The 144,179-nt window shown below is 39.8% G+C and overlaps 1 protein-coding gene, 1 long non-coding RNA gene and 1 other non-coding gene across 3 annotated transcripts; 1 reads left to right on the forward strand and 2 right to left on the reverse strand.

The window, feature by feature from the left end:
- Positions 1-20,027: 20,027 nt before the first annotated feature.
- On the reverse strand, positions 20,028-20,132 carry LOC123572106 (small nucleolar RNA U13). The gene has a single exon (XR_006696442.1). It is a non-coding gene; the product is annotated as a small nucleolar RNA U13 (small nucleolar RNA).
- A 16,125-nt stretch (positions 20,133-36,257) lies between these two features.
- On the forward strand, positions 36,258-92,652 carry LOC123571881 (uncharacterized). Its single transcript, XR_006696177.1, has 3 exons — positions 36,258-36,412; positions 65,454-65,546; positions 92,161-92,652. It is a non-coding gene; the product is annotated as an uncharacterized lncRNA (long non-coding RNA).
- A 2,134-nt stretch (positions 92,653-94,786) lies between these two features.
- On the reverse strand, positions 94,787-95,425 carry LOC102146242 (large ribosomal subunit protein eL19-like). Its single transcript, XM_045386786.3, has one exon. It carries the CDS (start codon positions 95,398-95,400, stop codon positions 94,810-94,812), a length of 591 nt encoding a protein of 196 aa, XP_045242721.2. The 5' UTR covers positions 95,401-95,425; the 3' UTR covers positions 94,787-94,809.
- Between the last annotated feature and the right edge of the window lie 48,754 nt (positions 95,426-144,179).

Raw genomic sequence — 144,179 nt, forward strand, 5'->3', positions numbered from 1 at the left:
CAGGCTGATCCTTGGGTGGGTCAGTTTTATGAAAAAATTCATATGGAATTAAGAACTGGAAACCAGTTCATTTTACTCTATCTGTATCTCTTGGAAGTCTTTGTGTATCCCTGAAGCACAGGCATGTATGCATGAAGACAACTCTTGTACATTCTTCATGACAGTAGGGTTCCAAGTTTAAATTAATTAGGGAAACGTCTACCAGATTCCCTGACTGGCTTCTTAAAGATTCTGAGAGGGTCCAGATGTGGTGGCTCACCCCTCTGTAACTCCAGCACTTTCAGAGGCCAAGGTGGGAGGACTGCTTGAATATGTGTCACAAACTGGTACCAGGAATTTGAAACCAGCCTGGGCAACACAGCAAGACCCCGTCTCTATAAAAAAATAAAAATGAAAAAATTAGTTGGGCTCAGTGGTACATACCTGCAGTCCCAACTACTCAGTGGGAGGCAGGAGGATTGCTTGAGCTTAGAGGTCAAGGCTATGATCTTGTGACTGCACTTCAGCCTGTGTGACAGAGCAAGACCCTGTCTCAAAAAAAAAATTAAAAAAAAAAAAACCAAGAGAGCCTGTAGTAAAAGCACACATCCTTGTTAACCTAGCATTTTCCAAGTGCACTTATTTATTTTTGTTTAACACCTATTAGCGTTATCATAAAATCTTTTGAAATATTATTATCAGGATTCTATGGATAAATAAATTGAGATTAAGTCACTAGCTCTAAGCCAGGGATCTACAAACTCTGTAAAATGTCAGGTGAGAAATGTTTTAATCTTTGAGAGCTATGTGGTCTGTCTTGTGGCTACTCAACTCTACCGCTGGAGCACAAAAGCAGTCATAGACAACATCTCATTAGTAAGCATGGCCGTGTTCCAATAAAACTTTTATTTATAAAATCAGATGGCAGGCTGGATTTAGCTCTCAGGCCTTAGTTTGACACCCCCTACTCTAGGCCATGTATCTTAAGGGATTTGAACACAGGCCTGACGACTTTATGTTAACCCTATCACCATATGACTCTGATGAGGTGCCATGGAGGGCCCCAAAAGGGGAGGCTGGGGCCCAGGAGGCAAATCTCATCTTCTTGAGCCTTTTTCCAAGGCTGGCTTCTTCCAGTTTGACTGGTTCTAAGGGCAACTAGGGTCTCTCCCTTAGTGTCAGAATTTGCCTGCCACCAACCCTACTCATCTTTAATATTAAACTAATACGGATCTCAAAGCCCAAAGAGTAAACATCCCCCAGCAGACCTCAGTTGCGAAGTACAAAGTAAAGTACACCAGTAATTTTTTAGCACAAATCAACAGCCCAGCAGTCCTGGGCTCAATTGGGTCCACAAGGAGTTATTTCTCTTGTCATTTAATAGGCGTGTCTTTGAGTCAACAGCTTCTGAATAGTGCTGGTAATTAGATTGGCTATTTCTATTTTAGTTCTTCAAAGCTTTCAGAATGCTAAAAAAATATTCGTAAACCTTTGTCGGCTGCCATGGTAAAGATATTTACCTGGGAAAGGAATGCCATATGTAACCTGCCCTGATTTGAACTCACCCTCCCTTATACGACTGTCTTTGGGAAAAGCCTAAGAGAGTTCATTTTTTGACAGATTCCAGTGGTGGTCATTATTTTTTGACCAGAGATTGCTCCCTGGAAGCAGAAGTCACAGGGGGGCAGCTACAAAGTGCTGCAGAGGGTTCAGTAATCCCTAATCATGAAGACCCGTTACAAAGGCCTTCATTACATTATTAACCTCTGCAACAACAGAAAGAACTATTTTCATTTTTATAAGAATGGTAGGCAAGGGTCAGGTCATAAAAGCCTAGAGATGTCATGCTGAGGAAGTCAGATTGGATACTGCAGACAACTGTTAAGGAAGGAGAGTGACACTCAAATATGCATTAAGAAAGTCCATCAAGCAGCAGGATAAATGAGAAGGAGGGCAGGAGGTCTTTACAACAGTCTGGGAGAGAGATGATGGGGTCCTGGTTTTAGGCTGTGACTGTGGGAGAACCCACAGAGGGTAGGTTCAAAAGAGAGGAGTCAACAATAACCCATATTGCTACATAAATCATAGGTTGAAATGAACATTTCAGAGTAAAATGCCAAAACTAAACAAGGCTTTCCTTGGAAGGAGTGGGAAAAGATTGAAAATCATGATGAAATGCAGGATTAAGCCAAAAGCAATGACAACTCAGGGGTAGAAGGGATGATGAGTGTAGTTCGGGGGACTTTAGTCTTCATGCCACCGTTGGTATAGAAAATTGAGATTTTCTCAATATTGTGAAAGTTACCATGTAAAAGCAGCTTCCAGCCTCCTTCTCTATTTCCAAACATATGAGTACCTTAAACCCCTCCATTATAGAAATTCTAGTTCTCTTACCACTAACCATCATATAAGATGCTGCATGATTTTGCAACAAGCATGTACTCTTCAAAATAATCTCTATTTCGAAGCCAGCATCAGTGACCCCAGCTTCTTTGCTTAACTATAAATTAAACAATCCTTCTGTTTTATATTATTACTACAAACATGGATAATATCCAGATGGGCTACCTCTTGAAACAAACAACAAAAAGTGACTTTTTCAATGTAGGGTATCAACTGCAAAGAAACAACCCCGTAGGGAAGCACTCATGGTTTAGTTACGACAAACTGTTTCCAAATCAGAGGCTGAGACAACCATCTTAAATATAGAAATCTCTGCGCAGGCAGTGTCCTTTCTGCCCTCTCAAAGCCTGCCAGGACTTAGAGGCTGTGTCATAGATCAGTGCCACCCACAACCAAAGGGCTGAGGACTTCTGGTAATTGTTGAAGCTTCACCGAATTGTTTCCAAGGCATATCAGGTCTTGGAGTGACAGTTGAGATTCCCTTTGAATCATCTCCCCTTTCACTCCGGCCAGTTCAGAAGTTGCCAACCGGCTGCTGCCTCATCTCCCTGTGGCCGCCACCTGACACCGCTTTGGGCTTCATGCCTGTACCACTGGAACTCAGTGGCAAAATCAGATCCAACTCAGCGTTATCATGGGCACTGCAGAAGTGGCCTATTCTCAGATTTTAGATGTTCCTTTGTGTTTGGCATTGCTTCCTCCTGGCTGTCTCCCTGACCTGCTCTCTGAGCTGACCTGCATCTTCTGACCTATTCATTGAATACCTACCACAAGCTAGACTCTATGTGGAGGCTCTAAGATGCACAGGGCATGGTTTCTACCCTCAGGGACTTGACAAAGCAGCTGGAGAGAGAGAGGAATATGCACAGCAATATTAAGCAGCAACGACGTTCTCTTAAAGGCATACATTTTTTTTTCAATGTTCTCTGGTCTCTCCATATATCTGTGTGGATATGAGTGCCAAATCAGAGGTATGATGTGAAAAAATGTTTTTTGTTTTTTGTTTTGTTTTGTTTTTGAGACAGAGTCTCGCTCTGTGGCCCAGGCTGGAGTGCAGTGGCACCATCTCGGTTCACTGCAAGCTCCGCCTCCCCGGTTCATGCCATTCTCCTGCCTCAGCCTCCCGAGTGGCTGGGACTACAGGCGCCCGCCGCCACGCCCAGCTAAGTTTTTTTGGTAGAGAAAATGGTATTTCTTTGTGGAGGTTACAGATCATTCCTTGGGAGGTTTATGGAAAAATTGTAGACAAATGTGGACAGTGTATACATGGCTGGGTGTATCAGGAATACAAGACCCCCACAGGCTAGGACAGAATACCTTTTGCTACCCGGATTCATTTCATTCATATAAATTTTACCTGAGGTTAGTTTTTACTTTTTGGGGTGGCTAGACTGTGGGATCATGAAAGGAATTTCCAGGAAACTAGGTAAATGTAGGTGAGATATGGAACAAATGTCTTACTTCAGTGTAAACCTAAACAATAGGGTCCTAACAAACTCCGTTTTTAGGTTTTTGTCCCTCCCCTGCAAGGTAGCAAAGGAGTGAAACCAGGAAAAGGATGAGCAGAACCTCCATGGCATTTTCCAGGCCTCTGGTTTTTCTTCATCCACTGATCTCTCCACAGTGAAGAAATTATATTTAAGGTCCCAGTGAAACCTGACCCTAAAGCTTTCTGTTTGGAAGTTTCCACCTGTAAGGGAGAAAAAGCTGTTCCAAAGGGCCGATCTTACTTTTTGTTGGAAGCTTCTGAGCTCTGTCTGTCCAAAGAACGTTCTGGCAATGAGTCACAACAGACGGTTAGTTAGGACTGCTTGGTTTTTAAGGAAACAGGCATTGTACAAAGTGTAAGGATCTCTCTGGCAGTTGGGATTTCTGCTTTCAGTTTGCTAACACTGAGCTCCTCTCTGTCACAATCAAGAAAGTCGAGCCCTTCTGTGACTCCAGGCACCACTGAGTATTTGTTCACAGGCCTGTATGTGGCTTAGAGGAGAGAAAGCTGCTAGGAGACAGGTCTGGGCCAAACTGCAAGGCTGATTAGTGGGAAAACAGACTCCATCCTTATACATACTGACAAGTGAATTGAAATTTCTAGGCTCATTTACTCCAGTAATTTGGACTGGGGCTGGATCATTGCCCTTGGTGGTCGTTCACTTTCTCCTCTGTCCTTGAGTGATCTGTTGTATAGCAGTGGACTACAGCACAGGGCTTCGAAATCACACAGACATGAATTCCAATCCTGAATCTCTTTGCCTACTTTGGGAGGGATTCTTAATCTCCATAAGCCTCGGTTTCCTCATCTATAAAATGGGGATAATAACAGCACCTAGGGTTACTGTGAGGATTAATCCCAGTAAAGTATATGAGCAGCCATTGCCTAATCCACCATGGGTGTGCAATAGTTTATTTTCCTCCCTGGTTCTAGCTTTGCCACTTAATAGCTGTGAGACTTTTAACAAGTCATTTCAATGTTCCTGGCCAAGATTTTCCTCATCTTTAAATTGGGTAGGAGGGGAAACACACCAGTAATACCTGCTCACTGGGATGTTCTGAGCTGTGCCTGGACAAATGTGCTTGTGGCTGTGGGCAATGACTACCTCAGTGAGACCTGCCTGATGGCTCGATGGCCATTGTCACAGTTGTCCCCTCTGTTGGATGATAGAGTGTCAGCTGTATGTCTGAGAGCTCAGGAAGTGTCTCTTCCCAGAGTTGGAACAAGCCTGTAGGTGTACCCCTGGTAGGTGGACATCTTGAATCCAAATTGTAGATATTTTATTTCCTTTGGGAGTCTTTCATTTGTCCCTTTTTCTTCTGCCACTGTTGCTATTTTAATTATTTTAATCCAGGCTCTTCTCATCCCAGATATGAACAGCAGCAGTAAAACTGATCTTTTTGCTTTCTGCCTTCAGATGAGTCTTTCAAAGATGCCAATTACCTCTAGTCATTTTATTGCTCAAAAGCTCAATGGCCCCATCATTTCCTGGATAAACTGAAGACCCCTCAGCCTGGTATTTAAGACCCTCTAATCTGGCCCACTTTATCTTAGTTCCTACTATACGCTTCACAAACTCTCCACTCATCCACTTGTGTTTCCTCACAGTTTTTCAGTGACGATGTGCATATTCTTAAATGCCATTGTTCATGCTCTTCCCCCTGCCTGGAATGCATGGCCCCTCAGCCCATCCTAAATTTAACCTCACTTTTGCCATGTGGTCTTTATAGTCATTGCAACTCACTACAACTTTGTTTGGGAAACAAATGTCTGGGTTTGTGAGTTCAAGGATGGTCCCAATAAGTCAAGCAGGAAGGAGAAGCAGGTTGGTTGGGAAATACGGTACATCTTGGAGATGTTGAATTTGTGGCAATGGCATTTTCATTGTTGTTCCTTCTTTCAAAATCACATGAATTTCAGTTAGAGAAATGTTGTTCAGGGAAAACGTTTCTTAGAAAAAACACATACACGTAGTTTTTTACATTTTTGTTTGTAAAGAAGACTAGAAAGAAAGATATAAAGAAAAAGTTAAAATGACCTCTATTTCCAACACCTCGAAATTGCTATGGATATTTTAATGTGTGTCTTTCTTGGCCTTAAAAAGATATTTTTAATTTTTTAAAAAAGAAGATTATGTCATATGTACTCTTTTAGTACATTATATTCAACACTGTATTGTGAATGTCATTTACATCAATAAATCCTGACTAAATAATAATTTTTAATGTCTGTTTAAGGCTACACTATATGTATTTAATCAATCTTGTATTGATAAAACTTAGCTTATGGCCAGCTTTCAGTTCCTCAATATGTGACATTATTTTTTTATAACTGAGTTCAAAAAACTATGTTGACCTTTAGAGACAAAATCTGCAGGTGTTGGTTGTAAAAACAAAAAATAGAGAGAGAAGAAAAAATAAAATAAAACAAAATTCAAAATAACTCACAATTCCATTACCCCTAGATAAACTCAGCTAGATTTTGATGGCACTCCATCCCCAAGTTGACAGAACATTTATTGCAAAATTCTGATAATTTCCTTCTATTTTCCTCTTTGACCAAATGGCTGAAATTTTATCGGGTACTCATATAGTAACAACCTACTGATGTCTTCACGTTTTACACATTACTACTATTCTTCTTTCAGAGCTTATTTGTTGGGTATTCAGCAAAATCATGATGAATTCTGACATGATACATTACAAATGCCAAGAAGGAAAACCATGACTCAACTTCTCCATGTCTTGTCAGTAAAAAATATTTTTCAGGCCGGGCGCGGTGGCTCAAGCCTGTCATCCCAGCACTTTGGGAGGCCGAGATGGGCGGATCATGAGGTCAGGAGATCGAGACCATCCTGGCTAATACGGTGAAACCCCGTCTCTACTAAAAAATACAAAAAACTAGCCGGGCGAAGTGGCGGGTGCCTGTAGTCCCAGCTACTTGGGAGGCTGAGGCAGGAGAATGGCGTGAACCCGAGAGGAGGAGCTTGCAGTGAGCTGAGATCCGGCCACTGCACTCCAGCCTGGGTGACAGAGCAAGACTCCATCTCAAAAAAAAAAAAAATATTTTTCAGCTTCATGCTCCCGACTTGGAAAAATGATATGATGCCATAGTGCTGTGTCACCTTCCTCTTGATACACAGAGTTCATCATGCTGGGATCATGTGTTGGGAACTTCCTAGCCACCCACATCATCGACTTTTTGAGGAAACAATACTTCTCTCTGGATTACTGCATCTCTTTATCACCCTCCTTCTTTGCCTCTCTATTACCTAATACTGTGCCTGATGAGCGCCCCAAACACAGAGAGCCCCTCCCACTCTTTTCTAGATTTTGTTCTTTATAGGGCAGTGTCTGATCCACAGTAGCAGCTTAATGTATAAAGCTTTAAATCATATTATCCATTGGAATAATAAGAATAGGATGATGGAAAGAAACAGGAACACATTATAACTTTTCATGGGGTCTTTCTTTCATCGAAACAAAACAAATTATATTATGCTTTATAACCACATTGGTATAACAGTGAATATAATCCAGGCTGTGTTTATTATTACATACTCATTTTTATTATATTCCTTTTGCTTCTAATTTTAAAAGAAATAAAATATTTCCATGGGCCCCAGGCATTGTGTCTGATGGATAAAGTACTCATCTGTACTTCAAAAGCGAAGGGAAAAGAAATACAATTCTAGGAGGAAATTCTTCACTTACAATTGGCCAGGGCTTTTTACGTTTGCACTACACATTGAGAGCTTACTATAGTCCAAGCGGTCTTCTTATGTGTATTATCTCATGTAATTATCACACCAATCTCTGTGTTAATTGCTATTATTATTCCACATTTTATAGTAAAGGTAATTAAGGCATAGAGAGATGACCTAATGTGTTCACAGTCATAGAGTTAGTATTTGGTGGAACTGGGATTTCACTCATTGCACAAATTTTCTTGAGCATCTGCTGTGTGCCAGGCACTGTCTGGACATTAGGGAAGTGAGCAAAACAAAGCACCTGCCCTCATGCAGCACCATCCTTGGTCTGATTTCAAAGCCTGTGCTCTTTACTCTTGTGCTACTTGTTTGTTCTATGGGATGAGCAGAGTGAGCCTAGAGAACAAGTTGGGGGAGGTGGATTGATGAGGCTGAGTTGTGGCAGCAAGTGCAGGAGGCTGGGCCCAAGGGCAGTGGGCAGGGCTGTGAGGACCGTGCTGAGGAGTTCACCTTTACCCTGAAGCTTATGAAGAAACAGTGAAGGGGTTTCAGCAGGAGTGTGAGAATGACTGCAAAGCTGGTGTAGTAAGAGAGGTGAGAAATCCAGAGGATGGCAGAGGTGGAAAGAAGTGGGCAGCTTGGATGATAGTGAGGAAGTAGCATGGACAGGACTTGACGTCCAGGTGGATGTTGGGGGTAAAGGAGAAGGAGGGTTCAAGGATCATGCCCCGGCTGCTGGAACACCCCATGATCTCTTCCCTCTGCTGGCTTCTTGTTGCTTCTGACTGAACCCTTTCCACTTTTCTACCCAAATAATGCCTTGTTATTCCATTCTCGATTTGGGCATCACTCCTCCCTGGAAAGCTTCTCTGACTATCCACAGGATGGTCACATCCTGTGATTCCACAGGAAAGGCATGGCACAGTGTCACTGGGTAACTGAGGAGCCTGTTAAAGGGACTAGTTATAAAGGTGAGAGCAGGGTTTAAGGAAACAAAAAAGCAATGGCACTGAACCCAATGGCTGGTAGTCCTGTGACCATCTGAGAGGCTGGAAAGCACCAGAGGAGAGAAGGTTACTAGGACCCAGAGAAGGAGTCAGAGGAAAGGGCCACTTGACCAGAGCTGCATCCTTCAGTAGGGGATACAGCCCATCTACAACGATCCTGAAAGGAGGGATTCTGGAGAATTAACACCTCAGCCTTCTTCTCCTTCCTCTAGCTCATCTTTGCTGTAGCTCCCCATTGGCCAAATCCAACTAGAAGCAGCAGGCACAGGAACCCATTGAGGCAGTCCCTGCAGTCAGCCCCCAGGGCACAGGCAGTGTGGAGCATGGAGTGTGGGCCTGGAGAGGCAAGTGGGAGACGCCCACAACCCTTTCCCTGACCAACCCTAACCCCAGTCTAGGTCAGCAGCTTCTCCTGTTAGGGCCTCCTAAACCCTGTAATTCTCGCTGTCAAGCATTGCTCTATCTGCCCCCCTTAGGGGGGTGAGTTATTTGAGGGGGTTCTGCCACATCTTAGCCATCTTTATATCCTTGATAGCTAACACAGAGCCTGGCACTTGGTAAAGGCTCCATAAATGTTGAATAAAGAAAGATCCTCCTTTCAAATGCAAATTTCATATAGAAGGTAAACTTCTTAGTCTGCTGTCAACTGGTGCCTCAGTAGTTTATGGTAAGAAAGAACAAGTTTCTGCATTATAGGCTTGAAGTTAAAAGGCCCCCAGAGGACATGTACTCACTGGTTTTATTATTTTTTTTTTTATTGATCAGTGTGTCATCACTCAACAAGTATGCAGCAGCTTCCTCTACAAGGAACCAGAATTCGTACCAGAAATTAACACGTGCTGGGGATTCATTTTCCTTTTGTAACAAAAGTAATGCAAAGTAATTGAAAGCAATGACATTATTTCATCCAAATAGCATAGGCTGGATCAAATATAAAGATGTGTTGAGAAATTAAATTTACTAGGTAAACACAGCCACAGAGAGCTCACAGCTGTTTATAGCTCAGTTGTATTTATGGGATGACACAGCCTAGCCATCAGGCATACTCAGGATGACTGGGCTGTACATTCTAGCAGTCTGTCCCGTCTGTTCCAGCTTCTTCATTTTCACAGCCATCCCAGGCCACCTCCTCTTTCAACCTGTCCTATACTGAGGAAGTGAGGAAGATTGTTCTGGCAGCAATTTTCATCACATCATATTATTCTCCAGCCTTATGTTCAAACTCTTCTGACAAGTGGCTTCCACTTCACTCTTAGTATTGTAACATGTCCCCTTGTAATTGCTTCTCAATCATGCATCTATAGCTCCTCTCATTGCTTATTATTAAAGGGAAGACATCTGTCTTCACATTGCTGTGAATTCTCACCATTCCCATACCTAGTAGGCACTCAAGGGGGATTTATGATTAATAATCCACTTAGATATACCTACCCCATACATGTCGCCATGGTAACTCTACACCTTGCTAAAAGTTGATGGCATAGTGTGTAATGACTTGGCTTCTTCCTCATTCAGCCACTAATCCTATAGATGGATGATTTTGTTCCTACCCCCACAAAGCCTGGAGAGCTCTGTAGCCCATGAAAAAATCAGAAGAGTTGCCAGCCTGCTACCTGATTCCTCTCTGCCTCCAAACACAATGCAAAACAAGCTCCGGTTTCCATGCTGCACATAAATAGAGATTGTTCTTCAGCTTCAGAAATGTCCTTAGCACAGAATGTATGAGTCTACCAGTCATAGGAATTCTCTCTCTCTGTCTTACAGGGCAATGGCTGAGGTCTTGGGAACTCTTTCAGGAAGCCCACTGGGGAGGGAACCTTCATTTGTCCTGATTGCCCTGTGTTAGGGAGGGAGTGAATGTCCCCCCAACCAGTAGCTAGAAACCAGGGCCAAACCCATGAAACTCATGGATTCATTCTATGTCTCCTTCTCTGATATCCTACTGCCAGGCACAGCCACCATTTTGCACAAATCTGGGTGAATGGTGCCCCTGAGGCTAGAAACTATGGTGGGCCTGGTGCTGAGCTTTGTCTTGAGCCTAGTGAAGATGATGCTGTGGTCCTTGAGAGGCGTTCAGCCGTTTACCCTGTGTTCCAGCAGGCCGACTGGTATGGGCTGCATCGAGTCTTTTGCACTCCAACTTCCTGTTGGATAATGAGGACCTGTGGCAAGAGGTTGGACGATGAGAAGGAAGAGAGTGACCAGTGAACCTACCTCCCTGCCAGTTTGCTATGGGTTTGTTACCAGCAGCTGTTGCCCACCAGACAGTCCTCTCAGAGTTCAGGCAAACACTCTGATGACCCTGATGTTATTAGCCCCAGAGTATTGCCCTATCCGCGGTTGCCCTCATCTTTCTAAATGATTCCTTTATTAAACTCCTTTGACTCAGTTTGAGAGTGCCATAAACTCTTTTTGCAGTAACTCTGACCATACAGTGGTAAATAAGATAAAGCCCTAGCCTCCTTGGAGCTTAGGTTAGTGTGGAACAAAGACAACAAATGTGTTTGCAAATACAGTCTATGTAATTTCAGATACTGATAAAAACTTAAAAAAAAAAAAAAAAAGTACCCTAGAGTAGTGGAATGGCTGGAGAGGGTCTAGGGTGGAGGGCTACTTTATGTTAAGTAGCCAGAAAAGGCCTTTCTGAAGAGGTGACATCTGACCTGGCACGATGACAGTGAGAATGAGACAGCCACACCAGCATATAGAGAACAATCTAGAGTGGGGAACACTGATGCAAACTGCCCCGGACGGGAAAAAGTTGGAACAGAATGGAACCTACTGGACAGTGGGAGAGTGGCAGGAGATGAGGTCAGGGAGGAAGGGCATAAAGGAGTTTGGATTTGATTATTAGGACTCGGAGAACTTACTGTAGGATTTGGGTAGGGAGTTGTGATGGTCACTATCCTAACAGAAATTAGATGATACAATCAAAGGGTTTAACTGAAGACAATGCAATGAGAGGATTATTTACTTAAATGTGGGCAGGATTAGGAAACTAATAAAGGGTGGTGAAGCATCCAGGAACTAGCAACAGAGAGAAGCTCTTATCATGGGGTGAGAGTCCAGGTGCGGATGGGGGACATGGCAGGTCTGGACTTCTGAGGACAATGGAGCACACAACGATCTGAACATTTGACATGAATTACAGAAGCTGGAAAGAAAGAATTTCACATCTTCCAATCAATACCCTTAGTCCAAATATTTGTTAGTAAACTGTAACTCTTTCCATAAACTTTAACGCCTTCAGGGCTCAGTCAGGAACCTGTGAGGAATTCAGGCGAAAACTAATAATGAGCGGGGGGTGGGCAGTGGTGAAAGGGTGAGGCTGGCTCCACTGAAGGGCATTCAGATGGAAGCATTACACAGTCCTGAATTCAGGAGAGCAGTCTGGTTCCTGGGGACAAACTGCAGCTTCGGAGATGATTTATTCAGCAAGCTTCCCAGCTTGCAAAACTTTCCAAAGTCCTCTTATTGCTGTACTATGGTTGCTGTTTGGGGGCCAGGAAAGCCCATCAGGGGCTTGTCTAGGGTTAACAAAGGCGTCGCTGACTTGCACCTCTTTTCTCTGAGGGGCATCGTTTAGGTGACTCTTCCAAGCTGGCAAAAATAGAAGGCTTCCATACCATTGGTCCTAAATTTAGAGAGTGCAGAGTCCTTATTAAGACTAAATTGTAAGGAAAGAAAACACTTGTGGGGTTACTCAGGGCAAGTAATTACACATAGTCTTTTTTTATTCCTCTTCTGGTTTCTGTCTCCTAGTAAGATACATATAAAAACAACAACAACAATGAAGACAGGCATTGCTCTCTTAAGAAACCTCGGCTGCCCCTCACTGGCATTCATCTTATCCTGTGGTTTCCAAGTGTTTTTAGCAGCAGAACTCTTTTTCCAGACAAAATCTGCCACAGAGTTTTAATGGATAACACAGGCAAAATCCAAGTGGCCATTTCCCAGACACCTCCACAGACCCTGATTCCAATAATCTCCAGCAGGACTATCCTGAGTGTATGTATGTAAGCGAGGTTTATTGCGGTATGATTTTCATACAGTAAAATTCAATACAATAAAACTGTAGTAACAGTCTTGTAATAATGCCACAATCAAGACGCAGAACAGCTCCATCACCCACTGAATTCCTTTGCATCCCTTTCCAGAAAATCCCCTCCCCTCATCCCCATCCCTGATCTGATTTCTGTCTCTATAGCTTTACCTTTCCCAGAATATCATATAAACAGAGTCATGCAGTGTGTAATCTCTCATGGCTGCCTTCTTTCACTTAGCCTGATGCTTTTGAGGTTCATCTGTGCTTTTGCATACATCAGTATTTTGTTTCATTTTATTACAGAGTGGAGTCTATTGCTCTTGTGGTAGTTTTCGACGTCATCCTTCAGCTTCCAATTTCTTTTCTGCATAAGCTGTAAAGCTGTCCATTCAAATAATTTTCTTTTTTCCTTGAAATGCTGAGATTGAAGCCCTGATAACACCATTGCAGAGGCACAAGTAGGAAAGAGGGTGCATGACCCAAGAGACGTCCTCACTGTACCACGCTGCTGCGTTAGAGCTGCTCACAGAGCTGGCTCCCGAGCCTCCAAGTGCCTCATCTCTTCCCAGGACTAGAAGTCCTAGGGATTGTCTAATCAAAGGAAAGAAGTACTGCTTGGATTCCCTTTTTATTGTATTTTCAATATAATTAAGAGACAAATTTTTAAACCACAAAAAGAATACGAGGGAATGTGTTTGTTCAGAAATAACCCTAGGCTGCTAAAAGTCTTTCAAGGACAAAGATGTGCCTAAAATACAATTTCCATACAAAAACTTAAACCAAAAATCTCAGCTTTGTCCACTGCACGTGTGACCACACAGTTGTAACCATCTTTTGGATTCTCAATTCTGCCATCTCATAAGTAGCTTTTGTCCCCCCCTCAAAGGCCATACCACTCGTGGATGCTCTCACTTCTAAAGAATCTACCAGAGCAGGCAGGGGTACATTCCTTCCTCCTCCCCAGCCCCACTCTTACAGACCACTAATATTCCAGGAGACTGAGGCATCTCATTCTTTACTCCCTTTAAAATATTTTTGTTCTGGGTTTTACTTCTTTAACTCGTCATGTTTTAAAGATGCTTTAATATTTATGAACTACCCCCAGATACTTTCTTGAACTAGATGGAGTGTCATTGACAAAATAAATGTTATGAGAATTAAGCATTGTATTTCTTATCATTTTGAGTCCCCCTATTATTTTGCTTGTGCTGAAAATAATGACTCCTCCCTGTCTTGTCTGCTTTGAGCTCAGCTAGATCCATGCAGTTTGTCATTGTTCCTGAAAGTGAGTTTGACTTCTTGAGACAGGAGGGAGGGAGATAAGAAAGTCATCATTTAAAAGGAAGGATATTTTGCATTTATTAGTTCCTTTAGGCCAACTTTTTTTTTTTTTTTTTTTTTTTTTTTGAGACGGAGTCTGGCTCTGTCGCCCATTCTGGAGTGCAGTGGCGCGATCTCGGCTCACTGCAAGCTCCGCCTCCCGGGTTCACGCCATTCTCCTGCCTCAGCCTCCAGAGTAGCTGGGACTACAGGCGCCCGCCACGGCGCCCGGCAAATGTTTTGTATTTTGTAGTAGAGACGGGGTTTCACCGTGTTAGCCAGGATGGTCTCGATCTCCTGACCTCATGATCCACCCGCCTCGGCCTCCCAAAGTGCTGGGATTACAGGCGTGAGCCACCGCGCCCGGCCCTAGGCCAACATATTTTGAGTCATTCTTCTCTGCAGACCTGTGCAGTACCCTGAGGCAACAAAGACAGTTGCTGCAGCCGACAGCAAGGTGGGGTAGACTGTAACACAATGAAATGAAAAGTGCCCGCATGGAAATGAAAAGTGCCCGCATGGAGGCAGGAGGTGTTGTGCAAAGAAAGGGGAGCCCACGTCTTCCTGGGAGATGGAGAAGGAAACTTTGTGGACAAGATGATTCTTGTGCCGAGTATTGAAGAGTGCATGGGAATGTTCTGGGTGGAAAAAAGGAACTAGAGCCCCCTGTGCAGAGAAAGTAACTTGTGTAAAGACCCAATAGACTTGAAAAAGAGAGCGACAAAGAGAGACAGAGAGTTTGGTGGAAAAGCAAATGCTGTCGTTTGCTATGTGACGTGGGAAACTGTATATGGAGAGTGAGGTGGATGGAGGCCAAAGCCGGCGGTGGGGGGATCCTTAGGGTGGGGTCACCAAGCCATGGGTGTTCTGCTCCCGTTTGGACCTTAGCCTAGGGCCAATGAGGGTGAGCAAAGAACTTTGAGTGGAGGAGAGTCAGTGTGCATTCTGAAAAATCCCTCTGGCATCTGTGGCAGGGGGATGGAGGGTCCTGCTAGGGTCCAGGTGAAAGATGATGTGTCAGCAGGACAATGGAGAAAAAGGAATCCATCCTAGAGACATGTGGGATGCAGAATTGATAAAGTCCAGGAGAAAGGTGAGAGGAAAGAGGGTGCAAATGACTTCATTTCACTCCCACAATAACACTGTGACATAGGGGTCATTATGTCCATTTTACAGATGATGAAACTGAGATTAAAGAGGTAGAGAAACTTATGTGAGTTTACACAGCTAATGAAACAGAAACTGTACCACAGTATGGAGGTGCTGCACTCAGGAATTACTCAAGCATGTGAGATCGGGAGAAAGAACACATTTAATGAATTATGGAAAACTACCTTTAAAACCCCCAAAACAGGCCGGGCGCGGTGGCTCAAGCCTGTAATCCCAGCACTTTGGGAGGCCGAGACGGGCGGATCACGAGGTCAGGAGATCGAGACCATCCTGGCGAACACGGTGAAACCCCGTCTCTACTAAAAAATACAAAAAACTAGCCGGGCGAGGCGGCGGGCGCCTGTAGTCCCAGCTACTCTGGAGGCTGAGGCAGGAGAATGGCGTAAACCCGGGGGGCGGAGCTTGCAGTGAGCTGAGATCCGGCCACTGCACTCCAGCCCGGGCAACAGAGCCAGACTCCGTCTCAAAAAAAAAAAAAAAAAAAAAAAAAAACAACAACAAAAAAAACCCCAAAACAAAGCTTTGGGAAAAGTTTCCTTGAGTCCTTGGAGAGTGATGTTTGGGCAATATGCTACCAGGGACATACGTGGAATGAGCAGGTCTTAAAAGGGCTTGCCCTGAAGATCGAGAGTTTCTCCTCTATCATCCTCTCTCAGTTTGTCCTTCTGCAACTGGGGAAGAGAGATTTGTGTAATAACGCATTTGCATCTGAGAGCATTTCAGCAAAGCATGCTTCCAGCTGCCGTTTCTGACACAGGCACATCTCCCACCCTCATTTTATTGCTTTGGGGTAAATGGCCTCCTCCCCACTCCCGACTGCTTTGGAGATAAGAGAAGGCAGTGAGGGATTTATCCTTTTACCCATAGTATTGTGGCTGTGAGGGATTTATCATTTTACCCATAGTATTGTGGCTGCCATAACTCATGTATAGAACTGTGACTACAATATCATGGAAAAAGCCATCATTCAGACCCCAAACGAAGAAATGTGGAGTCCCGTTTCTTCCAGCTATAAATTGCCTCAAAACCAGCAGACAGCAGCTGGCATAACTAGACAATGGAAACTAAGGTTTGGAAAGTTATCCATGACAAATTGCTTTTTCTTTCCTCCCTTTCCCACATCTTCACTAACATCAAAGCAGTTTTTCTGCTGGCAGGTAATGAGAGCTAGATAATTGATCCTTACTGAGTTAGTACATGCCAAATTTGGGAAGTGTCCTGAAACATTTTTAGAGCCAGATTAAATTTGCAGATAATACAGCCTGGTCGAGTTGGGATGGGTTACTTAGACTAGTTCTGTGGTGATAGCAGTTATAAGTCTTCCAGGAACCACGGCGTCTATTTTTCCAGTGTTCCTAGAGTGAGGTGTCACAAACCAGGAATTTCTCCCACCCTGCTCTGACCCATGATTCCCACCCACGGGCAGGGGTAATAGCCTATCCTGTAGTTTAAACTCAACACCCTAATCATCCTCCAGAGAGTAATGGAGGAGATCATGAATCCCCTGAGACTGGCTTCCAACGTGTCCTACCATGCTCAGCTCCATCTACCAGGCACCCTCACACATGGCTATGAGCATCTTCTATGCATCAATAATATTTTAGGTACTTTATGCTCACTATATTATCTAACTTAACCTTATCACAGACTTGCAAGTTAGATATTATTACTATTCTCATTTTATAGTTGAGGAAATTAAGACATTGAGTGACTCAATGAATAAGGAGAAGTACAATTGTCACCCAGGTCAAGCTACCACTCTTGCCTCTGTGATTCACAATGCTTTTAGCCCTCTCTTCAAAAGAGCAGGACAAAAATATTATAATTGTTATAGAATGTATAAATTCTGAAACCAATTATTACCTCAGTATTTCTGGATTATCATTTACTTCTAGAACTTAATAATTTCCTATTCTTGCGCTTGTGTCTTCAGATTTGTGAGTTCAGGCTATGCGATTAGATGGCTTGGATTTAATCCCAGCTCTGCCCCTTTTTGCTAGTGTTGCGGGAAATCAGGGACCCTGAATGGAGGAACCTGCTGAAGCTGTGACAGAAGAACATAAATTGTGAAGATTTCATGGACATTTATCACTTCCCAGTCAGTACTCCTATAATTTCCTATGCCTGTCTTTACTTTAATCTCTTAATCCTGTCATCTTTGTAAGTGGAGGATATATGTCGCTTCAGGACCCGTGATGATTGCATTAACTGCACAGATTGTTCATAAAGCATGTGTGTTTGAACAATATGAAATCTGGGCACCTTGAAAAAAGAACAGGATAACAGTGATGTTCAGGGAACAAGGGAGATAACCATTAGGTCTGACTGCCTGGCAGCCAGGCAGGACAGAGCCATATTTCTCTTATTACCGAAATCGGGTAAGAGAAATATTGCTGAAGTCTTTCCCCAGTAAGGAATATTAATAATTAACAGCCCTGGGAAAAGAATGCATTCCCAGGGAGGGCCTCTAAAATTGCCTCTCTGGGGGTGTCTGCCTTATGCATTTGCAGATAAGGGATGAAACATGCCCTGGCTTCCTGCAGTGCCTCTAGGCTTGCTAGGATTAGGAAATTCCAGCCTGGTGAATTCTAGTCAGACCGGTTCTCTGCTCTTGAACCCTGTTAAGATGTTTAGTAGTGACAATGCATGCACAGCAGGACATGGAACTTCGTTAGTAATTCTAGTTTTGCCCTGACCTTGTGATCTTGCCCTGACCTTCTGCCTTGTGATCTTTTGTTGCCCTTGAAGCATGCGATCTCTGTGACCCACATCCTACTCATACACTCCCTCCCCTTTGAAAATTGCTAATAAAAACTTGCCCGTTTTATGGCTCGGGGGCATTGCGGAACCTGCCGACATGTGATGTATCCCCGGGACACCCAGCTTTAAAATTTCTCTCTTTTGTACTGTTTCCCTTTATTTCTCAGACCAGTCAACAATTAGGGAAAATAGAAAAGAACCTACGTTGAAATATTGGGGGCTGTTTCCCCTGATATACTAGTGTGACTTTGTTCAAGTAACCTAACCTCTCTGTATCTATTTAGAATGAAAATTGTAAATAGTATCCACTTCATAGGATTGTTGTGATTTTTAAAGAAGATAAATGGATGTAAAGTGCCCAATCCAAGATGTGGTGTATAATTTTTGTGGTTGCCTGTTACACTGGTGACATGACCCCAATGAGCCATGCCTTCCAGTATTTAACTCTTTATGTAGTTCCCTCTCCCATTGACTCTGGACTTGGCTGAGTAGCTTGCTTTGACCATTGAGATTCTAGCAAATGGTATGGAAGCAGAGTCTTAATAAGTGCTTGCAAATAGGGATTTATCCTCCTTGGACATTTGCTCTTAGAGCCCTGAACCACCACATAGAGTTATTAGTTTGTCCTATTGGAGAGACCACCTGGAGAGAGAAAGATAGAAATGCCCAGTCAAACCCAAGCTCTTTTATCCAGGCCAACTGAGGTATTAGACAGCTATCTTGTACATTCTAGTCTTAGGAGACACCATGTGGAGTAGAAGAACCTTCCAGCTGAGCCCAATCAATCCATAAAACCCTAAGAAATAATAAAATATTGTCTTAAGCAACTAAATTTTGTGGCCTGTTACATAGCAATAGATAACTGAGATAGACTGCATTTAATAAATATTAGCTATTTTTAAAAGTTAGCATCATTATCCAATGACTTTATTTCCTCTAAAATAATTAACATGAAGATGTGAAAAACTTTCTTAAAAACTCACTCAAAAAGCTGGGCATGGTGGCTCATGCCAGTAATCCCAGCACTTTGGGGGGCTGAGGCAGGCAGATCACCTGAGGTCAGGAGTTTGAGACCAGCGTGACCAACATGGTGAAACCCCATCTCTACTAAAACTACAAAAATTAGCGGTGTGTGGTGGCCAGCACCTGTAGTCCCAGCTACATGGGAAGCTGAGGCAGGAGAATTGCTTGAACCTGGGAAGCAGAGGTTTCAGTGAGCCAAGATCACGCCACTGCACTCCAGCCTGGAGCCTGGGCGACAGAGCGAGATTCCATCTAAAAAAAAAAAAAACAAAAAACACACAAAAAAACCTCACTCAAAAAAAGTGCTGTCTTCCTACTATGTGCAGAACAACAATGACTTGTCTCCCATGTTTATAAAATAGTATCCCCCCAAAATATGTCTTCATAGCAATTTTGAACTCTTAGATCTGCAAAGCAGACAAATTAAATTTCTCATCATGTTTGGATTATTACTCATTATGCGACTATAAAATTTCTCTATTTTAAACAATCTTTAAAAAGGCATGGGGGAATTAGTGCATTCGTGCGGAAGCAGACTTTATTTTTCATCTACTTACTGACACTTCTTGAGAGAAAGTTAAAAAATACTCAACACTACATCAAAACCACAGACTCCCGAGGATAAAAGAGCCTTTGAAAGGTCAGCCAGTCTGCTGTACTCTAGGTAGACTTTTCATCTGAGCTTCCCTGAGAGCTGGCACTGCTCCTGTTTCTAAAGTTCGCAAGCAATATTCCCTGGGTTAGCAGCCACAAAGCCCTTCATGCATGGCATTGGTGTTTCCAGGGGAAACCATGGGGCAGTATTGACTTCGTGTCCCTCTTGAGTCTGCCACATTATAGACTGCTGTAGTTTAGGGTCACGTTTGCAGCCATGAAGAGTGCCATTTGGTAGAAAGTCATTCATTTTTCACTTGTATTACAAACAGCTTCTATTGGGCATATAATGAGTAAAAACAAAATTGTGAGGTAGGGAAAGTTTACCTGTCCTCCCCACCCTTCTCTTTTGGCTAGCACCTGCAGGCTTCCATCCTCTCAAAGACTGGCTTGCCTTCAGTTGTTTACAGAACAAGTGAGTCTTAGTCTTGCATTACCTCTCCTTCTACATTGACTTTCTTTTTTTCATGTCAGGTGGGCAAAGTGCCAACCTGTAGGAAGAAGGTTTGAGGGAGGCACATCTCACACATGAATGTGATACCCCATCATCATGCTCATGAATTGCAGAAGGATCTATACTGACATCTTAAGCTGAATATCTCTCTCTGTCTGTCTGTCTCTCTCTCTGTGTGTGTGTGTATGTGTCTGTGTGTGTAATATATATAAACCTATAAATCATCCAGTTATAGAGATAAAGGCCTTATGCCTTGTTAATCTAATGGTAAAATCAGAGAGACAGGAAGTAGAGTCTATTCCAACTCCTCCACCCTTTTCTGCCCTAATCATTTTAAGATATGAACCCGGGGGTGGGAGCAGGAGTCAGGAAGGCGACCAGGAAAAGCATTTGGCTTGGAGACAAACATTTACAAAGGACTTCAAATTTAGGCTTTTAACGTTGCTTCCAAATGAGGTTATAAATATGGTCAAAACACAGATGCTTCTCATTCAACTCTAAACTCACGTCCCATGATTGAAGCATCCTACCTCTAGGGTGCTGTAAATTAATTATATAGAAAAAACCCTAACTTCTATATTACCTGTAAATATCACAGTTATATGCCATTGCATTTTTTGAATTAAAGGGTATAATTTATTAAATGTAAACATTAATGATATTCCACAACTTTGTGATCCTGTTTTTACAATTCCTTGAAATAATAATAGCTAAACATTTATGGAGTGCTTTTTGTATGCTAGGCCTTTCACAAGAAACGTCACAATGACTCGGTAAAAGTAGGAACAATTACCACTCCATTTCACAGCTGAGGAAACTGAGACAGGCATGTGGGGAAATGTGCCCAAGGTTCACAGGTGATGAAGCCATGGATCTGGGATTTGAGCCCAAGCAATGTGGCTCCAGAGCAAACATGTGCAACACCCAAATCTGTTTCTTAGTTTCAAAAGTCTCCTCATGTGGAGAGCCCCTTGTGATCTCCAAGAGGTGCTGGACGGATGGAGAATGATGTCACAGAGGAAAGGCTAGGTGTCCCGTGTGGCTGCTGAAACACAACTGCTGGAGCAAGGCTGGATGAAATGGCCTCTTCTGGAATCTTCCAGATGCATGTCTGTCTTCCCAGCTGTTTCCTCACCTCATTTCCTCACTACGCTCCTGCTCCCTCTTTTCTCTCTCATCCCCAGCTTTGCCTTCACCTCTTTCCACAAGATTCCAGCATGTGGGGGCCTCAGTCCTTTCTCACAGTGTTTTCTCTCTAGCCTGGCCTGGGCCTCACCCTCAGATCCAGTCTCTGCCTCGAAATTTCTCCTGCCTCAGGCTCTGGGTCGCACCTTCTGGGCCAGAGGTCTGGGGAGCAGAGCGTGGGAGTGAAGAGGAACCTGCGAGCCAGAGGGAGGAAGGCAGCCCAGGAGGCCCGGTCTGCACTGCCAGGGCCTGGTAACCAGCGGAGTGTGGGAGAGATGTGTGCTCTACATCGCGGGTGGTGTCATGGAAACCTGCTGACACCGCAGTTCATACTTCTGTGCAGTGAGATGGAGATGATGTTATTCACTAGAATGCCAGCGAGGCTGGGCCACACAGGCAGGCCTGGTCATGGCTGTTTGAATCATTAGGCCCCACAGACATGGGGGACATGAACTTTGTAACGGCCTACAAAATGTTTGAGGTCTGAAAAAATATATATAGATTACAGCAACAGAAAAGTAAATCATAAAATAAAGATAAATGCCTAATTAAATGTCTGCAAACCATAATACCGTATCATCCAGTCAGCCACAAGTCAACTCATGTAAATAATATTTAATGTGGAATGTGGGTGGATTTCCGTGTGAGTTAATATGCTTGCAATGATCTGAAACTGACACTGATGCACAGGGGCTGCTCCCTTGGAGGAAGCTGGTTGTGGGGACAGGATTACATATGTTAGAGGATTCGCATAGAGGGGAGGGCCATGGGTAGGCACCAGGGACCCTTAAAAAGGGCAGAGTGAGACAAAGGGGGCAGTATCCAAGATACCCACATGTTCCCCAAAGTGAATCCCTCCCCAAGGCCCTGCAAATCTTTTGTAAAATTCCAAACATTCCAGTTGGTTCAACTGAGTTTCTTGCAGAAGCCATCAAAGGGAGTAGGTGGGGGATTGAGGAGGGAGGTTTGCCTCTCTCAGTATCTCTACAATGGAAACTGCCTCCGTCTACTTCTGCCTGAATGTCCAGTACCTCGTAGTTCAAGCAGCCTCGCTCTCAGCGCGAGAACCTCCTAATGGGTGTTCTGCTTTCATTTCTGCTTCTGTTCAACCTTTTCTCCACAAAACAGAAACACTGACCTCTTAAAAATCAGCAGTCAGATACCTTAGGACTCCCACTTACAAGAAATGTCCACCTCCTTCTCCTGGTTACAAAGCCCTGTAGGATCTGGCCCCTTCCGGCTGCTCACCCCTCATAGCTACCCCTTCTCTCCTGAGTGCAGCTAATCTCAGCCACTCAGGCCTCCCTTGCCTTTGAAATGTGCCCAGCTCAGCCTGACCTCAAAGCTTTGGCCCTGGTGGTTCCCTTTGCCCGGAACCCCTCCTCCAGATCGACAGGCTGCCAAGCTGGCCATTCAGGCCTCAGCCAGCAGCCACCTTCCAGGGAAGACTTCCCTAACCCCCAAGAGGAAATTCACTACGTCTCAGGACCTCACAGGATCCTGTTTCACTTTCCTCATCAAACTTTTCACTATCTGAAAATCTCTTTTCTTGCATTGAATTCCTTACTTTCGTTTGTTTGCCTCTCACCCACTGGAATTTAAATTCTGCCAGAACAGGAACTTGCCTGTGTTTTGCACCATTGTGTTGTTATTACCTATAATAATGCCTGAGATGTAGTAGGGGGTCAGTAAATACTTGTTGAAAGAATGAACTTAAAAAATGAATAAATGGGGCTGAACTGACATGGCCCACAGGAGTGTAGAAATCATGGGGATACTTTGAAGTCCTGAGGTTGGGGATAAACTAATTTTTACCTAATCTGCAAGTAGTCGGTCCAAGTAACATCTGGTTTACATGTGTATTTAATTATACCCTATCTTATTTCAAAAGACTTTGTGGTCATTTTCAAAGATACATATACTGCAATAATTTATTTTTAAATAGTGAATATGGGGAGGAAATAAGCACTGAAAAAACAAGATGAAATGGGGACAAGATTAGTAATTAAACTAATATCACAAAGTTCTTTTCACCTTGCCAGAAGTGGATTGCACATTGAACATTGAACTTCTTAATAACCAGTGATAGCTTATCTATACCAAAGTCCTTAAAAAAGAGAAGATAGAAAATGCAAAACTTTCCTCATAGAATTTTTACCTGTTGGCCATGAAACATAACAACTATGCATAACATGAGAAGTGTTCTCAATTAATGCTACTCATCTTAGCTGTAGCACTAAATTTGGTTTGCCATCAATTAATATTTATCGAACATGTGCACTCAAAGAGTTTACACATTCCAACAAACTTGTGTGTCTTCTTCACATCCTGCTCAAGTCAGCTGGCAGGATTCAGACCAATTCAAAACATTTCCAAGGAGCGCAACCCACAGGAAGTAGAGTTGGCAGCTTCCCTGAGTGACACGCGTCTGACTTAGCTTACTTCTAATCAGCAGAAAATTCTTACTTGAGTTTAACATACAGGCTCCTTAATATTACTGAGGCCCATTTTCTTCATGCTGCCTTCTCAGCCCTCTTCTCTAGAATAAAGCCCGTCCATTGGTTTAATTTTTTCCAAAATTTATGTTTCCCCAAACTTTGGTCGTCTTTCTTTCTGTCTTTGGAGTTTTTCGTGTTCTCTCTTTCACACACATGCACACACACACACACACACACACATTTTTGAAAGATAGTCTAATAGCACAGTGTTGAAAGCATGGGCCATGAAATATTGACCAAGTTGCTTCACATTTTTGTGCCTCAATTCTTTGTTGCAATTGGGGGTGATAATTTCGCCTACCCCCCAGGGTGGCTGTGAGGATTAAATGCATTTGTATATGTAAAGTGCTTAGAATATAGCTTGGTACGTGGCAAGCACTATGTGAGCATTAGTGATTATTATGATTACACGCCATTCCCCTTTAAAATGGCCCTCCCCGCTACTTTCCAGAAACTGTGCCCCTTGGCAGAAACTGTGTTTATTATTGCTGTCTCCAATCTCCACATCTCTGAACTTGCCTGGAATTTCCTTCCACCCTTCGTTGTTTGAAGAACTCCTACTCATCCTTCCCAACTAATCTTAGATGTCTCCCCCTGCAGAAAGCCTTTCTTAATTGACACTGCCTCCCCTGGGCTCTCCTAGCAGCCGGTGCATACTTCTCGATCATAGGACTCAGAATACTGTGAGGTGTTATCTATTTACTTGTCTGTCTCCACAAAGGACTGTTGGGACAAGAGCCAGAACATATCGGTTGCTATATAGTGTTGCTCAGTCCAATGCTGGTTGAACTAAAATGAGTACAGAACTGATTCCATGGGGGAAAAAAAGCAACCAACAAAATGACAGCATCACATTCTCATATATTTCATACTTAAACAATCCAGTATCATGCTTGCTTTTCTGGTTGGGACTAAAAGAAACTACTTATTTTTATTCTTTGTCATTTAAATAAATTGAGATTTAACTCATCATTGCAGGAGATGAAGCCCTATTTCTCTTGCAAAATAAAAACCATTTCAGGAAAGTGGTATAAAGTGTTGGACAGAACCCTTTACTGGTCACTGGATTTGAGCCCCACTACTGCCCCTCCTAGTTGTGAGATTTGGTGCAAATTAGTGAATCTTCCTGGACTTCAGTGTCCTCATCTGTAATATGGGTGTTGTGGTACCTGCCTTGTCTCCCTCTCACATTTCTTGTGAAGATCAGATGTGTTGGTAGATGTGAACGTGCTTTTACAATAGTAGATCACACCTCTGGTGATGTGAAATAATATATTATTTGGAAAGAAATCTTGGAGTTAGACATCTATTCCAATAAGGGGTAGAGAACTATTCTAGCTGCAAGGTTAACTGTAGATATTAGTCCTTTTGAATCAAGATTCAACTGTAAAGAAATTTATATTCATTAGATGTTAAGAGATGTCCCAATATATTTCACATAAATGGCACTGTTTTGAGAGGCAGGGTGTTGCCGTGTCTCTGCAGGCTTGTTCCATGTTCCTAGGGAAGAGGGTAACTGTGTAACTTCATCAAGGGGATGTGGGGGCAGGGCTGGATAGTAGGGGCAAATGCCAGGGTGCACACTCCAAACACAGGGCCGTGCCAATTATGACTATTTTTACACGGCCACTGAACTCTGAAAACTTACCATATAACATTTTGTCAGCTAGAAGATGTCTACATGCTAGTCCTTTAATTTTTCTTTGCTGCTTTCTAATTTTACTGTGATGATAACAAAATGAAACCACAGCACTTCCATCAGAAATCAGAGCATGTCCGTGAATAACTAGCAGACTGCATACAGTTTTCCCAGTGAATTCTCAAAGCCAAACGTGGGTTGGCTTTTGTATATAAATTGCCAGTGCGCCTTTTCCATTCCGGTGGGAGCTCTCTGAAGGGAACGTTACAGCTGTGATGAATAACAAGTCCCTCTAAAGAAGCTGGCATGAAGCACGCATTTCATCCCACTGAGTGGAGCACCGCGCCTGCCGCCAAATGTTGCTGGGTCTCCCACAATTAAATAAATATATACATATGTCGCTTGGCTTTGTTTCCAAGTCTTAGGCTCTATAGAAACTAAGCACTTTATTACTATTAATAATACTATGGTTATAATAGATGCAGAGCCAAGGAATGGTACTTTGTCCTTAGTGGTTTTGATGAAAGTTCCCATTGTTCATTACTTATTTCTTACAACAAACTTTAACCCTTTGTTTACCACTGTAATAAATGACAGTATTTTTCCAATATAAATTATCTCTATATAGGCAATATTTTGATCAATTAATCTATAAAAATGATAACATCTACCTCAGAGACCAGGATAATCATAGTTAACATTTATTATGTGTCAAGCATTTTTCTAATTATTGTTATACCCATTTTGCAGAGAGGAAAGTGAGGTTTAGGGAGATTAAATGACTTCTCTAACATGGCATAGCTGGAATTTGAACCCAGGCCGCTATGTTCTAATGCTTCTCCATGTAAGTAAAACCCCAAACCACGTACAATGAATTCTATTTGCCTTTTACTGCCAAATAGTGACAGAATCACACTATTCCTGTGTATAGAAAGGTTTTTTTTTTTCTTTTTAGAGAGAACACTTGTTAGTGGCTCTAATAACGATTGTCAAGATACTTTGTTTTTGAAATGCCACTTTAAAAAACCCAAGATATTATTTAGAGAGAAACAAGAGACTATGGAGTAAATATCTAGTTTTCTGTTTCATTAAAAAATTGTATTATCTGTAAATCTTGAAGATAACATCACCTGCCTTTTGGACAATTCCTATCCATTTTAATTTGTCTTCTAACTCCACTCTGCCTACCCTCCCACTCACCTGAAGGCTGTTATGGAAACCTCCATTCAATGGCCTGGCTCCCTGCCACCTCACCCCCAGCTGCAGTGAGCCTATGGGATTGGATCCAAATTCCTCATGTCAAAGCCCTCATTAATGTCGTTTCATCTTACTTATCCATTCTTATTTCCTTCAATTTGTCCACATATACCCTAGCTTTCAATCTAGAGCAACTCCTTTCTGCCTTTCGGATATGTCCTTCTTACTCCTTCTGATTCCACACCTTTGATCATGCAGTCCCCACTCTGCGAAGTACTCAACCCCAACATATGAAGACCCTTCAAGACCCGTTTCTGCTTGAAGCCAACTATTTTAGTACACTCCCATCTTGCTTTCCCCTAACTTTCTTCCTATTTCAAATATAGCTATTAACAGTTAGTTGAGTTATCAATTATTCCTTAAGGAATTGCTAAACAGGTGACATTTGAGACCCCTAAATATATTGTCACCTCCTTAAGGACAGGGCCCACCTTATGCGTTCTCTTATATCCTCCAGAATCTCCAGCACAATGCGGAGGAAACATTAGGTACTCAATATATACTCACTGGGTAATGAAGATTGGAAACAGTCAAACTTGCATTTAAAAATCTTAGGTTTTTAATTTATAGCACATTTATTAATTTTATAATTTTACTTAAGTAATGCTCTAAAACAATCTGAATGTACAACAGTAAGTGTTATTTAAGGAATAATACATTCATATAATGGAAATAATATGTAGCTATTTAAAAAAGTGTTCTTTCAGAAATATAATGACGTCAAATGCTTTGCGATACAATGGTAAATTTTTAAAACGTTACAAAAGCATGTTCAGAATGTTCTCAATTTGGGAATGAAAACTCCGATATTAACAGAATATTTAAAAGTATTAGCCATAAAGGAAAAGACTAATAATTCACACTTTGAAAAAAGCGTATACCTTTAACAGAATATGGGGCAAGCCTGACAGAGGACCCATATCCAGAAGATATACAAGAATTCTTACAAATCAATAAGAAAAAGGAGACAGCAACATTTGAAAGATGGGCAAAAGGCTTGAACAGGCAAAAAGAAGATGTCCAAGTGGTCAATAAACAAATGAAAATGTGCCTAGCACCATTAGTTATCAGAAAAATGCAAATAAAAAACCATAATGAGATGCCAGTACACACCAACTGGATGGTGAGGATAAAAACAGAACAAAAAACAAAAAACTGACAATATCAAGTGTTGGCAAGGATAGGGAGCAACTTTCTGGGACTTCCTATCACCATTCTTTTATGAAGAATCCCTTGTTTCTTCCACTCAGTGACTTTGTATTTCTTAGTTTATTTTCTATTTTTGCTGGTATCTGTATTCTTTGATGTTTTCCTAAGAAAGGATGGATAAGAGTTAAATTTTTGAGTACTCTTAGAATTTTTATGGTATTTATCCATTATCTTCTTTTTTGTTTTTCTGTTGCCCAGGCTGGGGTGCAGTGGCACGATCTCAGCTCACTGCAACATCCACCTCCCAGGTTCAAGTGATTCTCTTGCCTTAGACTCCTGAGTAGCTGGGACTACAGGTTTGTTGCACCTTGCCCAGCTAATTTTTATATTTTTAGTAGAGATGGGGTTTCACCATGTTGGCTAGGCTGGTCTTGAACCGACTTCAAGTGATCCACCCACCTCAGCCTCCCAAACTGCTGGGATTACAGGCGTGAGCCACCATTGTGCTGGGGCCCCCATTGTCTTCTACTATCTAGTGTTGCTGCTGAGAAAGCTGAAGTCTATTTTGAAATAATCACCAAAAGCTTTATGATCTTTTCTTGTCCCTGGTGTTCTAGAATTTTTAAATGATCAACCTTAGTTTGGGTCTTTTTTCTTTTTCTCACCATGATGGACTTTCCAGGATCCATCCCTTTCCATCCAAAACTCACATCCTTAAGTTCTGAAAAATATCTACAATTTCCTCCATCTCAGCCCCACACATCCCTCATTTTCCCTTTCTGGATAACAGGTGACTGTTGGACCTCCTGGGTTATTACTTTTCTTTCTCTCTTTTATTTCATTTCTTTGCTACTTTTTGTTCTACTTATAGTAGATTTTCTTGACTTTATCATTCTGCCCTTGACTTTTTCATCTCATTTTTAGTGATAATAATCACTGAGCTTTTATTTTGGCTATCATAGTTTAAATTTCTATGAGCTTTTCCTTATTATTGGAAAGTATCTTTTTTCCTAGGCTTGACTTGGTTAGTGAATACAAACAACTTCTCTTTTCTCCCATAGGATATAAATTATAATTGTTTCTATACTTTCTTCTTCTCACTTCATCATGTCATTCATATACATTCCCATAGTCTGCACACTTGTTCCGGTGTCACTTTCTTGTATATTGGAGGATTTTTCTGTTGTTGGTGATCCTTGGCCTTTGTTCATATTTTAGAGGGAGGAATTAAAATATGCAAAAATATATATACTGCACGTATCACCCAGTGGGCCTCTCTGTTGAATTATCAAGAAGAAAAAAATGGCAAATTTTATTTTTTAAAATGTCATGCAATGATTTTCAAGTAAAAAAGTAACCTGTTCAATACCAAAGATTCATGAATAATAAAAATTTTGGTCATGAAAAGAATGAGTGGGTAGATGCAGAAGTAAATTATTGAATTCTAGAATCTAGTTTAACTGTACACCATAGAGAAAAAGTTGAAGTGGTAGATCCTCAGTAAAGCAGCTCCATGGTTTATAAAAAAGTATAAAAGCTCTCTTCGTTCTAAGCAGGTAAACAGAGCTCTTTTTAAAGTGACTGTGGAGAAAATGAATCTGACAGAATATTTAAAAACTCATTGGTGCCTCTTGGAAAACCTTGAAAAATATTATAATTTGAAGACAAATTTGTGGGTATAGTGTACACTTCCTCACAGTTTCCTTCTTTTCTTTGTTTTAACAATCTTATAAAAATTTGCATTTAAAAGCACCTTGGCTGCTGAAGAGTTCTGTGGGTTGTTGGGTTATTTTCCTTTCACCTCATGGTTTTACTTCACCTAGTAATTAAAACTGTAGAAAGCCAAAAAGAGGCAAATAAGAATAATATTCCTCAGGTTGCTTTTCCTGTCGTTAGCAGAAAGTCATCAAAGGATAATGTTTTTTAAAGTTTTTCAGAAGATATTGAATTCATTGAGATATTCAAGAGAAATGAAACTTGTAAACACCATCAAAGTCTCATGAATTCACTTTTACATATTTGCCATTAACTCATTTTGTCACAGCAGCCTCATTAATTCATCATCTTTGCTTTGTGCTCCTTTTCCTGTTCTCTTATAACTTATACATAAGCACAGCTTTAGTCATTGTTTGCTGGCTCTCCTGTCTGATACATTTGTGGGAAGGAAGTCACAAATAGTGACTGCTGGCTTCACACAGGTGCTTGCAGAAGGGATCATTGATTAATGAGAGTCTCATCTTGAAGGGGATTACTCGGCTGGGTTTTTTACCACTTGATTCTCTGCCCAATGAGGTAATGGCAGAAAATATTCACTTGCCTAAAGATGATTTCTTGTGTATTATATCAGAAAGTAGCTGAGGATTGTAACTTAACTTGTAAGATATAATTTGAGATTTTTAAATGGAGAAAGTGCAGCCAGAAGACAAATTGACATGGCATAGGGAATTAAGTACAGCTGAGGACAAAGTCATCCTGGCTAATATGGTGCAGTGGTGCTTGCTTTTAGCTGCATATCACATTAGAATCATTTGGGGAGCTTCTAAACAAGCACCCATAGGTGGGTTCTATTCCAGACCAATGGAAACTGGATCCCTGGGAGGGGGCCTGAGAATTAGCATATTGCAAAGTTCCCCAGGTGATTCTGATGCACTATGAGGGTTAAGAATTGCTGATACAGGACAAGATACATTATGCAGGAATAGGAATAATTAAGCTGCCTCTGTCTCCCCAACTCTATATAAGACACATCATGGGAGAATGTGCAAAGACATAGAAGGAATGGCTCTTACAGGGTTTTGTAATCTATATCAGAGGCAAGATAAACACAGGAGAATAGCTGAGAACAGCATAAGGCAATATCTAATCATGTGGACATTATACCCACAGCGATTCTGGGGAGGAAAGACCATGGTAGGGGAGGATGGTTTAGAGGCTTCACAGGGAAAGTGTTGACTTAGGACTTTGTGGAGAGTAGGAAGGGGGCATTCACTGCAGGTGAGACAGAAAGCAAAGGAAAGAGTGTGCTGGGGGTGTAGGGAAGAGCTAGTGGACTGTCTTGGGGCTGTGGTTTAGGTTTGGTTTATTCTAGTCTCATTACCAGCCTCCACTGAGCACTTTACATCAATCTTTACAGGAACTCCTCTGTGATGTATCATTACAGATGAAGATACTGAGATACTGGGCCTTCAAGGCATAAGTAACTTGCTCAGGGTCTAGTTCCCCTTTCAGTCAGAAAATCCAGGTGGAGGTCGTCAGTCTCACCTGGTCCCAAGGGGGAAGGTCGGAAAACTCAAATTATCTGCAGCTGTGACATCAGTGGGATGGAGCGTTTGCAGGGGCAAAGTGGAGAAGCAGCAGCAAACTGACCTGTAATGTGAGAGAATCTGAAGCCCTCATCAGGATCCCAGATGAGGATCAAAAGACTCAGATAAGCTGGGGCCACCAGACTTGGGGCAGAGGTCAGGAGTTATTCAGACCCAACACTGGAGACAGAAGTCCTGCCTACCGTCAGGCTCTTCCATGCTCCTGGAAGCAGGCTTGCATGTGAAGCAGAAAGTTCTGACATGGTCTCCTGGATGTCACAAATATCTTATAACCTTAAAAATATAGCATTCTTTTCTTGTTGTTTTCTATTATTATGTAAAAATATCATATACTATTAAGCAATGTGCACCTCAGCCTGCCTCACACATTCCTGACCCTTTGAGCTATAAAGAGACATTTTTTGGCACCTGGGGTAAACAGCAGGCGATGTTCTTCTCCAAATCAATTTTATAATTCATGATAGGGCTCACAGATGGGCATTATTAACAGTGCGCACCATCTGGCAGCTTCCCACTTTAAATCATTATTCTTGCTAAATAGATGTTAAGCTTTCAAAATCATTATTTACAATTTTTGTGTCATCTAAGTTTCATGCCTTAGGTACAAGCCTTTTCCAATGTTTGGCTCCTGTTCCCCTCCTACTCCAGCCAGAGATTGGGTACAGCTCAGGCATGGGGTAAGGGCGGATGTTGCACAGATACCGGTATGAAAACAACTAAGAGTTTAATGGTTTACTTCTCAGGGTCATGAAATTAAAGTTTTAATATTTATGGCATTCAAGAGGCCATGCCCAAAGAGTATAAACATTTTCTGTGATATTATGAGTCCCCTAAGGTACCCAGGAGAGACAGGAGTCTGGAAGAATCAAAACAAGCAAATGGTATAGATGTAATTTGAATTCAGTCTGTGTAATACTAAAAAATTTCTTTCTACCATATTATGCCTTGGCTACCTAGACACTATGTGCCCTGCAAAGAGGCATCAGCTATGGTTCTTGTCTTCCAGGAGTTTTCAGTTTAGCTGTACTGACAGGCTGAAACATGAGAAGATAAATAACAACTTTGATTGGCATCAGACTAAAGCCAAACTAGATGAAGGCACATTAAGTGCTGAAGAAAACCAATTCTCCAGTGATTCTCTTTGAAACTTACTGTTCTAGATTATTTGAGATCGAATTTGCATTTCCACTATTTAGTTTTTATTATTTATATTTTTCAAACAGATATTCCAAACACAGGGCAAAGTATTTATTGTGTTTTTTTAGAGACAGAGTCTTGCTCTGTTATGCAGGCTGGAGTGTAGTGGTATGATCATAGCTCATGCAGCTTCAAACTCCTGGCCTCAAACAATCCTCCTGCCTCAGCCTCTAGAGTAGCCAGGACTACAGGTGTGTGCTACCATCCCAGGTTTCTTTTTTTTTTTTTTTTTAGTGATAGGGTCTTTTTATGTTGCCCAGGCTGGTCTTGACTCTTTGCCTCAAGCAATCCTCCCATCTCGGCCTCCCAAAGTGCTGGGGTTACAGATGTGAGCCACCACACCTGGTGTCAAAGTGTTTAAATGATACAAAAGGATAGACAGCAAATAGTAAGTTTCCCACATCTATCGGTCAGGATCCTAGCAGAAAACCAAATTTACCTCCAGAAGCTTCAAATTAAGAGCCTTTACTGAAGGGACTGCTTACAGAGGTGCAGGGTTAAGGGGGAAAAACAAGAGATGTGGAGGCCCCAGAGACTGGCAACAGCCTGAGGAAGGAAAGAGTGTTAGTGGAGCCCAGTGAGAGTCGGAGCCTTGGAGGACCTAGTCGTGGACAGACACAGCTATTGTGAGACATGGCACCAAAGCAGGGAGGGAGCATGGAAGGAATCGCTTGTCTTTCTCACTCTCAGATATTTTGCTGGTGCATCCCATTGGTCAAACCCAAGAGGAAGTCAACCCCGAGGAAAAAGGGTGATGGAGGCTTTGGAGGACACTCTGAACAGGGCAGAGAGGAGGGCAGGAATGTGATCTGGGGTGGTGTGGGGTTGGGGCAGGACCCATAGAACAACCAACAGAGCACTCCCCTATCCCTCAGTCCCCTGAGGCAGCAATTACAGTAGACCCTTGAATAACATGGTTTGAACTGTGTGAATCTACTTATATGTAGATGTTTTTTCACCCAAACTGAGCGCATCAAAAATACAGCATTTGTGGGATTAGAAATGTGAGTGTATACAAGGCTGACTTTTGGTATATTAGGGTTCTGCAGGGCCAACTGTGAGACTTGAAGAGTGTGAGGATTTGAGTATACATGTGGGGTCCTTGAAACAATCCCTTACATATACTAAGAGAGAACTATATTCACATTTTCTTTGTAACCATCCAGAAATAGTCAATGCATGTACAAGCTACAATGTCTATGCCAACCCATTTTCTCTACAAAATAGTAGGAAACTCTTCCCCGACTACCCGCCCCACCCTGCCCACTCTTGCTCTTTATTGCTCAACAGTCATATTTCTTGGATTTGGGCCCATTCTAGCATCCACAGAACTACCTTGTTGGATACCAGGGGTTCTGAAAGCATGGTCCCTGGATGGACAGCATCAGCATAAAGTGGGATCTTGTTAGAAAGGCAAAGAATTAGAAACTCGGTGGATGAGGCTCAGCAATTCATGCTTTAACAAGCTCTCTGGGTCCTTCTGATGCACATCCAGATCCAGAGTTCTAAACTTTGTGAATGAGGCTGGGGTCCCGCCTGATCAAGGCTGCTGGCCATTCACGTGTTGATGTACCCAAGCAATCAGTGGACAGAGGTCCACATTATCAGGCCATGTCTTTCCACTGAAGCTACTGGGTAGTAAAAACAAAAAGCATTAAGTATTGATTCCGTATCTGATATCAGTTCTCAGTACAAACCTGGAAACAGCATGGAAAGGAAAGACTCACTCCCTTCCTCCAGGTACACATCATTTTCTCCCTGGTTTTTCATCTTGTTAGTTCTTTAGATGCAGACACTATGTTTTAATAGGTTTGGTTCGTGTGTGATGCAATACAAGCTAAATATAATCATGAAGATGCACAATCACCCCATGCTTAGGGTTGGCATCTGCTTGGAACCCACAACTATGAGACTCGCTACCCGCCCTGGTTCCTAAGGTCACTGACTCCCTCAGGAGGGCCCTGCCAGGCACTGCTCAGCCATCGTTTACTGTGGCTCAAATACCTGTAGCATATACAGCAATGGCCTACACAGAAATGGACATCTTGTCCTCACAAAGATTACAAAACAGCCTGAAGCTTGGCAGGTACCTGCTGTTTCTGTGATCCTAGGACCGTCCATGTGCCTTGGTTTCCCCATCTGTAAAATGGCAGTGACAGAAAAGGCAGGGCTTGCTCAACTCTGGGGACATATTCAGGTAGAATGATGCAATGTGACTAGCGCCCCCTGAAGGCTGAGGGTTGAATGAAACATGAAACATGAAACCTTTTGCCTGGTGCCTGTTCTGTACCGGCCTGAACCTCCCAGCTGTGTGGCCTGAACCTCCCAGCTGTGTGACAGTCAGCTGCTCAGGAAAGTGCAGGGTGAGTCAGTCGGAAGTTGAGTCCAGGCTCCTTTCTTTCTTACCACTTTGTGACTTAGGCAAGCTCATTCACCTAGAGGCATCATTTTGATGTATTGTCTGGAGCAGTTCCTGGTACATTATTGGCACGTAATAAGTATTTGTTGAAAGAATGAATGTACACTTACGGATCTCAGTTTCTTACTTTACATAATGGGGACAATGATGTACCTCATGGGAATGAATTAGGATTAGTTGAGAAAACAGTTTAAAGAGACCTGATACACATATGCAGAAAATTGAAATTGTTTCCCTTCCTTACGCCATATACAAAAATTAACTCAAGATGGATTAAAGACTTAAATTTAAAACCCCAAATCAAAAAATCAAAGTGACATGTTGCTACTGATAAAAGCCGGCTTGGATGACAGGGCTTAAGCATGTGAACACATGGGTCCTAACACTCTACTCAATTTAAGACCCTGCACAGATTCTCTGGACGTGCTGGACCACTGCAGGCCTTCCCTGCAAGGGCCATTTCCATAAGCTTATGTGAAGTTGCAGAGTCGGCCTCCCTCTGTAGCTGGGAGGACCAGACAGAACTGAGTATTCTCAGTCTCTTCTCCCAAATGCAGCATTCCGTTAAGTTGGCTCCCCCAGGGATGAGAGTGTGAAGGGACATAAAGATGCTCCTGGAAGAAAATGCTAAGGGAACCCTCCCTGAATGGAGTGGTTAATCAAACCTTTCGATGGAAAACTAAGGGGACATGGAAAGGATATGTCCCCTCTGCTAACATTTTTTATCTTGGACCTGTGTGCTTTATGCTTTTCTGTAACTGTTGGAATGCTTTATCAAGTGCCAGTGAAAGAGAATTTTATTTCCTTCTTTTTATTTGTTTTGATTGATCTTAGGTATGAAAAATTTTATTGGGAAAGACTGTATATATATTTGGCTACTATAGTGGGCATATTAATTGCCTATTGTGCCATAACCAATAATCCTATACTGCAGTAACTTAAAACAGTAATAAATATTATTTCACATAGTTTCTGCAAGTCAAGAATTCAGGCCAGGCACGGTGGCTCATGCCTGTAATCCCAGCACTTTGGGAGGCTGAGGCGGGTGGATCACAAGGTCAGGAGATCAAGGCCATCTTGGCCAACATGGTGAAACCCCGTCTCTACTAAAAATACAAAAATTAGCTGGGCATGGTGGTGGACATCTGTAGTCCGAGCTACTCAGGAGGCTGAGGCAGGATAATAGCTTGAACCTAGGAGGCGGAGCTTGCAGTGAGCCAAGATCGTGCCACTGCACTCCAACCTGGGGGACAGAGCGAGACTCCGTCTCAGAAAAAAAAAGAAAAATTCAAGAGTGGTTTAGCTGGGTGGTTCTGCTGAAGTCACACAAGTGGTGGAGCTGGAATTTGATCTCAGATCCGTTAAATAAAGTTGAATTTCTCAAACTGTTCAAATCAGTGCTTCCCAATGAATGCATTTCCAAATCACCTGAAGAATCTAATTCAAATGCATATTCTGTTTCAGTAGGGTTTGGGCCAGGCGAGGTTCTACATAGCTAACAATCCCCCAAATTATGCTATGCTGCTGACAAGGGACCTCACAAGGAGGTAGTACAAGCCACTGCTAGTGGCTATGCAAAGGAGTGAAACTTTCTAAGTGCAGTACCTGGCACAACGAATTGTCAAGCAAATGGTAAATCTTCTCTGCAAAGGGGAGCTGAGACTCAGTACCCACAATCCACTCTGGAGTCTCCTTATAATCCTGAAGAGGGAAGCCCAGAGGAAATTATCTGGTGAGCTTATCTCATCCTTCTAAAAAAAACGATGAGGATTGTTTTGAGGAGAGCTGCAGTGGGAGGTTGAGAGTCAAAGCCACACTATTTCTGGAGGCTTCCTCCTTTTTTCCTGGGATCAGACTCTACTTTTGTGCTATCATCCACCTTTGGGGAGGTCCATGAAGGTCGTCTGCTTTTGGGGGTGCATTTGGGACCAGGCAGGAGGCTGCACTTCCCAACTTAACCAAACACAGCTTCTCAACGGGGGCTTCCAAGTTGGGGCAAGGGCTATGCATGAGGCAGTCTGTGTGTGGGTGTTGGGGAGCTGAAGGGACATCCCTAACTGGGCCAGGGAGCTCTGGTCTCTCCTTGTTTGTCTCCTACAACTGTGGCAACAACACAAAGCCTCTCAGTATGTGCATATTGCTTTGTAGTATCTCTTAGAGAGACAAGATAATGAGTAGTTTTCTTAGCTCATCCATGAAGTTAACATATAATACATTAATTGCATTTAGGAGCATTTATTCAAGTAAGTGTAACTAGTAATTTCAAAAAATGCCCAATAATACTGATGTTACAGCACACTTGGCATGCTTTGCTCCAGAAATGCCAAGCGTTTCCTCTGTTTGGCACTGGGGAGAATCCTGGCACTTTGCTTCAGAAACAAATCTCCTTAATTCCTGTGGACTCTGTATCAAGCTTGCATTGCTCTTTGGTTTTTCCAAGGCTAGGACCTGAGCTATTTGCTTTCTTTCATCTTCAGATCACTTCAGCCACCCATCAATGTGATTTCTGAAAGCACTGTGTGAAAATTTGAGAATTACGTTGTGTAAACCACTCTCTATTTCATGGTAGACCTCTCTTCCCTCCACCCTCACAAAGCCCAGAGCCAGGGACAAAAAGGAATGGGAAAGCGGATTTGCCTTCCCCAGGACTTCCCAGCCAGGGCACAGAAGGACAACAATGCTGCCTCCCAGCATCTCCTAATGTCTCTAGAAATGAAAATGCTCTATCCGCCTCGCACTGCAAGGAAGAGGTGTGAGGCTCTCAATCCACACAGCTGGATATCAAAATCGTAAATGTTTTAAGAAAACAAGATGAGTAAGGTTAGAGAAGTGAGTCAGAAATGCCAAGTAGCAGATGTGAAAATGTGAGTAAATCACAGCCTCAGTGAACTGAAGGCTTTACAGCAGAAGGCTCCAAGATTTTTTGATTGTCACATGTATGTTTATCCATGTATCTCTGTGCTTTGGCTTGAAAGTTTACATCCCCTCCAAAATTAATGTTGAAATTTAATCCCCAAAGCAACAGTATTAAGAGGTAGGGCCTTTAGGAGGTGATTAGTCTATGAGGGTTCCTCCCTCACCAATGGCATTAGAACTTTATAAAAGTGTTAGAGGAAACTAACTAGGTTGTTTGTGCTCTTGCGCCCTTCCACTATGTGAGGACACAGTGTTTGTCTTCTCTGGAAAAGACAGCACTGAAGGCACCATCTTGGAAGTAAAGACTGGGCCCTCACCAGACACTGAACCTGCGGGCATTTGGGTTTTGAACTTCCCAGCCTCCGTAACTGTAAGTTACATTTACTCTGTTTATAAATTACCCAGTCTGTGGAATTTTGTTATAGTAGCAGGACTGAACTAAGATACCCTCATATATTAATATATACATCTTAAATCATACCTGTAATGGGGAATATAAAGAATAGCAGTTTAAGTCACCCTCAGTGGAAGTTCTACTCTTTCTTCTCTACACCCTAATGCCTTCTCTCATATTGTCTCTGCAGTGCCTTCATCCCACCGTGGAGACTCCTGTTGTATTAATAATTAGGGATGGGTAGACAGGGCTAAAACTGAGGCTGGGTTGCTACTTTCTCACCCGTATAACCTCACGGAAATGACCTTTCTGAGACTTCTATTGAAGAGTCTGTAAAAGCAGATAATGATAGTACTACTTCCAGGGTTGTGGTGAGAATTCAGTGAGATATTGCATGGAAAGCATTTAGCACAATCCTGGTCCATGATAAATGTTTGATATTTGTTAGTAATAATTATTCAATAACTTGAGGCTCCCAGTATAGAAAAATTATCAAAACTTCAGAAATAAGGCAAGAGGATGAATGACTGTGTGCCTTTCAATGTCATAGTGGAGAGCTGTCCAATAGGTCTACCCCAGGTCCTGTGACACTGTAGGGTAGGAACTTTGTCTGGCACAATTGGCTATTGATTTGCATCCAGTTCCCCTAAAGTTAGATATTAACTAACTAAGTTGCATATGATTTGGTCTACTAGAGGATGTGAATCATTTTTGTTGAGTAGAACAGATAACCGTAGAGGCTATAGTTGTATTGCTTTTGTTTTTGCTTTGTTTCATATCTACCTTTGGAACTTGGTGGTTTCAACATCTTATCTCTTTCTAAGTATGTATTCATCTTGTATATCTTCTTTTGAATCAGCTTTATCATCCTACTTGTTCCCTCATTAATTAGGTAAATAATCTCTGACTTACATACATTATATACTGAATAAAAGAACTATATTTGTGTTATCATAGTTATATGATCTCCTTTATTTCAACTTCCCCATCAAGCTCTTGGCTACCAGGTGCCTCATCCTATCCTGAAATACCCCCAAGGAAGATAATTTCCAAACTTATATCCATATCCTACCTTTCTTTTAAGGCAAGTTAGCATCTTATTTTAAGTGTTTAATTCAAGAAGTATTTACTGAAAAAAGAAATATTAACTCTGATTGTTTTCAAGTGGTAGGATTTGGGATGATTTTTTCCCCCATTTTCTATTTTACTATTGTCCACATTCTCTATATTAATGATGTACAGTACTTATAGTGAAAAGAGAAAAAAATGTAACTTCTAAATAAGTGAGGACCTACTATATGCATGTCACCAGGTAGGACCCAGGAGGGAACACAATGGTGAATAATCCACTCTTCCTGCATTGACAGTACAAAAGTGTAAGCTATAAAACAGGACAGACGGCTGGGCGCGGTGGCTCAAGCCTGTAATCCCAGCACTTTGGGAGGCCGAGATGGGTGGATCACGAGGTCAGGAGATCGAGACCATCCTGGCTAACACGGTGAAACCCGGTCTCTACTAAAAAATACAAAAAAACTAGCCGGGCGAGGTGGCGGGCGCCTGTAGTTCCAACTACTCGGGAGGCTGAGGCAGGAGAATGGCGTAAACCTGGGAGGCGGAGCTTGCAATGAGCTGAGATCCGGCCACTGCACTCCAGTCTGGGCGACAGAGCTAGACTCCGTCTCAAAAAAAAAAACAAAAAAACAGGACAGAATATAAGTACAGATTGGAAAATAACATTGTATCTGTGGGGAAAAGGCTGAGGAGAGGATGGAAGGGAAGGAATTGTCTTGGAAGGGTAGCATTTGATAATCCCATTAATAGCTACTAGCTAGTATTTAATGTACATTTGTTACATGCCAAGCACCCTCCTAAGTCCTTCACATGCACCTCATTTAACTTTCTTCTTTTTTTGTTGTTGTGTTAAAAAGATGTTGTGTAAGATTTACTATTTTAAGCATTTTTAATTGCACAGCATAATAGTGTTAAGTATATTCACATTGTTGTGAAATAGATGTCCAGAACTTTTTCATCTTTCAAATTTGACACTTTATAACCATTAAATAACAACTCCCCTTTTCATCTCCCCCGAGCCCCTGGTAACTACCATTTTACTTTGTTTCTATGAATTTGGCTACTTTAGATACCAGAGATCAGTGGAGTCCTACTGTATTTTTGTGTGTGAGTGACTGGCTTATTTCGCTTAGTACAATGTCTTCAAGGTTCATCCATGTTGTAGCATGTAACAGGATTTCCTTTCTTTTTAAGGCAGAATAATATTCCATTGTTTGTATATACCACATTTTGTTTATCCATTTATTCATCAATGAATGGAATACATGGGTTACTTTCACTTTTTGGCCTATGTGAATAATGCTGCTATGAACATGGGTGTGTAAATACCTTTTCAAGATACTGCTCTCAATTATTTTGGGTATATATCTAGAAATGAAGTTGCTGGATCATACGGTAGTTCTATTTTTACATTGTTGACAACCTCCATACTGTTTTCCATAGTGATTGTACATTTCACATTCCCACCAACAGTGCCCAAGGGATCCAATTTCTCCACAGCCTCACCAACACTTGTTATTTTCTGGTTTTTGACAGCAGCCATGCAAATGAGTGTAAAGTGATATCTCACTGTGGTTTTGATTTGCATTTTTCTGGTAATTAGTGCTGCTGAGCATCTTTTCATATATTAGCCATTTGAGTATCATATCATATTTAGAAAACCATCTATTCAGGTCTTTTGCCCATTTTCTAAGAGTTATTTGATTATTTTGTTGTTGAGTTATAGAAGTTCTTTATAAATTCTATATATGAATTCCTTATCAGAGATATGATTTTCTAATATTTTCTACCATTCTGTAGGTTGCCTTTTCACTATGTTGATTGTGTTGTTTGATGCACAGAAATTTTTAAGTTTGATATAGTTCTATTTGCCTAATTTTAGCTTTTGTTGCCTACACTTCTGTTGTATCCAAGAAATCATTTTTCATATCCAAGAAATCATTGTCAAGTTCAATGTCACAAATATTTTCCCCTATGTTTTCTTCTGGTAATTTTACAATTTTAGGTCTTACATTTATGTTTTTAATCCATTTTGAGTTAATTTTCTGTACGTGGTATAAGGACCCAACTTCATTCTTTTGCATGCAGATATCCAGTTTTCCCCACACCATTTGTTGAAGAGATTTTTTTTCTTCCCCATTGAGGGGTGTTGGCAACCTTGTTGAAAATTATTTGGCCATATATATGAGAGTTTGTTTCTGAGCTACTATTCCATTCTATTGGTCCATTTGTGTTATGCCAGTACCACATTATTTTGATTTCTGAAGCTTTGTAATGTTTTGAAATCAGGAAGTGGGAGTTCTCCATCTTTGTTCTTTTTCAAAATTGTTTTGGTTATTGAGGTTCCCTTGAGATTCCATATAAATTTTAGGGCAAATTTTTCTATTTCTGCAAAAAATGCCGTTGGGACTTTGATAGGGATTCTATTGAATCTGTAGATAACGTTCAGTAGTATGACATCTTAACAATATTAAGTCCTCCTTGGTCAGGCACAGTGGCTCACCCCTGTCATCCCAGCACTTTGGGAGGCCGAAGCAGGCAGATCATAAGGTCAAGAGATTGAGACCATCCTGGCCAACATGTTGAAACCCCATCTCTACTAAAAATACAAAAATTAGCTAGGCGTGGTGGTGTGCACCTGTAGTCCCAGCTACTCGGGAGGCTGAGGCAGGCAAATTGCTTGAATCTGGGAGGCAGAGGTTGCAGTGAGCCAAGATCGCACCACTGCACTCCAGTCTGCCAATAGAGCGAGACTCCATCTAAAAATATATATATATATATATATTAAGTCCTCCAATCCATGAACATAGGATATCTTTTCATTTATTTGTATCTTCCTTAATTTATTTCAGCATTGTTTTATAGTTTTCAGTGCACAAGTCTTTCATCTCCTTGGTTACGTTTATTTCTAAGTATTTTATTCTTTTTAATGTTACTGGAAATGAAATGTTCTTAATTTTTTTGGCTTATTGTTAATGTTTAGAAATGCAGCTGATTTCTGTATGTTGATTTTGTATCCTGCAACTTTGCTGAATTAGTGTACTAGTTCCAATAAGGCTTTATTTATTTATTTATTTGGTGTATATGGTATCTTTAGGACATTGTACAGATAACATTATGTCATCTGCAAACAGAGATCATTTTACTTCTTCCTTTCTCATTTGGATGCCTTTTATTTCTTTTTCTTGCCTGATTGCTCAGGCTTTAATTCTCTTCATTTTATGGACTAGGAAATTGAAGCTTTGAGAAGTTAATTAGCTTGCCTGAGGTAATCAGTTAAGCAGCAAAAGTTACAATAAAAACTCATGACTTTTGAACTCTACAGCTAGGAATTTAATCAATAGTGTTGAGTAGGGCTTTACCTGGTTGAGATGGGAAGGGTGGAAGCATTTTGGGCAGATGGATTCTGACTTGTTTAATATGATCCTCTATATCTTTTAGAGATTGCCACATTCCAATCAATAAACTCAAAGATGCTGAAGCAAAACTATGTTGAGTATAATTTTCTTTTTTCGTTTGTTTGTTTTGAGACAAGGTCTCACTCTGTAACCCAGGCTGGAGTGGCATGATCTAGGCTCACTGCAGTCTGGACCTCCCGGGCTCAAGCAATCTTTTCACCTCAGCCTCCTGAGTAGCTGGGACTACATCACCACACCCAGCTAATTTTTTTTTTCTTTCTTTTTTTTTTTGGGGGGGGTATAGATGAGGTCTCACTACTTTGTCCAGGCTGGTCTTGAAGTCCCGGGCTCAAGCAATGCTCCTGTCTTGGCTTCTGAAAATGCTGGGATTACAAGTGTAAGCCACCATTCCCAATCTTTTTTGTTTGTTTGTTTGTTTTTTAATGTTTTGGAAGACAATTTTTGTTCTAGGGTCAGTTCAAACAGCAGACTTAAATGGAATAAATCTGTACTGGCAATGAACATACTGTAAAAGTTGCCTTTGTGAATATACACTTGATAGTCATTTGTATTCTTACAGTGTTTTTTTTTCCTTTACACATAGATTCAAACTTTTAGAGCTGGAAGAGACCTTAGAGAGGAAACAAAAGGGGAAAAAGGACAACTTAAGTACTCCATTCCTCCATTCCTTATTCCTTTCCTTCCTTCCTTTTGTAGAAGTAATACATGCTGCTTAACTGTTTATAAAGCAACATAATTTAAAGAAGGAATTGCCTCCTCTTTGATGCCGGTTTCATCTTCACCATTCATCTTCCCATGGGTAAAACCACATTTAAAATTTGATGGGTCTCCATCTAGACTTAATTTCTATGCTTAGACATATACCACACACACACGCACACATTTGTGATATTATTTTTGTCCTTTCTTTTTTTTTTTTTACAAAATAATAAAAAAAAATGGTATCATACTGTACCCAGGGGTCTGCAACTTGCCTTTAATCCACTCTGAAAAAGCACAAATTCTGTGTGCTTTGAGTGAGTTTCATTTATTGAAAAGATATCCCTAGACTCAACTAACATCTTCAGACACCATTTGCCCTGTAATGACTGAAACTCCATAGCAACATATAGTATCACTAGTTACCAAAAAACCAGTATTAACACCTCACTGCTGCAGACATTTAAAGCCTTCATTTCCCAAGGTTCCCATTTTTTGTGTTGTGTGTGCATACTTAACTCCAAATGGAATCAACAGGAAAGTTGTCTTGTTTTCATTGTGACTCAGGGCCGTCCCCTAGTATAGTTTTTGGTGGAGGACTTGGGCCAAGAAAAGAGTAAACCCTTAGTGAGAACCAAATTCATTCATGCTATAAAACAAAAGTGCCTACCATTTGCCCAGGTCTTATCTCCTGATCCTCTCTTTGAAGGGGCTGTTCTTTTCAAATCATTAATTTCTAAAATGATACTCTCCCTGTTACAGCACTCACCCTATCACCAATTTACATCATTGAAAAAATCCAGTCTTAAATATTTCACAATTACAATAATACCAGGCACATTGTTAAACATTTTTATGGATTATCTAATGCAGTCATCTGAACCATGTGTATAATATGTAATGTTACACAGCATTGTATATTCTCCTTATTTTACTGGTGAGGGAACTGAGACTTATGGAGCTTTTGTATCTAACCCACATCATAAAGCTTGTGAGGAAGCCAGAGTTTGAAGCCAAACAGCCTTGTTCTTATATTTTAAGTGACCCTAAAAATGAATTCCCAGGAGCTGTATTATCATGACAGGGATGTGGATGTTTAGGTGGCTGGGATTTCCTTCTATCTGGTTTCTTCAGAAAGGCATATTCTGTTGTTTGGAAGTCAATTGGTTTTGAAACAAGAACAAACCCCTTGATAGCCATATGGAGATTTGCTATTCTGCCTACACTTTAAATTAACCTTATTGATGGGTTTCCTGCCAAGCTTAGTTTCATTTATTATGCATGTTCCTTTTGGTAGGTGGAAGGAAAAAAATGTGAGAATTATCCTCTAAATAAGGCAATATATAAGCCAGGCTTGCAAATTTTCTAAAGTTTATTTTTATTTGCCAAGTTTTCTGTACTTTTCTGGGGGTAAATGTGTTTATTAAGTAAAAAGTATGGTGATATCTTGAAATAAGGATATTTTAGTAGTATACAACCGTGAGTGGATCTATTTTCTCTTTCATTCATCATTGTCAGCTGAGACCATTCCCAGTCAGCAGCTAGGGGTGAAATGGTACCAAGATGGGTGAGCTGGTTTATTGTTTCTTTCTGAGTTAAAGAAATTTCAGCCTGAAATCCTATTCCTTTTGGATTCTAAAATGTGGCAACATATGAATGTATTAGAATAGTTGGTCGTAAGACTTACCATAGGGCTGCAAGTCAGGACCGGCTTCCCTGTATGTGATGTGGAGAATGAACACTCTGGGGTATTCTCATCTTGGGATTAAAAACTATGAATCAGAGAAGGGGAAGTACGATAAAATGTCTTCACTTAATCTTTTCTGACATTACCTAAGGTGGCCAGATGACAATGCCATTTGTATGGAATAGCCTTGGCATTTGATGATGGGGGAAGAAGTTTAGGTCAGTGGTACTCATAAATAGCTATTTTGTAATTGTTCTATCTAAATGAAGCTGGACTTGGGGGAAAGGTGAGAAGTTCCCAAAACAATTCACAGCCCCGTGGTTGCTGTAAATTACTTGGAGCTCTGGATCTTTCTGTCTGACTGGGAAAAATAATGACCCAACTCATCAGTTACATATGTGGGTTTGTTCAGAGAATTTCTGATGGAATCTGTGATTCTAAACCCTGTCAGGTTCCACGCTTCCTTTTATAACAAATATTTGAACACCCCTTTTAGTATACTGGAATGAAATTTATATATGACACATTTAAAAATAAATATAACATCCTGTTATAACAGGAGAACAAAATAGAAAGTCATTTTTAATAAGATATGTATCTCAATTTGCAAATGTCAAGACAAGACTACCATTAAAAGATAATTTTTTTAAAAAAGATAAAATCATGACTCTCACCCAGATATAAAAATGAGCATATGTTGTATATTTTAATTAACTCAAAATGAGGAACCAGGCAAATGTTATAACCTGTTTAAGAGACTAACCAAATAATGGACACATTATAGATCAGGAATATTGAAATGAATGTACAAATGAAGGCAAAACTAACTTCTTTAATAGTGGGGTAGAGAGGTCAATTGAACATTTACCAAATAGGTCAGAATTTGCATGTCTGCAGACAAAAATTATTTTGCATTGCTGTCAGTTATCTATATTTTACAAAGTTGTAGCATAGTCTCCATGGAATTAGAACCAGATAACCTGGAGGGGTGTCCTGTAGATGGTGCACAGTTCTCCACCGCAGCACACTCTGTATTATCGCTAATGAAATAGTCAGACATTTGCAACCACAGGTAAAAACATGCTGAATGAGGCATCTGCACAGGCAGACTGACTCCACTGGCCGGATGGTCAGCCAGAATACCTTAAACAGTGATGGCTTCAGCTAGTTTCTGAACTGGGAACCAGCTCTTAGTAAATTTCTGAACAAAGAAAGTACACTCTTTCCTCACTTTATACCATGCCTGAACTCCTAGAAAATTCAGTGCTTTTTAAGACTGTTTGAAAACACTGTATGCATAATGGGGGTTGGATTTTAGTTAAGACAATTGTAAGTATGTTTTTCAGATAATTATTAATATGATAATTATAAATATACAAATATCTGGCAGGATGTCCAAAATTTGTGGGGCATGCAGCAAATCCTTTATTGTGAGGATTTTTTCTGCACATTGCAGGGATTCTACCACCTTAGTCCTACCTACCAAATGCAAGTGGTGTCCTCCCAACCACTGTGACAACCAAAAAAAACTCTGACAAGTTAATACACTCCCTAAGGATGGATAGTGCCCACAAGGAGAAGCACTGTTACTGCCGAAATATGTTTGGGACCCATAGCTTTATTCCCACCTCCTGCAAAATCATCTGCTCAGCCTGGCAGCTGTGGAGAAAGGCAGAGGGCCTTCTTGACCAGGGCTGTGCCCCAAAAAATTATTGATTAAAAAAATTGACCCATCTTTTCTGAATTCCTCTCTTCCAAGTTTAACTCTTCAACAAGGTGAAAGACAAAGGAGGCCCCTCATTGAAAGTAACTCCCAGCCTACCCACCCCCAATCTATTTGACTGGAGTTTGCTTCTGCTTTTCTCAAGAGTTCTTGCCATTAAGACCTGTGGTATAGGGGCTGATGCAGACAGAAAGTGGCACAGTCAAATGACCAAAGGCGACAGGCTGTTCACAAACTAAATGAAGTGGTGGGACCATGTGTACCTGCCATGACTTGAGGGACAGCTGCCAATCAAACTCAACCTCATGTTGCCAGATCTTCTGATTTATTTCCAAGAGAAACCGAAAATCTGAAATATTTGTATGTAATTATTCAGGTCTTAGATGTTAGGTGTTATGTGCATGTATACATATGTGTGGGTATAGATGGATAGATACATACATCATGCATACATACTGTTCTTCATATGTAGACCCATGAATAAAAGAAACAATACCTTGGGTACAAACAAGGTCCCACTTTTGAATCAGAATGAAAACTATGAGGTAAGTATTATTAGCCCCATTGCAGAGATGAAGGAATAGGAGTGTAGAGAAATTAAGTAACTTTCCTAAAGTCACACAGTCAGTATCAGGACTGGAATTTTAATCACGCCTGTTTTGCTTCCTGATACCAGATTGCTGCCCAGTCTATGAAGAGAACGTGCCATCTATTACGAGACTACAGGACATTGTTCACTTCATTTTTTAATGATTCAAAGACAAAAACTTCAAGCGATGAGCAATGTTTGCTGAAAGCAGCATTTATTTAAGTAAAACTAACTTTTCTTAGAGCTTCTTGATCTGGCCTGTCAGGAGCCTACAGGGCTTTTTGGAGAAGGAAGAGTGTATGGGTTTTGATAGTGTTTGCAGTGAGCTGGGTGAGTCATTTGCTGTGTTAGCCTGCCATCCATTAAAGCTGGTGATGAGAATGAATCCCTGGGGGTTGCTTGTGAAAAATGTTAAAAGCTTTAATTGAAAGGATCTCCAACAGAGGCCACAGTAACTTTCTCATTGTGAATTCCTGTGTTGCCCCCAAATGCCCTGGGGCCCCGCCAAATGGCAGGGCCAGGTCATTCTGATGCGCTTAAGCCATAAGCCTCTGGCAGGGCTTTGATGATGCTAGGCCTGGAGTCCTGTGCCACCCCCAACAGGGAGGGACACACTGTGAGAAATGTCATCTGTCAGGGTCTGCAAATTAAACCAGCCTTATGGAAAGTGGGGAAGTTTAATGTTTAAAACGTCCTGATTGAAATGCTCACATGATGAAAAAGATGGGCTTGGTCACCTGAAAGGGCATGTGTTGTACTAAGGCAGCAGGCACTGCACCTGAAGCTTCTCATTCGCTTCATGAGGTTCATAATGAACATTTACCACTTTCCTTTCCTTTGTTTGTGCATTTGTCTATCCATTTACCGCCTCAACTCAGTTCATGGTGTGACCCAGGCTGACATTCTATTCACATCAGCAGGCATTTCTCCTTCTAGAGGGGATGTGCTACTGGGAAGCTGTCACAGGCTTCCCCAGGCTACTTAAGGGGAGAGTAGAGAAAAAGCAGTTAAGAATTCCTGTGTTAGAGCTCTCATCTAGAAGCTTTTCAAACAAGCAAACATCCTACCGCTTTAAAAAATGTTTTTATTACACCCATAATACATGCTCAATAAAGACAAAGTAGGGAGAAGAAAGACAAAAACAAAACAAAAAGTCTTGATCCCACTTGAGAAATATGTGTGTGTTCAGGGTAAGCTGCAGGAGAAGGCAGCAGTGTCAGTGAAATGTCCTCTGAATCTAAAGAGATGTTAGGTGAGGACTGGCCCCTAAATTCACTACTGTCTTCATACAGAGTCTGGCAGAAGGTGATCATGCAGTTCCCTAATCTCTCTGTGGATAAAATTTCTTTTGTTGATAGATAAGACTAGGAGAACAATTATTACTGGTATTTGGAATAATATAGTAAAAAGTTTAACAATTACCTACCAATATATACTTTAAGCTTAAAATCCAAAGCAATTTAGGAACATTCTCTATGTATATTGCAAATCATATACCATTATGTGAGCGCTTAGGATGCTTAGGAGGGGAGGCAGAGAATACAAATGTGGAAATGAAATGCAGGGCAGCACAAATTGTGTAAATGAAATCTAGACTGTTTCTGGGAACATAATTTCATGAATAAAGATGATCTAGCATCTCTGAACTATGTATTTTAAGATTAATATTTCTCAATAGTACTTGTCAAAGTGAGTGGCAGTAGAATCCATAATAAGTACTTTATTGAATTATATTTAGTTTAAATATAAATGTAAAAAGGCACCATGAATTCTCATGTCAAATTATGTCACCCGAAAGTTAATTAGTTATACTATGGTACAAAAAAAGAATTATTTTTAATTTGGCAAAATATAGGTTTGTGTTTCTAACAATTCAATCAAAGACATTATTTTTTAAATTAATACAATTTAATTTTTAAAACAGTTTTAGGTTCATAGAAAAATTGAGCAGAAAGTACAGAATGTTGCCATATCCCCCTGTCCCACAACCTCCTCCACTATCAACATCCCCTACCATAGAGATAGATTCATTACAATCAATGAACCTACACTGATGTATCATTAGCACCAAAAGCTCATAGTTTACATTAGGGTTCACTCTTGGTGTTATGTTTCTATGGGTTTTGTTAAATGTATGATGATATTTATCAGTGTCTACTGCTGTAGTATCATTCAGAATTGTTTCATTGCCATAAAAATCTGCCATGCTCTGCGTTGCCCTCCCTCCTCAACCCTGGCAACCACTGATCTTTTAACTGTCCCCATAGTTTTGCCTTTTCTGGAATGTCATATAGTTGGAATTATACAGTATGTAGCCTTTCAGATTGGTTTCTTTCACTTAGTACCATGCATTTAAGTTGCCTCAACGTTTTTCATGGCTTGATAACTCGATAATTTATTTAGATCTGAATAATATTTCTTGATGAGGATATACCACAGTTGATATCCATTCACCTACTAAAAAACATTTTGGTTATTTCCAACTTTTGGCAATTATGAACAAAGCTGCTATAAACATCCATGTGCTGGTTTTTGTGTGGAGTTGCCAATTCCGTTGAGTAAATACTGAGGAGTGTGATTGTTGGATCTTTGGGTAAGAATATGTTTAGTTTTATAAGAAACTGCCAAACTGTCTTCCAATATGGCTGTACCATTATGCATTCCTACCAGCAATAAATGAGAGTTCCTGTTGTTCCACATCCTCACCAGCATTTGGTGTCGTCAGTGTTTTGTTTTGTATTTTGGCCATTCTAATACTTGTTTTAATTTGTAACTCTCTTATGAAATATGATGAACATCTTTATGTATGTTCACTTTCCATATATATGGAACAGACTATTTACATATATGTCTATCTTCTCTGATTAGGGGTCTGTTCAGGTTTTTGTCCACTTTTTAATAAGGTTGTTTTTTTCTATTGTTGAGTTTTAAGAGTTCTTTGTATATTTAATATAACAGTCCTTTATTATATATTTCTTATTTTCTAATATATGTGTCCAATTCAATAAATTTTCCTTTAAGCACTGCTTTTGCTGCATCTTACACATTTTGATGTTTTATTTTAATTTTCATTTAGTTCAAAATGTTTTAAAATTTCTCTTAAGATTTCTTCTTTGACCCATGTATTATTTGGAAGTGCATTGTTTAATCCCCAAGTATTTTGGATTTCAGTCATCTTTCTGTTATTGATTTTAGTTTAAATTCCCTTTGTGATCTGAGAGTAGAAGTTGTATGATTTCTCATCTTTTAAATTTGTTATGGTGTGTTTTATGTCCCATAGAAGTACCGTCATTCCCCTCATAATGACGTTTCGGTCAACAAGGGACCACATATATGACAGTGGTCCCATCAGATTATACTGGAGCTGAAAAATCCCTATCACTTAGTGATGTTGTAATATCATAGCACAACACATTGCTTTTCTATGTTTAGGTATGTTTAGACACACAAATGCTTATCATTGTCTGACAGTTGCCTACAGTGTTCTATACAGTAACATACTCTATGGATTTGCAGCCCAGGAGCAATAGGCTACACCATATAATGTAGGGGTATAGTAGGCTGTACCATCTATGTTTGCGTAAGTATACTCTATGATGTTTGCACAGTGATGAAATTGCCTAACGATATATTTCTCAGAACATAATCCCATTGTTAAGTGACGCATGACTGTAGTCTGTAGATGTCCATTATATCCCATTGATTCATGGTGATGTTGAGTTCAACTATATCCTTACTAATTTTCTACCTGCTTGATTTGTCCACTTCTGATAGATGGGTGTTAAGGTTTCCAACTACAATAGCAGACTCATCTATTTCTCTTGCATTTCTATCAGTTTTTGCCTCAGGTATTTGACATTTGGTTGTTAGACACATACACATTAAAGATCATTATGTCTTTGTGAAGTATTGATCCTTTTATCATTATGCAGTGCCCCTTTTTATCCCTAATACCTTTCCTTGCTCTGAAGTCTGCTCCTTCTGAAGTTAATACAGCAACTCCTCCTTCTTTTGATTAGTGTTAGCATGGTTTATCTTTCTCTATTTACTTCTAATCTACATGTATCTTTATATTTTAAGTGAGTTTCTTACAGGCAACATATACTTGGGTCCTTTTTTCTATCCACTCTAAGGATCTTTGTCTTTCAGTTAGTGTAGGTAGACCATTGACATTTAAAGTGATTATATCTACCATATTTATTACAATTTTTTATTAATTTCTCTTGTTCTTTGTTTCTATTTTTATCTTCCTCTCTTTTCTACCTCTTATGGCTTTAATTGAGCGTTGTATATAATTCTATTTTTCCCCTTCTTAGCATATACATTATACTTTTATCAAATAACATTATACCAATTCATGGATAGTGTGAATAACTATTTTTGTTTTTGAGAAAGGGTCTCGTTCTGTCACCCAGGCTGGAGTTCAGTGGTGCAATCATGGCTTACTACAACTTCCACTAACCTCCCAGACTCAATCAATCCTCCTGCCTCAGCTTCCTAAGTACCTGGGACTACAGGCATGCATCATCATGCCTGGCTAATTTTTGAATTTTAATATTTTATAATAACAAAATACTTGTAATTCTTCCGTCCTGCCTCTTGTATCACTGCTGTCTTTTTTTTTTTTTTTTTTTTTTTGAGACGGAGTCTTGCTCTGTCGCCGGGGCTGCACAGTGCAGTGGCAGCAATCTCGGTTCACTGCAAGCTCCGCTTCCCGGGTTTACGCCATTCTCCTGCCTCAGGCTCCCGAGTAGCTGGGACTACACATGCCCGCTACCACGCCTGACTAATTTTTTGTATTTTTAGTAGACATGGGGTTTCACCACGTTAGCCAGGATGGTCTCGATCTCCTGACCTCATGATCTGCCCGCCTCGGCCTCCCAAAGTGCTGAGATTACAGGCGTGAGCCACTGCGCCCGGCCCACTGCTGTCATTTTACTTATATATTGGCATATAATTGAACACATTGTTGCTGTTATTATTTTGAACTAACTGTTAGATCAATTGTGAATAAGAAAAATAGGCTGGGCAAGTTGGCTTACACCTGTAATCCCAGCATTTGGGAAGCCGAGGCAGGCGGATCACCAGGTCAAAAGGTGGAGACCATCCTGGCCAACATTGTGAAACCCTGTCTCTACTAAAAATACAAAAAAAAAAAAAAAAAAAAAAAAAAAAAAAAAAAAAAAATTAGTCACGCGTGGTGGCGGGTGCCTGTAGTCCCGGCTACTCAGGAGTCTGAGGCAGGAGACTCGCTTGAACTCAGGGGGTGGAGATTGCAGTGAGCCGAGATCACACCACTGAACTCCAGCCTGGGGACAGAGTGAGACTCCGTCTCAAATTAAAAAAAAAAGGAAGAAGAAGAAAAAAAAAGAGTAAGAAAAATAAAATGTTCATTTTACTTTCACTTATTTCTTCTCTGAAGTTCTTCTTTTCTTCAGGTAGATCCCAGTTTCTGACTTACATTATTTTCCTTCTCTCTGAAGAACTTATTTTTAACATTTCTTGTAAGACATGTCTACTGATAACAGATTCCCTTAGTTTTTGTTTCTCTGAGAAAGCCTTTATTTCTCTTTCACTTTTAAAAGATAATTTTGCAGGGTAAAGAATTTTGGTTTGGCAGTTTTTTCTCTCAACACTCAACAATTTATTTTATTCTTGCTTGCCTAGTTTCTGAGGAAGTGTTGGATGTAATTCTTATTTTTGCTTCTCAGTAGGTAAGGTACAGCTGATCCTTGAACAATATGTGTTTGAATTGCAGGGGTCCACTTATACATAAATTTTTTTCACTAAATATATTGGACAATTTTTTGGAGGTTTGCAACAATTTGAAGAAACTTGCAGATGAATTCTGTAGCCTAGAAATATTTTTAAAATTAAGAAAAAGTTAGGCATGGTATGAATGCATAAAATATATGTAGATACTAGTATATTTTGTCATGTATTACTATAAAATATACATAAATATATTATAAAATATTAAAATTTATCAAAACTTACATAGACTGTACATGATGTCATTTTTAGTCAGGAGAAATGTAAGCAAACAAAAAGATGCAGTATTAAATTATAACTACATAAAATTAATTGTAGCACATACTATACTACTGTAATAATTTCATTGCCATTTCCTATTGCTGTCATGGTGAGCACAAGTGTTGCGTGTGTCCACTTAAAACATCATGTGATGCTAATCATCTCTACGTGAGCAGTTCACCTTTCCAGTAAATTGTGTATTACAGTAAAAAAGTGATCTTTTCTGGTTGTCACATATTTTTCATTTTGTTGAGTGCATACTGTAAATCTTGAATAATACCATGGGACTCGTATGAAGTGCCACTAGAGATACTGGAAGTGTCCCCAAGAAGCACAGAGAGGTCATGACATTACAAAAAAGTTGAATCACTTGGTATAAGATTGAGGTCTGCAGCTCTGTTTGCCCACTGCTTCAGACAGATAATTCATCTTATAAACAGATAACATAAACTTATGGTATTAATAAATACAGTATAATAATGTACTATAAATATATATTAAATGTGTTTTCTCTATCTTAATAAAATTTTATTGATAAAATTTTATTTTCTCTAGCTTATTTGTAAGAATACAGTATATAATATATACCATATACAAAATACATGTTAATCAACTGTTTATGTTATCAGTAAGGCTTCCAGTCAACAGTAGGCTATTTCAAATCCATGTTCATTAACCCAGAAATCGTACCAAAAACAATGTCATCAATATTATACCTGTTCCTATCCTCTATAGGAGAAATAAACTCTCCTTTCTTTGAAAATAAAAATCTAATCTGCTGAAAATTAAATGATAGGTTTTGTGCTATAGTGGTAGTATCAAGGGGTGAAACATACATTGACAAGATGGGTTAATATACCTGTCCCCCCACATTGTAATTATTTGCTGATTGCTTGACTTTGCTGTGAGACTGTCAGCTCCTGAAGAACAGAGACAAGGCTTGTTTGAGAACTCTCTGGCACATAATAGGCATTTCAAAATATACGTGTTGAATGTACCATTGGTTCATCAGATGTGTTAAGTGTGAACCAACCTCACTTATTTAAGTTATTAAGCACCTACTTGGGATAAGGCTGCAGGTTGAATACTTTGGATATATAAAGATGAGTAAAGTTTGTTCTCTGCCTTCAAAGGCAATCGTTATAGCAGGATGTCCTTGTCAAATTCCAATCCCCTTAACCACCCCCTTCCCTTCACAGGTGGGAAGTCCCCTAAAGGCTATCGCTTCTAGCATTTTTTGACCTGAAGGCATTCTTTAGCTTTAGAGCAGCTCAGTGCCTTATAGGCAGATTGTAAGTGCCAGAGATTTAGTCTCCAGAACAACTCACCACCGATGAAGGTGGCAAATTCCTTGCTCTTCAGTAGGACACTGAGCATGTTCCACTCAGACTGTCAGAGCATTCCCAATGGTGCTGAGCCCTCTTTGCTCAGAGCAGTAATCTGCACATTAAAGCACTCTTTTTTTGGCTTTTTCTCCATTCTTGGTCTCACTTCCTACTCCCTCACAGTGTTTCCTGGGATCTTCTCCTGAATAAATTCTCATACCCAAATCCTTTACTCAGGGTCTGCTTTTAGGAGCATCATTAGAACTGAGCAGGATAAGACAGGCTATGAGAATGCAGGGGAGGAGGGATTAATTCTAGCTGGAGAAGACTTGGCATTATTTGAATTGGGTTTGGGTGGGAGCAGTAAGTGCAAAGGAGAGATGCTTCAGGCACAGAGGAGCTGAAGCACACAGAGTGCTCAAGGAAATGTAAGCAATTGGGTCTGGCAGGAGTGTGGGTAGAGGGGCATCTCAGACTCTCCTGGAAGGTACTCCAAAGCCCTGTGCATCCCAGCAAGGAGCCAGGTTTCTCCTGCTCCTTTCATCCTAAACTTCAGCTCAAGTTACTCACCCTACTCATATTGGCACTCTGAAACGTCCACATAGTCAGTCATCTTTTGGTAGGAAAATCTAAATACAGAAAAGGACATGGCTACTACACGTAATCTGTGAGAGCAGCCGTAAGTAGTCACTGATCAACCCACTATCTTTTTTAAGCATGGTTCTTTCTTTCTGTCTCTAGATTTTAATTCATATTTTCTGAGTTCCCATGACAAACTCCGCATTAATATTTTGCTATTTCTAAGAGCTTATAGTCTAAATGTAGTCTCCACAACTCAATCTAGACAAGAAACTTCCCTACCTTCTGTTAGAGACTATCTTTAATTTTTTAAAAAAGGAATAGTGTGTCAGGGGATCAAAGAAAATGACCCAAGTTCGCTCTACATTGGAGTCCACTCCATTACCCACAAGCAAGTACAATGCATATGTACAGTCTTGCCCATTCTCTCTCCCCTTGTCCTGAAAATGATTTCCCTCTCATGAACTGTTCTGACAAGTCATTTCATCTCCAGTACTGACTCAGTTATACACTTTCACCATGATCAACAACTGCTAAATTGGTTGTAAACCCCAGAATGGAAGCTGAAAAACCAAAAACTAGAGGTGTGGAAGGAGGACAGGAGTCGAATAATTTGGTCATTTTCCCAGCAGAGGAAAGCTGGTTTAGGAAAGACAAAATGAGTACTTCTGGAATAGGTATACAATATTGGAAAATAACAGAGAAATTAAAGAAGTTATTAAAGCTCACAAGAGGATTTGGTGAGAGAACACTACTCATTTCAGCTCAGCATGAGCCAGTTTGCATTATTATGTTTTGCTCTATACTTAGTCGTGGAGAAAGCCACAAATTACAATGGTTAAATAAAGCTTTAGAAAATGGAAAATAGCAACATTGCAAGTACAGAACGCTACTGGGGTAGAGCACCCTCCGAACTGGGGTGGCTGTAGTGAACTTCTAAAATCCCTCCCTCGCTCTCCCACCCCCAGGAATTTCAGCCACGTCCTTTATAAATCCCCATTACTGTAATATTGTTTGTATAATAAATACAGCTTTGTTTAGTTTTTAAACTGGGAGTTTCTACCAAAGGCTGGGAGAGAAAGAAAGCTGCTGGGTTACCTGCAGGTTGAGTATTCTGAGAAGAGATTAATTTGAGTCATACCTGGATCCAGAAGGGAATGATGATGATAACATTTATTGAGCTCTTTGTATGTCTGAGACATGCTCTATAGATGTATTATGTGTTAACTAACCTAGCCTCATAACAACCTTATGAGATAGTACTGTTCCTATCCCATTTTATATATGAGGAGACTGGCGCACACAAAGGCTAAGTAATTGGCCCAAGGTCACATGGCTGGTGAGTGGCAGAACCAGGATTTAGTCTGGCTCCAGAGCCTGTCTTCTTAATGACCATGCTGTAATGCCTCAGAGATATAAATATTTGTGTCCTCCAAATTCACATGTTGAAGCTCTATCCTTCAATGTGATAGTATTTGAAGACGTAGCCTTTGGTAGATAGGTTTAGATGAGGCCACAAAGGCAGATTCCCCATGATAGGATTAGTGCCCTTATAAAAAGGGGAAGAAACCAGAGCACACTCCCCACCCCCACCATGTGAGGACAACCATGTGCAAACAGGGAAGAGGGCCCTCACCAGGAACTGAATCTGTCTGCACCTTGATCTTAGACTTCCAGCCACCAGAACTGTGAGAAATAAATATCTGTTGTATCAACTACCCACTCTATGGTATTTTGTTGCTGTAGCCTGAGCAGATTGAGACAGACCACCAAGCTGTTATTATACAATTAAGCTTTTACCCAGGAATTCTAGGAAGAGGCGTTTTTAGCTCAGATACAGGAATTTATTTCAGGTGCTTCTCTGCTACTTTGCTTCCTGCAAGGATGGGGCTGAGTCACAGAGCCCATTTGGCCCAGTTGTGATGGAGAATAGATTCAAGACCAGGAGCCAGACTTCCATGGGAAGCTGAGTAAACTGAAGCTTAGTAACTTTGAGATCATCGGTGGGCCACTCTACTTGGGTAGCATGTGTTCCTAAGTGAAACAGCAGTTATGAGCTAGACTTGCAGCAATCTGAATCTGGACCAGAGTGTTGAATGAGGACGAGAGATGAGCCAGTGTTACTAAGAAGACCCCTCTCACCTCATTCCTAGAGAGATGGTACACATCAAGATCTATGTTACATATGAGGAGATTTTTTTTTAAGTGGCTCAGCATGTCCCTCTCAGATTTTCAGAGTCCCAGTCCCAACTGGGTTTAACTCCAACTCAGTTTTTTTTTAGGTTGAGTACATATTTAGTGGCACAGATGCAGCACAATTTACTCAACTCTTTCTCATTGAAAGACATCCACTTTCTTACTAAATTTTTGCCCAAAGAACAATGCTATAATATCTCAATGCACATATGTTCTTAAGTATGGATAATTTTACTTCTAGGGCATAGATTCCAAGAAGTGGGGTTTTTAGGAGAAAGAATGTTTTTAATTTGTAAGGTATTTTCAGGTTTGCTTTCTAAATAGGTTCCAGCAAATCACTCTCCATGTCTACTGTAGGGGCATATTTGCCTTTCTTCTTGAAGCATCCTTTCTAAGTTTAGGGCATTCTTCTCAAGGAGATGCCAGAGACTCACTTTACCAACATCCCTTGCAGCTTGAGTGGGGACATGTGACCTAGGTCCTGCTATTCAGACAGCACAAAACTTCACTCTAATGAGGCAAAGACACAGGCCTGCACAGAATCCAACCTGATGCGTGGACTGGAGATACGTCCAGCTTTCAGACACAGCAGTGGCAGTCATCCCTTGTTCTGGAAACTCTGCTGCTCTAAGACAGGGATATCTTGTCAACATTGTCAACACCTCAGCAGTAAGAATTGATTGAACTTCTTTCATATGCATTCGCTTCTATCTATCCCATTGCCTCTACCTGAGTTGTGGGCTACCATGACCTCTTGCTGAGATAGCAGTAACAAACTTCCAACTGGTCTCACAGGCTCTAGAATCCATTCTCCACCTTGAAGCCTAAATGGTTTTCTAAAACTCAAATCTGATCACGCCAGCTCCCTGCTTTTAAAATCTTTCCTTTTTTTTCCCTTTGCCTCCATCCTCCTTAGGCTGACCCACAAAACCCCCCAAGAGGTGACCTTTGCTTTCCTCCCCGGGCACATCTCTTTCCTCCCTTCACATTCTACTGTCTGGTCATACTGTGTATTTTTTCAGTTCCTGGATTGTTCTATGCTCTTTCTCACCTGTGCTTTTGTGAACACTGTCCTATCCTCTACTTTTTCTCCTTCTCCTTTGCTTGCCTAACTTCTTTTTCCTGATTGTCAGCTAAGAGGTTACTTCTCTGACTATACAATACTAAATTAGGTGTCTCTTTGCTAGGTTACCAGAGTGCTCCACAGTACCCCATAGTTCTACTTATCTGTTTTCCGCTAAGCTACGTGAAGGCAGAGATGATGCCTGTTTTCTTCCTTGTTGCACACTCCATTTCTAGAGTACTGCCTCATGCATAGAAGGTAATACATAAAAATTTGATGAATTAATAAGTAGATAATACAGATACTATTGTCACCAGTTTACTCACAGGGAAATTGAGGTTTTGTTAGTCCTGGATCTGGAACTAGAACACAGAACTTCTGATTCCTGATATATTTTCAACTATTCCTCATTGCCACCTTCAAATACAATTCAACACTCTCCTAGGCTTAATAAACACCATTATGATGCACAAACACACTGCAAGGCAGGTTTCTCAAGCTTGGCACTATTGACATTCTGGGATGAGTAATTCTTTGCTGTGTGGGGCTGCCAGTGTGTTGGAAGATATTTGACATCATTCCTGACCTCTATCCAGTAGATGCTAATAGTACCTTCCTCATTTCAGTTGTCTTCAGACATTGCAAAATATCCCCTGGGGGGCAAAATAACCTCCCAATAAGAATGAGTACTCTAAGGGTACCAGGCACCATTTAATACATCTCTATAACTTTGCGTTGAGAATGTAAGTCTCAGCACACACATATTCCAGGTGGAAAGATGAAAGACAAGGACATATCTAAATAATGATCTTGAGTCTTATAAACACAGGTCTTAACCTCACTGAGCCTCAGTTTTCTCATTTGCAAAACAGAGATGATAACACCCAAAATTGTGCGGAGGATTAGAGAGAATGTATATTAAGTATTCACTAAGTTTGTTGATTGAAAAAAAGCCAAACTCTGTAAAATATTTAAAGAGATTTATTCTGAGCCAAATATGAGTGACCATGACCCAGGGCACATGTCTTGGGATGGTGCCCTGGGCCATGGTCACTCATATTCGGCTCAGAATAAATTTCTTTAAATATTTTACAGAGTTTGGCTCTTTTTTGGTCAATGTTAATAGGCAGATATAACAACAACAACAAAAAAAAATCTAAGGCTTCCAACAGACTGAATGGACCTCCTTCTTGGCCAAGGGAGTCCCAAAGAAACCTGAAAAGCTAGTTCAGGCTATGAGGGGAAGGGAGATATGTTATAACTCCCTCCCTTTGCCGGGAGTTTAGGCACAACTAACTGGGATTAACATTAAAACAGAGATCATAAGACTGACAACACAGACTCTCTGTGGCAATACAAAACCAAATTCACACCTCCCTCAGGTACAGTATCACATGGTAGATAGCAGACTCTGAAGGAAATCAAAGTATTTTACCCCAAAATATATTTCATTCACATATTTTGAAATGGTCCTCAAAGCTGTTGCTTGAGAGAGAAATTTGCATTCTGTAGAGAACCTCCTTCCCTTTCTAGGTCTTTTCCTGATCCAGGAGAGATTTGCCTGAGAGTCTGATAACTTTTAGGGTTTGAAAAGAGGCTTTACCATCTACTGTCTCTGAAGCCTGCTATTCAGAGGCTTCATCTACATAGCAAGAACATTGGCTTCCACAACCACCTTTCCCCCTTATCTTAACTTAAACATTTCTTTCTGCTGACTTCAACCATTTAGGCAAAGCTGAACTCTTTCAACTAATTGCCAATCAGAAAATCCTTGAATCCACCAACGACCTGTAAGCACCACCTTCCTTCGCCACCTTTGAGATGCCCCACTTTTCCAGGCTGAACCAGTGTATACCTTATATGTATTGATTTGTTGATTTATGTTTTCACCTGTAACTTCTGTCTCCCTAAAATGTATAAAACCAAGCTGTAACCCAACCACCTTGGAAACATGGTCTCAAGACCTCTTGGGACTATGCCCTGGGTTATGGTCACTCAGATTTGGCTCAGAATAAACCTTTTTAAATATTTTAGAGTTCGGCTTTTGTGTGTGTGTGTGTGTGTGTGAACAAGTTACATTATCTAAACAACTCAACTGCTTTCTTCCGGCCAATAACTAGTGGGTTAACTCACCAAAACATGCATAAAGAGAAACACAACTGAAGGGAGGGGCTGGATATTGGATATTCAGGGTGAAATGTATGGGTTATATGACAGCAGGCTTTGGCATTCTAGAAGGCAAAGAAAAAAAAAAGCCCCACATTCAGTAATAAAAACAAGTATTACTGTTTGAACTGACAAGCTTATGGGTATACGACCTCTTATTTATTTTCTCCTAATTTCATGGTTTTATAAAGAAAAGAAGAGGGCAAAGTCATGCTTAAGGATCAGTTGCTATTTTTTAAATAGGATTACACAGTCAAAGTTGGGGATGGGGGATGTTTCAAGATCTGTCAAAAATGGGAGCAGGTGAACTGGCAATTGCTCACTCTCCCTCTCCATTATGAATTTTAATGCAATTTTCATTTAGTAATTGACATACTGTATTTGTGCTCAAGATTACTTCAATTTTCTTTCTTTCTTTCTTTCTTTCTTTCTTTCTTTCTTTCTTTCTTTCTTTCTTTCTTTCTTTCTTTCTTTTTCTTTCTTTATTTTTTATTTTTTTGACGGAGTCTCACTGCGTCACCCAGGCTGGAGTGCAGTGGCATGATCTTGGCTCACTGCAACCTCTACCTCCCAGTTTCAAGCAATTCTCATGCCTCAGCCTCTTGAGCAGGTGGAATTACAGGCACATGCTACTACACCTGGCTAATTTTTGTATTTTTAGTAGAAAAGGGGTTTCACCATGTTGCCCAGGTTGGTCTCGAACTCCTGGCCTCAAGTGATCTGCCCACCTTGGCCTCCCAAAGTGCTAGGACTACAAGTGTGAACCACTGCACCTGGCCCAATTACTTCAACTTTCAATAGCAAGTCTAAAAAAAATTTTTCCTTCTAAGCATCTACCATCTTTGCTGACTCGCTACATTGACGTAACAATGATGCTCCAGAAAAATGCTTCGTAGGGAATTCCACACAGTATAGCTCGCTGGTTCAAAGGATTAAACTAGAAGGACAATGGCATCTCCTAGCTAGAAGGAGCAGAATTTACCAGTACTGAATCCTCTGGCTCCACAGAGCTGCTGCTGCTTCTCCCTTTCCTTCTTTTCCTCCCTCCTTTTCTCCTTTTCTCCTCTCTCCTTTTCCTGCCTGGGACTTTAGAACTGCTTTCTCTCCTTCAACCCTAGGGAGATACTCCAACATGCAATCTTTGCCACAGAGCTAGGTCCTCTTACTTAGGTCTAAAGATATCTACCCCCGAACCCTCAATTTGAAAATGTAGGGGACAAAATATTAACCAAATATTTAAAATGTCTACTATTAATAGTAGCCCGGACCTGAAAACATCCCAGTGTTCATCACGGTAGAGTGACTAAATTTTAATAAAGTCACATAGCAGAATATTGTATAGCAATGACAAGGACCAAACTGTGATTTCATGCAAAAATATGGATAAATCCATTGTTAACTAAAGAAGGAAGATGCAAGAGTACATCTGATATTCAACAATGAAGTTAAAAAGTAGCAAAACTAATCTCTGCCATTAGAAGTCAGCCTAGAGAAAGTCAGCATAGTGACAGCCTTTGTGTCAAGGGGTGGTGTGAGGAGGGTTTCTAGGTGCTGATTATGTTGTTTCTTGTTCGGGGTGCTGGTTATAAGAATGTATTTCACTTTGAGAAAATTCACCAAGCTCTTCACTTTTGATTTGTGCATTTTTTCATATGTAGGTGTATACTTCAATCAAAAGTTCATTTAAAAAAACAAAACAAAGCTAGGCACAGTGGCTCATGCCTGTAATCCCAGCACTTTGGGAGGCCAGTGTGGGTGAATCACCTGAGGTCAGGGGTTCAAGACCAGCCTGGCCAACATGGCAAAACCCCGTCTCTACTGAAAAACTACAAAAAATTAGCCGAGCATGGTGGTGGGCACCTATAATCCCAGCGACTTGGGAAGCTGAGGCAGGAGAATTGCTTGAACCCTGTAGGCGGAGGTAGCAGTGAGCCTAGGTCATGCCTCTGCACTCCAGCCTGGGCAACAGAGAGATACTCCATCACACACACACACACACACACACACACACACACACACACACACCCCAATGAACAACAACAATAACAACAAATCAAAACCAAAATTTTCCTAAACTCTTTCATTTCTTCGAAAATTCTCCTTTTTTCACTTTAGGCTTCTCTCTCACAGGAAGATATAGTCTCATAACAAAATTGCTATAAGCTTTAATAACACTTTTCAGGAACTGGAAGAAGAGCTAAAAGATTTGAGTTTTAAGTTTCATTTGATTTTCTATTAATTTCTGTGAACTACATATTAAACACAGAATGCTACTGCTTAACTGAGTGTTTATGTTCCTCCAAAATTCCTGTGTGGAAATCCTAACTCCCAAGGTGATGGTATTAGGAGGCGGGCCCTTTGGGAGGTGATTAGGTCACAAAGGTGGGGCCCTCATGGATGGGATTAGTGCCCTTATGAAAGAGTCTGTAGTGATCCTCGCCCCTTCAGCCATGAGAGGTTACAAGGAGAAGATAGCTGTCTGTGAGGAAGCAGCTCTCACCAGACACTGAAACTGCCTGTGCCTTGGCTTTACACTCCCCAGTGTCCAGAGCTATGAGAAATAAATTTCTGTTGTTTATAAGATACCTGGTTTATGGTATGTTGTTTTAAAAGCCCGAATGAGCTAACATATTGTAGGAGACCACAGGAAGGAAGTCTGGTATGTCTACTCCAATTCCTTCCTCCTCCATGTGTAGGGGAACTGAGGCCTAGAGAAATTAAGTGGCTTTTTCAGGGGCACATGTTCTTTTTTTAAAAAAATTATACTTTAAGTTCTAGGGAACATGTGCACGATGTGCAGGTTTGTTAGATAGGTATACATGTGCCATGCTGGTTAGCTGTATCCATTAACTCATCATTTACATTAGGTATTTATCCTAATGCTATCCCTCCCCCCTCACCCCACCCCATGGCAGGCCCCAGGGTGTGATGTTCCCCACCCTGTGTCCATGTGTTCTCATTGTGCAATTCCCACCTATGAGTGAGAACATGTGGTGTTTGGCTTTCTGTCCTTGTAATAGTTTGCTCAGAATGATGGTTTCCAGCTGCATCCATGTCCCTGCAAAGGACGTGAACTCCTCCTTTTTTATGGTTGCATAGTATTCCATGGTGTATATGTGCCACATTTTCTTAATCTAGTCTGTCACTGATGGACATTTGGGTTGATTCCAAGTATTTACTATTATGAATAGTGCCACAATAAACACATACATGCATGTGTCTTTATAGTAGCATGATTTATAATCCTTTGGGTATATACCCAGTAATGGTATTGCTGGGTCAAATGGTATTTCTAGTTCTAGATCCTTGAGGAATCGCCACACTGTCTTCCACAATGGTTGAACTAGTTTACACTCCCACTAGCAGTGCAAAAGTGTTCCTATTTCTCCACATCCTCTCCAGCATCTGTTGTTTCCTGACTTTTTAATGATTGCCATTCTAACTGGTGTGAGATGGTATCTCATTGTGGTTTTGATTCACGTTTCTCTGATGATCCGTGATGATGAGCCTTTTCTCATGTGTCTGTTGGCTGCATAAATGTCTTCCTTTGAGAAGTGTCTGTTCATATCCTTTGCCCACTTTTTGATGGGTTTGTTTTTTTCTTGTAAATTTGTTTAAGTTCTTTGTACATTCTGGATATTAGCCCTTTGTCAGATGGGTAGATTGCAAATATTTTCTTCCATTCTGTAGGTTGCCTGTTCCCTCTGATGGTCATTTCTTTTGCGGGGGGCACATGTTCTTTAGTAATAAAATTGCCGTTAAAGAAATACATCTCAAAATGAAAGTGGCAACGGCAGTTTGTGTCCCAAAAGGTCACATGATTTTTCCTATTTAAAAATAAAAATAATGCTGGGAGGGAGAAGGGACTGGGTCAATCATTATATAAATACAGAATTTTAGCTTATTTATTCAATTTATATAAAAGACAATGCTCTCATGTGGTTATTGTGACTTCTAAAGAAATTTTCCTTCTAATCGACACTTACAAGACAGTTTCTCCTTGGGACTTGGCCCCTAAATCTTGATGGTTTGAAACAGCAAAGGTGTACAATTGTGCCATTGTCCATCAACTGCCAGCAGGAGCTTTGCTCCACTGCTTTATGTCTTCTCTCTGGGACTCGGGCTGAAGAAACTGCTCTCTAGACCATGGCAGGTTGTCACAGCAGTGGGAAAAGAGAATATGGCCATGTACACACTGGCTTTTAAGCCTGTCTGGAAGTGACACACATCACTTCCATGTACCCCTCTCTGTCAGAGCAAGTCCTATGACCACTCCTAACCTCCTGTGGGCAGAGGTGAAATCCTACCATGTGTGTGGAGTATTTGGGAACAGCCCTAATGACAATCTCAAGAAGGAACTGAAACTGTCCCCCGTGGAGTCCCATATTTCCTCATGAGTTTTATCATTAGTCACTGTGAGCTACACTTTTAAAAGACATGATGGAACAAAGATTATCTCTGCAGAAAGTAAAGCAGAGACATAAAAGGCAGCATTGGCGGGTGTAAATAAAGCTCTTTCAACTATAATTGAAAGGATTTTTATGAAAGGCACAAAGTGGTTTCATCTGCCTTTCTGCAAATAGCATAGTGGGCTGAATGATCAATATTCCTTTAAAGTGCCCAGGAACTGTTTCAGTCTTGACCAAAGGCAACTAAATAAATGAATCATCCTTCTGGGCTTTTATATTGAACCCTTTAAATGAAGGCAGCTTACATGGCTGCAAACAATACATGTCCCGTGTGGTCACTGTAAGCATTAAATATCAATCAGAAGAGAGTGCTTTTAAGTAGTGAAGGAAAAAAATCCATTTGTTGGGGCTATAATCTCTAATGTTAAATTAAAAAAAAAAAAGAGTTTGGCAGGTAATAATTTGTTTTGCATGACTTTCTCCCTTTGTTTTCTCTGCACGCAGGTCTAAGCATAAAATCATCAATACTGACAAATTAAAGGGAGAACATGTCAGGCCTCACTCTTTCTGTAATGGCGTTCAAGAGCATTGTTTTTGGTAAGTAGCAAAGAAAAAAAAATCAAATTAAGACATACATTTAAATGGACACTTGTCAAAAAGCAAGCCTGGAATAAAAGTAGCACTCGCTTGAAACATGTACACAACTTGACTAGTTAGCAAGCACCAATGCTTGCTCTCACACTTGAAATGATGCCAGGCTCAGACACTTGTTTTACCATTTGAAATAAGGTTATATAATATACCCTTCTCCCTCTGTAGTATAAATATTGTTGATACCGTATAGTCATATTATTTGTTAGCTCAAAATCCAAGTGTTTGGGCATCTTGGCATAGGATCTTACAAGAACTTATTACAGTTGTGTTAAGAAATACTAATGACTTAAATTATGAATTATCTTTCTATTTACACTTTAAGCAAAATTTCTAGGCGAAGCTTTTTTTTCAGTATGGAATATAAAAGTAAAATTCAGAGATGATTCTGGAATATTAAAGTGTCAATGTTAATGGCTTGTAATAATGATATAAATTTTGAGGGTCATACCAAGGATATGGGCTCCTGCAATAAGGTCCAGATAGGACAAGCGGTCAGGAGCAGATGGTGGTTTAGTGACGGTAGGCAAAGGTTGTGCCAGGGGATGGCATGAGGAGTGGTGGTGGTCAGAAGGGCAAGGAGAGGAGAAAAAATGTGAGTCAAGGTCTTGGGGGCTGGAGCAGAGGTAGTCCAGATACATGAATTCACTCCAGGAGAAAAATTACTCTGACACCCTCTAAAGGACCTTTATCCTTCCAAACTAAGATTTACTCGCTTGTCATGATCCCCAGTAGGCCTTCTGTGTTAGAGTAACCATGTCTATTTATGGCACATTTAGTCCTCCTTGAACTGGATGTCAACCTCATTCCCCTAAGAGCTGTCTAGTTAGATGCAAAGTCTTGTCTTCTGACCTGACTTGGGCCTCCAGTGGAGATCTCTATGCTTGCATTCATTACCTCAGTGTCTGGGCTTGGCACATATTGCTGCTTGATAAGCATTTGTTGAATTAAAAATGTGAGCAGGATGGGAAAATAGGGCAAATGATGGTCACACATTCTCTTCTATTCATCTACAACAAATTGTTCATTCTTCGTCCAGCACCAGAGCCATTTTAGGAACCTTCTTAGCAAATCAGGCACCTTTCAGAATTGCAGGAGTTTCATTCTATCCTTGCCGGGATTACTTCCATATTGTGAGCCTTTCTTGGCATTTCACCCTTAACTCTTACAGAGAAACTCAAAGTACCTTTGTTAACATTCATTTATGCTACAAGGTAGTTGGATTAAAAATGTCAACACTCCTATGACACAAAAGGAAGACCAAAGCTACCAGTAAAATTTCACGTGGAGGAAATATGGAAGTAGATTAGCAACCCCATTAGTATTGTGGTATTGTTGCATTGATCATACTATTGAATAGTGAAGAGTGAGGTACCTTATTTTATAAATGCCATAAGCAGCATAAAATCACCCATGTACAAATATATGATCTTTCACATGCATTTGATGGTGATTATATGTTGAAACCATGATAACTCTAGATCTCAGTGACTATACTCATCTTCAAACACTTAGCTAAATCTGGAACAGATGAGCATCTGAAGTTTGAAGCTGTACACCCCTAGGTTAATATTTTTATATCAACAAGAATATAAGAAAATGTACATTAACTTTTAAAAATAGCTATTAAATACCCTAAGCTTTAGTGCACACATTTTTTTCCAAAGCACGCATAAGACATATCATAATCTAACATTAACATCTTGCATTTTTAATTGTCCTTGTAAATTTATTATGCAAACACTACTTGGAAAACAGTATTTCCTAAATGTATTGTATTTACTAAAATAATGCCTTTGCCCCTTTGGTCTCTGAACAGCAGTGCACATCTTTAAATTCTTCTTAACTGGATTGATAATAGATACATAAGACAAGTTATAATTTTTGAGATTGTAACCAAAAGCAAACTCGGCTGATCACTGCTTGTAAAGCCAAATGAACAAAGACGAGATGCAGTGAAAGGAAAGTGACTTTATTCCAAAAGCTAGCTGTTGGGGAAATGGCCAGGCTCATTCCTTAAAATAAACATTTCAAACTTTAGACTGGGGAGAGGGGCTTAAAAGAAGAAGTTGGAGAGGGTGGCACGTGGGGGTGGTGCTGGGTGTGAGGCCTGTGTGCCTTGTTCTGGTGGCTGTCTTGAGTCATGGTCCACCTGGAGCATGTGCTGGTGTCATCTCAGCGGTGGCTGTGTTGTAGACTAATCACCTTGAGATCATCTCTGGAATTTCACAGCTAGCTCTCTGTGCCTGGTTTGTCACAAGATTACCCTTGAATCTTCATAACAAGCATGTAGTTAGATAAATGTGCATGGTGTAAGAGTGTATGTTGGGAGATGGAGAGATGTGAAGCAAAGTATACTTCAAGGCTATATTTTAAGACTAAGAAGAAAAAAAGAGGTTTTTGCAGTTTACTTCAAGGTTACATCTTGAGACTAGGGAGAAAAGAGAAAAAGGGGGAAAAAAGTTTGAAAAATGTGTTTTGAAGCTAAACTGCTCAATTACAAGATGGCCGCAGCAATGGGGCCAAACTAAATTCCTGTTCATTTGCATTTCACAATAATTTCTCAGAGGTCTCAACAGTGGTTCTCACTTTGGCTATATGTTAGAATAGCCTGTGAAGCTTTTAAAAAATGCTAACACACAGACCCCACGGGAAACCATCTATAGTCTTTGGAGGGTGGAACCCAGACATTTGCTTTGTTAAAACTTCCATGTGATTCTAATCCAGTCTAGGATGAGAATCCACCAGACTACAACCCACAGGAACTGAGTAGCAGGTGATGTCTCTTAAACAACTAACCTTCTTTATTTAGGAGTTCAAAATATCTGTTAGCCAATGTTGAGTATAAGTGCAAGGCCTGGAGCTGCCACAGCCAATTGGAAGAGTTACTTCTAGCCCAAGAGTAAGGCCAATATTTCGGAGGCTCCAGAGCCAGATGAGATGACCAGCCTGAGCACCTCCTCCACCCTCTAGGCTATTTCATTTATTTAGGGCATTTTTAGCTGGGTTTTCTGTTGTTAGCAACCAATCACAAGGAGAAGAGCAAGCATTCAAAGAGATACTAGCACCTAACAGAGACTTTCTCTTTGACATACTTAGGAGGACGGAAAGAGAACTGGAAAGGAAGTAATATCCTTATTGATTCAAGGTCATTTAATACCATGCCTTTCTATCAAATAAAATAGTTTTGTGGGCTTATATCTCCTACTTAGGAAATATTTGTCTTAGGCTGGGAGAGATGATGGTTTCACAGAAACAATGCAGCAGTAGGCTATGAGGGGCTTATGTTTGCTTCTTGGTGACTTTCCTTAACAAGAAACTCCAAAGGAATCTTTGAAAGTGAGGGCTGGGGATGGGGGGGAATAAATTATTCAAACAGTGTCTGTGCCTCTGGCATTAAGCATGAAGCTGTCTGAGCATATTCTGTATCCTTTGGAACTCAAGCTATGGCCAATGAACTAGCAGTGTCCATGGCATCACCTTAGAGCTTATTGAAATGTAGAGTCTCAGGCCCCTGACCCAGACCTACAGAATCAGAATCTGTTTATTAACAAGATGCCCCTTTAATTTGTATGCACATTAAATTTTGAGAAGGACTGTTCTAGGATGCATGTCACCAGCTGAATGCTGCTTAGACCATAAACAGCTGTTGTGTGCACAGCCTGGCCTCAGAGAGACCTGCTTCGACCCATGAATACCAGCTCTGTGTTCCTAGCCCAAGACTGTCTGCTTTGTTTCCCTTCAGTTTCCTCTACAACTGATAGGTCATCTGCACAAAAGAACCAGTTTCCGAGAATTCCTTGGGGTTTACTTAATACTAGTATATCTCAGTCCATCGCGAACATCCTCATCTCGTAGTTATAGAAGTCACAGATACTGGGCCAGGTGAAAACCTTTGAGCTTCTTTACTTTGTTATTAAATTTTCTATATCCTATATTCTATATATAAAAATTCATTCATTAACTCAAACATGGATTAAACTCCTTTGTGTCCCATGTAAACCACATCTTTTCAGACATTTTATCAAAGTTATTATGATGATTAGCATTTCCCCGAGACCTTTTATAAGCAGTACTTTCTGGGCTGCCCTGAAGAAATGTTCCATCAGGAGCTCTCATGACTCTATGAAGCTTTAGAAATTCATTTTCTCTTAATATTACAGTTAATAGTCATGTAAATTACATACCACTAGCCAGCTAATGGCTAGGTGAATGCAAGCAAAATAAATAAATAAATAAATAAGTAAATAAATAAATAAATAAAGACAAAATCAGAGCTCCTTCCCACTAGCTGGGTTCTCTGTGCTTCACTTTGCACTTGTTCTTCAGGAACGATCTACATAGGACCTCAGGGACTTTGAATCTAATATCCTACATCTGTAGAATGGAGATGGCGGTTCCAAAGACTCTGAAAATGAGGGAAAGTCCCCAGCACTTGCCCAGCATGCAGAGATGCTCGGTGAGGTGAGTGCCTGGCAGCGATGGAAGCAGGGATTTATGGCATATGAAGGGGAGATGAGGTCAAATCCACTTTCTCACCAAAGGGAAACATATCCTTGACTAATCGCAAAGGGAGAATTCAAGTGAAGTAATCAAGGTTTAAATGCGGATAGTTTCTGGGAAGGGGCATAGGGCCCATGGCTCTGGGGAAAAGGGCCTTTGTGTCACTTGGGCCCTTGGGATGGAGTTAGGAGTGCAAGAAGTTTATGGGGTGAGATAAGTGTCAGGGCAGGGCGCCTGCAATAGATGAAAGGGGAGGGTTGAGCAGGGACTGTCTACAACTGCAATCCAGATCTGACTGTCTCTGCCCACTCCTGGGAACTCTGGAGCCAAGAAAGCCTCTTAGAGGAGTTCTTTGTTGGGCAGAAATAGCAATACCTGAGGATCCCTGCTCTGCTCAATTGTTGACTGGGCCCTGCCTGGGAAGAGTGTGGCCTCAGCTCAAAAGCTGAGGAAGAACCTGAAGAAACACATAGCTGGGGCCTGTCAGCTAATGACATTCTTGCATCGGAATGGCAAGTCACTTTCTTAAAGGGAGAGGCAAGCTATACACCTCCATGGCTGGCACAACCTGGGGAAATGAAAATCCTTCAGATAAATTTACAAGGATCCTACAGCAGAAGATACCATTCCCTGGCTTCCCAGGAGAAGCCTGGAAGGGAGCAAGCATTGTGGAAAATCCATGCACCTGAATGTCAGAGTAGTGATAGCTGTGGAGATACTGAAGCAGATGAACCGTGGCTAGCTTCACAGCATCCTATACTCCCTGGATGGGTCAAGGGAAATAGCTGAGAGCTTCTGTGCTCCCAGGAGGGGGACAGCAGTGCAGCTAAGGTCAGCAGGCTAGAGAAGTCTTGGGCAGGGCCAGGAGAAGGCAGACTGTGTAGACTGGATTGCCAATGACTGGCAGAAATGATGAAACAGGAATGGAGTGATGCCCAAGAACTGGTAGAACCAGGTACACACAGGGGAGGTTAGCAAGGCCAGTAGGTAACTTTGGACCAGATTTGCACCCATCTGAGGGCTTCACCTGGGAAAGCTGCAGAGAGGAGCAAGAATCCTAAATTGATGGAGTAATTACCAAGAACAAACAGAATTTTAAACCAGAGGGACTAATTTATCTCGAAGTGATGAGATTAAGTTTTCTGCTAATGAGGAGAAACAGGGAAGTAGGAGCTAGTTAAATTCAGTTACAGAAAGGAAAGAAATTTATAAACTGCATTTCCCAGTTATGTAGCCTATTAAATTTCATCTCTGTTACATAGAAAATGATATCTTTTGATATAATCATTTCATTTTTTGGAATCTAGTTTTATAAGTGGAAAAAAACTGTGTAAAAATATTTTTTATTTCCATATTATTTATAATTGTGAAATGAAATAAGTGCCCAGCAAGAGGGGAAGTGTTAGGTAAGTTACAGTACATCAACTTAATGACTTATTAGACTACTAACAATGATATTGTCATTAAAATGCAATAGTACATAAGCATTTTTAAAATTAAATTAGTCAGGGGAACAAGCAGAAAGAAATATTGTACACTGTTTCTCAAACCTTTTGACCACAACCAGGGTAAATGGTTGTTTTTGCATCTTGACCCAGGACACCCATACATATTTTATCACTGAAACAAAGGTTGCATGAGACAATGCTTGCCTATCCTGGGGACAGTACATTTTAGCATTTTATATGCTCTTCCAATTTGTCTTTTTCCATGCTAGTTAGACCCACCACATAGGTTTCATGACCACAGATGGGCCATGACCCCTCATGGATTGAGCATGATCCCAGTGACAGAAAAGAACAATGACAAAAGCGTAACATCTAGAAAACGTGCTTGGAGAGAATGTGGCAAAATATCAACAGGACTGGAACTCTAGGGGATTCATTCACATTTTTCCATTTGTCTCTCAGAAGCATGTATGACTTTGTATAATGGAAATACTATTACCATACTAATTTTAAATTGTTTCCAAGGCTTCTTTTTTCCAGCTAAGTAATCCCAGGTCCTTGTTGTCTGGTAAATTCACATCTATCCCCGATAAACCTCTGAGATTAGAGGCAGCAGCCAGAGCTGCAGGCAACCTGTGCTCCTGTACCACACAGTGCATCTTTAGCACCTCCTGACTCACTGTCCCCCACATGGCCACTGCTGAATTATGTGCATTTTAATGAGGAGATTGATGTCACTTTCCCTTCTTCCTCCCTCTCCAACACAGTTTTATTGAGTGCCTGTTATGTTCCAGACACCATTCTAAAAGCTAGGTGTAAAATGAGATTTTAAAAAATGTGTTTCAGTTTTTTTTACAATGAGTATGTATTTCTTTCACAATTGGAAAATAAAAATACATGTTGTTTTAAAAGTCAATCTTAAGATGTGGCTCCTGCCTTCAAGATGCCCATAACCTAGGAAAGAGGAAGTCACCTAAACAAATATATCATTGTGAGACTTACTTTCAGTCCCTTACCCACCTCCTACTCAAGCCAGAAAGTGGCTCCTCAAAATGCCTTTTAATTGATAGGGGCCAAGACTTTGCTTTATTCTTTTGCAGGACACCATGAAAATCGTCTAACACCTACTTCTGACCCAGCCCTTACTTCTCTATTTCAATCTGCTGTGTAGGAAGGGGGAAGGGGGAGAGAGAGGGGAGGGAAGGAGGAGAAGACAAAGAGGGACAAAGAGAGATGGAATGGCATCTAGTCCAGCACTAGATCTAGGACAGATAAGGTCTGTGCCTTGTCCATAGATCAAGCTTGTCCAACTTGTGGCCCACAGGCCACATGGGGCCCAGGATGGCTTTGAATGTGGCCCAACACAAATGTATCAACTTTCTTAAAACATTATGAGACCTTTTGAATGCAGCCCAACATAAATTTATAAATATTCTTAAAACATTATGAGGGTTTTTTGTGATTTTATTATTATTTTTTTAGCTCAGTAGCTATTGTTAGAGTTAGTGTATTTTATGTGTGGTCCAAGACAATTCTACTTCTTTCAATGTGGCCCAGGGAAACCAAAAGATCGGACACCCCTGTCATATACATTTAACTGAGGTTAGTGTTGGGGGCATCCTTAGGTATTCAGAGCACCTTTTAGCTCTACACCCTTCTGGGTTTGAGTGGTACAACACAAGACTGTTTGGTCCATCAGAGTTTATTTCCCTAATTTCCCAAATGTGTCATGGATGGCCTAGCCTGTGACCTCCAGGGAAGTGAGAAGCAGGCTCTATATTTGTCTGGCATCAATGCCTGCAGCCAGATCTTTCTGATTATTTTCAGGTTTTCTCACTTAGTGAATAATGTTCTGATGGTAGCTTCTTCAGTACATTAACTTCCAATTCTGGTATTTCCCCAAAGATGTTCAAACAAGTAGGCAGACAGCAAGCTGGGTAAATCACTAAAGAAAACTGCATAATACTCTTATGTCTGTGTGTCAGTGGCTACTGCTCCTGGTGAGTGATTGATTTATAACCATCGGGTTGAAGCAAGTGTCTATTTGCTTTCCAATCATGAGTGGCTTGTCAAATTTTAATATAATGCTAGGGGCTAATACAGTCAGTCAAGAGTATTTTAACTCAGCAATTCCTTGACCTCTTGAACTCATGTCACCTCTGCTATAATAAGAAAAATGTCCCCTCGGTATATTCTTTTAATAATCTCTTGAACACAGTTGTGTAGGATTCTGACACTCTTAGCCATACTGGACTTCCCAGCTTGTTTTCACTTCAGAATGTGTGTACATTACAGGACATATGGGTTTTTTGTTTTGTTTTGTTTTGTTTTGTGATATGGTTTGACTGTGTCCCCACCCAAATCTCATCTTGAATTGTACCTCCCATAATTCACATATGTCACAGGAGGGATGCTGTGGGAGGTAATTGAATCATGGTGGGGAGGAGGCTCCCAAGCTGTTCTCATGACAGTGAATAAGTGTCATGAGATCTGATGGTTTTATAGAGGGGACTTGCCCTACGCAAGTTCCCTCTTGCCTGTAGCCATGTAAGACGTGCCTTTCTCCTCCTTTGCCTTCTACCATGATTGTGAGGCCTCGTCAGCCATGTGGAACTGTGAGTCCATTAAGCCTCTTTTTCTTTATAAGTTACCCAGTCTCAGGTATGTCTTTATTAGCAGTGTGAGAACTGACTAATACACAGAGTCCTGATCCATTGCCTGGGCTGAAGCACAGCGGTGCAATCACAGCTCACTGCAGCCTGAAACTCCTGGGCTCAAGCGTATCCTCCTACCTCAGCCTCCCGAGTAGTTGGGACTACAGGCACATGCCACCATGCCCAGCTAATTTGTTTAGACATGGGGGTTTTGCTTTGTTGCCCAGGCTGGCCTTGAACTCCTGGCTTCAAGCAATCCTCCCGCCGTTGTCTCCCAAAGTGTTGGGATTACAGGAATGAGCCACCACACCTGGTCCATGTATTCCTCTGATACTTGCTTCTGATACTTACTGCACAGGTTAACCACAGGTATCTCAGAGTGTTTAGGAGACATGTTCAGAATTCTGGGAAATGTGGTGCAAAACATTTCTCTCCTGTGCCTGTTTTGTTTGCACCTCATGATAAATGTTCCTTTGGCAGTTTTATAAACAGACTGCTAAAATGTCACCTTTCAGAAGTGTGACAAGCTTGCTGGAGAGGACTGCTGGGAGTCGGATGGGCCAGGCACAGTGAGTATCCGCGTGGCCTGAGCTGGTGATTTGACAACATGCAGGTCATTTGTTTGCAGAGTTGGCCCAGCTTGGAAAATTTTGAGTTACCATCCTTCGTGCAGACATAAAAATGACATGGCTGATCCTCTGAAAGCCAAACATGCTGTTTCTGTGTGAATTTTAATCTTCAAGAATGCCTCTTGGACCAATTTGTGAACAGCATGAAAGACAGTGCTTCACAGAATGTAGGAGGGTCTTAGACCTGGGAAGCCAGCTGGTCTGTAGTGGGAGCCTGCCCTCCTGCCTGCCTTCAATCAGGTCTCTCTTAGGAGAAACAAGCTCTAGCTCACTGAATAAAGCAAACACAGATAAAAGTGGGTATTTACCAAAACAACCAGTCTACAGAGCAAGAATGAATTAGGCCATCTTGCTAATGCATTTGTAATCTCTAGAAACCTAATGTATTGTGAGGCAGAGGAATATGTTATTTGAATTCAAGTTCAATTAATGCAGAAATTAGTTGTAACTGGGTTCAGGCCTATCCATGCGACAGAGCACATAGAGTTCATTCTGTTTTACATCTCATCACACCATCAATGGAATTCCATGTAAATTCCAGAGATTCCCAAAAGGCTCATAAACACATCTTAGTTGCTACATGAGACATGTTGGACATCCGGAAAATAAAGTCTTAATTTGTAAAGTGAGGAAAAATACTAGATGCATTGGGAAAGGAAAATGCCCAAGACTTCATAGCTAATGGGAGTTGGTCTTTCAGGCAGAAAGCCTGTTTCCATTCACAGGCCCCAAAGGCCTCTGTCCAGCAGGCTACAGAACGTTCTCAGCTGAGCGGTGCAATTCCTGTTGCCAAACAAACTTGCTTTGCATTTGAATGGTTTGGGTAAACCAATTTGTGACCTTTTGAAGCTCACAGATTATAGTCACAACTTTTGCTTCCCTTTGAAAAGGAATGACTTAATATGGCTGAAACAATAGCCACTGACTATATTAAGCTGAAATGTAGCTGGTTCCAATTGGCATGTACTGGAAGAGTATAGCATATGCTGTATTTCAAAGACTTAGCACACACACAAAATGTCAGATAGCTCCAAGATTTTTTAGAATTGATTACATGTTGAAATGATAATGCTTTGAATATAGTGAATTAAGTATATTGTTAAAATTAATTTCACCTGTTAAAATTAATTCCATATTGTTAAAATTAATTTCTTTTTGCTCTTTTTAATGAGCCTTTTAGAAAATTTAAAGTTACACATGTGTCTTAATAATGGACAGTGCTGTGTTAGAGGTTTTATTTCAAGTTTAAGAGTCTCCAGCTTCCTTTCCTACATTCCTTCAAAAATTTTTTGGATGAATTCTAAAGTCCTTTTAGTGAGACACCAAGCTTTTTTTGTTGCCACAATTCGGGACAAACTTTAAAATTCCTGAGATTTTTTTAAATGGGCAATGACTACCCAGTAGCTTTGCACTAGAAGCCAGGCAAGAGATATTGGTCACAGGAAGAATCTCACAAAGATGTCTTAAGTATACACATTTGATATGGTTTGGCTCTGCGACCCCACCCAAACCTCATCGTGAACTGGAGTTCCCATAGTCCCCATAAGTCATGGGAAAGACCCAGTGGAAGGTAATTGAATCATGGGGGCGATTACCTCCATGCTGTTCTCATGATAGTGAGTGAGTTCTCACGAGATCTGATTGTTTTATAAGGGGCTTTTTCCCACCTTCACTCTGCACTTTTCCTTGCTGCTGCCATATGAAGAAAGACATGTTTGCTTCCCCTTCTGCCATGACTGACTGTAAGTTTCCTGAAGCCTCCCCAGTCCTGCAGAACTGTGAATCAATTAAAACCCTTTCCTCTATAAATTACCCAGTTTCACTTTTATCAGCAGTGTGAGAATGGACTAATACAACATTACATTTTCTTCACCAACTGCTTCCTATTTCTACCACCTCCCATCAGCCCAACAATGCACATAATGGAGGTTTGAGCCCCACTGAGCACTAATGTCTTATCTTATTGTCTAAGAGTCAGGTTACCTAAATTTTATATTCAAGCAAGGCTGGATTTCTATAGGACATAAAATACTATGGACAAAAGAAATGCAGGAATTAGTAAAGCCACCCTGAACCTGGAGGTCATGGGAAGGACAGGAACCCTGTCATACCAATATCCAGTCACTCACTGCCATTTCTCTCTAAGGAGATTGTGTTAGCTTCTAAGAAAGATCAGATGCCAAAATTTCTGCCCAAATGTCAGTCCTTTTTACATATCAGGTATACAGTCATTCTTTGGTATCTGCTGGGGAATGGTTCTAGGACCTCCTTCCCCCCACCCCATGACATCCCCTCCCTGTACCAAAATCTGTGGATACTCAAGTTCCTTATATAAAATGGTGTAGTATTTACATATAACCTATGCCTAGCTTCATGCATACTTTAAGTCATCTCTAGATTACTTATAATACCTAATATAATGCAAATATTGCATATAACAGTTGTTATACTATATGGGTTTTTTTATTTTTTTCTGTTGTATTATCTTAAATTTTTTTTCCAAATATTTTCAGTCTGTGGTTGGCCATATTGGCAACTGGTTGAATCTGTGGATGCAGAACCCGAAGATATATGAAGAGCTGACTCTAGTTACCATTAATATTATGTTTCTGTGGCACAGATTTTCTGCAACTTTAGTCATGTCATCCCTTACATGTAGCCAGCCACGCTGAAATGCAGATGACTGATCTTGGATTCTTTCTAGAGATCAAGTTTTTTCCCTCTTCTTTCACTATTGTTTGACTGATATATGTAATCAAAATATCATAAAAATTTTGAGTTGACATTTTAAAATAATAGCACCACCATCCTAAGTTGAATTTTAATTCTCTGTTTATTTTGCCAAGATGAGTTAGTAAGTTACTCAATTATAATCATATTATTTTTGCTCTTAATTAGGCCCCCTGCTTGCTTGCTTGCTTTTTGAGATTGGTTTTAATGGAAAGAAGAAAATTAGATTGGGGTAAGTCTGCACAAAAGAGGGGATAAAGACGGTGGTTTTTCTGCCTTAAGCAGAAAAACTAGGGTGGGAGACAATGGAAGAACATGCTTTAGAAAAGATCCTAGCACTGTAGGAACACTTGGAGCAGATTCATTCTTTCAGTGGATCCACATATATTTTATGTGTGGTTGCTAATTGCTAAAGATTTAATGATGAACAAGGCATACATAGCAGGAGAGTTGGTGAGCATGTCATCTACAGTTGTGGTCTCACATCTTCACTCATATTCTCTTCTCAGGCCACTCCTTTCAAGCTTCTCTGGATACCATTGCTCTGTAACGCTGCTTGGTCAAGGTCACCAATAACCTCTGTGTTGGCAGATGCAATGGCCACCTCTCTGTTTATATCCTATTTCACTCTTACAGTATATGGTTGAACTCCTTCAAACACTTTTCTTTCTAGGCCTCCAAGATACTGCACTCACCGGATTTTCTGCCTCTCTCACCAACAGTGCCTTCTCGGTCTCCTTTGCTGATATCTCCTTCTTTGCTTGATGTTTATATGCTGGGCCTGCACTTTCTTCCCGCCACTATCTGTACAGATTGTCTGGGTAATCACATTTGATCCTGTGACTCTATTTAAATAGAGTCTATGTCCTTTCTTTCCGGAACTCCAAATTCATTATATCCAACTTTCTACTCAGCATCTCCAATTAAAATATCTAAAAGGCATCTTAAAATCAACATGACCAAAAAAAATTTGGTGGTTCTTTCCAAACCTATTTTATTCTTAGCTTTCTTCATTTTGACGAATGCCAGATACATCTAACCCAGTTGCTGAAGTCAAAAATGGAGAAGTGGGGACTTCTTGTTTCAAGATTGCTGAGTAAAGCAAAGCCCTTTCTGCCTTTCTTCTTTCAAAAACTGCCCCCTAAATTACTAGACTAGAACAAAACAAAGGAATGCGAACCTCCATTTTAAATAAAACCAAAAGTCCTTGATGACTTTGAACCATCAAGTATAAAGATAGAAAGCAAATGAAGAGGTGGGAAGAGGCTTAGCAGAGTGGATGCAAGTCAAACCTAAGCACCTGTAGAGAGACAGACCAAGGAAGAGCAAGCTGGGTGACCACATGGGACCCTGAAGAAGCTCCAGAATGGGAGGCATACATTATCACTAAGGGCAGAAGTAGAGCACAGGGTTATAAACATTGCAATTGAAGATCTGTATAAGCAGTAATTGGACCTCCCCCTACTATCTCAACTAGACTATCCCTCTGGTAACCTCACAGTAGACAAAAGTTAGAGTCCCTGGAGAGATTGAGCTAGAAGGGTACTGTATTTAGGAACCAAGGCACAGAATTAGAAGAAAATTGAGTGAGTCTGCTAACTGAATAGTACAACCACAGAAACTCCCAATCACCAGCTGCAGGAAGTCAAAGGAAACTCGTAGACCATACCCAGGCAGGAGATCGGAGGATCCTTTCTGGAGAAACTGAACTGCCACAGAGAAATTACCCAGAAACTGACAAATGGAGGTCTCTGTGAGAAAGCAAGATGACCACGCAGTTGCCCTACACTAAAGCTCACACACCAACAAGTTCCACCCAAACACACATTATGGCTTAAGCTGAATTATGATATCCAAGGATGATCAGCCTTTAAGAAAATCTCTCTGGTATAGAAGAGAGAGGTCAAAATTAAACAGAAAGCCAAAACTTAGAGGAAAAAGAGATGATGCAAAAAAGCCCCAAGACTTTAGATGCAGAAAGAGAGAATTTTAAAATAGTAAAGAGAAAATTATATTAATATATAAAATTCTAATAATAATAATATAGGAAGTATTTTCAGGACTGAAAGAGCTAAGTTTCCAGATTGAAAGGGTCTCAGAAATGCACAAAAAATATGTATCAAGGCACATCATCATAAAATTTAAGATCTCCAAAGCTAAATCAAGGAGTTCAAAATCTTTCAGAGAAAAAACATGTCACATAAGTGTTAGAGATCAGAATGGCAGTAAATTTCTCAACCTCAACATTTAAAATAAAATACAATTAAAACAATGAGTTCATGTGGAGAAAAGAGAACCCTTCTACACTGTTAATGTAAATTAGTACCGCCATTATGGAAAACTTTATGGAGGGTCCTCAAAAAACTAAATATACAATTACCATACGATCCAGCAATTCCACTTAATGCATGAAATGATATTTACCCAAAATATTTGAAATCAGTTTGTCAAAGAGATGTCTGTATTCTCATGTTCATTACAGCACTATTCATAATAGCCAAGTTATGGAATCAATCTGTGTCCATCAACAGATAAATGAATAAAGAAAATATGGTTTATATATACAATGGAACATTATTGAGCCTTTAAAAAGAAGGGAATTCTCTCATTTGTGACAACATGGATGAACTGGACAACATTATCCTGAGTGAAATAAGCCAGGCACAGAAAGATCTCAGTTATATGTGGAATCTAAAACAGAAACAGTCAAACTCATAGAAGCAGAGGGTAGCATGATGGTTACAGAGGCTAGAGAGTGGGAGAAATAAAGGGATCATGGTCAAATGATACAAAATTTCAGACAGAAGGAATGAGGTTTTATTTTGTGACTTGTTGCACAACATGGTGAATATAGTTAATAGTGTATTGTACATTTCAAAATTGCTGAGAGTAAATTTCAAGTGTTCTCAACAGGAAAAATAATAAGTGAGGTAACAGATATGTTGATTAGCTAGACTTAATTGTTCCACATTGTATTCATAAATCATAATATTAGTTTGTAACCCATAATATATACAATTATAAATTGTCAATTTATAATAAAATAAAAATGTTGTATTTAGAAATGTTTTACAGAGCTAGTAGAGGTATGAGAAGACCTAGCTAGTGAGTCAAAAAAAGAGGCAATTAATAACTTCAGCTAAAACAAACATTTGAAAATTGTACATGTGAACTATAATCGAGATTACCTATATCTAGTATGTAGGGAAAAAAGAATGAGTCCAAGAAAGATAGTATCCCAGTTACAGAAATGTCTAAAATCATTATACTTGATTCCAAGATAGTAAAAGTAATATAAGGTTAGATCCCTCTACTGTGTTCTTTTCCACATTTACTTTCCTTCATGTTTATAAGTTTTAGATATGAGTAACTAGGCATAATGTGGTATCACTTGCTAAGACAGACAGCATGAAAAAGAAGCAAATATAGAGGACTGGAAAGCACTGATTTGTGTCTTAATTTTGGATATGTTGCATTTGAGGTGGTTGTTAGACATTGGGCAGGCAGGGGTATATTGGCTGTATGGGTCTGGAGCTCAGAAGGAAGGACTAGACTGGGGACATCTAAATAGGAAGCATTGTAAAGGCATCAGTGACAGCGATGAAGTTACCTAGAGAGGAAATGTAGTGTGAGAAGAGGGTCTGGAGATAATTCTTGAGGAATGATGAAACATTAGGGAGAGAGAAGGGGAAAGCATCTGGCAAAGGAGATTGGAAATGAGAGGACAGATATGTAGAAAGAAAAGTCAGAGTGTGTAGCTCATGGAAACCAGGAGAAGCCTTGCTGACCCATAAGCCACTTCCTAATATGAATTTAGATTCCTCTATTATCCTTCTTTTCATGTTGTACTTTCCCTCATGTACTAAGATGAAATGAATATTTACGTAGTTGATTGATTCATTTGTTCATTGAACAGTGCCAGAACTGTTCTAGGATGCAGATACAGCAGGTACAAGTCAGACAAGGCCTTTGTTTTCATGAAGTTTATCTTCTAGTTGGGGTTAACAGTTGGGGGTATTAAAGAAGGAAGTGGAGGAAGGACATGGTTAGTGTGTCAAATTCTTCTAATAAGTCAATGACAATGAGCACCGAAGAATGTCTACTAAATTAAACCACACTGATATTATTGGACACATTAGTGTGGTAGAGACAGAAATCAGATCAGAAAGTCCTAAGGAACAAATGATGAACCAGTTGAGAAAGGAAATATAGACAAATCTCATGGGGAGATTGAGCCAGATAGGTGAGAAGAGAATAGTGATGGAGGAGATACAGGGAAAAATCCAGTTTAAGATCAGAATTGTCAGAACGTGTTTAACAGATGATGAGAAGGACCCAGTTGCTAGAATGAGGTTGAAAAGGTAGGAGAAAATAAGGGCAGATAACAAGTAGCATAAGGTTTCTTAGAAGATGGTTGGAGAGAGGGACCATAGCACAAATGGGGACCTTTGCCTTTGATGGCAGAAAGGACACTTTATCCATCATAGCAGGGTGGCAGGGATTTGCAGAGAATGATGAATTTTAAGTAACAATTACAGGAAGAGTGCTTTAAGATCTAAAACATATGCATTCTTTATTCCCTACCATTGACTGGGGGCATTCATTTATTAAGAGGAGCAATAGAGGAAGAAGGTGAGGGACAATAGATGAGAGGGGCTTGTGAGGTCAAAAAAGAGTTGAAACCAGAGCATCCAAGCAAAAACACTGAAAAGAGAGAAGGCTGAGGACCAAAGAAAGAATACTTGAATTCATGAATTTAAAGATCTGTGGGCAGGAATGGGTGAGATGGAGTATAAGGGAAGGTCATCGGGAACGAAGAAACTCAGAATGTTCATGACCAATGAATCAGATGGCCATCCAGTGTGATTCTGGTGTTGCCTAGGAGGATGGCAGGAGATGGAGTAGAGAAAAAGGCGGGCCTGCAGTCCTCACAGCCTTTCCCCGATTGGCCTCTGTCAGGTCCTGGGGTCTGGGTCCAGCCCATGCTGAAGTCCGAGGGGAGTGGGTGGATGAGCAGAAAGAACACTCGGTGGGGGCATAGGCAGGTGAATGTGGTTTTATTCAGCAGTAGCTCTCTCAGCAGCTTATTCACATTGTCCACCTTTATCTCAGCTGTTTGCTCTGACACTGTGGCTCCTACAGCCCCCCACGCCTGCAGCTGCATGGCCAGCTCTCCCTTGCCTTCAGGGTCAGCAGCTTCGCTGTCTCTTTTTGGGCACCAGCGCACTGAGCTGTGTGGCTTCCTTCTGTCTGTCTGCAAGACAGACAACTTTGGCTCCCTCTCTCTTTCTCTGGGCACCAGCACACCCACCATGTTAAGCCATGTTGAACCTAGCTGAGCCCCAAGAGTCCCTGTACAGCGTTAGCAGGGCAATTATACCTTTGTGACTTAGAGCAAAGTATGAGCTTACACAAATAGATTATATAACAAGCGAAGGTGTGTGCTTGCTTGCCAAACTCACTGAGTCATGCATGCCTGGATATTCGCCTTGGCCTATTCCTTGACCAAAGCACATCCATGTACCTTACAACCTCGCTCATGGGACCCACCAAGGGGACTAAAAGTGGGAGAGGATGGATTCATCAACAAAAATCTGGCCCTATAGTCAGAAGAAAGGGTATGCTGGGAGGCAAATCCCAAATGTTGACCGTGGTCCCAGTAGGTGCACTATTTGGGACCAGCCTGCCTAAGATCAGCCCTGGAATTGGGGCCAGGGATTTCTGTTGTTCCCTTCCACCTTTAAGCTCCACACTTTATAGATAACATGGCACTTCACAGTTTACTTTAAAGCCAGAGGCCTGGGTATTGTGTCAATAGTGGCATCTGTCGTCAGACAAAAACCACATGTCCCAAGCAGTGTTTGGGGCAGGTCAGGCTTATGTTCCCTTAAGCTGCAGGTGGAGGAACACTGCCCTTTTATTTAGAGAAGTACTTCTCAAAAGTGCTTTAGCATATGCCAGCATCACCTAGAGGGCTTGTTAAAATGCAGATTGCTAGGTCCCAGCCCCAGAATTTCTGATTCAGAGGGGCTGGTGTCCGGTCAGAGAATTTGCATTTCTAACAAGTTTCTAGGTGATGGCAATGCTGCTGGTCTGGGGACTGCACTTTGAGGACCACTGATTTAGGCCACTTGTTCTCAATTCTGGCAACACAATGGAATCATCTGGGGAGTTTTAAAACCCACTTGGTCTGGGGTAAAGCCTGAATATCAGGAATCTTCAAAGCTTTCCTTGTGATTGTAAAATACAATGAGAGTTGGGAGACTCTGATTTACAGTATGAGCCCTGCTTGAGAAAAGCACATGGGAGAATTTATTTCTTTCTCCCTTCAAGCGGCAGTGGATATTTACTTAATCTGTGTGGACGTTCAGTTTCCAAGATATAGTTCATTATGTATGTTACATCTACTATATCTCTGATATATTCCCTTATTTGACTTTGTGGCCTTTTTCCCCAGATCATCATAGACTGTGCTTTCCAATCCAGAGGGAAATTGTGGCATTTGTTTATCTGAAATGACCCATTTAGATGGATTTGCAATTTAAAGGGAGATTTGGAAATGTGGCATATTTCATTTCATTAATGGAAGTGACATGGCTCATTAAGCCCCACCAGTAAGTTTCTACTTGAAAAACTTTATAACTTCCTGGTCAGCCTTGGGGGCCTTTGCATACTCAAAAAACACATTTCAGTTTGTAGGAGTTAATAATTTGGAATTCACAGTACTTGATTCTAGGTTGTCTGTATTAACAAGCTGGTAGCAACCAGGACTAAAGTGCTAGACAGTGCCTTTGCACTCAGGAAGTCATCGTTTATTTCTTATTTCTTGGTTGATTTATACTTAGCTAATTATTGCTCTACTCTTGGCCAGTTACAGTTTCTTCTCTAGGATCCATGATTCTGAAAGTTTGTAGTTGTGGCCAAGTTATAATGAATTCCTTTCGGCATTCCTATAACCAAATTACATTAATCAAGCTTAAAGAACTCTCCCCAGATTCTGCAGCATTAATAAAACAAAACAACAATAACAACAAAACACATTGTGACATAATCAAACCTATTCGTGGTACTGTTAAAGGGTATGAATACTGGAGTCTGAATACCAGGACACAATTCCTATATAAAACACTTTACTTTTCAGGCAAATTACATAATTTCTCTGAGTTTTAATTTCTTCACCTGTAAACTGGGCATTTTAAATCACCTGGTTTTACTACCTCACAGGTTGTATCAAAAAACACGAAGTGTGTGTTTTCTTTCTGTAAACTGTTAAATAAAATACAAATGTTATTTCTATTATAGTGCTTGCAGAAAGTAAAATTCCAGAAAATAGACTTTTAGGGATAATTGAGGCTTCAGCACAAATATTTTTTATTTCAATTAGAATGGAAATAAACATACTTTTCTTCTGTGTGCAACAATCCTGGGACCAGACCAAATAACTTACCTACTTGCTCCAGGAAATTCTTGTTCCCAGAGACTGACTGAGAACCAATTAAACGACTGACTTACCAAGAGTAACAGCTTGTTCATCAATACTCACTTCTATACCCTCTCCTCACTGTGCCCAACAACCCAAAGATATTGTATTATAAACTCTGCCCAATCCTAGTTTCCTGCCTTGCAAGACTTGCCATAAAAGTCATCCATCCCAGGTACTAAAATACTATAAATATCCTCTCCCGGCTTTCCCCTTTTGAGACACAACCAAGATTTTGCCAAGGTGGTGTTTTCTCTTTCCACAATAGGATGAAAAGCTTAGCCTTGCTTGATCAACAGGTTTTTCTGGTAGTTTTTTGGGAAATACACATAATCCCATGAAAAATCTTCCCTAAATGTAGTATTCCAACTTTCTTTCTTCCACAGCAGGATGGCCTAGTAGAACACACTATTCAGTGCCCTGTGTGATCATTTAAAATATGAATATTTTATCCAAATATGTAGTCCTCTAAAGTTCCAATACTCTCAATGTGAATGGTTGAGTCCTAGTTGAGAGTGGAATGAAGTAGTCCCCAAAGCTGCTGCCTCAGAATTTGGGGCCCAATAATAGGGCAATTCAACTTCCATGGGAGTTTCTGGTGCCTAGTCAAGAGCTGAGGTCTTCTGGATTAATGTTTGTTAATTACAGCATAGTTGAGATTTTCAGACTTCAGTGTATGTAAAATCATTGGAGAAGTTTATTTGTAATGTAGATTTCAGAATCCCATTCCCAGAGAGTCTAATTCATAGACATAGAATATAGGGCCCCAGATCCATATCTTAAGTCTATAGTCTTTTACAGACCATATTTTGAGAAATATTGAATGATTATAGGGGAAATAAGACCCTTGTGGATGCAGGAAACTGGTTATGATGAAAATCTTTAGATAATATCTAGTAATGAGGCACAATTTCCTGAAATAATACTGTTTATTCTGGGCTTTAGTTTCCTCATTTGCAAAACAGAATTGCTAAGATTTATTAACCGCAGAGTCAAAGTATATTTAGGTTCATGAGCTGCCCGATTCTCCTTGCTTGATGCCCTGCAAATAAAAACGCTCCTTTCTCCTGCTGCAAACCTCAGTGTGGATGTTTGGTCTTACTGCTCCAGACAAGTGGACACCAGTTTGGTGCAGTGACACATGGGGCCAGGGAACAGGCTCCTGCTATGCCATTGCTCTGTCATCCTCAGCATGTGGCTTCCACGTTATAGTTTAAGACTCATGCAGCCACCACTTCTGCATTCCAGGCAGCAGGAAGAAGAAGGGAGAGCAGAAGACAGGAATCTTCTCCATAAGGCACTTCCCAGAAGTTGCACATGTCCCTTCTACTCACATCTCATTGGCAGAATTAAGTCACGTGATTATACCTGACTAAAACAGAGGCTGGGAAATGCAGTCCTTGTTCAGAGCAGCCAAGTGTCTGGCTAACATTCAGCAAAGGAAAGCGTATCTATTATTAAGGAGGGGGAGAGAACAAATTATTGGTTTCTGCTACATGGATGTTGTATAAAGGGCCTTAACTATCATGTTGGAATAGTTTGTATTTAATTCATAAAGGAATATGGAGACAATAAATTGTTTTGAGGCAAAAATGTGACATTATTTTAGGAATATAATCCATCTTCCAGTGATCTGTAGGAGGGACTGAAAAAAGGAAAACTTGAAGCAGGAAGGGCAAATCTGTGATAGCAACAGGTAAAGCAAGACGTAATGTGGACGGAATTTAGCAGCAGCAGTAAGAATAGAAAGGAGACACTCAACTGAAAAAATGGAACCAAAAAATTTGGTAACTGAATTTACTGTGTGGATGAACAATGAAATGAGAATGTCAAGCTTCAATCATGACTGCCCAGAATGGAAGAGCACAAGCTCAAATGTCTACAGAGACCCTGTAGATAAGTAACTGGGCAAAAATGGGCTAGCATATCGCACAATAGGAAGGCAGGGGGCATTCCTGGGGCCTAGCAACAGAAAAGCTGCTCAGGGCTCTGGAGACACCACTGCTCGGACTTCGAATACCACTAGGATGTCTAGGGGCAGGGAGATAGGAGTCTCAAAAGAGACTCCTACAGCAGAGGAAATAAAACATTTATCAATATCTCCCATTGAAAAATCTCAACCTACCCTATTAAATGAGTATAAAATACTTAGGTAACCACTTCCACCCTAAGCCTCCAAGATGGATAAGGATTATAAAATAGTCAGCATTTCTACATGCTCTCTAACAATATCTAAGAGCTGACATTTATGTAATGTTTTGTTGTTTTTATTTTTTTAATTCATTTATTTACTCATTCTCTTAAATGGGATTCCCATTTTACATGTGAGAAAACTGAGAAACAGTCATGTTAACTAACAGTCATATTGCTGGAAGAGGTAAAGCTGAGATCCTAATCTGGGCCTTTCTGCCTCATCATCCCAAGGTCTCCCACCTCAGTTACATGAATGAGCAGAAAGTGATCACTTCTGGATTGTGTGGATGTGCATGCATGCTGTCAATTTTGTTGATCGCAAAGAGCTAAGAATGCCCTGAGTAATCTGGAAAACACAACTGTTATCTCACTTCCAGAAAAACTGCTTCCGTGTGGATTGGTAGTCAGTGTTCCTGAAATATGAGAGTTTTCTCTTTACTTGGGACATTGAGACCTAGTGATGTTTCGGGCTTTCTGAAATTTCTTGAACGTATTCTCTTGGTTGGTGTGGCAACTGCTTCTGTTGCTGCTTCTGACGTACGCAGGCCTTTCATGTTGCTCACTGAACTTACTGAGACTTCTGGGTTGGCTCATGATCCAGATGCATTCCTTCAACTCTTCCCACCTGAACTCATAAACACACAAACGCTGCTTTGAGCCTCCTTCAGAGAATAAAATCTCTGTTAACCTGGAATAAAATATATCTAGTAAATAAATAATAATGTATTGCAGTTGTGGATGACATAAGGAATTTTGAAACAGCCCAAACATCTCATCACAAGGTTTTATGTGCCCTACTTTTGTATCATCATAAGCTTATAATGAAAGAGCTACTCAATGAAACGTTATTTATTTATTTATTCATTAAAAAATGGTAAAGGAGCAGTCAAGAAATTGAATGTGGTTGTGGTTTTTATCATATTAGAAAAAAAAGAAAATGACTGGAAGGAAATATACCAACATGCTAACATTGGTTACATAGCCTGTAGCACATTTAAACAGAAAGAAGTCTTGTCAAAGGAACATTTTGTGAGAACTGCAAATCAATAGAACACCAGCATCTGAACTGTTAGATTTAGTTCAGCTATTGATCAATAATAATAACAAGAGGGGTTCTTTACTTAAGACTTCACGAAGTGAATAGAAATTTGAAGAGAATGACTAAACCCATGCTTTAAAGCAAGAATTATATGCAGTCTTACAAGAGAGTTGAAAGCATGATGAAGAATCAAGTCCTGGAGTCAGACTACTAATTGCATGGCTTTGGGAAAGTTACTTAACCCCTTTGTGCTTCTACTTCCTTTTTTTTTTTTTTTTTTCCTTAAATGGTGTTGTTGAGGATGAAATAAAACTACCTGGCAAACAATAAGTACTCGATAAAAGTTACTAGAAGCATTCTGACATTGATTCTCTTTCTTTTCTTGCTAAGAAAATGTTGATAAGCATTAGTCATATGTAACAAAAGAATGACTGTGTCCAGTGTTTGGAAACATATTTGGTACCTCCGTCTGCTTGCTTAGGCAAAGCTCCCTGAGTGATGTAGCCCTCAGTTCTTGTCTTTGATCTGGGAGCTCTGTAGTCTCTCCTTTGGGTGGAAAATTAACCCCATATATGGGATCCAAAATGAAGTTAATTTCCACAAGTGGGAGGAAAAACAGACGCCATGACATTTCCTATGTAATGCCGTCATGTGTTCTCCTCCACTCTGCAGCACACCGGGGTGGCACAGCTCCAATACGCAGCCTGCGTTATGTTAAAGGCTTGACTAGAGGGTAGGATGGAAGGGCCACACATAAGCTGCAGGAGGGGGAAGGTATCAGGAGGAAAGGGACAGAATAGGACGATGGATTAACAGTCATGCTCTGCTCTAAATTCACTTTGTGATGTTGGGCAAGTGGACTCACTCTGATATGACCCTTGGTTCCTCCCTGGGCAAAATGAGGGGGCAGAACTGAGTAAATTCCTTCCAACACTAACATCTATGATTCTATATTCCCCTCCCAGTGACCACTTCCTCCGAAAGTACAGCTGACTCACATGACCCCAGGCAGCTTAAGATATGCTCCAAGCCCTTTCTCATCAGTAGAGCCTGACTAGTATCAGACTGAATTTAAGGCTGTTTAGCAACTGTCCTGCCTGCAGTTGGGGGTGGAGGAGGTGAGCTCCCCATCTGCGTAGGCTGGGGGCTCTGCATTTATCCACTGTGATCATTGCCATGGTCTATTGCTGCCTCGTCTTTAAAAACTGTTTACTCTGCCTTTCTCTCTCTCCCAGCATTCTTCTGAATTGGGCTGGATGATTTCTTCTTTTCCTTTTCAGAAGTTCAGTTTACCTTCAGCTTTAGCTTGGAGCATTGGTGATGAAAGAAAAGAGATCATATTTCCTCTAGTCAGAGCTGTATTTTCAGGGCACAGCTGCCTGGACCCACTAGAAATATAACAAGAGTACATATGAGGTCATGGGCAAATCCCATCCAGCTCCCTCCTGATAGGAGAAGAACCCAATGAGAGTTTAGTCTCTGGAAAGTCAAGCTTAGCCAGGCTTGTGGGCTGGATGCTGGGTGCTGGTGTCATAGTGGATCAGTTGAAGGGAGGGTGTTTTTCTAGATTCTGGATGGAGCTCCAATCTTTTCTCTAATTCTAAATTCTCATGACTGCTTAAGGGCTAGGAGAGGCCTTGATCTTTGATTCACGGAACGTTGAAACCAGAATGTCTCCAAGAGCTGTTGTGTTGTGACACTGAAGCACTGTTTATTGATTCCCTGAAAAGCCCTAACAAATATAACTAGCGCAGAATGCACTTTGGAAGGCCATCTAGTTGAATTAGGAATCTTGTAATTCCATGTTCATGTCACCTGTGCGTGTGACCAATATACACACATGTACAGATTTGCGCATGAAGCAGGTGACTGGGGAACGAATGACCTGTTTGCCAAAGCATTTGGAATATTCACTCCAAGACAGCAAAAAGCAATAAATTCAGGTCTTTGAGCTGGTAATAATATCTATATGTACACAGTATTCATTATGTTATTTAATGTTCACTATGATCTTATCAGATTGGGGCTGCTATTCTCCACACTTAATGCACGGGGAAAAAAGGCTTAGAAAATTTAAGTAAAATTTAACAAACTCACAAAGCTGCTCATTGTAAAAACAGAATTTAAACCAAAATAGTCCATCTGTGGAGCTGTGCATCTATCAAAAAAACTATACTGCTCCCCTTCATATGGTCTCTGTCCCAATGACATGGTGAATACTTTTCATTTTGCAATGAATTTCATTTAGTGTAGGTTAAGAACCAGGATTTTGGAGCTTTGCTACTGCCTAGGTTCAAATCCCAGTTCTGTCATCTGTTGTTAGAATCTTGGCCAAGTTGATTAACCTCTGTGCCTTACTTTCCTCATCTATAAAATGGGGATAATAATAGTGTCACTCTCATAAAGTTGTGAGGATTAAATGAGATAACATAAGCAAAGGTCTTAGAACATAGTAATGCTAGCCATTATTATCTTGTTAGCTATTATTAGTAGCAAACATTTGTTGATTACTTACTGTATTTCAGGTATAAGGTTCTTAGATGTAGGCAGAGGGGAGGGACAGGATATTATGGTTAATAAAAAAAAAAAGAAGTTATAGAGAGGGAAAGATAGTTTTAAACCAATCGTGATGTAAAGTGTTATAATCCATAGTGGACATTAAGAAAGGATTGACAGGCAGAGATAAAGTTGCAAAGGGAGGTTTGGGACCAGACTTGAAAGGATACAGAAACTGCAAGTGCTAAAGGGTTGGGACTCTATCCTGTGTAGGCAATGTAGGCAACCAAGGAGCTGAGATGTTTTTAAAATAGTGGTTGGTGGCACAATCATTTAAGGGTTTTACTAACTGCTGTCTGAACCCTATTTAATCAAAGGTGAGTATTAAAAAAAGATCCAAGAGAAGGGGAATGGTCCTTACAAAAACATTTTTGCCAGATTTTTTAAAATTCTGTTTGCAAGCTGATCTGTAGATTTTATATAACATAAAAATATTCTCTGTACCAAAAAAGGACTTCAAATCATTTTATATCCTGATCCCATATGCATTGTGCAAATGACTCTCATTGACTTAATACATTTGGCACCCTCTAGCATGTATAAAACATGCTTTATAAATAGTAACATAGACCATGCTGCCAGGGCCTCCTCTTGACTCAGGCAAAGATGACAGTGTATTCTCTTAAGAATATGAGATAATGCATGAGGCAGTTCTTGCAATATGTATGCCAGAGAAGGTTTGAGTTGGGGCATAATCTCCAGGGAATGGTAATAATTCTAAAAGTCAAAGCTATGGTTGACTGGTTTTTACAGCAATAAACCCAACCTGTTCCACCAGTTCCAATCTGCATGGTTGGTTAAGTGACCAGCATGACCAGCCAGTCATTCTCTGCTATGTATGCCCAGCTCAAACACAGAGAGCCAAATGAAGTGGAAAAAAACCCATGTTAATAAAGGAAGAGCTGAGGATGTGCAAGGATTTAGCACAAAATATTCACCACAGTGTTAATTAAAATAGTAAGGATGCCCAACATTTGGTAAAGTGTTTGACTATTATAGTACACCTGTAAGACTCACTACTTCATAGTTATTGAAAAGGATGATCTATAAAAGAATATAATAACACAAGGGAGTTATACCACAGCAAATGATAATTTTAAAAAGAAAGCTTCTAATATTATATGCATAATAAAATCTTATTTTTGTAAAAGAAAAAAGATTCATGTTTTAATAGGTATTATCTTTAGAGGTTGAGATTGTTGGGGACTTTTGTTTTATTCTTTTGCTTATGTATACTATTTAATTTTTCTATAGTGAAGATCTATTAATTTTATATCAAAAGTTAAAAAGAAATTATCTTCCCCTCTCTTCCTGGGTGTTGCCTATAGAGGTGAAAGCCATCTCCTTCTTGACACCATGGCTACCATTAGACCCCTCGTGAAGCCCAAGATCATAAAAAATGGACCAAGAAGTTTATCCTTCACCAGTCAGACTGACATATCAAAATTAAATGTACCCACATAGCAGGAACCCAGAGGTATTGAAAACAGGATGTGGAGAAAAATCAAAGGCAAGACCTTGACCCCCAACACTGGTTGTGGGAGCAAAAAGAAGCAAAGCATGTGCTCCCCAGTGGCTTCCAAAAATTCCTGTTCCAAAATATCAAAAAGCTGGAAGTGCTGCTGATATGCGACAAATCTTACTGTGCTGAGATTGCTCAACACGTTTCTCCAAGAACAGTTAAAGCCACTGTGGAGAGAGTAGCCCGGCAGCCCACCAGAGTCACTAGTCCCAGTGCCAGGCTGCACAGCAAGAAAAATTAATAGACAGCTCATGTACACATTTTATTTGCGTTAAATAAAGCTATAAATACTCTGTCATCTGGCATCCTCCCCGTTAAAAACATACAAAAAATACAAAAACCAAAACCAAGAAAATCTAAATAAAAGAATAAAATATTTGTGGGTGCTTTATACGTGTTACTCACTTAGTTCTCACACAAGTCCTATCAGATGGTGTGGTGAAAACCATCAGTGTTCTCCCAAATCCGTGTGTTTCATGGCATTTCCAGCCTCCTTTGCTGTCAGATTGGGTCATATAAAAGACTTCTGACAGATGAAATATAGACAAGAGTTATGAACCCCTTCCAGCCTGGCCTTGCAATAGCCTACAGTGCTTTTTGCTCTCTCTCTCTTTCTCTTCTTCATCACACTAAAGGCAAATAACTCCAACTCGTGGCCCAATTAAAGGAGCTCAAATGTTCAAAGATAGCTGCCCAGGAAAGCTACCTATCTTCAGCCACTTTGTGCTTCTTCTCTCTTTCTGTCATGTGAGGATACAACAAAAAGTTGGCAGTCTGCACCCTGAAAGGGGGCCCGCACTTGGACCCGAGTACGCGGGCACTCATCTCACACTTACAGCCTCTGGAACTGTGAGAAATACATTTCTGTTGTTTGTAAGCTACCGCATGTAAGAATTTTTTACAGCCCCCCAAACTGTCTAAGGCAGTGCATTTACACGATTGATATTCACAGTCATTATTGATATAACTGCATCAACATCTAACGTATTTGTGATGTTTTCTATTTGTTGCCCTTGATTTTTGCTTTTATTTTTGTCTTTCACACTTTTGCTGCCTTTTGTGGTTTTAATGAGCACTTTATCTCTTTTATCAACATATCATTTGTAGTTTTTTTTTTTTTTTTTTTTTTTACCCTGGGCAACTGTGCTTTTAATAGTGCCTTTTATACATGGCCATTTAAATAAAGGTTCTTCACAAGTTAAATAATATAATTGCACATTATTTCTAAAAGCCTAGCTTTAAAAGTACTAGGGGATCGAAATGGATGGTGATTTTTTTTTTATTCTTATACTTTAAGTTCTAGGGTACATGTGCACAATGTGCAGGTTTGTTACATATGTATACATGTGCCATGTTGGTGTGCTGCACCCATTAACTCGTCATTTACATCAGGTATAACTCCCAATGCAATCCCTCCCCCCTCCCCCCTCCCCACAATAGGCCCCAGTGCATGATGTTCCCCTTTCTGTGTCCAAGTGATCTCATTGTTCAATTCCCACCTATGAGTGAGAACATGCGGTGTTTGGTTTTCTGTTCTTGCGATAGTTTGCTGAGAATGATGGTTTCCAGCTGCATCCATGCCCCTACAAAGGACACGAACTCATCCTTTTTTATGGCTGCATAGTATTCTGTGGTGTATATGTGCCACATTTTCTTAATCCAGTCTGTCACTGATGGACATTTGGGTTGATTCCAAGTCTTTGCTATTGTGAATAGTGCCGCTATAAACATACGTGTGCATGTGTTTTTATAGCAGCATGATTTATAATCCTTTGGGTATATACCCAGTAATGGGATGACTGGGTCAAATGGTATTTCTAGTTCCAGATCCTTGAGGAATCGCCACACTGTTTTCCACAATGGTTGAACTAGTTTACAATCCCACCAACAGTGTAAAAGTGTTCCTATTTCTCCACATCCTCTCCAGCACCTGTTGTTTCCTGATTTATTAATGATTGCCATTCTAACTGGTGTGAGATGGTATCTCATTGTGGTTTTGATTTGCATTTCTCTGATGGTGAGTGACGATGAGCCTTTTTTCATGTGTCTGTTGGCTGTATGAATGTCTTCTTTTGAGAAGTGTCTGTTCATATCCTTTGCCCATTTTTTGATGGGGTTGTTTGTTTTTTTCTTGTAAATTTGTTTGAGTTCTTTGTAGGTTCTGGATATTAGCCCTTTGTCAGATGAGTAGATTGCAAAAATTTTCTCCCATTCTGTAGGTTGCCTGTTCACTCTGCTGGTAGTTTCTTTTGCTGTGCAGAAGCTCTCTAGTTTAATTAGATCCCATTTGTCAATTTTGGCTTTTGTTTCCGTTGCTTTTGGTGTTTTAGACATGAAGTCCTTGCCCATGCCTATGTCTTTTTTTTTTTTTTTTTGCAGATAAAGGCTTGTTTTATTTTAATGGCTGATCTATGTAGTCACGGAGGCCAGTATGTACAGACAAAGAGGGGAGCTTTTATTTCTTGGTCTCTTCCTCCTTGGACAAAGTCTTGATGATCTCCTCCTTCTTGGCCTGGAAGCGCTCTTCACGGCGCTTGCATGCTTCCTTGGTCTTAGACCTGCGGGCCTCAGCCTGGTCAGCCAGGAGCTTCTTGCGGGCCTTGTCTGCCTTCAGCTTGTGGATGTGTCCCATGAGAATAGGCTTGTTTTTGAACACATTCCCCTTCACCTTCAGGTACAGGCTGTGATACATGTGGCGATCAATCTTCTTAGACTCATGGTATCTTCTAAGCAGCCGGCGCAGAATCCTCATTCTCCTCATCCACGTGACCTTCTCTGGCATTCGGGCATTGGCTGTACCCTTCTGCTTACCTATGCCCATGTGCCTGCCCTTCCGGCGGGCCAAGGTATTTTTCCGGCATTGCACCCGGGAATGGACCGTCACAGGCTTGCGGATGATCAGCCCATCTTTGATCAGCTTTCGGATCTGCTGACGGGAGTTGGCATTGGCGATTTCATTGGTCTCATTGGGGTCTAACCAGACCTTCTTCTTGCCACAGCAGAGGACACTAGAGGCGAGCCTCTTCTGAAGCCTGAGCATACTCATGGCTGCAGCCGCAGCAGCGAAAGGGGACATGCCTATGTCTTGAAAGGTATTACCTAGGTTTTCTTCTAGGGTTTTTATGGTTTTAGGTCTAACATTTAAGTCTCTAATCCATCTTGAATTAATTTTCGTATTAGGAGTAAGGAAAAGATCCAGTTTCAGCCTTCTACTTACGGCTAGCCCATTTTCCCAGCACCATTTATTAAATAGGGAATCCTTTCCCCATTTCTTGTTTTTGTCAGGTTTGTCAAAGATCAGATGGCTGTAGATGTGTGGTATTATTTCTGAGGGCTCTGTTCTGTTCCATTGGTCTATATCTCTGTTTTGGTACCAGTATCATGCTGTTTTGGTTACTGTAGCCTTGTAGTGTAGTTTGGAGTCAGTTAGTGTGATGCTTCCAGCTTTGCTCTTTTGGCTTAGGATTGTCTTGGCAATGCAGGGTCTTTTTTGGTTCCATATGAACTTTAAAGCAATTTTTTCCAATTCTGTGAAGAAAGTCATTGGTAGCTTAATGGGGATGGCATTGAATCTATAAATTACCTTGGGCAGTATGGCCATTTTCACAATATTGATTCTTCCTATCCATGAGCATGGTATGTTCTTCCATTTGTTTGTGTCCTCTTTTATTCCACTGCACAGTGGTTTGTAGTTCTCCTTGAAGAGATCCTTTACGTCCCTTGTAAGTTGGATTCCTAGGTACTTTATTCTCTTTGAAGCTAACGTGAATGGGAGTTCATTCATGATTTGGCTCTCTGTTTGTCTGTTACTGGTGTATAAGAATGCTTGTGATTTTTGCACATTGATTTTGTATCCTGAGACTTCACTGAAGTTGCTTATCAGCTTAAGGAGATTTTGGGCTGAGACAATGGGGTTTTCTAAATATACAATCATGTCATCTGCAAATAGGGACAAATAGTTCTTTTTTTTTTTTTTTTTTTTTTTTTTTTTTTTTACTTTTATTTATGGTTGCCCTAGAGTTTGCAGTAGACATTTATAACAAATCCAAGTGTACTTTTAAATTACACTATACTTCTGTAGTGCAAGTACCTTATAGTAACAAAATATTTGTAATTCCTCTCTCACATTCCTTTTATCATGTTGTTATTCATTTCACTTATACATAAACATGTATATATGAATACATTGTTTCTGTTATTATTTTGAACAAGCTGTTAGAACAATTAAGAATAAAAAATAAAGAGTTGAAGAAATATATAACACACTAACATTAATGAAAAGAAAACAAGAATAGCTATATATTATTTTCAGACAGAATGGACTACAGAGGAAGGAAAGTTATCAGGGATAAAGAGAGGAATTACATACTGATAAAAGGGTCGTCAATCCTCAGTGAGTATGTGCCTAACAGGAGGGAATTGAAATATGTGAGAAAAAGCTAATAGAACTGTGGAGGAGGATTATGGCAGGATGGCACTGTAGAAAGCACCAGGAACGTGTCTTCTCACCTAAACACCAAGGCACTGGCAGAATCTGGCTAATGTAATGGTTTTGGAACTCAGGAGTCTACTGAAGACTTAAAACTTTCAGGGGAAGGCTTGGATGGTAAATGCTGGTTAATTTCAGTCAATTTCTGCTCTTAGCAGAGGAGCAGTTACCCATCCCCCATGCCTCAGCTCTGGGACAAGCAGCTGTGCACATGTTCCTGGAACAGCCTGCAAACAGCTTGCAGAAGCCAGGTTGGGCTAAAAGGATTCTGTTCTCAAATATCGTGGATTGGTGCTCTTCTGATCTCAGAGATGCAGACAAAGAAGAAGCCATTGCTGTTGCATTTCCCAGCATTGTTGCAAGTCCCTTCCCCCTTGGCTGATGTGACCTCCACAGAATGTAGTATACCACATTAACAAAATGAAGAAAAAGTCACATGATCATTTCAACTGATGAAGGAAAAGCACTTGACAAAATTCAACACCCTTTCCGGATAAAAACATTCCACAATGTAGGAATAGGAGGAAAAATTATGAAACATATGTAAAATTCTCAACATATTAAAGTCGTATGTGAAAAATTCACAATACACATCATACTCAATGATGAAAGACTTAGAGCTTCTCCTCTAAGATCAGGAACAAAAGAAGTATATCCACTTTTATCATTCTATTCAACAGCATACTGGAAGTTCAGCAAGAGCAATTAGGCAAGAAAAAGAAATAAAAGGCATCCAAACTGGAAAGGAAGAAGTAAAATTATCACTGACACAGGTGATATAATCTTATATGTAGAAAGCCCTAAAGATTTCTTTAAAATGCTGTTAGAACTAATAACTGAGTTCAGCAAAGTAACAAACAAAACTCAATTGCATTTCTGTACACTTATAATGAACAATCTGGAAAGGAAATGGACAGATCCAACAGGCAGAAAATCAGCAAGGACTAGTCCAACTCAACAACACTATCAATCAAATGGATATAAGGGCCTCTGTAGACTACATCATCCAACAACAACACAGTACACATACTTCTCAAGCTCACATGGAACATTTTCTAAGAGAGACCACATTTCGGGGCATAAAACATGATTTAACAAATATGAAAGAATATAAATTGTACAATGTCTTCTCATAACACAATAGAATTAAACTAGAAATCTGTAACAGAAACATAGGTAGAAAATACTGAAATACTTAGAGATTAAACAACATACTTCTAAATAACACATGGGTCAAAGAAGAAATCACAAGAGAAATTTTAAAATACTTTGAACTAAATGAAAATGAAAACACAACTCATCAAGATTTGTGGGATGCAACAAAAGCAGTACTTAGAGGAAAATTTATAGCATTGAAGGCATATATTAGAAGAGAAGAAAGAACTAAAATAAATAATCTAAACTTCCACTTTAGGGAACTAGAAAAAGAAGAGCAATAGAAATCCAAAGTAAGCAGAAAAGAAATAATAAAAATTAGAGCAGAAATCAATTAAATGGAAAAGAAGAAATCAAGTGAGACAATTAACAAAACTGAAAGCTTGTTTTTTGAGAAGATGAACAAAATTGAGAAGTCTCTAGCCATATTAGCAAATAAAAAAAGAGAGATCATACAAATTACTAATACCAAAAATGAAAGAGGGAATATTATTATAGTTCCCATGGACATTAAAAGGACAATAAAGAAGTACTATGAGAACAACTCTATGCTTATAAATGTGATAACCCAGATTAAATGTACCAACTCAATGATAGACTCGAGTGGCCAAAACACACACACAAGAAGAAATAGACAATCTGAATAGGCATATATATGTGTGTGTGTGTGTGTGTATATAGATATTTATATGTATATATGTATATATACACATACAATATATGTGTGTCTATATGTATACATATATATTTAAAATTTGAATCAATAATTAATAACCTTCCAGGTCAGGTGCAGTGGCTCACACCTGTAATTCCGGTATTTTGGGAGGCCGAGGCAGGCAGATCACCTGAGGCCACGTGTTGCAGACCAACCTGGGCAATATGGTGAAAACCTGTCTGTTCTAAAAATACAAAAATTAGCAGCGAGTGGTGGCACATGCCTGTAATTCCAGCTACTTGGGAGGCTGAGGCATGAGAATCGCTTGAATCCGGGATGCAGAGGTTGCAGTGAGCCAAGATGGCACCACTGTACTCCAGCCTGGGCAACAAAGACTCTGTCTCAAATAATAATAATGATTATTATTATTATTAACCTTCCAAAACAGAAAGAAAGAGGTCCAGATGAGCTCACCAGTAAATTCTACCAAAAATTTAAGAATAAATTATACCAATTCTACAATATTTTGCAGAAAATAGAAGCAGAGGGACTACTTCCCACCTTATTCTATGAGGCCAGCATTATCCAATACCAAAACCAGATAAAGACATTGCAAAGAAACAAAACTGCAGACCAGTATTTTTCATGAACATAGATACAAAAATTCTCAATAATATATTAGCAAATAGAATCCAGTAGAAAGAATCATACACCACAACCAAGGAGTATTTATTCCAAGTGTGCAAGCCTGGTTCAACATTTGAAAATCAATTAATGTAATCCATCACATCAACAAACTAAAGAAGAAAAATCACACAAACATACCAATTGATGCAGGTAAAGCATTTGACAACATCCAGCACTCACTTATTTTTATAAGAGTTTTTACTCTCAGTAATCTAGAAATAGAAGAGAACTTCCTCAACTTAATATGGAATATCTACAAAATCCCACAGCAAACATCATATTTAATGCTGGGAAACAAAGATTCCTGCTAAGATCAGGAATAAGCTAAGAATACACCCTTTCACCTCTCCTTTTCAACATCATACTTGAGGTCCTAGCTAATACAATAAGACAAGAGAAGAAAATAAAAGGTATAAAGACTAGGAAGAAAGAAATAAAACTGTCTTTGTTTACAGATTATGTAATTTGCTATGTAGAAAATTTAGAGGATCAACAAAAAAATCTCCTGGAACTAAAAAATGAGTATAGCAGTTTTGCTTAATACAAGGTTAATAGACAAAAGTCAATAGTTTTTCTATATAATAACAATGAACAAGTGGAATTTGAAGCTAAAACACACTACCATTTATATTAGCACCCCCCAAAATGAAATACTTAGGTATAAATCTAATAAAATATGTGAAAAGTTTATATGAGAAAAACTGCAAAGCTTTGATGAAAGAAATCAAGGAGGAATTAAGTAAATGTAGAAATATTTCATGTTCATGGCTAGGAAAACTCAATATTGTAAAAATGTTGATGTCAGTTCTTTCCAACTTGATCCATAGATTCAGCACGATTGAAATAAAAATCCCAGCAAGTTATTTTGTGGATATTGACAAACTAATTCTAAAATTTACATTGAGAAGCAACAGATTCCAAATAGCCAATTCAATATTGAAGGAAAAAAACAAAGTCAGAGAAATGATACTGACTTTAATACTTATTGTAAAGCTACAGTGATCAAGACAACATGGTATTAACAAAGAATAGACAACCAGATCAATGAAACAGAATGGAGAACACAAAGATAGATCCACATAAATGTAGTCAACTGATCTTTGAAAAAGGAGCGAAGACAATACAATGGAGAAAAGACAGTCTTTTCAACAAATGATGTTCAAATAATTGAACATCCACATGCAAAAAATCTAGACAAAGACCTTACAGTTTTATAAAAATTAACAGAAAATGAATTATAGACCTAAATATAAAACGCAAAAATAAAGAACTCCTAGAAGGTAATGTAGGTGAAAATCTAGATGAATTGGATACGGTAATGACTTTGCAACACCAAAGGCAAAATTCATGAAATAAAGAATTAGGTAAGCTGGACATTGTTAACATTTGAAACTTCTGCTCTGTGAAAGACAATTGAAGAAAATGAGAAGATAAGCCTCAAACTAGGAGACTATACTTGCAAAAGACAGATAAAAGACTATCATCCAAAATGTAAAAGAACTCTTAAAACTCAACATCAGAACTCAAACAACCCAATTACAAAATGGGTCAAAGACCTTAACAGACATGTCACCAAAGAAGATATACAGATGCCAAATAAGCATATGGCAAAATGCTATACATCATATATCATTAGAAAAATACAAATTAAAACAATAATTAAATACCACTATGCACCTATTAGAATGGCCAAAGTCCAGACAATTGATAACACCAAATGCTGGCAAGGATGTGGAGCCACAGGAACTCTCATTCATTGCTCCTGGAAATGCAAAATGGCACAGCCACATTAGAAGACAGTTTAGCAGTTTCTTACAAAACTAAACATACTGTTACCATATGATCCAGCAATCATGCTGCTTGGTATCTACCCAAAGGAAATGAAAGTTTATATCCATTCAAGAACCTGTACATGGATATTTATAGCAGCTTTATACATAATTGCCAATGTGGAAGCAACAAAGATGTCCTTCAGTACGTGAAAGGATAAACTGTGGTACATCCAAATGATGGAATATTATTCAGTGCTAAAAGGATGTGAGCCATGAAAAAACATGAAGGAAACTTAAATGCACATTATTAAGTGAAAAGAAGTCAATCCAAAATGGCTATATACTGTATAATTCCAGCTATAAGACATTCTGGAAAAGGCAAAACTATGGAGACAGTAAAAAGATCAGTGGTTGCTAGTGGTTGGGGAGCAAGGAGAGATAAACATGTGGACCACAGAGGGTATTTAGGGCAGTGAAACTGCTCTGTATGATACTATAGTGGTAGGTATATGTCATTATACATTTGTCCAAACACATAGAATGTACTACAGCAAACATTAATTGTATTGTAAACTATGGACTCTGGGCGATAATGATGTGTTAATGTAGGTTTATCAGTTGTAACAAAGGTACCATTCTAGTGAGATGGTGATAATTGGGAAGACTATGCACGTTCAGGGCCAGGGTTGTTAGGAAACCTCTGTACCTTCTACTAAATTTTGCTTTGAACCTAAAGCTACTCTAAACACAATTTATTAAAAAGAGATAAACCTTTACTATGTTAAGCCATCAAGACGTCAAGCTGTTTGTTTCAGCAGCATAGCCTATCCTTCCTTAATTGGTTTATATTATTGTTATCCCATTTTACAGGTGGTGTAACTAAGGTTCAGATTGTCTTAGTCTGTTTTGTATTGCTGTAATAGAATATCACAGACTGGGTAATTTATAAAGGAAATAACTTTATTTCTCACAATTTTGGAAGTGGAAAAGTCCACGATCACAGTACCGGCATCTGGTGAGGGCCTTCTTGCTGCATCATCCCATGGCAAAATGAAAGAGGGTGAGACAGGGCAAAAGAGAAAGAGAGAAAGCAAGAATTAACTCACTTTTATAACACTCACTCTCATGATAACAAACCCACTCCGTAGATAACGACATTAATCCATTCATGAGCACAGAGCCTTCATGACCTAATCACCTCTTAAAGGTCCCACTTCCCAACACTGTTGCATTGGAGGTTAAATTTCCAACACATGAACTTTAGGAGATAGATTCAAGCCATATCAGAGAAAAAGCAACTTTTCTAAAATTGCAGAACTTTATACAGGGTAAAATTGGAACTAGTCCAATGCCTGTTATACTCTAAAGCCATAGACTCTACAACCACCTGTAGAGAGTTATACTTTATTTCCCAGGATGTGAATGCTTTCAAAATATGGTGATTTTTAGAGTGATTGTTAGCTATACCCATGGGCTGATGATGGTGTATATAAAAGCTTGAGGCACATAAAAATCATTTGAAGTGCTGATTTTTAAAATGCCAGTTTCAGGACCCCGTTCTCCTAGATTGTGATTCAGTAGTGCAGGGAAAGGAACATGAAATCTGTATTCAACAAATACTAAAGAACAAACTTGTGCCCACAGGTTTATGAGGCTGTTAGCCTCAGTGATAGACAAGCGCCATCTTTCTGGCTTTCTTGCCCATGACCTCATCTGATGTTTGGGGACATTCTCCCTTCTTTTGTATCTTACACCACCACACACCACAGAAGCTGAAAAATAACAATCACACATGTTCCCAGATCTCAGGTAAATGACCTAGGCTTAGCCTGTCAGACACACCTGCCCCACACTTGGAACCAAAGTTAGTGAAGGAAAGCAGCAGACCTGAGAGAAGCCCTGTGATAATCTTGTGACTCAGTGGGCCAAGCGGCAGTACTGGCAGCATCCTTCCCAGAGAAGTCCTGGGGTGAGGTTTTAGGATCATTCTAGACATAGATCGCTCCAAACCCAGTTCTCCTGCTTTCTTGCCATTTCTGTGAGCTACTCAAAACCCTTTTGACAGTTCAGTTTAAATCCACCAAGTGGATGGTGTGCTGTTGCTTACTATTAAAAACTCTGACTATGAACTGAAATTGCAGCCATCAGTGTTTGGGTACTTCATTCACACCTTGAACACATATAACCCCCCCACCCCCAACTCTCTTTCCCAAGACTATAATGGTACTTCCTTCATCTTCTACCTTTTCCCTGGCCCTCTCAATTCTTCTGTAGACAAACCTCAGGAGACCCTCTCTGGCAAAGGCAGAATTCTCTTACGGGTGGCACTAAAATGGTTAATATTGAACGGGCAAAGGCAGAATCCACTTGAACGAGCTTGGAGAGGAAATCTGAGAATGTGCATATGTATATAAATTTTTTGTCACATATTCTAAAAGTGAATGAGGCCACCTCCCCCATTCTTCTGCTGCTTCACACTGCCTTATAGCTAGAAGTAGAATGGGTTTTGCACAGGGAAATCCAGAGTCTCCATATAGCCTTGTTGTGCTGCTTATGAGAGCAGGATGAGCAGACGATTGGAGTACCCACAGCCCAAACACTCACACTCTAGAAAAGCATAAGGTATAGAAACCCCAGGATACATTCCCGATTGCGGAAGAAATACTTTTCTTTGTTTTTCTTTGACAACTGAATTCATATTTTAGCTTTCATCCTGCCTGGTGGCAGAAACTTAATCTCAGCCAATTCAGGGTTCCCTTTTCTCCCTGAGTTTGTGACTAGGTTCCAGGAGGCTTATGTCACAGCTTTGGGAAAGGACATCTGGCTCTTGGGAATCATCTGTGAGGCTGGCATCTGCTAAGATTCACAGCATTTTCTCTCCTGTTCAGTCCATAGGTGTGCTGTTATCCATCCCCACTTCTGACATCTGGGCCTCCCCGAGTGTGGCTCTTTTTTATTCTCTCAGCCAACTTTTTTGTCTACTTTTCCATGTATCTCCCGTCTCTACTTGTGAGCATGCGGGAATTCCATAAGGCTGCTTTAGGCCCCTCATCTGGGACACCCCATAGAACCATCTTTACTGGTCACCCCTGTGTCCTGCTAGTGCAGGATCAACCGGGGAATCTTACCACCCCCCAGATTCTGCTTGGAAAGCAAGAATAGATGCCCTCTGCACGTGGATTCCTCAAACCTAGTTGGGTTTCTGTCACTCCTCCTTCCACCCCCACAGAAGGCAGGGAAGGGGAGAGAGTGTGGGAGGTGGGAGAATGGCAGGGGGACCTCTTCAGGGGCCCAGCTTTTTATACTTCCCTCCGGTCCTCTTCTGCCATTAATCCAGGAATTATGTAGAGCTAGATTGGAGGGTGGGTAAAACTGGCTCTGAGCCATTATGTGTTCTTTGAAATCTTTTGTCCTATATCCTGTGCTCTTTCTGGACCCTGCTGTGGCTTAAGGCATTTAGACCTAAAACAGCTTCTCTCCCTCTCTGCTGTGTAGTTCCTACCCTGAGACAAAGTGCACCGAACTCCCCACAAGCTGGAGTGGGAGGAAGAGCTGCAGGAAAATCCTGGTTTGGGGTGGGCACCCAGCGGTTATCTTAAAACATTATTTCACAACAGGGATCTGATATGTAATGTACTGCTGAGGGTTTTTTTTTTTTTTTTTTTTTTTTTGGCTTTTTATAAATTTCCAAGAACATCATGCTCCTACCCAGTCTTCCCAGCTAACAGTGATTAGATTATAAGACAGGCATTCAGAAGGGTTAATGGAATTGATCCTTTTGATAATGTCTATTTACTAAAAGAACAGAGATTCTCTTATTTTTATGTACTCTATACATGTAACTTTTGTGTACATTTGAGATGAATTGTGATGAAATGAAGTACACCATTTTCCTCTTCTTGACTTTCACATAAATGACATCATAGAGTATGTACTCTATTGTGTCTGGGTTCTTTTGCTAAGTTTAATATTTGTGAGAGTCACATATGTCATTCCGTGTATTTTTCATTACTGTGTAGTATTTCATTGTATAAATAGGCCAGGATTTATTTACTTGTTCTTCTGTTGGTGGACATTTGAATTGTTCCCAATTTTTGGTTATTACGAAGAAAGCTGCTATGAACATTCTTGTACATGTCTTCTAGTAGACACAGGCTTCATTTCTCTTGGATATACACTTAAGAGTGGGATCACAGGGTCAAAAGATAGTTATGTATTAACATTGCTATATAATGCCAAACAACTTCCCAGGACTTGTAGGCATGTATACTGTCACCATCAATATGAGAGTTTCAGTTGCTTGATATCTTAATCAGTAGTTTGTATCATCAGTCTTTAAATTTAGCCATTCTGATGAGTATATAGTGTTATTTCATTGTGGTTTTAATTTCTATTTCCCTTATGAGTAATAATGTTAAGCACTTTCCCATAGCTTTATTAGACAGTTAGGTATTTGAATATCGTCCTTTGCCATGTGTCTCTTCATGTCTTTTGACCTGTCTTTTTTCTTCGTTTTTAGAGACAGGATCTGACTCTGTTGCCCAGGCTGGAGTGCAGTGGAACAGTCATAGCTCACTACAGCCTAAAACTCCTGGCTCGAGTGATCCTCTTGCTTCTGACTCCGGAGTAGCTAGAACTACAGGTGCTTGTGTGCCACCACACCAACTAATTTATTTGCTCATTTATTATTTAGGTGTTGGTCTTTTTTCTTATTGATTTATAGGAATTCTTCATACATTCTGGATGTAAGTCTTTTGTTGGATGCATGTATTCCAAATATTTTCTCTCAGGCTATGGTTTGCCTTTTCATTCCTTTAATGGTGTCTGACTTTTGATGAGTATAAGTTCTTAATTTTAGTGATGTCCAATTAATTAACATTTTACAGTTAGTGCTTTTTGGGTCCTATTTAATCTCTGCTAATCCAAGTTCATGAAGATATTATTCTATGTTTCTTCTAGAAGCTTTATTTTTTTCATCCTTCACATGTGATTTTTACTATCCATCTCAAAATAATATTTTGTGTCTGATGTAGAAGGCAAAGTTCTTTTTTCTATATGGATATATAATTGCTATAAAACCATTACTGAAAAGATTCTACTTTTGCCTTTGTGTTGTTATTGCATATAAAATAACTGTATGTATGTGGGTATATTTCTAGGCTTTCTAGTTTATTTTGTTGATGTATTTGCCTGTCTTCAGGCCAGTACCACTGTATGAATAGCAAATCTTGAAATTTGGTTGTGTAAATCCTTCAACTTTGTGTTTTTCTTCAGGGTTGTCTTGATTATTCTAGGCCATTTGCATTTCCATAAAAATATTATGAATTTCCACAAAAAACCTACTAGAATTGTGATTGAAATTTCATTGAATCTGTAGGTTAATTTGGGAAGAATTGACATCTTCACGCTATTGAATAATTCAATTTAGCAAGGTTACTCGATAAATCTATGTACATTCCACTATATTATCTGATTAAAAACAGTGTCACTTCTTCATTTCCAACCTTTATATGTATATTTTTCTTGTCTTAATGAACTAGCTAGTTCCTCCGACATAATGCTTAATACCAGTGGTGATAGTGGGCATTCTTTTTTTTTTTTTTTTTTTTTTTTTTTTTTTTTTTTTTTTTTAATTTATTTATTATTATTATACTTTAAGTTGTAGGGTACATGTGCATAACGTGCAGGTTTGTTACATATGTATACTTGTGCCATGTTGCTGTGCTGCACCCATCAACTCGTCGTTTACATCAGGTATAACTCCCAATGAAATCCCTCCCCCCTCCCCCCTCCCCATGATAGGCCCCGGTGTGTGATGTTCCCCTTCCTGAGTCCGAGTGATCTCATTGTTCAGTTCCCACCTATGAGTGAGAACATGCGGTGTTTGGTTTTCTGTTCTTGTGATAGTTTGCTAAGAATGATGGATTCCAGCTGCATCCAAGTCCCTACAAAGGACTCAAACTCATCCTTTTTTATGGCTGCATAGTATTCCATGGTGTATATGTGCCACATTTTCTTAATCCAATCTGTCACTGATGGACATTTGGGTTGATTCCAAGTCTTTGCTATTGTGAATAGTGCTGCAATAAACATACGTGTGCATGTGTCTTTATAGCAGCATAATTTATAATCCTTTGGGTATATACCCAGTAATGGGATGGCTGGGTCATATGGTACATCTAGTTCTAGATCCTTGAGGAATCGCCATACTGTTTTCCATAATGGTTGAACTAGTTTACAATCCCACCAACAGTGTAAAAGTGTTCCTATTTCTCCACATCCTCTCCAGCACCTGTTGTTTCCTGACTTTTTAATGATTGCCATTCTAACTGGTGTGAGATGGTATCTCATTGTGGTTTTGATTTGCATTTCTCTGATGGCCAGTGATGATGAGCATTTTTTCATGTGTCTGTTGGCTGTATGAATGTCTTCTTTTGAGAAATGTCTGTTCATGTCCTTTGCCCACTTTTTGATGGGGTTGTTTGTTTTTTTCTTGTAAATTTGTTTGAGTTCTTTGTAGGTTCTGGATATTAGCCCTTTGTCAGATGAGTAGATTGCAAAAATTTTCTCCCATTCTGTAGGTTGCCTGTTCACTCTGATGGTAGTGTCTTTTGCTGTGCAGAAGCTCTTTAGTTTAATGAGATCCCATTTGTCAATTTTGGCTTTTGCTGCCGTTGCTTTTGGTGTTTTAGACATGAAATCTTTGCCCATGCCTATGTCCTGAATGGTACTACCTAGGTTTTCCTCTAGGATTTTTATGGTATTAGGTCTAACATTTAAGTCTCTAATCCATCGTGAATTAATTTTCGTATAAGGAGTAAGGAAAGGATCCAGTTTCAGCTTTCTACTTATGGCTAGCCAATTTTCCCAGCACCATTTATTAAATAGGGAATCCTTTCCCCATTTCTTGTTTCTCTCAGGTTTGTCAAAGATCAGATGGCTGTAGATGTGTGGTATTATTTCTGAGGACTCTGTTCTGTTCCATTGGTCTATATCTCTGTTTTGGTACCAGTACCATGCTGTTTTGGTTACTGTAGCCTTGTAGTATAGTTTGAAGTCAGGTAGCGTGATGCCTCCAGCTTTGTTCTTTTGACTTAGGATTGTCTTGGAGATGCGGCTCTTTTTTGGTTCCATATGAACTTTAAAGCAGTTTTTTCCAATTCTGTGAAGAAACTCATTGGTAGCTTGATGGGGATGGCATTGAATCTATAAATTACCTTGGGCAGTATGGCCATTTTCACAATATTGATTCTTCCTATCCATGAGCATGGTATGTTCTTCCATTTGTTTGTGTCCTCTTTGATTTCACTGAGCAGTGGTTTGTAGTTCTCCTTGAAGAGGTCCTTTACATCCCTTGTAAGTTGGATTCCTAGGTATTTGATTCTCTTTGAAGCAATTGTGAATGGAAGTTCATTCCTGATTTGGCTCTCTGTTTGTCTGTTACTGGTGTATAAGAATGCTTGTGATTTTTGCACATTAATTTTGTATCCTGAGACTTTGCTGAAGTTGCTTATCAGCTTAAGGAGATTTTGGGCTGAGACAATGGGGTTTTCTAAATATACAATCATGTCATCTGCAAACAGGGACAATTTGACTTCTTCTTTTCCTAACTGAATACCCTTGATTTCTTTCTCTTGCCTGATTGCCCTAGCCAGAACTTCCAACACTATGTTGAATAGGAGTGGTGAGAGAGGGCATCCCTGTCTTGTGCCAGTTTTCAAAGGGAATTTTTCCAGTTTTTGCCCATTCAGTATGATATTGGCTGTGGGTTTGTCATAAATAGCTCTTATTATTTTGAGGTACGTTCCATCAATACCGAATTTATTGAGCGTTTTTAGCATGAAGGGCTGTTGAATTTTGTCAAAAGCCTTTTCTGCATCAATTGAGATAATCATGTGGTTCTTGTCTTTGGTTCTGTTTATATGCTGGATTATGTTTATTGATTTGCGAATGTTGAACCAGCCTTGCATCCCAGGGATGAAGCCCACTTGATCATGGTGGATAAGCTTTTTGATGTGTTGCTGAATCCGGTTTGCCAGTATTTTATTGAGGATTTTTGCATCGATGTTCATCAGGGATATTGGTCTAAAATTCTCTTTTTTTGTTGTGTCTCTGCCAGGCTTTGGTATCAGGATGATGTTGGCCTCATAAAATGAGTTAGGGAGGATTCCCTCTTTTTCTATTGATTGGAATAGTTTCAGAAGGAATGGTACCAACTCCTCTTTGTACCTCTGGTAGAATTCAGCTGTGAATCCATCTGGTCCTGGACTTTTTTTGGTTGGTAGGCTATTAATTGTTGCCTCAATTTCAGAGCCTGCTATTGGTCTATTCAGGGATTCAACTTCTTCCTGGTTTAGTCTTGGAAGAGTGTAAGTGTCCAGGAAATTATCCATTTCTTCTAGATTTTCTAGTTTATTTGCGTAGAGGTGTTTATAGTATTCTCTGATGGTAGTTTGTATTTCTGTGGGGTCGGTGGTGATATCCCCTTGATCATTTTTAATTGCGTCGATTTGATTCTTCTCTCTTTTCTTCTTTATTAGTCTGGCTAGTGGTCTGTCAATTTTGTTGATCTTTTCAAAAAACCAACTCCTGGATTCATTGATTTTTTGGAGGGTTTTTTGTGTCTCTATCTCCTTCAGTTCTGCTCTGATCTTAGTTATTTCTTGCCTTCTGCTAGCTTTCGAATGTGTTTGCTCTTGCTTCTCTAGTTCTTTTAATTGCGATGTTAGAGTGTCAATTTTACATCTTTCCTGCTTTCTCTTGTGGGCATTTAGTGCTATAAATTTCCCTCTACACACTGCTTTAAATGTGTCCCAGAGATTCTGGTATGTTGTATCTTTGTTCTCATTGGTTTCAAAGAACATCTTTATTTCTGCCTTCATTTCGTTATGTACCCAGTAGTCATTCAGGAGCAGGTTGTTCAGTTTCCATGTAGTTGAGTGGTTTTGAGTGAGTTTCTTAGTCCTGAGTTCTAGTTTGATTGCACTGTGGTCTGAGAGACAGTTTGTTATAATTTCTGTTCTTGTACATTTGCTGAGGAGTGCTTTACTTCCAATTACGTGGTCAATTTTGGAGTAAGTATGATGTGGTGCTGAGAAGAATGTATATTCTGTTGATTTGGGGTGGAGAGTTCTATAGATGTCTATTAGGTCTGCTTGCTGCAGAGATGAGTTCAATTCCTGGATATCCTTGTTAACTTTCTGTCTCGTTGATCTGTCTAATGTTGACAGTGGAGTGTTGAAGTCTCCCATTATTATTGTATGGGAGTCTAAGTCTCTTTGTAAGTCTCTAAGGACTTGCTTTATGAATCTGGGTGCTCCTGTATTGGGTGCATATATATTTAGGATAGTTAGCTCTTCCTGTTGAATTGATCCCTTTACCATTATGTAATGGCCTTCTTTGTCTCTTTTGATCTTTGATGGTTTAAAGTCTGTTTTATCAGAGACTAGTATTGCAACCCCCGCTTTTTTTTGTTCTCCATTTGCTTGGTAAATCTTCCTCCATCCCTTTATTTTGAGCCTATGTATGTCTCTGCGTGTGAGATGGGTCTCCTGAATACAGCAGACTGATGGGTCTTGACTCTTTATCCAGTTTGCCAGTCTGTGTCTTTTAATTGGAGCATTTAGTCCATTTACATTTAAGGTTAATATTGTTATGTGTGAACTTGATCCTGCCATTATGATATTAACTGGTTATTTTGCTCATTAGTTGATGCAGTTTCTTCCTAGCCTCGATGGTCTTTACATTTTGGCATGTTTTTGCAATGGCTGGTACCGGTTGTTCCTTTCCATGTTTAGTGCTTCCTTCAGGATCTCTTGTAAGGCAGGCCTAGTGGTGACAAAATCTCTAAGCATTTGCTTATCTGTAAAGGATTTTATTTCTCCTTCACTTATGAAACTTAGTTTGGCTGGATATGAAATTCTGGGTTGAAAATTCTTTTCTTTAAGAATGTTGAATATTGGCCCCCACTCTCTTCTGGCTTGTAGAGTTTCTGCTGAGAGATCTGCTGTTAGTCTGATGGGCTTCCCTTTGTGGGTAACCCGACCTTTCTCTCTGGCTGCCCTTAAGATTTTTTCCTTCATTTCAACTTTGGTGAATCTGGCAATTATGTGTCTTGGAGTTGCTCTTCTCGAGGAGTATCTTTGTGGCGTTCTCTGTATTTCCTGGATTTGAATGTTGGCCTGCCCTACTAGGTTGGGGAAGTTCTCCTGGATGATATCCTGAAGAGTGTTTTCCAACTTGGTTCCATTTTCCCCCTCACTTTCAGGCACCCCAATCAGACGTAGATTTGGTCTTTTTACATAATCCCATACTTCTTGCAGGCTTTGTTCATTTCTTTTTCTTCTTTTTTCTTTTGGTTTCTCTTCTCGCTTCATTTCATTCATTTGATCCTCAATCGCTGATACTCTTTCTTCCAGTTGATCGAGTCGGTTACTGAAGCTTGTGCATTTGTCACGTATTTCTCGTGTCATGGTTTTCATCTCTTTCATTTCGTTTAGGACCTTCTCTGCATTAATTACTCTAGCCATCAATTCTTCCACTTTTTTTTCAAGATTTTTAGTTTCTTTGCGCTGGGTACGTAATTCCTCCTTTAGCTCTGAGAAATTTGATGGACTGAAGCCTTCTTCTCTCATCTCATCAAAGTCATTCTCCGTCCAGCTTTGATCCGTTGCTGGCAATGAGCTGCGCTCCTTTGCCGGGGGAGATGCGCTCTTATTTTTTGAGTTTCCAGCTTTTCTGCCCTGCTTTTTCCCCATCTTTGTGGTTTTATCTGCCTCTGGTCTTTGATGATGGTGATGTACTGATGGGGTTTTGGTGTAGGTGTCCTTCCTGTTTGATAGTTTTCCTTCTAACAGTCAGGACCCTCAGCTGTAGGTCTGTTGGAGATTGCTTGAGGTCCACTCCAGACCCTGTTTGCCTGGGTATCAGCAGCAGAGGCTGCAGAAGATAGAATATTTCTGAACAGCGAGTGCACCTGTCTGATTCTTGCTTTGGAAGCTTCCTCTCAGGGGTGTACTCCTCCCTGTGAGGTGTGGGGTGTCAGACTGCCCCTAGTGGGGGATGTCTCCCAGTTAGGCTACTCAGGGGTCAGGGACCCGCTTGAGCAGGGAGTCTGTCCCTTCTCAGATCTCAACCTCCGTGTTGGGAGATCCACTGCTCTCTTCAAAGCTGTCAGACAGAGTCGTTTGCGTCTGTGCAGAGGTGTCTGTGTGTCTTAGTTTACTGTGCCCTGTCCCCAGAGGTGGAGTCTACAGAGACAGGCAGGTTTCCTTGAGCTGCTGTGAGCTCCACCCAGTTCGAGCTTCCCAGCAGCTTTGTTTAGCTACTTAAGCCTCAGCAATGGCGGGCGCCCCTCCCCCAGCCTCGCTGCTGCCTTGCCGGTAGATCACAGACTGCTGCGCTAGCAACGAGGGAGGCTCCGTGGGTGTGGGACCCTCCTGGCCAGGTGTGGGATATGATCTCCTGGTGTGCCTGTTTCCTAAAGCGCAGTATTGGGGTGGGAGTTACCCGATTTTCCAGGTGTTGTGTGTCTCAGTTCCCCTGGCTAGGAAAAGGGACTCCCTTCCCCCTTGCGCTTCCCAGGTGAGGCAATGCCTCGCCCTGCTTCAGCTCTCGCTGGTCGGGCTGCAGCAGCTGACCAGCTCCGATCGTCCGGCACTCCCCAGTGAGATGAACCCAGTACCTCAGTTGAAAATGCAGAAATCACCGGTCTTCTGTGTCGCTCGCGCTGGGAGTTGGAGACTGGAGCTGCTCCTATTCGGCCATCTTGCTCCGCCCCCAGTAGTGTGATAGTGGGCATTCTTGTCTTATTTCTAGCCTTGGGGGTAAGGAGATCAATATTTTACCATTTATGTAATGTTAACCTTAAGAATTTTACAGGTACTCTTGATCAGATTAAGGAAGTTCCTGTCTTATCCTAGTTTACTAAGAGCTTTTATCATGTATAACTTGAATTTTGTCAAATGCTTTTTCTGCATTTATTGAAGTGATACTATGATTTTTCTCTTTTATTTTGTTAATTTGGTGAATTACTTTGATCAATTTTTGAATAATAAATAAGTTTTATAGTTTCTTAAAACTTCACTTGGTCAATGTATAATCTCCTTTCTTTATTAATAGATTCAATGTATTAATGTTATCTTATTTGGGATTGTAATGTCTTTACTTTTAAAACATAGTGGCCTATAATAGTCCTTTCTTAGAATGTACTTGGCAGTTTTTGATATTAGAATTATGCTGGCCTCATAAATGCCCCAAATTTGGAATTGTTTCCTCGTTCTTCTTGAAAAGTATATTAATTTTCCCTTAAGTATTCAGAAAAATTTATCAACAAAGCCATCCTAGCGTACAGTTTTGTTCTGTTTTCTGGGGTGGGGCAGGCTTTTAATTACCGATTCAGTTTTAAAAATCAATATAGGATTACTTATTTTTCCTATTTCCTCTTGCATCAGTTTAAATAATTTGCATTTCTTAAGGAATTTGTTCATTTCAACAATGTTGTAAAATTATTTGACATTTTGTTTTTAAAATTTAGGATCTGTAGTTATACCTCTTTTAAAGTTCCTGATATAGGTAATTTATGATTTTTTTTCTTAATTGTATAGTCAGAATTTATCAATTTTATTCATCTTTCCACTAAAACAATTTTTTGTGTTATTCCTATTTTGTTTCTGCCTCCATTTCTATTTCATCAATTTTTCTTTTTTTCTTTATTTCCAGTCTTTTTGTTTTTTGGTCTGTTTCATTTGTATTTCTTTTTCTTGTTTCTTGAGACGGAAACCCGGTCTGGGTTGTATACCATGATGGTACACAAAATAGTACAAGGACTTGATTTTATATTACCCTGAATCACATACTAAGAAACTTATTCTTTTAAATTATCTTTCAGTCCTTCTAATTAAATCAAGAAGAGTTTCCACTTGAATGTTTTAACAGTTCTCTAATTCTTGCCTATCTTGCTATTTTTCTTTTTTAAGCAGAGAGCAGGCCCAGGTTCAGAGCTTTTGTCAAGCGCCAGGATGGAGCTAAAAGTTAACAACATTGGTTTGCATGGCACTAATTTTCAAAGTTAGTTTCTGTTTATGGCAAATACTCCTGGTTTTCTACTCATGATATAAGATCTCTTTTTAAAATATATGTATCTAAGTAAAAGACAAGTTAGTTTAAAGAAAACTATTAATATGCTGAGGCAAGTACAGTGAAAGGATACTTGAATGACTACATTTGGAACATGCAATTCAGTACTATTGCAAGGTGTTTATTATTATCTTCCAAAAAGCTTCTGTTCCAGATTATAATATTCCAGTGCCTTCTCTGCCTTTGATACAGAAACCTTTGGCCCCTCAGGGAGACGAATCTTTATTTGGTTTTAAGCTCATATCTTTTTCCTTGGACATTTCTTCAGGTATAGAGCACACAACTGAAACCAGCAATGAGAGCTGTTTAAACTTTATTTTGTAGTATTTGTTTTATCTTAGGGCTTTTATTTTTTACTTTTATTTTATTTATTTATTTATTTTGAGTTGGAATTTCACTCTTGTTGCCCAGGCTGGAGTACAATGGCGTGATCTTGGCTCACCGCAACCTCCACCTCCCAGGTTTAAGCAATTCTCCTGCCTCAACCTCCCGAGTAGCTGGGATTACAGGCAGATGCCACCACACCTGGCTAATTTTACATTTTTTGTAGAGACGGGGTTTCTCCATGTTGGTCAGGCTGGTTTCGAACTCCCGACCTCAGGTGATCCACCCGCCTCGGCCTCCCAAAGTGCTGGGATTACAGGCATGAGCCACTGCGCCCAGCCTATCTTAGGGCTTTTAATAACAACCCAGTCTTTCTCTTTCCTTTTTCTTTTTTTTGAAAAAAAAAAAAATACATTCTCCCTGTCTGTTCATGTCAATGGTGCTTAAACAAAAACAAAAGCAAAAACAATCCTCCTGTTTCCTTCCTTTGGGTTCTTACCTAAATACGAAACTGTACATTTTTTTTTTTTTTTTTTGGAAGATGATGAGGAGAATTGGCAAAAACTGCCAAGGTTTTTGTTAGACATAATAGACCCAAGTGGGATGCCCTCACCCATGCAAAAAGCCTTATTTGGTTTCCTTCTTTGAACATGTTGATGTTGAATAAATTATCTTAATAAGTATCACATAAGGCAAAAAAATGAAAAACAATTTTTTTAATCCTAAATAGATGGAGAGAAGTATGATAAAACAAATATTGTAAGATGTTAATTGTAGAATCTAGGTGGTAGATATAGGTGTGCTCACTGTCAATTTCTTTCAACTTCTATATCCGACTGAAAATTTTTTACAAGAGATTGGGGAAAAAATCTAACCCATTTTATGTTTTCCACAGGAAGCATGTAGAAAATAGGAGCTTTCAGATCTGCATGCAGTTACAGTGAAATGGTCTATCTGGGTCCCTAAACAGCATCCAGCACATCATGAAGGTTCATCAAATGCTGCTGTGTTGCATGTTTGTAAACTCACAGTCGTCTGACTCACCACCTGTGATTCTACCTGGGAGGCTGGCAAGGCAGATGTTACCACCACCATTGTTCTCTCTTTTCTTTTCTTTTAAGATTAAAACCATTTTATTTTGTCTCTAACACATTTCTCCCCAAGTTGATAGATGCAGTAGTAACCAAGAGTAAAATAGTCACGCATACAATTCATCTTCTCACAGAGAATCATGACTTTACAAACACAGACTTACAATCTATTGGTAAGGAAGAAGGCTGTTTTTAGAGAACAAGCTGCTTGTAAACCTGACTTTGTTATAAAGTACTATTCTTTTTATATAATGTCAAATTGGATGTGCTTAAATTTTATTAAACATTTTTATATCTGGGTTTTTTGTTTTGTTTTGTTTGAGACGGAGCCTTGCTCTATCACCCAGGCTGGAGTGCAATAACATGATCATGACTGACTGCCACCTAGAGAATTTCTGGGCTCAAGTGATTCTCCTGCCACAGCCTCCTAAATAACTAGGACTACGGGTGTACATCACCACACCCAGCTCATTTTGAAAAGATTTGTTTTTTAGAGACAGGGTCTTACTATGTTGCCCAGGCTGGTCTCAAATTCCTAGGCTCAAATGATCCTTCTCCTTCAGCTTCCCAAAGTCCTGGTATTACAGACATGAGCCTCTGAGCCTGGCTCATTGTTCTCTTTTTGTAACTAAAGAAACTAAGGCTCTGAACTAAGTAATGATGACCCTGGGGGAAGCACAAGGCCTCTGATTCCCTTTTTGCTAAGTGCTGCTCTGAGTTAACACAGTGAAAATATCTGATAAGGAATCTATTTAGCCAAGGTATTGGTGGTTCAAAAGTGTTAAATATGCTTCTCCCAAGGGTGTTTGTATTTTTTAAAAAGATCAGTAGAGGAATAACTAAGCCAGTGAAATAACTAAACCTTTAACTGTGTAACTTCAGTCATGGTCAATGGAGACTGTTGGGAAAGGGTGGGTAGAAGATGGGAAAGGAGAGGGCAATTGGCCAGTTGCCAATCACACCCTGTAAGGAATGAGCTTCTCCATTCACATGCAGAGCTAGCATTGTCAGAAAAATCCCCATCAGTTGAGGATATTTTTGTATTGTGGTAAATCCATTAAATTGCAAGCACAAATTATTAATTTTATTTACATTTTAAAATGTATATTTATGACAGAAAATCCACCTTTAAATTAATGGTATTGATATCCACTAGGTCTGATGCAGATTTCCAAATTTTATTTATCAGTAAATAATATAGCATCAGCTTTTTGAGAACGGATACAGAAGAGGAAATGCCCGTATTTATTAAATGAAAGAAAATTACTGTTCTTCTAAAAGCAAAGTTTGAGCAATGTTCTCGCTGGTGTGGTTTTGCAGATATTTATGGGCTCTAAGTGGGAACTGAGGTCTTATAAGCAAAACAGGAAAAGTAAATTGACCTGAGCTTCCATAACTTTTCTAACTTAGTCTTGTTGTCACAACACTACTGACAGTACGAAGAGTGCGCTCTGTTGCAACATCAGATGAAGTGTTCATTTAATTAGAAATTAAAATTAGAGCATTAAAATTTTCAAATTTTTCTGAGGTTTCACAGCCTATTTTTAATAACCCAATATTCTAGCACACTCAAAAAAGCTGGGTGAGATTGCTTTAAATGTAGATACATCACCAAGACCTGAGAGAGCATATAATGAGGCGTAGGGTTTCCCAACAAGAAGGGGAAGCATGAACCCCCAGATAGGGCAGAGAACTACTGCTTGGATAGAAAGCAGTGGATGCAGGGCTTTCTTAAGATATACTCTGTACCCCTCTACCTCTACAAGACTTTTACCAGCTTTGAGATATAATTCACATATAAAATTCACCCACTTTAAGTGTACAATTCAGTGGTTTTTAATATTTATAGAGGTGTGCAACCATCACTACAATCTAATTTTAGAACATTCTCATCATCCTGAAAAAAAAATTTGTACATATTTGCAGTCACTCCCCATTCCACCTCCCTCGAGCCCCTGGCAACCATTAATTTCCTTTCTGTCTCTATAGATTTGCTTGTTCTGGGTATTTCACTTAAATTGAATCATATAACTCCTGGCTGTTTATGACTGGCTTCTTTCACTTAGCATAGTGTTTTCAGGATTCATCCAAGTTGTGGCATCTATCAGTAATTCATTCCTTTTTATTGTTGAAAAATATTCTCTGGTATGGATAACCCACAGTTTTATCCATTCATCAGTTTGTGGACATTTGGGCTATTCCCACTTTTGGGCTACTATGAATTAATGCGGCTATAAGCATTTGTGTACAGGTTTATTCAGAAACATATGCTTTCATTACTCCTAGGTATATACCTAGGAGTAGAACTGCTGGGTCAGATGATAGCTCTATGTTTAACATTCTGAGGAACTGGCAGGCTGTTTTCCAAAGTGGCTGCACTATTTTACATTATGATCATCTATGTATGGAAATCCAAGTAATGCTGACTTTAAGCCTCAAGATCTTCACTAGCAAGACTGGAAAAGATGGCTTGGACCCAGAAGATTGTGAGTCCAGAAATCCCCAATTGCCAACTGCTGCCATATAAGACCTGTAGATTCTCAATATTCAAAGTGTGGATCTTGAACTGATAGCATCTCTATCATCTGGAACTTTGTTAAAAATGCAGAATCTTAGGCCCCATCCAAGATCTACTGAATCGAAATAATTCTGATAAGAATTATAGTGATCTGTATGCAAATAGCTTGAGAATTACTGCCACAGAAGCTTAAAGTAGATTTTAAAACTTGCACTGCAGAAGGCCTCCCTGGGTACCTGTGCCAGATGGAGCTGATGAGTGCTGAAGATTGGCTCATAGAAAAACAGTCATGCAGGCAAATTTATCTCCAGTGTCTCCAAGCTAACCCCCTCAATTCTAATTCTTTCCTTTATATTTTGGATCCCCCTTTTGCCTTTTTCTTTTTTATAACCAGTACCTTTTTGTCTTACCCCTCTCCTATAGAACAACATGATGTGCAACACTTCACCACACCACAGGGAACAATAGCATCTGTGGTGTCCAAAATTTATATTTTTTTGTGCAATTAAAAAATGAGAAGACCTAAGCCCTTTGGAGAAAACTGAATAGACTGGGATGCCTGGGGCTTTTTCCAGGTCCTGAAATGGGACCAAAGATTACCTTTATTATTTATATCCTATATCCTGCATAGTGCTGAAAATAATTGAAGAATTGAAACGACGATAGGAAAAAATATGAAAAAGCCACCAGGGGTAGGTTTTGTGTACCAAATACGTCCCATATTGCTAGAAACAGGTTGCAAATTTGGCTATAGCAGCCAACAAGATCAGAAAAATACTACGAATTATGTATTCAGTGTCTGTAAGATAAAAACCAATCAGCTGCTCAAGAGTGTACAGCCATTCCTGGTGCTGAGGTTAAAGAGAATTTTTCTCTTCAGTCCTCAAATTTTCAGGTAGGAACAGACAGATCCAATCACATGAACCCTCAGTGAGTTGACATCCTCTTAAGAAAACCAAGTACTCTAATGTGAGCATCTTGGGTCAGCACAAGGGTGAACCAAAAAGAGTATCTCAGGCAGTGCCTGGCATTAGGACCACCCTAACCCACATGTGGGTAACTGAGGCTCCATACAAATAAAAAGTGCTGTGTAAGTGACCACCAGGATATTGCTAGTCTAGTGAACTAATTTTTTTTCTGTCTTTTTTTTTCTCAACTATTTTTCTCCTAAAAAATAAGAAAAAAAAAAGAAAGAAAGAAAAAATAAAACAAAAACCTTAAGATCCAGACAACTGGGTCAAAAGATGTGTTCTCTTTTACCTCATAGGGAAACCTGCTTTTGCTTTCTTAGTTTAAATCATCTGAGAACGTTGGGAGTGACAGGGACCTTGGAGATCATCTAGGTTATTCTCCACATGTCACCAAGCCAGAAAGCTCTGGAAATTGGCTGCCTCCATGGGACAGTCATCGCAGACTTTGCCAAGGCAAAAGTGCTGATGTCACTCATCATACTAGCAGTTGGCTGCCAAGTGATTAAGATAAAAGGGGCCAAGCTAGTGAAAGCTTGTGGAGATAAGGAAGGAGGGCACAATGTGACTTATGTGCAAGAAGAGTTTGTATAATGGAAAGAGTACCGGGCTTTTATAGACTATGTGACCTTGGGCATTAATCTCCTTGGATTTTCCTCACCTATAATAAATAATCAAAGCAGTTAACACTCACTGTGTTCTTAATACTTCACATGAACTGTTCATGTTGAAACTTCACAATAATCTGTCGGCTAGGGCCTACTATTTTCTCCATTTACAGATGAGAAAACTGAGGCACAACGAGATTAAGTTACTTGCCCAAGGCCACTCAATCAAATTCAGGCACTCTGACTTCAGAGTCTGAGCTTTGTCAACTGAGATGGTCAAAGAGATAAATGCTAAAGACCCTTTCCACCTCTGCTATTAATTTTTCCCTCCTGTTAAGTTGGGATAATAATAAAGTTGTTGCCAAGATTGTGAGATAATGCAGGTTAAGTCTTTAGCACAGTGCCTGAAGCATAAGTGCTCAATAAATGTCAGCTATTACTATTGTTCACACTTGCACTCTTGCCATTAACATTTTATGGAACAAATCACTTCTGTCATCTCAACAGCTGCCTGAGTGCACAGTTATTCCAACTGAACTGATTAATAAATTCAAACAATGAATCAATTTAATCATAAAATCAACCAAGCCTGAATTGATACTGGAGTGAATTGCCTAGTGAGTCTTAAGCGGCACTGTCTGATAGAACTTTCTGTGATAATGAAAATGCTCTATATGTGTGCTGTCTGATACAGTAGCTGGTAGCCGCGTGCGCTTCCTGAGAGGCGCATGAAATGTGACTTGAAATGTGACTAGTGTGCCTGAGGCACTGAAAATTTAACATATTTAATTTTACTTAGTTTACATTTTTATTTTAGTCACCTCATGTGGTTCCTGGCTGCCATTTGGTCAATTCAGGCAAAGCCTAGCTGGCAGCCAGGAACCCTTGGTGAGGGAATGCCAACGTGTCAGGCACAAGAAGGAAATCCAGGAACCCTCTGGCCACAACTGTTTTGTTAACAGATGTCTTAAAGAATCACGAATATTCTAATGCTGGGGTTCTCTCCCCGTGGTATGTGGGAATGTGTATTTTGGGGGAGCGGGCAGGAAAGAAGACAATTCCACTTTCCTCACCAGGATGCCCCCAGTTAATTCTCAATAGATTTTAATTTCTTATTGTTGTTAAGAATTGTTGTTGGTTTTCTCTTCTTGTGTTACTTTGCTGAGAATGATGGTTTCCAGTTTCATCCATGTCCCTGCAAAGGACATAAACTCATCCTTTTTTATGGCTGCATAATATTCCATGTATACCTATGTAACAAACCTGCACGTTGTGCACATGTACCCCAGAACTTAAAGTATGATAATTAAAAAAATCATTTTGGGGGGAAGATAGTTTATACCTATGCAATGTGACAGCACCATGACATCACATCTTTCAAATGCTCGATTTTAGTATGTGCAGAAACTAAAATGTGATTTTAAGTCACATTTTAGCTTGAATATTTAGGAAAAATATTATCAATTGGATGATTACAGAATCTTGGATTTGGAATTTATTTCATAAATGTGTTCATTACAAATTGTCATCTTAAGGAGCCACCCATATATCCTCAGAACACAGGTATGACATTGTGCCTTGCCTTTTGGACTGACTGGCTTTGGATCAAGAGAGAAGGGGCAGTCAGAAAGGTGGTAGCAATGTTGATTCTAGCTCTCACTCTGCTCCTCCAAGGATCCTGTTTTTTTTTGTTTAAAAAAAAAAAAAAAGAAAGAAAGAAAAAAAGAAAGAATTTCCTGATGATAGGAGGACATCAGTGAGCACCTTGGGGTCTAAGCATGTGACTACTGTCCTAGCACAAATTATTAGGCCCGGTATCATATTCTGGTTCTAAGTATTTTCAGCAATGAATGAAGACGCCCCCTCCTTTGCCAGCTGCCCCCACCACCACCAGCATTCGTTGGGTGAATAATTCAACAGCTGCCAAAATTTGCAGAAAACAAAATCGAAACCTAATGAGGCTTGCTTGTATTAAACCAATGTTTAAATGATAGTAATTAAGAGAGTTTTCATATAGAAAAGGCTTTGTTTAGATTGAAACGTTAAAAGCCACCACCAGAAACATGAGGGTCTCACGCATAAAGGATTCTCTTTTTGCTGCCTCAAGCTCACACCAGCCATTGTTGATCGGTGAATGCTAGCACAGTGCCCTGCCCTGTCGTTTGCTCTATGCCACCACTGCCCTGTGGAGTTCACCGCAAAGAGTGCCTTGCACCAGGGCTGTAGCCTCTCAGGCTGTCTGCAGACAGACACCAGGCCATCTGCCCTCTCGCCTTCCACCCAAACACAGCTGCTGGGCTCCATCCCAGCTTCAGCCATCTGGAGGAGGAACAAAAGCTCCCCTCTCCTCACCCTCCTCCTGGCTGCCGAGGGGTACTGGAGAATCTTGGCATATTCAACCTCAGCGAAGAAAGGGAAATGGAAGAAGCAGCAAGATCTAGCTACGAGTGGCAGGCAGTTCTTCCTCTCTGGTTGTCAGAGTCACTGACACCCTTCATTCATTCCCCAAACATGGGTTGAGCTGTTGCAAGTGTCAAGTCTTGGACCAGGCTCTGGGGACTCGAGAGTAAGACACAGCACTTGGCCTCCAGGGGCTCACACTCTGGTGAGGGCAATGAACGTGTGCACAGCGAAGTCTACTGGAAAGGGATGCTCAACCCAGATGGAGGGAGTCAGTTGTCCCACAGGAGGTGACATCAGGCCTAACATCTGAAAACAAGTCTGCACTATGTGCCAGAAAATCAAATGGGGAAAGGCTGGCCCATGTGGCGAGGTGAGAAGTAGGAACAGGAGGTAATGAAGAGAGCCAGATTCTAGAGGGCATTGATGCCCAGCAGAAAACAAGGGGTAGGAAGTTCAAGGCTATGAGCGCAGGAGGCAGATCTGTGATTCCAGAACATTCTTCAGGTGGTACGGAAGAGAAGGGCTTTGAGGCAATAAGATAATTAATAGTGTCACAGTAATCCAGAGGGGAAACACTGGTAGCTGAAAAAAGCTATGGTAGAGAAAAAGAGATGAATTTGAAGGAGAAATCTTTACTAAAACTCTTAGCTGTAAACTCTCCAGGCCAGTTCCCAAATAACTTGACATTCTCAGTAAGCCCTGCAAAGGACAAACTCAAAACTACTCTTCAATATGTCTGGACCCTCTTCTCAAATAGGAAAGAGTTTGACTGCAGGGATAGCTGTTGTCTGAATGGCCCCAAGGGCCACTGGGCAGCTACAGATGGGGTAACGTGGCACTTAAGGCCGCTCTCAAAAAGGATATGTGCAAGAAGTAGCTGATGCTCTCAAATGGCCCAAATCCCAACTTAGAGCATTTGCCTATGATACTCATTCCACTTGGGTCCTCAAAGCCATCAGGAAAGACCTCCTTCCATTGTTCAGCTGATTGCGGTCAGCTCTTTGTTTTTGGCCTGACCAGGAGAAATACCAGCGCAGTGAAGAGCAGCCTCAAGGGACAAAAAGAATGTCAGCCATGACATCTTCCCTCCTCTCCTCTCCACGGGGGCAGATGCTGCCCACAGGCTCTGCATGCCAGAGGCCACTGGACTGCTAGTTTCTTTCTTCAATCAAAGGGAAAGAAGGCTGCTGTTGTTTGAATGTTTCTGTCTCCTCCAAAATTCATGTAGAAACTTAATCCCCCAAAGCCATAGTATTAAGAGGTGGAGCATTTAGGAAGAGATTAGGTCATGAGGACTCCTCAGTTGTTAATGGAATTAAGGTCTTTATGAAAGGAGGCTTCACACAGTGTTCAGTCCTTTTTGCCTTTCTATCCCTTCTGCCCTGTGAGGACACCGTGTTTATTCCCTGCAGAGGATGTGGCATTAAGACACCATCTTAGAAGCAGAGACCAGACTCTCTGCAGACATGGAACCTGCTGGCACTTGATTCTGGACTTCCAGCCTTCAAAACCATGGGAAATAAATATCTGCTGCTTTTGAATTATCCAGTCTCGGGTATTTTGTTACAGCAGCAGGAACAAACTAAGGCAAACACAAAGGCCCCTTTTCTGTTCCAAAGCCCTTCATTCCTGGCCTTCTTACAGTGCCTGCAGCATGTAATTTCAAGAGCCCTCATGAAGAATCAGGAGCCAAAAACCAGGGATGGAAACTGGCTCCTCTTGCAAAGGCAAGGACCAAATGTTAGTGACAGTCTGATTTAAGATAGAAGAGGAAATGAAAGATGCCCCAGCTCCATCCCTTAGACCCATGTCATAGACTCTACACTGGCTATTGGAGATAGACTCTGGGGCCTCGCTTGAGATCTGAGTTTCTGATTATAAAAAAATGCTTTCAAAGCATTTTTTATTTTCCTCTTTACAGATTTGGCCATTTTTGAAAACATGAGATGTGAAGAACTATAGTAGGTTGTAGATCTGGCAGCTAGATTAAAACATTCTTTAAGTCACTGAAAACACAAACCATTTCATTTTTTATTTTTTAGTGATTAATCAGTTTCCATTCTGATGGATTACTTTTTAACTTTAGCCACATAAAATTTTAAAACTACAAATGCTAAAAATAACCATTGGTAGATTTTCTTTTCCTTTTCTTCAGCTTCTCAGGCCCTTGTATCATTGCTGCTTTCTTCTAGGGAAGGTTTTTGTGTTTGGTAGATTTTTCAAATAAATGTTTTTCTGTTGCTTTAATTCTTGTGTTTTAAAATAGTTTTGTTTTTGCTGTTACCCTAAATTAGGCATTATAAAAACAATAAAGATTAGCTTGTTAATTAAGCTGATTCATAATTCCTTACATAAGGAAAACACATTGGCAGTTTAGAAGACATGATAAATTAATACTATAACCTTCAAAATGATTGCTGAAGGGTCCAAGGATTACCACTTAGTGCATTCTTTGAGAAAAATGTATTCCTATATTTAAGAGAGTAAAAGAGAGTATTTTTTGAACGTTAAATCTGTTCCTAAAATTCATGCCGCTTTTTATCCTCAATACATCGGTTTCAAGGACAATAATCTTTGTAAAGTCCCTTCACTTTACTGGGCGTCAGTGTTCTCATCTGCGAGAGGAAGCAGGAGAAGTAAATGATGTATAGGATCTCAGGAGTTTTAATGTTCTGTAGTTTACTCGTACAAAATGCTGCTTCATTCTGTGTAATATAATCCACACTCTTTGCTCCTATTTCAGTTCCTACGTGCCAAATGCCTACACTCCTCAACATCCATTCAAGCCCCTTGCTCTGGGGCTCTCTGTTGCTGTGGTCCTTGGATCACATCCTTTCATTCAGAGAGCTCTCAGCATAGTTTGCTGTCTAAGAACTCACATACTTTGGGTGGACCAGCAGGACAAGTCACATGACTCCCCTTCACTTGTCTAGAAATTGCTCAGTCTAAAGATTTCTCAGCATTTCTTTCACTTCATTTATTCCAGATCCTTCAAATCCCACTTTGTTCTCATGTTCAGAATTTCAGCAGATGGTCTTCTCAAAGGAAAAATATGTTGTGGTGTTCAACTCCCCTCCCTTATCCCTCACTTACCTATCCTTGAAATATTTTCCACCTCCCACCCTCTTCTAAGATTTTATATATATTTTCCCTTTTGAAGTACATTGACCCAATTTCTTATTCTTTCCTGCTTGAAATATAAATTCATCATTTCCTGGATTAAGGACTTAAACCTAAGACCTGAAACTATAAAAATTCTAGAAGATAACATTGAAAAAACCTTTCTAGACATTGGCTTAAGCAAGGATTTTATGACCAAGAACCCAAAAGCAAATGCAGTAAGAACAAAGATAAATAGCTGGGACCTAATTAAAGAGCTTTTGCATGGCAAAAGGAACAGTCAACAGAGTAAACAGACAACCCACAGTGGGAGAAAATCTTCACAATCTATACATCTGACAAAGGACTAATATCCAGAATCTACAACAAACTCAAACAAATCAGTAAGAAAAAAAAAAAAATCCCTTAGCCCTTAGTGGGCTAAGGACATGAATAGACACTTCTCAAAAGAAGATACACAAATGGCCAACAAGCAAATGAAAAAATGCTCAACATCACAAATGATCAGGGAAATGCAAATCAAAACCACAATGCGATATTGCCTTACTGCTGCAAGAATGGCCATAATCAAAAAATCAAAAAATAGTAGATGTTGGAGCGGATGCGGTGAACAGGGAACACTTCTACACTCCTGGTGGGAATGTAAACTAGTACAGCCACTATGGAAAACAGTGTGGAGATTCCTTAAAGAACTAAAAGTAGAACTACCATTTGATCCCAAAATCCTGCTACTGGCTATCTACCTAGAGGAAAATAAGTCATTATTCGAAAAAGATACTCGGACACACATGTTTATAACAGCACAATTCACAATTGCAAAATCATGGAACCAACCCAAATGCCCATCAATCAACAAGTGGATAAAGAAACTGTGAAATCAATGAGTGGATAAAGAATATATATATATACACATACATATGATGGAATACTATGTAGCCATTAAGAGGAATGAATTAACAGTATTTCCATTGACTTGGATGAGATTATAGACTATTATTCTAAGTGACGTAACTCAGGAATGGAAAACCAAAGATCGTATGTTCTCACTGATATGTGGGAGCTAAGCTATTAGGATACAAAGGCATAAGAATGATACAATGAATCTTGGGGACTTGAGGGGAAGAGTGGGAGGGAGGCGAGGGATAAAAGACTACAAATATGGTGCGGTGTATACTGCTCCGGTGATGGATGCACCAAAATCTCACAAACCACCACTAAAGAACTTATTCATGTAAACAAACACCACCTGTACCCCAGTAACTTATGGGGAGAAAAACCATACAGTTAGTGTCCCAGAAGTTGTAAATTATAATGTTGGATAGTAGAATAGGGCAAAATAAACAAACAAATTAATTCATCATTCCCAAGACAAACTCTGCAGGCAACACCATTCTGTACCTTGACAAATGCTGAGGTTTTAATACAATAGTCTTAATTTTCCATTAAAAGAAAAAAACAAAAAATGTTTTAAGAATTCCAAAATGTAGTTTTCTAGCAACAAAACATAGAAGCCCCAAATCAGGGTGTTTTCAAGGAAGAGGAGTTCTTTGAGATGATTCGATGAAGTATTTCCATCTTACAGATGGGAAAATAACAGTCCAGAACCGTGAGGCTCAAAGTCATGTCCCAAGTCATGGCAGAGTCAAAACCAGAAGCAGAGATGGCTGCCTGCCAGATCAGAGTCATCTCTACCTCAGTTTCTTCTACTGTCAAGTGAAGAGCTATAATGTACAAAATGTAAGGCAACTGTAAAGTGAAGTACCCAGCTCACAAGAATTTTGTGAAAAATAAATGAGCTAATATGTGTAAGTTCTTAGAACAGTGCTCAGCACAGAGTTAGTGTTCCATAAATGTTCATTCCTCTTAGCAAATGCATTGAAACTCTGTAGTATAGGAAAAGGATGTCCTATATTCTCATTGTGTGGATTTTGTCAAAACCATCGTATTTCTTTATTTTCTGACGTTCCTGTTAGAAATTTGGAGGATAGGATTTGATCCAAAATAACTGTGATATTGTTAAATAAATTCTCCAACATATAATATAATGATAGTAACTTAGAAATAAAAATAAAAGTGTCCCAGTATTAAAATATGTTTGATAAGGCAGATGGCATTACCAAGGCCATAGGAAAATCTTTCATAATATGCTCTTTTTCTTCTCTGACATATTTATCAACTTTCAGTTTTATGATTTTACTCCAAAAATACATAGCAAATTTTAAAATATTTCCCTCTAGTTTCATTCCTCAGTATTTTTCTCTTTCTTCTTTTCCATCATTATTCTCACTTGAAAAACAGATTCAGGGCCTTCTAGAGATAGAATACAGCCACATATTTGAAAGTAGTAGTTTGTCTTTTCTATAACCCAGCAATGCTATTTGTTCATCAAATATGTAACTTTCTTTTTAGCTGCATGATTTGCTCCTTTATCCCTCTGATATTTTCATTCTTAAGAGGAGTAGACAGGGGATGGTGGTGAGAAATCTTCAAGGAAGAATGGCTTAAAATGAGAAGACTTCAAAATGTCTGTGTGTCAATATACTTTCGATGTAATGTTTACGGGAAATAAACAGCAAGAGCAGACAGAGGTGAAAATAGCTAAGTAATCAGCAAAGTGGTTAAAAATGTGGTAAACATTTAGAATTCCCTTTCACACTTGTGAGAATATTTTTTAAATGTGTGGCTATTTTATATGTGCATAATTGATACAGATACCCTTAAGAACAATAGAATTCTGGATAACTTTGGGTCTTATTGAAGTAATGTGCTGTACATGTATGTTTATTTTCCAGTTGCTCATATAACCTGGGCATTTCTTCTGAACTTAGGAAAACGGAGAAAGCATTATGAATATTATTCCTCCTTTGCTAAGAGGGGGTGTTTGGAAGAGGGTAGGACAGTGTTTGAGAAAGGACGTTTAACTGCATAGACACACTGGATCAGGAGACTCCCTGCCAGTAAGGAAGAGCTGCGGGAGTTGGACGTCCACTGTGGCCAAAGCTTTGGGCCCTGACCTTTCACACCATGATCTTGTTTAGCCCTCACAGCAACCCTGCAAGGTAGTACCATGATTCGCATTTCCAGATGAGGATACTGAGGGTCAGAGAACTTAAGCAAACTATCTGAGATCATTCAGCTAGTCAATGATACTCAGTGAAATGGGAAAGGCATAAAGAAAAAGTAAGAAGTATTGCCCAGGGTTAGCTGGTGGGGTGTGGGGGCAATTGTCGTTGACTCATAGTCAAGCTTGTTTGGGGTGAGGCAAGGGGCAGCTAAGGAACCAGGAGAGAGGCTGGTAGCTAAGATGGCACAAAGGAGTGACGGCTTTCCTACTGCTGCCTTAGCTCATAGAGAGGACAGGCAATTTCAAAACCGTGAAGGAGGTAGAGGTGGGGAAAACATAAAGATATATAGCATTTTTTATGATGTCTGATGGAGTATTCTGGCTACAGTGAGGGTGACCATCCACTGGTTTTCTGGGGTCACTGTCAGCAGATGAGCTAGAAGACTACAGGGATCCTTACAGTTCTCTTCTTGTGATCTCTGCTTTCTCAATGAGTCACTCATTCACTGCTAGGATGTGAGGTTGCTATTAATCTTGTACAAGCTGAGCTAAGCAACAGGAATCATTCGTTTAGACCAGATGACCACCATCTTGCTAGAGAGGCAAAAGCCTGGCAGTGAATGATGGAGAAAAATAAGAGATATAGTTCCACCCCCAAAATGGGAAGTTTCTTGGGAAATATGGAGACAGGGAATGCGTGCAGACACAAAGTCATACAAACACACGAACATGTATACACCCACAGACACACACACACACACACACACACACACACACGTACTTCTAGCACGAACGTTTTAGCAGGAGCTAGGAGACACAATTTTTATTTTGGTTCTTATTCCAGGTTGGGTTCCTTGGGAAGCACTCTCTAAGATAAAGGTTGGTGTGCAAGTAGTTTATTGAGTAGTGCTCTTGCAATCAACACTGGGTGGGGGTTAGGGAGGAAAGCACAGGGAGAAGTCAAGCCATGAAGCAGGCCCACTGACTGCCTGATAGCCTCAGCCAACCCCACAGGGAGCTTGGGAGATAAAAAGGCCCATAAAGGTGTCCCTCATTCGGTCAAAATGTTGGGCCTTTATACTCTCACCTCAATTAGTTGTTGTGTATGGACTGCCCCAGGGAGCGCCTGATCCTGGGCGAGGCTACTCTCTGCAGCTGAGGCGAACCCTAAGGAGGCTGACAGTTGAACGTTGTCTGCCAACTGCCCTTGCAGTGGCAGAGCAACGATCTTCCTACTTTAAGAGAGATCTGAGGGGCCCATCACTGAGGCCACCATGTATCAAATCCTACCTAACAAGTATGTACTTGTCTCTCTGAGTTTCAACTTTATCCCCTACAAGAGGCCTGGTTGGATTGGATAATCGCTAGGATTTCATTTACCTCTAAAATTCTAAATTTTAGAAATCAAACTAAGTTTTAATAGTCTGACTTCTACTTTTTCTTTGCAAATGTAGAAAATAATCCCATATTTCATATATACATTATATATATAATTAAAATGGTATATACATGCATACATATAGCTGGAAAATCTTGTTCCTTTAGTCACACCAGGAGTTTGGCCAGAAAGCAAAAGCAAGAGGAAAAAAAAAATGGGAATGATTAGATAAGAATTCCATTCTTGGGGATCTCTAAAGAGCTACGAAGGTGGCCATACAATGTGTGTCTCTGGACTATAGAATATAAAAATAAGGTTGTTGTCTTAAGCCTTTAGATGTTCCACACTCTTCACCTAATAGTGATCATTCTCTCTCTCTCTCTCTCTCAAATTATGGTGATTAGGTCCAACTGTAGGAACATGAAGGGAGAAAAAAGTCCCCTTCTCATTTCTTCCTTTACCAGCCAGCCCACAGGATCTTCCACCTCCTCCCCAGCCAGATTTTTCCAGGCTCATGTGGGCATCTGCAGCGTGGAAACCAGATGGCAGTTTTCTTGAATCTGCTTGTTCTACTTTAAAAGCTTCTTTACAAAAAGCTCCCCAGAAGAGTATGTTGCAGGTGGGATCAGCATGAGAAAACAGCAGAATCAGGTCATCTGAGAATGCGGGATTCCCAAATACTAAGTAGATATGAAGGATAGCTTAGAGGCAAAGCTCAGTGTGGGGACTTGAAAGAGTCTCTCACTGGGCAAAACAAGCAATATGGTGAAAAGTATCCTGGAAATAGATCTCAGGTTTTTATTTGAGTTGTAGAAATGGTCACCTGTTTGCAGGTAAGAACTGATTGGCAGGGGAACATTTTGATGTCCAGTAGAGCTATTTACTGAAGACTTTGGGAACATATCTTTGTTTCATGGTGAGAATCTGGGGATAAACCGATTCAGTTACTGGTTTTTGGTTGCTAAGAGAAGTCTAGGGCAGGATGGATACTGGAGGGAAGAAGAGATATTATAGGATTCTGGGGTGAGGAACGATAAAGTGGTCCATTGGTTTTCAAATGCCAGTCTGCAGGCTGGAAACAAGCTGGCTGCTTCAGAAACTCTTGGGGTGGTAGTTAAAAATAAAGATTTCTAAAACCCAACCTCAGAAATCTTGATATAGCAATAAATTCTCCTACTTGATTCTGATACCCAGTTAGGTTTAGTAACTACAGGAGTAGTTTGAATGTAAAACTTAGAAAATTGGAATTCATCCATTATTCAAATATATGGTTATTAAGCATATTCTATGGAAAAGTGGCTCAGTTAAGTTCTGTGGGATTTATAAATATGTATAAGAAGACTGCCTCAAATCCCTTTGAACATGAACAGAGAACTAGATAGGTAGGCAGATAGGTGGCAGACAGAGATGTTCTCAAACACCAGTTTATAGTTCAGTGGAATGGAGAGAAAAGAATGCAACTACGACGCCTGAGGAAAATAAGCAGATGTCTTAAACCAAGTAAAGAAAGAAGAGACAGACAGCTTGGCAGATTTCCCAGCAATAATCCTCATTTCAGATGTCCAAAGGTTAGAGAAGACAAACATTAAATCAACCTTGTAAGTTTGTAGAAAAAAATTCAATTAAAGCTTGTAGTAGTATTTAGCATAGTGTATGGTAATGTCAATAAATGATAGATATTGATCACTGTAGGAGATTTAAGAGGCTATGGCCAGTACCTTTTTCAAAAATATTTTTATCTTCCTCCCTATCACAGTGCCTATAATTCCATATCATGAATGAGTTTTGAAGTCTTTTCCAATTTCAAGTCTTTTATTAAAGAAACAATTTTGAAAGGCTCATACCTTAAGGTTTTAGTGGTTAATCTAGAAAAACAGGGGACAGTGGCCAGATGAGAGAACAGAAGTCAGAAAGGAGATGAGGTGGTGTCAGATGCTAACTTTCTTATATCCGATGCCATTCTGTGAAGCCGCCCTCGTGAAAGTGGGGCAGCAGGCCACGGCTCTAGCATGGCCCATGTGACCATTCAGACCCCCGCCCTTCTACCTAGCGGCTTCTTCCTCGCAGTGGCTGGAAGATGGGAAAAGTGACTACGGAGAAGGTACATCTGCTTCTGTCCTTTTTTTTTTTTGAGACCAAGTCTCCCTCTGTCGCCCAAGCTGGAGGGCAGTAGCGCGATCTCAGCTCACTGCAACCTCTGCCCCCTCGGTTCAAGCATTTCTTCCACCTCCTGGGTTCAAGCGTTTCTTCCACCTCCTGGATTCAAGCGTTTCTTCCACCTCCTCGGTTCAAGCGATTCTTCCGCCTCAGCCTCACCAGTAGCTGGGACTACAGGCATGCGCCACCACGCCTGGCTAATTTTTGTATTTTTTGTAGAGACGGGTTTTGACCGTGTTGGCCAGGCTGGTCTCAAACTCCTGGCCTCAGGTGATCCGCCCGCCTCGGCCTTCCAAAGTGCTGGGATTACAGGCGTGAGCCACTGAGTCCAGCCACATCTGCTTCATAACTATGTGGGTTTCTACAGAACTCTTCTGCTCACATTCCATTGGTAAGAATCAGTCACATCGCCCAACTAGCCATAAGTGGGTGTATGGATAGGGGAGGCTGGGAAATGTAGCCCCTGACTGAGCGGGGGGAATCAGGATTCTCTGAGTCCTGAGGACTCCTGAGACTGCGACAGTGCATTCATGAAGAGGCGTCAGAAACAGAGAGACACAATCTTGGCCAATGAGAGAAAGACTAGAGTCCAGAAACAGGTCAATGTATAGACGTCCCCCCTACAAATAAATGAACTTTTTCAGGGAGAAGAAAGGTGTTAAGTGGGGTGCAAGTCTGGGAGAAAGGAAAGCGTTTGGGGGGCTTATACGGGATGGAGAAAGGCCTCACGCTTACAACAATGAAAAATGATGCTAGAAAAGGTAGGAAGTCCGATGAGGTGAGACTAATCTCCAGATGAAAATTTGCCTTCAGGGGTGTGACAGACATAGCTATTTGACTGCCATGGTCTTCCTAGCCAGTCAGGGGCTACATTTCCCAACTTCATCAACCTTTACACATATATGGGCCAATTAATTGGTTCACCCAATAAAATGTAAGCAGAAGAGCTTTGTAAATGGCCAAGTGGGTAAGAAGCAGACGTATTTCCCACGGTCTCTTTCCCTAACTGCCCGCTACTGAGAGGATGAAGAGGAAGAGGAACCACAAGGTAGAAGGGGCCTGGGCCTCTGAATGTTCACATGGAAGGCCATACAATGTATCTTGGACTCTGATGTGAATAGAAAATAAACCTTATTAAATCTCTGAGATTCTAGGTGTATCTATTTCAGCAGCTAGTTTTACTTAACACATATAAAAGGCCAGAGGAGGCTTATGGGAAGCAAAGGAAATTCAAGAATCTACATGATGACTCTTTTCAACTCCTCCCACCTATGAATAAAGATCTTAGTCTGATAAATACAGACAGCCCACCTACGTCTTAGGCAATCGTCAAGGCAAGGTAAGGGCAAATTTCCCTGTCTCTCGCCACTTCTACACTTAGCCTTAGGCTCCAGACTTTTAGTAGTTTATTATCTACCTCAAGGTCTCCATCTGTCATCTTTTAAATCACTTTTATTCTAGCTAAAATGTTGGAGGATAGGAAGGACACTGAGTATTTATTCTAATTATTTTGGGGGACAGAAAAGTAAAGTAACAGAATCAGATAAACTGGTGAACATCTTAGTTGTAAAGAAAAGGGGGCGCTATTATAAGAAAACACTGTTCTATCTCTGAACTTTAGGTTTTCTAAGGGAGGATGCTCTTTCGTTTGGCTAGTACATTGTTGGGTTTTAGATGGGCAAACCTCGGCTCAGAGAAGGATCTAGGAAGAGTTGAATTGAGTTATTCAGCATAAAAGCATGAAGAGAGTTGAAAAAAGATAAAGACATGAAAAGAGAGAGGTGACAGCAAGATCCTCAGATGCCAGAGGGGTCCATGGGATGGGGCATTATGGATGGTCTCAGTGATGGGGAGGGAGACGAGACTGTTACATCCAGGAAACAGGAATGTTGAGCTTTAGACTATCTGGTCACCTCTATGTAGCTCTCCCTGTCTACCCAATTTTTTAGTGGAGGATTTCACATCAAAGACACCTTCTATGGGAGGTTTTTCAGAGGCACCTAAGGAAGGGCTACAGTTCCACAGACAAGTTGACAAACTGTGGAACGCAGACAGCATATACAGGCGGGAGAAGACCCATAAACAAAATGGATCCAGATGGAGCTTGGAATCACAGGACCATTCACTCCACAAACACTGAGCACCCAATATGTGCCTAGGACTATTCCAGGGCATGAGGACCATGCTTGGAACTAGATAGACAAAGTCCATGGGAACTCACAATCTAGTGGAGTGACAGACAATAACTGAACAGATAAATAGATGAGAAAAATAAAGCAGAGGATATGATGATGAATGGAGGCTCTACTTGAGAATGAATGGTTGCCTTGCAGAGGCAGCACTGAAGCGGAGACTATTCCCATCAGAAATTTACTATCAGCTTTGTGGGAGTGGAGGTGTAGGCTGGTCAGGAGCAGAGTGACCCCAGTACATGTGGATTACAGACCATTCATTTACTCATTCCTCCTGCTAATTCTCTTCCTTTTCCCTACGATGATGTAATGTTATTTTTTTCAGTGAACAATAAAAAATGTATTGAGTTCTTCTTTGTATGCTAGGGGGAGATATTTGCTACTCAGAAGGTTATAATCAAGGTTGTCGCTGAAGTGGGAGTTCATGGACGCCACTTCCCTCCGGTCTCTAAGGAAAAGGCAGTGAACTGTAGGTTCGAAATTATTTGATCTCACGCTTGCCTAGAAGCAGAAGAATGAAGCTGACTAGAACACCCCTTAAGCCTCTTAGCTGTCCTGAGGGAAAGGAGCACGGCACCCTCCCCTACAGTAAAGACATCGCGAATTAATTCCTGGGTGGTGGACGGCGACGTCCTTGTCCTGTGGGAAGTGCAAGGGCACCCGCTCAGCGTTGTGAGAAACAGCAGGGCCCACGCTGCTGGCGAGAGTCAAGAAGGAACGAAAAGAAGGAGCTCCATCTAGCGTTGTTACAAAACAAGACCAGCGACATCCTGAACAGTTAGGTCCTCTCTGAAGGGCGAGTACCAAATGAAAAACGCACGTTATCTTCCGCCTACAAATGTTACCGAAAAAGTCAGAGCCGCTGGGCTATGGGAATTTAGCGCACAGTAGGAGCCTGGCAACATCTTTGTCTGGGAATGAATCCAGGAACGGAAAGAAGACTAAGTTATCTTAAGGTCTTGCTTATCAGTAACTACACATGAAATGTTTCCTCCTAGGACAGGAGCGCAGGCTTCTTTGTTGTTATACAATCAAGATCTGGGGACTTGACAATGCCCAGAGCGATCTGGGGAGACCCATAAATGGGATCCTGTACATTACGACTTTGGGGACATTTTGCATGTATTTGTAATTCATGGGTCTTAGGTTTCACATACATTCAACTTCAGTAAATAATGACTAAATGCTTTCCAAAGGGAAATATAACAGTTTACCCTCTCATCAAGACTAAGTGATGGTTCCCTTTGCTCCTTACCTTCTGCAAAAGTTGGTATTGTCAGCCAGTTTCATTTTTGTCATTCTGATGGGTGGGGTCAGGATTCTTCATGGTGTTTTCGTTGGCATTTTCTTAGTTACTAGTGAAGTCAAACACTTCCCATATATTTCTTGGCTACATAGATATCCTCTTTTGAGAATTACTTATTCAAGTCTGTTGGCCAATTTCCCAAGGTCTGCCTTTTTCTCAGTTATTTGTACTCATTCTTTATACATTCTGGTTAAGAGGCCTTTATTAGTTACGTATGTTGAGATATATTCCTTCAGTCAAGGCTTGTTTTTCATTTGCTTAATTGGTGTCTCTTTATGAACAGGGATTTTTAATTTTTATGAAACCCAATGTATAACTCTTATGATTTTTGTTTTGTATCTTATTTAAAAACTATTTCCCTACCCTGAGGGAAGACATTGTCTTATATTACCTCTCAAAGCTTTATTGTTTTGCCTTTTGCATTTAGGCCTAGTCTCCTGGAATTGGCATTTTATTGGACAGAAGATTCTGGTCAAGTTTTATTTTTTCCATTTGGGTTTCCAATTGTCCCAGGTTTATTTGTTGGAAAGACACTCCTCTTCCCACTGTTCTACAGTACCACCCTTGTCATAAATCGTGTTCATTTGTGAGTGAGTTTGAGAATGATCTACTCTGTTCCATTGTTTTACCTTGCCTGAATATAAAGCTAAGTAATCTATAGATTCAATGCAGTCCCTATCCAGATTCCAATGTCATTTTTCACAGAAATAAAAAAAAATACTAAACTTCATATGGAACCACAAAAAACCTGAATAGGTTATGAGCAAAAAGAACAAAGCTGGAGGCAGCACACTTTCTGATTTCAAACCATACCAAAAAGCTATAGTAATTAAAACAGCATGGTACTGGCAAAAATCAAGACACTTAGACTAATGGAGTAGAATTGAGAGCCCAGAAATTATCTCACACATCTATGGTCAATTGATTTTTGGGAAAAGTGACAAGAATTTACAATGGAGAAAGGTTAATCTCTTCAATAAATGGTGTTTAGAAAACTGAATATGAAATTGGACCCTTATCTCACACCATATACAAAAAGTCACCTCAAATGGATTAAAGACTTAAAAGTAAGATGAGAAACTGTGAAACTCCTAGAAGAAAACATAGGGGAAAACCTACATGACATTAATCTGGCCAATGAGTTTTTAATGTAACTCCAAAAGCATAGGCAATAATAGCAAAAATAGACAAATGGGATTGCATCAAACTAAAAAGCTCTGCACAGCAAAGGAAACAACCTACAGATTGAGAGAAAATACTTGCAAGTCATACATCTGATAAAAGGTGAATATCCAAAATATTTAAGAAACTTGAACAACTACACAGCAAGAAAAAAAAAAACAGTTACGAAATGGGGAAACAACTTATATAGATACCTCTCAAAAGAAAACATACAAAGGTCTAACAGATATATGAAAAAATGTTCAACATTACTAAATCATTAGGGAAATACAAATTAAAACCTCAGCTCTCACACCTGTCAGCATGGCTATTATAAAAAAGACAAAGAGTAAGTTTGCCAGGATGTGGAGAAAAGGGAACATTTGTACACTGTTAGTGGGAATGTAAATTAGTACAGCCATTATTGAAAACTGTATGGCGGTTTCTCAAAAAACTAAAAATGGAATTACTGTATGACCCAGCAATCTCACCTATAGGTATTTACCCAAAAGATTTGTCAAAGAGATGTCTAGACTCCCATTTATTGTAGCACTATTACTCACAATAGCCAAGTTATGGAGGCAACCTAAGTGTTCATCAACAGGTGAATGAATATAGAAAATGTAGTATATATAAATAATAGACTACTACTCAGCCTTTAAGAAGAAGAAAATTGTGGAATCTAAACAATCAAATTCATAGAAGCAGAGAGTAGAATGGTGGCTGGGGGATGGGGCAAATGGGGAGATGATGATCAAATGAAACAAAATCTCAGTTCGATGGGAGGAATAAGGTTGTCAAAATATCTATTGCACAGCATGGTGAAGAGAATTAATAATAGTATATTGTACATTTTTAAATTGCTAAAAGTAAATTTCAAAAGTTCTCACCACAAAAAGTTTAAAGTATTTGAGGTGATGGATATGTTAATTAGCTTTATTTTTATTTTTCTCACATTGTATTTGTAAATCAAAACATCACTTGGTACCCCATAAATATATACAATTAGAAACTGTCAATTTGTAATAAAGTAAAAACATATCAAACTGTCCTAATTAGTAGAACCAATATGTTTTCATATCCTGGAGAGCAAGTCCTCTCATTTGTTTTTCAAGAGTATCTTGGCCATCCTCAAGCCTTTGTATTTTCATATAAAATTTAGAATCACAGGTTTGCATTCAATCTGTAGACTATAGGAGAAAACTTGCCATCTTTATAATATTAAGTATACAATATATGAACATGGCATGTCTTTCTGTTTACATAGGTCTTTAATTTTTCTCAATAATGCTTCAAGATTTTCACATAGAGGTCTTGGACATCTTTTATCAGAATTATTTCTAATTATTTCATATTTTATGCTTCTGTAAATATTTTTAATAGAATACTTTTAGAGCAATTTTACATTCATAGCAAAATTGAGTGGAAGGTACAGAGATGTCCTACATACCCCTACTCCCTGCCCCCAAACTTCCCAACTATCAACATCCCCCACCAGAATGCTATATTTTTTATAATGGATGAGCCTACATTGATATATTATTACAACCCAAAATCCATACATTAGGGTTCACTCTAGGTATTGTATATTTTAAGAGTTTTAACAATTGTATAATGACATGTATCCACAGTTATAGTATCATACAGAATATTTTCACTTACTTAGAAACCTCTGTGCTCTACCTATTCACCACTCCTTCCCCTATAATCCCTGGCAACCATTGATCTTTTTACTGTTGACATAATTTTGCTTTTTCCAGAATGTTCTACAGTTGGAATCATACAGATCAGCTTTTTTAACTTAACAATATGCATTTAAGATTCCTTCATGTCTTTTTATGGTTTAATTCATTTCTTTTTAGCGCTGAATAATATTTCATCATCTGGATGTACCACAGTTTATCCATTAACTTACTAAAAGACATCTAAAAGACATCTTGGTTGCTTCCAAATTTTAGCAATTATGAATAAAGCTGCTATAAACATTTGTGTGCAGGTTTTTGTGTAGACATAAGGTTTTAACTCCTTTGGGTAAATACCAAGGAATGCAATTGCTGGATCATATGGTAAGAGTATGTTTAGTTTTGTAAGAAACTGCCAAACTGTCTTCCAATGTGGCTATACCATTCTGAATTCCCACCAGCAATAAATGAAAATTTCTGTTGCTCCACATTCTCACCAGCATTTGGTGTTGTCAGTGTTTTGGATTTAGGCCATTCTAACTGCATGTGGTAGTATCTCATTATTTTAATTTGTATTCTCTGTGACTCATGATATTGAGTATCTTCTCATATGCTTGCTTGGCATCTGTATACCTTTGGTGAAATGTCTGTTCAAGTTTTTTGCCCATTTTTATTCAGGCTGTTTGTTTTCTTACTGTTGAATTTAAGAGTTATTCATGTATTTTGGATAACAACTTTTTCTCAGATTAGTCTTTAGCAAATGTTCTCTTCCTGTCTGTGGCTTGTCTTCTTGTCTTCTCATCTCTTGACAGTGTCTTTCTTTTGCAGAGCAGACATTTTTAATTTCAATGATATCAAGCTTATCAGTTATCTCTTTATGGATTATGCCTTTGGTGTTATATGTAAAAACTCATTACTATGCCCAAGGTTATCTAGATATTTCCCTATGTTATCTTCTAAGAGGTTTATAGTTTTGCAGTTTACATTTAGGTCTATGATCCATTTTGAGTTAATTTTTATGAATGGTGAAAGATCTGTGTCTAGAATTTTTTTTTTTTTTTTTGCCTGTGGATGTGCAAATTGTTGCAGCCCCATTTGTTTAAAAGATTATATTTTATCCATTTTATTTTTTTTGCTTCATTATTAAAGATCAGTTGACTATTTTTAAGTGAGTCTCCTTCTGGGCTCTCTATTCTGTTACACTGATCTATTATTTCATTCTTTTACTTTTACTATACTGTCTTGATTACTGTAGCTTTATAGTAACTCAAATTGGGTAGTGTCAGTCTTCTGATTTTGTTTTTCTCCTTTACTATTGTGTTGGCTATTCTGGGTCTTTTAATATCCTTAAAATAATTTGCTAATATCCTTAAAGTAGTTGCTGGGATTGTGATTAATTTGCATTGAATCAATAATTCAAGTTGGGAAGAACTGACATCTTGACAATATTGAGTCTTCCTATCCATGAACATAGAATATCTTTCCTTTTATATAGTTTTTAATTTCTTTCATCAGAGTTTTATAGTTTTCTTCATATAGATCTTGTAAATATTTTGTTAGATTTATACCTAAGTATTTCCTTTTAATGAAAGGTGCTAATGTAAATAATATTGTGTTCTGGTTTTCAAATTCCACTTGTTCATTGTTGGTATAGAGGAAAGTGATTAACTTTGGTGTATTACCTTTGTATTCTGAAACTTTGCTATAATCACTTAATAGTTTCCAGAGATTTTTATGGATTCTTTCAGATTTTCTACAGACACAATCATGTGATCTGTAAACAGAATTTTATTTCTTCCTTTCCAATCTGTATACTTTTATTTATTTTCTTGTCTTATTGCCTTAGCTAGGATTTCTAGTATAATGTTGAGAAGCAATGGTAAGAGGAGACATTCTTGCTTGTTATTGATTATAGCAGGAAACTTCTATTTTCTCCTAAGTATAATGTTAGTTGTAGGTTTTTTGCAGATGTTCTTTATCAAATTGAGAAAGTGCCCCTCTATTTCTAGTTTGTTGAGAGTATCTACTCTAAATGGGCATTTAATTTTGTCAAATGCTTTCTTTGCATCTATTGGTATTACAATGTGATTCTCCTTCTTTAGCCTGTTCATGTGATACAGTATGTTAGTTGATTTTTGAATGTTGAACTAACCTTGTATACCTGGAATATTGTTGAATTTGTATTGATAATATTTTGATGAGGATTTTTGTGTCTGTGTTCATGAGAGATATTGATCTGTAGTTTTCATTTTTTGTAATGTCTTCGCCTGGTTTTGGTATTAGGATAATGCTGGCCCCATAGAATGAGTTAGGAGTATTTTCTCTGTTCTATCTTCTGGAAGAGATTGTAGAGAATTGTGATTTCTTTCTTTCTTAAATGCTTGGTAGAATTCACCAGTCAGCCCATGTGAACTTGGTCCTTTCTATTCTAGAAGGTTTTAATTATCTATTCAAGTTCTTTAATAGATATATGCTTATTCATATTGTCTATTTCTTTTTGTGCGAGTTTTGGCAGATTATGTCTTTCAAGGAATTGGTGTATTTTATATAGGTTATCAAATTTGCAGAATAGAAATCTTCATGGTATTCATTATCCTTTTGGTGTACAAGAGATCTGTAGTGCTGTTCCCTCTTTCATTTTTGATATTAGCAATTTTTTTTTCTTTTTTTTCTTAGCCTGGCTAAAGGCTTATTGATTTTATTGTCCTTTCATATAGCAAGCCTTTGGTTTCATTGATTTCATCTTTTGACTTCCTGGTTTTAATCTAAATGATTTCAGATAGAACTTTTATTATTTATTTTCTTCTGCTTACTTTGGATTAATTATCTCTTCTTGTCCTAGTTTTCTAAGGTGGAAGCTTAGATTACTGATTTTAGAAATTTTTCTCTTCTAATACAATATACACATTAAATGCTATAAATTTCTCCCTAAGCACTTGTATTAAGCTGTGATCACATTGCTATAAATACCTAAGACTGAGTAATTTATAAAGAAAAGAGGTTTAATTGACTTGCAGTTCTGCAGACCATACAGGAAGCAGGATGCTGGCATCTGCTTGGCCTCTGGGGAGGCCTTGGACCACTTATAATCATGGTGGAAGATAAAGGGGAAGCAGCCATGTCACATGGCCAAAGCAGGAGGAAGAGAGAGAGCAGTGGGGGAGATGCTAAACACTTCAGCCAGATATAATGAGAACTCTCCCACTATCTATTGCAAGGACAGTACCAAGAGGGATGATGCTAAACCATTTATGAGAAATCTTCCCCTATGATCCAATCACCTCCCACCAGACCCCACCTCCAACATTGGGGAAAACAGTTGAATGTGAGATTTGAGTGGAGACACAGATCCAAACCATATCAGCACTGCTTTTGTTGCATCTCACACATTTTAAAGTTGTGTTTTCATTTTCATTTAGCTCAAAATATTTTAAAATTTCTTTTAAGATTTAATCTTTGATCCATGTGTTATTTGGAAGCATGTTGTTTAATCTCCAAATACTTTGGAGTCTAACATTCTGTTATTGATTTTTCATTTAATTCCATTGTGGTATGAGAGTAGACATCACATGATTTCTATTCTTTTGACTATATTAAAAAGTGTTTTATGACCCACAAATGTGGTCTATCTTGGTAAATATTCCATGTGAGATTAAGAAGCAAGTATAATCTGCTATTGTTTGATTAAGCAGTATATAGATGCCCATTTTATCCAGTTGATTGACAGTGTTGTTGAGTTCAACTATGTCCTCACTGATTTTCTGCCTGTTGGATCTGTTCATTTCTGATGGAGGAGTGTTAGAGTCTCTAACTATAATAGGAAATTCATCTATTTCCCCTTGCAGTTCTATTATTCTTTTACCTTGTGTATTTGACATTTTATTGTTAGGCATATACACATTAAGGATTTTTATGTATCCTCTTTGGAGAATTGACCCTTTCATCATTATGTAATACACCTTTTTATCCCTAATAACTTTCCTTGCTCTGAAGTCTGCTGTATCTGAAATTAATATAGCCACTTCCACTTTCTTTTAATTAGTGTTAGCATGATATATCTTTCTTCATCCATGTATTTCTAATATATTTGTGTTTCTATATTTAAAGTAGATTTATTATAGACAACATATAGTTGGGTCTTGTTTTTGGATCCACTCTGAAAATTTCTTTTAATTGGTGCACTTAGACCATTGACATTCAAAGCAGTTTCTAATATCATTAGGTTAATAGCTATCATATTTGTTACTGCTTTCTATTTGTGGCCCTTATTATTTGTTCTTGTTTTTTTCTTCTGCTCTTTGCATCCATTTTATGGTTTTAATTAATACATATATTATATATAATATTTACATTTAGTATTTATATAAGTATTATGTTATAAAGATATGAATGTTTTAAATAATATATATTATGTTATTCTTTTTTCTTTCTTAGCAAATCAAATGTACCTCTTTTAAAAACTTTTTTAGTGATTACAATATACATTTACAACTAATTAAAGTCTACTTTCTAATAACACTGTATCACTTCACAGTTAATGCAAGTAAATTATAATAACAATATATTCATAATTCCTTCTTCCTGTTCTTTGCATCATTTCTGTCATTCATTTCACTTGTATATAAGCATACACACACACACAGAATACATTGTTGCTGTTATTATTTTGAACAAGAATATTATTTTGATCAATTTAACATTTTACAAATAAAGGTTTATATTTTACCTTCATTCATTCCTTCTCTGATGCTCTTCCTTCCTTTATGTAGATCCATGTTCCTGACCTATATCATTTTTTTTCTCTCTGAAGAACTTTCTTTAACATTCATAGGTCTACTAACAACAAATTCCCTCAATTTTAGTTTGTCTGAGAAAGTTTCTATTTTTCCTTCACTTTTGAAGAATAACTTCACAAGGTACAGAATTATAGGTTGACATGTTTTTCCCCTCAGCACTTTAAATATTCCACTTCACTCCCTTCTTGCTTGCATGGTTTCTGAGTAGAAGTCAAATGTAATTCTTATTGTTGCTCCTCTATAAGTAAGGCATTTTTTTCTTCTTGCTTCTTTCAAGATTTCTTCTTAATCTTTGATTTTCTGCAGTTTGAATATGATATGCCCAGGTATAGGGTTTTTTGTGTGTTTGTTTGTTTGTTGTTTTGTTTTGAATGGAAGAAGGGGATTGGTATTTATCTTGCTTGGTTGTTTCTGAGCTTCTTGGATCTGTGATTTTATGTCTAACACTAATTTGAAAAAATCCTCAGTCAATATTGTTTCAAATATTGGTTTTTTTCTTTCTCTATTTCCTCTCTTTCTGGTATTCTTGTTATTCATAAGATACACGTTTTGTTGTTTTTTCCACAATTCTTGGATACTCTGGGTTTTTGTTTTTGTTTTTGTTTTGACTTTTTCTTTCTCTTTGCTTTTTGTTTGGAAGTTTCTATTGAGATATTCTTAAGCTCAGAGATTCTTTCCTCAGCTGTCTTCAGTCTATTAATAAGCCCGTCAAAGATATTCTTGTGTGTGTGTGTGAGACAGGGTCTCTCTCTGTCACCCAGGCTGGAGTGCAGTGGTGTAATAATAGCTCACTGCAGCCTCAACCTCCCCAAGCTCAGGTGATCCTGCCACCTCAGCCTCCCGAGCAGCCTGGGCCACAGGCGTGTACCACCACACCTGACTAATTTTTGTATATTTTTGTAGAGAATTAGATTTCATCATGTTGCCCAGGCTGGTCTCAAATTCCTGGGCTCAAGCAATCTACCCACTTCAACCTCCAAAAGTGCTGGGATTATAGGCATGAGCCACCACACCCAGCCCCATGAAAGATATTCTTTATTTTTGTTAGTGTTTTATTCTCCAGCATTTTTTTATTCTTAGAAATTTCATCTCTCTGTTTACATTGTTCATCTTTTTGTGCGTGTTGTCTACTTCCCTGTTAGAGCCTCTAGCATATTAATCA

The sequence above is a fragment of the Macaca fascicularis genome, chromosome 2, assembly GCF_037993035.2.
Source record: "Macaca fascicularis isolate 582-1 chromosome 2, T2T-MFA8v1.1".
Classification (NCBI taxonomy): Eukaryota; Metazoa; Chordata; class Mammalia; order Primates; family Cercopithecidae; genus Macaca; species Macaca fascicularis.

Excerpts from the sequence above, each read along its gene's own strand:
- LOC102146242 (XM_045386786.3), bottom strand. The coding sequence starts at position 95,400 with ATGAGTATGCTCAGGCTTCAGAAGAGGCTCGCCTCTAGTGTCCTCTGC.